General features: G+C 40.2%; 1 protein-coding gene and 1 long non-coding RNA gene across 2 annotated transcripts; one reads left to right on the top strand and one right to left on the bottom strand.

Annotated features, from left to right (window-relative positions):
• Nucleotides 1-5,227: 5,227 nt before the first annotated feature.
• On the top strand, nucleotides 5,228-104,560 carry spon1b (spondin 1b). The gene is made up of 16 exons (XM_086028986.1): nucleotides 5,228-5,753; nucleotides 8,862-8,968; nucleotides 35,597-35,730; nucleotides 52,537-52,610; nucleotides 53,434-53,556; nucleotides 56,619-56,767; nucleotides 80,798-80,862; nucleotides 83,998-84,199; nucleotides 86,149-86,289; nucleotides 86,659-86,734; nucleotides 92,959-93,141; nucleotides 97,722-97,892; nucleotides 98,396-98,563; nucleotides 99,505-99,663; nucleotides 102,872-103,123; nucleotides 103,209-104,560. Exons 1-16 carry the CDS (start codon nucleotides 5,534-5,536, stop codon nucleotides 103,370-103,372), a joined length of 2,388 nt encoding a protein of 795 aa, XP_085885112.1. The 5' UTR covers nucleotides 5,228-5,533; the 3' UTR covers nucleotides 103,373-104,560.
• Nucleotides 12,526-13,656, bottom strand: LOC147148303 (uncharacterized). The gene is made up of 2 exons (XR_015086668.1): nucleotides 13,476-13,656; nucleotides 12,526-12,718 (listed from the first exon to the last, which is right to left on the bottom strand). It is a non-coding gene; the product is annotated as an uncharacterized LOC147148303 (long non-coding RNA).
• Nucleotides 104,561-105,480: the final 920 nt, after the last annotated feature.

Raw genomic sequence — 105,480 nt, 5'->3', positions numbered from 1 at the left:
GTTGTAGTCAGTTTGTCACAAATGACAAAGCTTTGTATTGATGCATGTTCGCCTGCTTTGTAAGAAATTTATTTATTTATTTATTCATAATTTGTTGATGTACAAGTTTTTACATGACCTGCAAATCAGCGCTCCAGTGAGGGCAAATTAGTTGGAACAAAATAAAGTGCAGTTATTGAAAGACTTTTATTTTCTCATTGGCCAGTTGAAAAGGTAACATAATTCCATTTCATGGATCGTACAACAGTTTTTGAACAGAACTATTTTATTATGATATGTCACAACTGTACCTTACTTTTGACCAACAAGCTAGTTACAGCACATCAGCGACATAAAAAGTGTGCGGACGTTGTTCTTAAACAAGCAATGCAAACAGTAAAAAGTAATGTCTCTTCCTTAATCTGGTATAGACTAGTGTACTATTGCAAGCAGAATACAAACAATAGGGAACCTATTTTACTATACGTATCTGAACCGAAGTGTACTGCTTGTTAATCATGCAAATTAATTTACTTTAGTCAAATTAAATCAAGCAAAACAAAAATCCTCCATGATTTTGACTGATTATACAACTGTATGAGAATACATATGTACAGAAGAGCATCCATATTCAGATGTGCAGTCAGTCAGATCCTTATACATGCATATGTTTACCCACATTCTTGTACCTAAATTTGATGGGCATACTTTATTGCGACTACTTCATGCTGTCTTTTTTGTGCAACTTTACAACTAGTGAACCAGACCTGCATTTCGCCTATGTGACGGACCGGTCCGTCCATTGCCTATGGCGGCTGCACATTTTCTAGGCGATAAACAGGAAAAAATTGTTGGACTAAGCATAGTCAGAAGCCCATTTTTTTCCGTCAATGTAAGCGCGAGTTGTAGTTTGTCGAAGTCGGAAGTCACGGAAGCCCGTTTAAAATCATAGGCGGTCCGGCCTATGGGAGATTGCTATCTTTTCCTCCCCCCCAAAAAAAGCAAAAGAAAAACTAGATACATGGACGGCGGACGGGTATCCCAGCTGTAGGTGGTAGGCAATCAACAGACCGTGAATTTTTTGTAAAATGTCCAGCTCCGCAGTGAACACTTTATGAGTAAGCATGATCATGCATCAGTTCACTCCTGAGCAATTCTGCAAAACCAGTGGAACAAATGATTGATATTTACTCAGTGGACCATGAGATAACAGTTTTCTTCTTGGATCGTATTGTATTTAGATTTTTGATAAAGGCGATTTCAACTAACTTTATACAGAGCCAATATACAGACTCTTTGTACCTTTCCTTGCTTGTAGTCCCCCAACAACAACAATGTTGTATTTCAACTTGTACCACTGTATTTTCAGTATTGGATACAGATTTCCTCAAGTCCTTTTACCCTCTTCCATTAATTTCAGGCAATGGCATTTTACAATAAACACAAGGAGATAAGCAATTACAAATCTTATGTTATATGCTACTAACAAGCAGAGTTGGGCATCGCCTAACGGTTACAAAGTTCCCGTCTGCATATTTAGCCGCCCCACGTGGTCCCAGTCCATCCCCCGTCAGCAACAGCCAATCAGACTCAATGTACACGTCGCACGCAGGCGCCGCACAAGCAGACATGCAGCTAAATAAAGAAAAAAATATAAATAAAAACAACAGACACACACACACGCACAGCGTGGTGATCGGTGAAATAAAAACAATATGGGACACATTTGATTGCGTCTGTGCGACCGAAAAATATACAACACTGTTTTATTCTATCTTTATTAGGCCGTGTGTCAGGAGTGCGACACCTGTGTGTGAAGTGGTACCAATCTCAACGCCGTTTGGCTGACACGGACCGACTGGGACCACGTGGGTCGGCTACATATGCAGACAGGAACTTTGTGACAGTTAGGCGATGCCCAGCTCTGATGCTTCAGAGTGATCCTCACTCAGAGCCCTGATGGCTCTTTTGCCTGATTGGTTTTGAGAGGAATGGTGAGGTGGCGAGGGGATAATGTGAGCACTGGACAACGCTGCGTTTGCAATTGACGTGTTGTTAAACACATCACAGCTGTCTGCCAACAATTTTTTTGTTTGTTTTTAACTCGTTCGAGCGATTTGACACATGATTTTTTTTTTTTTAAATATCCATAACAATCAGTGTTACGGGCATAATGAGTTAACATATACTGAGTTTCCAGAAATGTGATGGTATTAACAGAGCCCAAGCCCTCCTCAGGGGTAATGTTATGTCATTACGGTACATTAACATTAATCACTGTAAAGAAGCTTCGTTGGACCCGAGACAAGGTAAAATTAACATAGTGGGCGTCTTCGGCGGAGAGCAAGGTCCGCGTGACCACATTCACATGGCATAGTGCTCGCCTTGCATCCCACATTTTTTTTTTAAAGCAACACTGTGTCATGTCAGTTTTTGTCGATTATGGCGGCGCCATGTGGACAAAAGCGGTAGTGTTATGACAAAAATCAACCACATTTCCCATGCGTGCCAGAGAGCAATGTCCTGAAATCCTCAGCTGTCTTTACAGCGAAAAGAGGAAGTGAGTATGCCGTAAAGCAATTCAGGACATTTGTATTTTTTTGTGTGCCAGGGTTGATCCCATCCTCCTCAAAGTTGCTTTGTGCCAGTAAAAACGATACAGACCCCCTCTGGGCATGAAGTCCCATTCAACTACTGACATGTTTCCTCAAAAGAGTTGTGAAAATTTTTTATTAAGGTCGATTTCTTGCCCAGTGATGCTTTAATTTGGTTTACATTTTTCATCAGCCACACCTTCAAACAAACTTTTCAATGTCTTTATCTGAGGCGAATATAAAAATGCCAAATGCAAATACAGCTCGGTGCATGGAGAGGGTGAGAGCAGTGTACAATTGCACACATGCACCTTAGAGGGAACATTGCTGAGGAGTATGCTTAGTTGTTGTTATTCAGAAGGTGCAAACCTAATTAAGAGTTCATTCAACTGAACAAAATACTGTATATGCATGTTTTCAACAAACTAGGTTTAAATATGTTAATATACAATGTTTGAATAATACAGTAAAATTAATGACCCAGTGACCACACAATCCAGTTTAAAACACATTTTTACAGTAGGGCATCTACTGTCTCTCTCTTACACCTTTTATCTATTACCTATCAACCGCCATTAATTTTAAAAAAGAAAAAGAAAAAACGAAATGATCGCTAAGCTTAAGCAGTCACATTGAGTAAGCTGAATCCATTAAAGGGAGGGTAGCAGATTTCACTTACGGGCAAAAAGCATTAGGAGGAATGTGTTCAGTCAATAGTAATTACGTAAAATGTCAACAAGTCAAGGTGTTCATGCATGAACAGAATTACAATGTGGGAATTAGGATTGCAGTAGTCCATTGGAGGATATAATTTCAACAAACTAATGTCAGTGTAATTTTTATTTCATTTAATACAACCCTTTGGCTCATGGTTCCAGCATCTTAACTTTACAACCCTCATGAGAGTTATTTAAGCTGCTGGGTCAACTAGGTGTGTGAGTATAGCTGCAAGACTCAAAGTAGGCATGTGTGTATCCAGCACTGTGGCTCTAAAAAATGGTCACTCAACGAGCCACCCGTCATGAGTGTGCACTTTGAGTGATGGCGGAACTGCTGTTTTCCGTGTCGCAGAAGTGTTCGTGCTTTTTAGCTCACTACTATAAACCACTATGAGAGCTTACTAATTTTACGGATTGTCCATATTTTGTTTCGGAAATATCTGAATTCCAACTTGTTCCAGCCGTAAAGTTGATTGTTATGGATATCTAAAAGAAATCCAGTATCCAACATTATCACCAGGACAGTGCAGACACTGGCCATTACACATTTCATAAATGAATATGATGAAATTAACACTACATTGTAAAAAAATATATAATAAAAACTAATCAATAATTCAGTAAATAAAACCCTTTGCATCTACATTTCCCAACCTGGAGCAATGTGCCTGTTCGGATCAGGGAATGCTTGGTGATTGCTATCTTGCTGCCGCAGCTCCCTGTTAGCTACAACTGGCTAGCTAACGTTGCTAAACACAATGCAGAACTGCAAGTTCACTTCACAACCTAGTGACCGTCACAAGACACTATCCAGCTACATAGGACAGGAAATGAATTAGTACGCTGCCACATACTTCAGCCAACAGGACGGGCCCATGAAGCAAAAAGTATAAACTGTAAATATTTGGGGGCGGGGTTGCTGTTGATGGGTGGGATCTTAATCAAACACTCGGATTCTTCAAAAAAGGTCACACCTAAAATCTCAACACTCATTGACTTCCTATTTAGACGTTCGCTGGAAAGTGGTTCATTTTTACTGCTTCTTATTTTTTTCACAGGAAAACAATATTCACCTATCCATTATCTATACCGCTTATCCTCACAAGGGTCGCGGGGCATGCTGGAGCCTATCCCAGCTGTCTTCGGGCAGTAGGCAGGGAACACCCTGAATTGATTGCCATCCAATCGCAGGGCAGACAGAGACAAACATCCGCACTCACAATCACACCTAGGGGCAATTTAGAGAGTCCAATCAACTTACCATGCATGTTTTTGGAATGTGGGAGGAAACCGGAGTACCCGGAGAAAACCCACGCAGGCACGGGGAGAACATGCAAACTCCACACAGGGAGGCCGGGATCGAACCCACGACCTCTGAACTGTGAGACGGACGCGCTAACCAGTCGACCACCGTGCCGCCCAACAATATTCATATCTGTGGAATTGTATTGAAATGACATTTCTGCACATATGACAGCTATTACTGTACACAGCGACAGGTTCCTTCTATTCAAATGTGAGGAGCCGGAGGAAAACATCACTTGTAAGGCAAGTGATGGAAAAGGAAAAATAATGTTTCGGTTGACTTCCCCTTTTTTATTATAATTATATATTTTTTAATCATGATTATAACAATTGTAGACTTTTGTTGCATTTTTATTTTGAATTCAACATATTGTGCTCTCTTTGAATTTCTTTAACGTCCTTTTAAAGAAATTATGTTGTGGACTCTTTGAAACATGTAGATATTTTCTCATCACCCTTTGAGTTTAATTTCACTACTAGAATATGTGACGGGGAGGGCCGATAAAATAAACGCTCAGCGGACAGCAAATGGCCGTCGGGCAGGATATGGGACACAACACGGGTAGTCAGAGTTCATAAGAAGTGTCTGAGAACAGCTGCAATAGCATCGCGTGTGTGTTTGGAGGGAGGAGACTCGCCCCGAGCAAAGGCGACATGGGTGTGCGCTCCCTTATTGTCAGTTATTGGCGCCCCTCTCCTTCCAGACACCTTTCCCTGATCCAGGATCAGCAGCTGTTTTTCTCTATCTCTCTCCTCCTCACCGAAGCGCGCTGTTAGTCCACATGGAGCCATCCCACCTTCGTCACGTTCACTGCTGACTGACGCGCTTCTGTGGTGCTGCGTGAAAGTTTCTGCCAAAAAAGGAGCTTCGCGACTTTTGTTTTGACTTGACAAAAACGACCACTGTGTCGTGCCCTCCGGGCTGCAGGCATCGACATGGCAATGTTACTGTTGCTTTTGCAGTATTATGTGATGTCGAGTTTTGTGTGCAACGCGATCGCTTTCGTGGAGGAACCCACCGGAGGTAGAGCGGACGGCTACTGCGGGCGGATCCTCCGGGCCCAGACCCAGGGGACCCGGCGCGATGGGCACCATGAGTTCCGCCTCAGAATGGAAGGCGACCCGGAAGCCTACCAGCCTGGCAGCACCTACAGAGGTAAACGGGGGCGCGTTTCTCGCACTATCAATGACGATCAAGTTCAAAGAAGTACACGGAACTGAGACACGTTTCTTTTTTCTTTTCTTTTGTAACTATAAAGGAAAACAATGCACGTGCTTTCACAGTTTAATGCATGGTGATGTTTTCATTTTGAATGATTTGTCATATTTATAAACAGATTCTTATCCAGTTCCTAAATGTTCATAATGGCTATAGCGTTTAATAAGTCATTAAAAAAAGCCTACTGTCCAACAGCATCGATTTGGGGGGTTGGTTGTGCTTGGCAGAGTAGTGGAAAACACGGGTGCCTCTGTGTGAAGTTTGCATGTTCTCTTCATGCTTGCTTGGATTTCTCCATGTATTCCGGCTTCCTCTCACGTTCCAAAAATGTCAACGGAAGACTCTAATTTGCCCATAGATGTGAATATGAGTGTGGATGGTTATTTGCCTACGCTTGCTCTGGGATTGGCTGGCGACCAGTCAGGGTGTACCTCTGCCATCACCCAGAGTCAGCTGGGATGTAGGCACCAGCTTTAATGTGAACAAGCCGTACGGAGAATGAATGGAAACGTTTGGATTAAAAAAGAACATATTAAATAAAATCCATCAGTGAACTCTTACACTGTTCTTACTTTGTGCACTGTATCCACAGTCAGAAGCAGTAAATGTGTTTCATCAAAATAGTAGTCAGTGTGTTACATTTGGCAAACATTTTAAATTGCCTGGAAAAATCCCATTTTACATAGACACCAAATTCTGTTATTTTATGACTTCATTGTTTTAAACAACATCGCGCATGCAATTTAAATATACAGTAAAACCCCCTCGATCGCGGGTACCGGGTTCACAGTCTCGCTATTTCTCAGATTTTATTTTGTACAATTCATAACTATCTTCTTCTGCCACCTGTTTATTTTGGATGTAATTCCACTATCTACCACTCGGGATTTGTTTAGTGTCAACAAATTTAGGGATCGGTATACTGTTACACTGGATTCACATTTGCAATGCATCGTTATTGTTCTCTCAATATACTGTATGTGTTTATATTATATTATATTGTTATTTTATTAAGTGTGTTTAAAGATCTTTAAAAGTGCCATAAATGCTCTAAAAACATGCATGCCTGGGATCTATTTAAATACGGTATTTCCGTCGGACAGATTTCACTTATTGTGGGGGTGGACTGGAACGAAACCCTCACGATGGAGGGGGGATGACTGCATACAGTATTATAATTGATGTCAAATTCTTCGAAGTCACTCATTCTAATCCATCAGGCTCTTTTAGGGACAGTTGTCTACTTAGTGTTCTGAATGCTGACCTATATTCACTTCCTTGCCTCTTCCTGCCAGCAAGTGAATGGACACACGCAGATGCACACACACAACAGAAGATCAGTCAAATATCTGGCTCCAATTATGCTGACTCAGCGGATTCAACCTTCAAAACATCCTGCTCCAAGATGTCGTTAACACTTAGCAGTTATGGCACGGCTCCACAATTTTTTCACTCCCAGGGTTAAAGGGGGGCCTTAACTGATACATCGGGGTTTGAGAAAATAATTTAGTAATATATTTTACAATATCAAATTAACTTAACTGGGGCTATGCATATTTTGGATGGGATTATAGCATCCCCCAGCTCTGGTGTTGCACCGTGCCTGGCAGTTAGCACAAAGCAAACCTGAACAGAACTGGTTCTGTCTTTAATTTGTTTCTGTAATTCAAAATAATAGCTTGAGAGAGCATAGAGTGAATTGCAGTAAATTTTAACATTTTGTCATCTCATCTCCTTGAATAGATCAGATTCAGCATCATTCCTATTTAGCAATTTGGGTGAAAGGAGGTTTTAAACTAGATACTAGATACAGTGAAGCCTGCTATAGATGCCTCGTGATTGTTGTACTTAGATTTATAACAGTGTCAAAATAATTTTTGTCGTGGGCCACATAATTGTTATGTTGTCCCACAGAGGGTCATTGTGACTGTGAGCCCATAGAAATGTATGATCACCTTATATTATCACATATACACAACATATTGATGGATAACTAGTTTTGAAATCTGAAGTCAATAAATACTTTGTTCAACTCGTTTCAATTTATTTTAAAGGTTCACTGGGCAGGAAATCAACCTTAATAATTTTTTTTCACAACTCTTTTGATGAAACATTGACTTACAAGTAGTTGAATGGGACTTTTGTCATGCCCTGGAGGGGCCTGTATAGTTTTTACTCGCACTAAGCAACTTTGAGGTGGATGGAAGCAACCCCCCAGTACACAAAAAAAAAATACAAATATCCTGAATTGATTTACGGCATACTCACTTCCTCCGTTCGCTATATGGAACTCAAACATCAACACGCTATTGGTGTCATGCCAGAAGCCCCAAAACAGACAAAATAACAAAAGTATTGTTTAAACAAAATTAGATTCATTACCTCATTGCTATTCATCTTTCACACAGCCACTGGAAATAGAAATGCAATTCAGTCCAACTTGCAGGTCAGCGAGAGCTCAGGATTTCACGACAACACGCTGGCGCGCATGGGAAATGTGGTTGACTTTTGTCAAAACACTCCCGCTTTTGTCCACATGGCGCCGCCATAATCAACAAAAACTGACATTTGGCACAGTGTTGCATTAAAGGAGGGATCGGTAAATGTTTGCACTACCTCATATGAAGTGTTAAAAGTGAAGATAATTTGAAAGAAACATGTCAAGTCACATGAAACGATGTCGCGGGCCCGATCTGGCCCCCGGGCCTTGAGTTTTACACCAGTGATTTATAATATAATGAATCAACATTTTTGTTTCAAATAAGCTGACTAAAACATTCTGATCCAACTGCATTTATTTGCTTCTTCATCTCACACTTCTCTCGAATTTACAAGGTGTCCTTACTTCCATAATGAGACGTCCCCATTTACAGTGCTCATTCTTCCACATCATGCTGATGCTGACAGGAATGCTGTTTTCCCGCCAGCGTCATTCAGGGTGATCCTGCATCATTGCAGCATGACCCTGATGTGTCAATGTAGTAAAGCCTCTTTACTGCTCAGTGTGTCCAAGGTGTTAATACACACTCTCCATCCTCCCTACAGTGATCCTCTTGGCAACCAGCCCCGCATATTTCAGAGGTTTTACCCTCATTGCACTGAAGGAGGGCAGGGAGGGTACCACAGATGATGACTACACAGGCCAGTTCAAGGTGAGATATAGAAAGGGAATCTCTGCAATTTGAATGTGAACTTTTGATTGGTTGAATTTGCATGATCTGGAACTGTGGCTGAAAGATATAACATCTCTGTGAAACAGAGGTTGGGAAGAAATTAAATGATTGTCCAGTATTTGTTGCAATTTGAGTGTGTGAGGCAGACACGCCGTTCTTCCAGATGAATAACAGATATTAGTTCTAGTGGAAGATGGGAGTGGGAGATTATTTCAAAAAGGAAGTTGGGGTGGACAAAGAGGTAAATTGAGGGCATTTCAGAGGGCACAGCCAGAGATGAGAGATTTTTTACTCAGTAGAAACACATCTCCCGCTGAGAAATTGACAGCCGTTGAGCAGAAAGACAGTCTTCCTCAATTACCTCCTGTGTAGTGTAAACAGGAACACACATCTGTTGTTGTGTTTCTCCATGCAAGCCATAACGAGACTTCAAGCAGAGCAAAGGGTTTATTTTGTGGAGCCAGCAAATTGGAAACGAAAGTCTCCCTTCTCGGTTGCGCCATCTCTGTGTTTTTCCTTTTGTCGCTTCAAAATCCTACACTGTCCGGCTCAAGTTGGATATGCAGTGGGTATTGTTAATGTCTGCCATTTTTTTGTTCTTTGAATTAAGATCCAACCTGCAAGACTTGATATTTGCAGGCCAGTGTATGTTTGACAGTAACTCTGGACCTTATTCGCTAATGCGGTTTATATAAACACATTTGAAGTTAAAGTCTAAGGAGAATTCATATCGGGTTCTGCAAAGGAAGGAGTCTTTTAAGTGGAAGTCAACCCAACCATTTTTTTTAGGCAAGCCCACTAGTTGAAACAAGGCATTCTGATAAATATTGCGTTTGTGGAATAAAATCCACCCCTTTACCCATCCCAGGGGGCGGCCATTTTGTCACTTCTGTCGACTGAAAGTGACATCACAACTGCTCAGGGCTCAGGTAACGACCAATCACAGCTGATCAGTTTTCTGAAGCTGAGCCGTGATTGGTCGTTATCTGAGCAGTTGTGATGTCATTTTCAGTCGACAGAAGTCACAAAATGGCTGCCTCCTGAGATGGCTAAAAGGGGTGGATTTTGCTGCTTAACTCATATTCCATAAATATGCAATAATAGATATGCAATACGCAATATTAATCAGATTGCTGTGTTTTTCAACTAGTGGGCCTGCTTCGAACATTCTTAAAAAATATGTTTGAGTTGATTTCCCTTTAAATGTTGGTGCTTAGCCAATGTTTTTTATTCATTGTTGTAAGAAAATTACAGATTCACGGAAGATGGATAAGATTACTGCTTTAGGGTACATGTATTGGACAACTTGTATTCTGGACTTCTACATTCACTTCCTGCAGTGGTGCTTGTGATTAAATGTATTGTACCTCTGTCTCAAAGTTCTGTGGTGTAGAATCACTTTCTGAAGCATGGGGGCTTTTATAAGTGCAAATGTGGACAATAGGGGTGGGCGATACTGGGAATTTTTGTAACGATCCGATACCAAGTAAATGCAGGGTGGTATCGGCCGATACCAATACTTTTTGCTTGGAAATGTCATGAACACCCTTGTGTTAGTATATTGTGTTTGTTTATATATATAATGTGTTTTTTTTAAAAAAAATAATTACAATGCAAACTTTGACAGTATAAAAAAAAAAAAACACTTCTACTACAACAACTGTTTCAGAACAAAAGTCAAGAGAGTCAAACCATAAAAGCAGCAATGTAACGAAAATACAAATATAACAATGTCAACAAGACAACTATAATACCTTCCATTGCACAATATTTTGAAAATAAAGTCAGAAAGTGCAAACATCCATCCATTATCGATACCGCTTATCCTCACAAGGGTCGCGGGGATAGTGTAAACAATACATTGTAAAAACCTTTAACACTATAACAAATAAAATAGTTCAAGAACTATTGTTGATTTTTTTGTCTGAAAAGCCTCTGCCAGTGTACATTGTCTCTGTGTCCGTGGGGGTGTTCTGGCTTGGAGATCCCCCCCCCCCTCCTCCTCCTCTTCCCTCAACTTCTTTGCTTGCAGCTCGTTGCTCTTTGTAGGGTGAGCTTTTTTCATGTGTTTGTGTAAATTTGTGGTGTTACCACAGTAGGGAGCACCTTATTACACAAATCACACTTGGTACTGTCCTTTTCTGTTGTAAAAAAATAAGTCCACACCGCGCTCCGCTTCTTGTTTGGTTCTGCCATTGCTTTAGGTTCCGGCTGCTCTCACTCTCCCGTCGCCCTCTCTGCCAGGTAGGGGCTAAAAGTGTGCCTGAGTCACTCACTCAGGCAGAGACTCAGAGAGTAGCCGGAGGGGCTGGGCGAGAGAGAGGGGGTGGGGAAGAAGCAGCGCTTTGAGCGAAGTATCGATCAAAGGACAATAGTATCGATTAGATCCAAGTACTTGATTAGTATCGATAATATCGATATTTGGATGCATCGCCGGCCCCTAGCGGACAATGTTCTTAAGGAGAACGTTTCACTGACAGATGATATTAAAATTAGTAATTTGGCCAGCCATCTGTCACTCAAATCTCAGAAGTATTTGAGCAGTCCATAATTATTTTACATTCTGTAGACTGAATGCTAAGAATATATAACCAATTCCAGTAAGGGGTATTGGTGCCAATAGTGTGTCTTGGTTCACTGTCTAAATTATCAGTTAATTTACACACCAATACCACATAACAAGCCCGACGCACCTTCCTGGCAGGAGCCATGTCAGATGTGCGGTTTGACCATTTAAAGACAGATGAAATTTGCATTCAAACCCAAGTTGCGGTGGCAGCTGCTGACTGGCAAGCGTATAGGGTTTCACGTAGGGCTGAACATTTTATCGTTTTTCGGACCGAAAGATGTGATTGTCAAAGCTGAGTCTTTATAAAGCACTCTTATCACCCCCACAAGCTCTGATCTGAAGCAGCATGCTACTCATGGACAGGTCATGTTAACCAATCAGCGCCAAGCTTGTTAAAAAAAGGTTCACATCCACATCACCTAGGCACCCATCTTTTGCGAGCTCCCTTTCCTGGCTGCTTGCAAATGCTGGGTGCTGAGCTAACTTGCTCCGCACCACACAGGTTATAGCTTTTGATCAGTGGCGGCAAATAAGATTAGACAATAAGACTTCTAATCAATCAATCAAAACCCAGCAACAACACTCGAAAGCCGAAATTAAAAAAAATTGGTTATGGCTACCGAATATGGATATGTTCCCCTCAGTTTCATAAAGATCCACTATCCATCCCATCCACTTAAAGTGACAAAAATCTCTCAATTTTCCCCTTCCATTGGGACAGGCATGCATAGTGTATGTTGTGCTACAGCTACTGATTCTTTTAAGTTACAATGTCAGCATTTGTACCTCTAGCTCAAAATTTTAAATCAACCCTCTTCCTGAAGTTGAATTTGCAACTCAGCAAGGCAGACAAATGATACATGTAATGTTACTGGCCTAGGGCTCATAGGACTGACCACTGTCAGTGTTTTGATGGCATACAGAATAAGATCGACCATGGAGTGAGAATTGCGCAAGACACCAGAAATTAGTTTCAAAAAATATATTGAAGATATTTTCCAAGTTATATTACAAAGGGATAGAGCTTTAAATAGATTCAGATATAATTGACAAACAAAAAAAATGATAATGTGGAAAAAGATTTAAGGCTGTGAAGGTCCAGGTCATCAATACTGCTTTGTAGCAGTGGTTGGGTAGCTCGTCATCAAATTGCAGAATTCCTTAGAGAGAAAAAGGAAAAAAAAAAAACCTGACCTTAAACAAGGTTACAAGAACACAATAAATGCATTCAGTTCCAACAGTAGCTCACTGTCTGAAAATAAAATTCAGTAAATGCTATAATTCACTGATGCAATTGTTTCACAATCATATACATCAAATCATTCAACATGAATGAGTTGAAATGCCAAACAATTGTAAACATAAGCATTCCAAAAGTAAATTTCACAAATACATTAAGGGTAAAGTGCACTTAAATCAAAGCTAAACTGAAAGCTAAGTTGAAGACAATTTTAAGATAATGTTACGCAACAGTTTTTTATTTTTTTTAAATCAGTAGGCTTAAAGCCAACAAGAAATCAAACAATAGCGTAATTGGAATTATAATCAAATTCGAGAAAGCCACAAATGTTCAATCGAATATAGCACATTATACAATGATTTAAACATTTACGTTCTGCCATTAATTTAACACAAAGTATTCAACTATTTAATAAAGAATGTCGAAGTTTGCCACGTCCTCAGGTTTTGAATGGGCTAGTTTGAGTTGAAGAAAGATAGCTTTACTGTTAGCTGTGTGGTTATTGCTCATTCCTGCACCCAACAAAGCATAATACAATTAGGCAGAAAATGGTTGGCTTTGACTCACCAATGAGTTGATGGATGTCAAAGTTAACACAAAATGTCCAGAGGTTTATTGAGGACAGATCTGTGACTGTACATGAATGATTAAGGGACAAATGGGTTTTAGTTACTCACCGGTGAGTAAAGCCTTTCCAATTACAGCAGAGTTGCAGTGAAGTGTTCAAATTGATCCACCTTCCCAATGAATCTATATTTGCACCAACTTAAAACAAAACCACCACAAGGAGAGCATCAAACCAGCCACTGAGGAGCATGACAGAGAAGCGAGAAGGGCAGCAGGATCTTAAAGACACAAGCCCTCTGACTCAAGTGCAAAAACCAGCTGGCACCAATTACTGTAAATGTCATCAGCTCAGCTGGGTCTAGTTCGCCTGATTACATACAAGACAGACACAGAATTTGTACTACTCATGTAAAGACTATTGTTTCATGTTTTGTTGCACATTTATAACGCTAGGAAGCACTGGAAGCAAGTTCTAAATTCTGACTCTCGTGGAATTTGAACACACCATCACGGTATGCACAAGTCTTCTGACAGTGTAAAAAATTTTGTGTTTTCTCACCTTGAAAGCTAGAAGGAAATATTACAGATAGATGTTTGTAGCTTATTTCTCTTATAGCATGTGCTCGACACTAGCTGAATTGAGATACTTAAAATGTCTGTGGAGGTAGCTACATCTTTTTTGGCAACACATTGTTTTTTACAGTGGGGGTGTTTGCGGCCAGGGTGAGGTCCTAAGTAACAGGTTGCGCGCAGTGCCTGTGGAGTGTTCAGAAGTAAGAGAAAAATGAAGAAACGAAAAATAATCACAACAATTCTCCAAAAACAATTTTAGTAGACTGTCATATATTATGCCTGTTGCCTCTTGATCAAATGTAGCAGTTAATTTTCCTGTAATGTTAATTAGTTCACAGATCACAATAATCAAATATTGAGAATCTACACAGACAGAATGAATAAATGACATTTGTTCTTCCCGGAATCAAGCTAAATGTAAGATAAATACATTTTTATGGTGTTTGCAAGACAATCCCAATAATGCTATTTATGTTATTTAAATTTTAAATGTCATGTACATTTTACATAATTGTTTGTGTTCATGTAAATGTGTTATTGTTAATACTTGAGTTATACTTCAGCCATACACAATCAAACCCGTTCCCGTTGCCTCCAGTTCCAACACACAATCTGTGCCCCTGGTCAAAAGTAGGGCTGCCACAAACGATTAATTTTTGCTAGTCGACTAATTACTAACAGTAGTCCCGATTAGTCGACTAATCGGATAATATATCAATCGCGGCAAGCAAGCTGCTGCTCTTATAAGCATCATTCGCTTACAGCTTAAATTCTTTTTGTACAAACTAATCATGAAGACAAGATGATAATACATTCAACTTGTATTAAACTTTGCAACTCAAGCCATCATTCCTGACATGTTTATAAATAAAGGAGCGACTTAAATTGATGGCGATGCTCTGGCCTTAAATTTTTTAGCTGTAATTCTTTAGTGCGTTTTAGAATTGATCCAAAACTCTATACTATGCACTGTTGCACTAATACAGCGAAATTATCTATGAATGCAAAAATAAGTACCAGGGGTATACATATTTCACTCTTCTTGGGCACCAAGACTTTTTTATTTTTTTTAACGGAAGGTAGTGAAATCAGAGAAGTACATTGGGCAAATGCTCTGTGCTAAAGAAAACTAAAATAAACCGTTGTATTGGTTTTTAATTTTGTGTTAATTTAAGATTTATCAAAAAGGTTTTGTTATTCTTTTCACTAGTATGCATAATTTAAAAGAAGTAAATTGATCTACACAATCAAAATCTGGTATGCACCTGTAACAAAAAAAGGAAGACCTTTTTTTGCACTATAACATAGTATATTACAACAAACTTAATTATGGATTTTATTGTTATGTGATGCCGATGAGTGGCACATATGTCGTTTTTGTGTTGAGTGCTGATATTTCGCAGTTCATGACGCATCACTCCGTTCGGGAGTGAGAGAAAGAGGGATAGAGCAAGCGTGCGCTTCCTACTTCGATGTCCACCACAGGCATAAACACACAGAGTTTTTGGTTGTTAATCAGTGTGAGTTTACGGAATAATGGCTGCTTAATCCATAGAAGATGCCACGACGTGTTAACGCACTAAATAGAAGCGTTACATCAAACACACCGTAATACGTGTATGCTAACTGCAGCTAGCTTCTAGACACAAATGTCAGATATGAAACCAGGCATAAGCCATAACTTGCTTCCTGTTTTTAAATGATTGGGCATCCCCATCGTGCTGCCATGAAAGGCTGGTTTGCATTGTATTGAGTATATTTGGTGAAATGCGCCGTAACTTTCGGACTCTGTTGCCAACACGAATTAGCCCTTACAGTGTAAGGTTTACACTACTTTACCCACAATGCTTCTGTTTGCATCACCCGGATTACCACCACTGCGCATGTGCGTTGCAGATAGGAAAACAGCCAGCGGGAGAAGAGCGAGGCGCGGAAAGTCTCGAAAGAAAAACAATGTGCCAAATAAATATATATAGAAATAAACGACGCGTCGTCGATTAAAATTAATAGCAATGTGATCTGCGTTTTTTCCCCACTACTTTGCACCACATAGTACTGAGTTTTGAGAGCTACACAATAATAGGTCTGAAAATCACTTCTTACGTCTTTTTTTAAATCATTACAGCAATGCTAAAGGACTATGGTTTTATTTGTTAAATTTATTTCATTACTGTACATGAAAGCAGACATGTTTATATGAAAATGCAACATTTGAGTGAAAAGAAGCAGAGAGAAGAATAAATATCATACTTTCTAAGCTTTTTAACAATGGAAATATTTACCTTTCACATTCAAATATCCCATTCCGAAATACTTCCATTATGATTCTTGCGCTAATCATTACTCTGACGGGTTTCAATTAATACCATTATATGAATTTCAGGCCATCGCTGTTAATATGGAAATAATATTTACATATAATTTATGTACAAAGAATGTATACAAAATTTTAAACAATTTAGTTGGGGAAAAATGTATTTTTTTTACAATTACTATTACACATTATTGCACACTTAGACATGCATGACTGCAAGCGGTAGGTGTTGCTTATTAAACCATTACAAAAAACTTGAAAAGGACTACCTCCCTCACACAGTCTATTTTGTGTCCATGCATGATTAGAGTAAGAGCTTTTAAGGTTTTGATGGTATGATGTCATTTTCTGTCATGTTTGTAAATGTTACTGTACATAGTGAATATTCCACTGAAGCTTGATTTGAATAAAATAATAAATTGAATTGAAATATCAATATCTCTCAGAAAAATCTCAAATTCATCTTTTCCTAAAATCGTTCAGCCCGAGTGTCGCGATCTGCGATCTCCCAATCTACTCAGCATGCAGAGCGTGGTGAATCGCGTTTCTTTGATGGGCCACAATAGTTGATAATTAGGTGCTCATATTCTATTTGTGTTTTATATTTTACCAGGTAATGCACTCATGACTTTCATTAACTGTCAGGAGCCACTAGTAGGTAAATGAGGAGACAGCATTTAAGCACTTTGACTATGTAGTAACAAGTCCATTCATTCATTCATTATCCATACCGCTTATCCTCACAAGGGTCGCGGGGCGTGCTGGAGCCTATCCCAGCTGTCTTTGGGCAGTAGGCGGGGGACACCCTGAATTGGTTGCCAGCCAATCGCAGGGCACATATAGACAAACATCCGCACTCACAATCACACCTAGGGGCAATTTAGAGTGATCAATTAACCTGCCATGCATGGTTTTGGAATGTGGGAGGAAACTGGAGTACCCGGAGAAAACCCACGCAGGCACGGGGAGAACATGCAAACTCCACACTCACCTTGAGGCTCACCTAAAAGCTGAGTTGGACGGGGGTGGACACCTCACCCCCACCACTTTTTCTTAAGGAGATAAAAACGCCTGGCCTTTGTCTCTCTCTCTCTCTCTCCCTCTACCTCTCTCTCTCTCTTTCTTTCCAGAAAAACCCTCAACTCTCTCTCAACTTGTCGCTCTCTCTCTCGAAAAAAAATCTCTTCAAGAATTGGCTCATCAAAAAGCTCTCTCTCTCAAAAGCTCTCCCCCAAAGAAATTTCTCAAACTCCCTTTTTCACTTCTCGACTTTTGGATCTTTTGGCTGCATTTTTGATGGCGCGTCCTCGCACCCGAAAATCAACCGCGGTTGACTTGAAAAGCTAAATTGGACCACCCCGAACCTTGTCACCACACACGTGGCAGACGCGCCGGACTCCGGCCCTTGGGCAGCAACCGCTGAAGCAACACGCCGGTTCTGTCCCATTCGGACCCCCGACCCTGTGCCGCGGCCGGTCGGGTCATCTGAGAACCCAACAAAGCTTGATCCCGCTCCCAGCAGCCTTCCTTTATTTTTCCTTTTTTTGGTTGTTCTTCCATCTGCAAATGAGTAAAGGTTCTTCCCCTCTTCTCTCATCACGTGAGCTTCAGCAAATGTAAGTGACTACTGTGTGACTCGCTGAGGCTTTTCACAGTGGGTGCATACACATTTTTGATAGTGAACGCTAAGAAACTTTGTGCATTTCATAAAGTCCGCCGGCTTGACTAGTCGTCCTTTCGCTCACCAATCAGACGTCCCCTTTTTCCTTTCCTCCCAGTTAATTTCAATGTTTGTTTTCTTATTTTTTTCTTCATTTATTTAGGCTTGCTATATCGTAGTGTTTTCTTGTATGTTAGAATAGTTAATAAACATTGTCCATATACAGAAGTCAAGCGTCAATTGTGTGTTTGGGTCAAGGTATTAACTTCTATTTTATTCCAAGACCTCACAATTCATTTTATTGTAGCACCTTCACATTTTATGACTGGTTTAATTATTTTTTTTTGTCAAATTCCCCTCTAAATAACATACAACTTTGACGTGGTGCCCCTGGAGGCGGGCAGGAGTAATGCAGGCATTGCTCCCGGCCGCTACAAACTATTGACACTCTTATGAGTGACCCCCATTTTCACTACACTTGTATTAAAATCCAGCAAGGGTGCTGTGATGATGAACCGATGAGTGATCAGACGTGGTTATGTCCCTTATACTTTATAGGCACAGCCTCCTTGTAACCCAAGCTGTCAAGGTACAGTATGAGAAATTGTACCTTGTAGCACCTAGATTTAAAGTGGAAATGTGAGTACGGGTATGGCAACCCATGTATAAACCATGTCGTGGGTGACAGGCTAATCTGACTCGGAACTATAAGTCAGCAGCACTAAACCACTATGTCACTGTGTTGCCCACATTCCAGTACGTTTGAAACATTTCCCTACGCAATCATGTCAGGTCTATTGTCTCCTACTTACCACTGTCTGCGTAGATGTGCATAGCAAACAACTCAGACTCAGGGGAGGACAAGAATAGACAAACCGTGGGATGAGTTTGAGCAAAATAAAAGTTGTCATACTGGCTGTGTAATGTGTTGAATGCCTATTGGAGAACCCATCAGGCATGTTCTATTGTGCTTGAGACAGTTGTAATTCATACGTTTGTCTAAATTTTAATCTGATTACATTTTTTGGAGATAAGTGGCAACTGCATTGCTGTGAAGTGTTTCAAGCAGGGGTCACCAATATGGTGCCTCACGGCACGGAGGTCGACTGGTTAGAATGTCAGCCTCACAGTTCAGAGGTTGTGAGTTCAATTCCGACTCTGGCATTCCTGTGTGGAGTTTGCATGTTCTCCCCATGCCTGCGTGCGTTTTCTCCGGGTACTCCGGTTTCCTCCCACATTCCAAAAACATGCATGGTAGGTTAATTGAACACTCTAAATTGCCCCTAGGTGTGATTGTGAGTGTGTGCGTTTGTTGGTCTGTGTGTGACCTGCTATTGGCTGGCACCCAGTTCAGGGTGTACCCCGCCTACTGTCCGAAGACAATTGGGATGGGCTCCAGCACCCCCTCGACCCTCGTCAGGATAAAGCGGTTTGGATAATGAATGGATGCATGGACAAAGCTGTCCTCTATAAGTCCCAGTCGTATCAAAAAGATAATTATATGAGTTTCAGGTTGAAAGTCACAGTTTGGCTTAATCGAGCTTCACTGTTTTTTTTTTGTTTTTTTTCAATCAGCTGATTGTTATAATAATTATGTTAGACAGAATTTATTGGAAGTTCATGTCTCTGACACTTCTTTTTTTAAGTTATTCATGCAGCCACTTCTACTGTAGAGGAGGAGACTAAGACATCCATGGCATACTATGCACAGTTTGTCTGTCTGCTTTTGTGGGCCGTTTTATTTTGCCGAATTCTGGAACTGTATATTTCTTTTATTTCACTAAACATTATGACTGAACGTCACTTGTGAATAATTTATTACAAAAATCTACATGATACATTTTATTAATGAGCACCTTTTGAGGACCTCAAGGCCACGGTACATTAATAAAACATTGAAATCAGAATTTTACATATGATATAAAACTAAGTAAAATATTGGCAATGGGATTAAAGAAATTAGGCAATATTGAACAGGTAAGTTTTGAGTTGAGTTGAGTTTTGTGGTGAAATGGAGCTGCTGAGGTCTGGTGGTAATGGGTTCGAGAGCTGGGATGCACTCTGTTCATTTTATTCAGGGTTAACAGTCTTTGTTTGTAACCGAGCAATTTTGTGCCTATGCAAGCAGTAAAAGTTCACAAGGAGATGTGGTCTTCCTGTGTGTTTTTCCCAGACATCCTTACATTCGGGTGGGACATGGGTCATATTTATCTAGGGCAGAAACATGTTATTGCTCAGGGAGACAAACGGAGCATGTTTGGATAAGGGGAGAGATGAGCAGACTTGATATATTATCAAGCACAAATTATCAAGGGTTCTAGTTTAGCAGGGGATAAACAAACCATCATTACAAAGTGCTTCATCCAACGCAAAGGTTTCGGATCAAGGAAATTACACAAGCTAAACAAAACTTCGAGGGCTTTGAGGACTAGTCTGTGTGCAGGGTTGAAAAGATCATGAGCTGATAAGAAAGATAATCACACCCAAATGTGATTCTGAAAGTAATTATTTTCTCGCCAAGTACTCAAACACCAAACTCACAATAATGTTTTGAAATCTCAGTCATGCACCTCTTTCTTTTTATATGAACAAGCCTTTTAAAAGGATGTGTTTATGCTTGTTTATTACCTTCCAGTGAACAACCCTGTTGTTTTCACTGTTCTTAATTTAACATGCATCGGTCAGATGCTTAATGTTTACATAAATAATACCCTGCGCGGCACTGATCTGAGTATTAAATATTCATTACAGGATGGTTGTGTGAGGCGACTTTTTTCCAATATATTGGTTTGCCTGTTAGTGTAGTATGATTAATCATCAACACATTTTACTACTCTTACCACATACACAATTTTAAAGGAGTTATTTACAGTACACGCACAGTGGATATAAGAAGTATACACATCCATGTTCAAATGCCAGGTTTTTGTGATTAAAAATGAGCCCAAGATAAAGCCTTTCAATAGATTTTCCCCCATTAAAGTGAACTATAAGCTGTACAACTCAGTTGAAAAGAAAAGAAACGTTTTTAGCTTCAACAACTGAGATCATGTGGTGGCAGCATCATGCTTTGGGGCTGTTCTTCTTCAGCAGGAACTTGGGCCTTTGTCGAGGAGGAGGGCATTCGGAGCAATTCCAAATACCAGTCAGTGTGACCACAAAACCTTGAGGCTTCTGCTCGGAAGTACAAAAATAAAGTCAGGAAAAGCCTAGAAGGACATCTGAAGTTTATTTGGAGTTAATCGGAGGCATTTTAAATGGTGGCAGGTGTGCGCTGACTCCCATTAAACAAAAATGAAGGAAGATGCGAAGGAGAGGGGGGCTCCACAGGTCAGTCTTGAAGTACTTGGGCTTTGGAGTTGGAGGACACAGATTAGTCCCACAATGGTAACTAGTTGGACAGATGCCAGTCTGCTTTCCGGCAACTGTCGGGGTGCCCTTGAGCAATCATCCCCACCACCACACCTCAAATGGTGTAGCACTATTTGCGCACCTTCTTCACTCTGAATCTCTCCTTGCATGCCTGCATGTGTGCGTCCTATCTGTTTATGGAGTGAGATAGCTGCCAAAAAGGCATGCGTGATTAACGATTCGTATTCGTAATGGTAATAATTTGGGAGTACAAATTAAAATTGTGAGGGTTTGACTTCTTTTCTTGAGAGTACGAATGGAAATTGTGAGGGTTTGAATTTTTTTCTTGTGAGTACGAATCAAAATTGTGAGGGTTTGACTTATTTTCTTGTGAGTACGAATAAAAACTGTGAGTGCATTGTTTTGTGAATACGACTCTCGCTTCTACGACTACAAATCTTCACTACGCACGAATTGCCAGCTGAGGATACGAATCACTTTGTGAGAGGACGAACCTGCACAACATGCAAATTAGGATGATGGCACGCAGGCCACAGGCAAGTCCCAAGGGGAGCTAATTGATCCGCGATTCCTCCCTGCACGCATGCGTAGAAAAGAAAACAAAGATGGCGAACGCGAGTGGAGCGGACGGCGCTTCCAGCGGCTCAGGAGACGCATCATCACAGCAGGTAATGTCAGCAACGCGTATATCCAATTTATTAATATTAATTTCAAATGAATTAATTTCAAATAGTTCTTGCTAAATTGCTCCCTCCGTTTTTATTGATTAATTAAGTAGTTTCACAAAACGCAAAAAAAAATTGTAATGTTCGATGGAAAACAAAAAGTATTGCACAAAATGTCTTGTATAGTGTAGACATCACAGAGGGCTATTTTGTTATACTTCGAGCTAGTTTAAACTGAACTGTATTGACACAAGTGAGGTTTATCATCTTTAAACATTTTATTGAGTGTTGTTGTCCTTACATGTTTTTTGGTACAAATATTACATATTCATAAGTACAGTATACTGTCCTTGTAGACGCTTGTGAGGTAGTATGTGTTGTGTATATTTTTATGAGTTGGTAGTGTAATATCTTGAGGTATTAATAAATATATGCACGCACGTCAGCTTCATCGGAGTGAGCTTTAATGAAGGTGACTTAACATTACACAGGGCTGACTGGCAGTTCAGTCTGCGTCTCCTCAGTAACTCTGGCATATCCAAACCACCGGCACCCTTCATTGGTACTTAATTGTGTAACAGTTGAGTCACTATATAACATCTAGTTTGCATAAAAGCAAATTATCAATCCGCCCCTTGGAGCAAACTTGCGATTATAGCGTATTCCTAGGAAAATATGTGAAATGTCACTGTGTGTTTTATATGTATCACACTATAGTTTGTCAGTACACTGAAAAAAACCCATCCGCATCCTATTAACTATCTCTTTTTCTTTTGTAGTTTCTTCATTCTGAGCAAATCAGCCCAGCTGCAGCACTTTGTAAACCACCCCCGAAGTCCACTGCAGTATCATCAGCATACCTACCTGTTCAGCCTACCCCATTACGTTTTCTCCTGAAATGATTTTAATAGATCTACTGTAAATGTTATTTATGCATGTCACGATTTACTCCAGCCCAGATTCAAGTGTCAAGTAGGGCTGTCACAAACGATTATTGTGCTAGTCGACTATTCACTAACAGTAGTTGCGATTAGGATCGTATGTAAACTCCACACAGGGAGGCTGGAGCCGGGATCGAACCCACGACCTCCGAACTGTGAGGCGGACGTGCTAACTAGTCGACCGCCGCGCCGCTACTCATGATTTTTTTATCTTTTCTCGTGGCGGTGTTTCGATCTCCACATCCTCATTCACAGAGTCCCCCAAGTCAGGCGGTCTATATGAGGGCATGTGTTCATCGTCGATCTAGATTTATTAGGTCATCAGTGTGTCCGTCTGGATCTCAGCCGTCACCAGTGACTTGCAGTTACAATCCGACTCAGCATGCAGGGTCAGAGTTGCCAAAGAGATCATCCTGGACATGACTGTCTCCATTTCTGAAAATATAATTAAATAAAAATATTTATCATGCAAAGTATACTGTTTGAGATGATGGTAACTTGAGAGAATATGAGAATATGTAATCAAAATATATTGTTAACTGCATATCTGTATGTTGAAAAGAAAATGGATTGGTGTTACCCTAGTCTTTTTGATCGAATCAATACAACTACTGTTCTTGAGGCATGACACGAGCCATCTTGTTGCTACTACGGTGCTATAAAAGAAAAAAAAATAATAATATTGAAACTAATATTTTCAATTAAAATGTGCACAACTTTGTTGGCTTGTGCATGAAACCTTCGAAATAGATATACTGACAGTCAATAAGATTTTAGCAGTACAGCGTTGTAAACTGGGATTTTTTTAGGAGTGTAACTTAAAATCCATTAAATACTTGGTTAATGAGTGCTGATATATAATGATTTGCTCTTGTTCATATACAACCTACAAATATAAGTACCCCCATCTACAAGTTTGTATCACAATAACATCGACAATAATTTGTTAGAAGATAAACCTCACTCGAGTCACTACATTTCTGTTAAAGATAGCTCAAAGACGATCGGACTCAGAGACGCTATGTCTACAAACTACAACAACTTATGGGACATATTTTGCTTAAGTTTTTCTCTTTTGCATTAAACACTACAATGTCCTTGTTTTTTCCAGTGGGTTCTGTGAGACTACTTAAATTAATCAATAAAAACGGAGCGCGCAATTTAGCAAGAACTATTAACATTATCCATAAAACATATACATTTTTGTCGTCATGCTAAATTATGGGTACAGATATGATTAAACGTTGAAAACAGAGCTACGTTAGCCACGTACTAATGCTAAAAGTGAAACTCGTCATTAGATTGCAATCTATAGCCGTAAGCCTGTGAGTCCAAAGCTATGAATTGAGATAGCCTTTATGAAATTAACATGAATAAATTGGATATACGCGTTGCTGACTTTACCTGCTGTGAAGATGCGTCCCCTGAGCCGCTGGAAGCGCCGTCCGCTCCGCTCGCGTTTGCCATCTTTGTTTTCATCCCTACGCATGCGCACAGGGACGAATCGCGGATCGATTAGCTCCCCTTGGGACCTACCTGTGGCCTGCGTGACGTCATCCTAATTTGCATGTTGTGCAGATTCGTCCTCTCACAAAGTGATTCGTATCCTCAGCTAGCAATTCGTGCGTAGTGAAGATTCATAGAGTCGTAATCACAAAACAATGCACTCACAGTTTTTATTCGTACTCACAAGAAAAGAAGTCAAACCCTCACAATTTTAATGAGGGATGCTACGATTGATCGGGCACCGATCATCTTCGGCCGATTTTCGTGAAAAATTACGTTATCGGAATATTCGATCAAAGCCTTTTATTGCCTATCAAAACATCCGATCAGCCGCAGCTCATGCTTGGCTTCCGTGAGACGAAATGGCAAGTTGATTTGTTTAATACGCGACGACGTCCCTCCATCCAAAAGCATCACTTGTGCCGCCCTGCACGCAACCGCGCCCGCCCACGCGAGCTACATTGACTCCAATTGAAACGCGCCACCAGAAAGGCTCTCTAATGCAGCCGCGCCTCCGCTGCTAGCAGAGGGGAGGGACGCAACACAAGGCTGCGAAGCATGAGCTGCGGGTGATCGGATGTTTTGATCGGCAATAAAAGGCTTTGATCGAATATTCCGACCACCGCAGTTGGTGTGAACATAGCATTGTCTGCTGTGTGTGTGGAGTTTGCATCTTGTAATACTGTATGTGCCCTGAAAAGGTACCTCGCGCGGCGAGCATGGCCAAAAGTTTCAACACAGCCAACTTAATCCGTCATTTGAAGAACAAGCAATTGGGAGTTTTTACGAGGCTCACTGCATTGAATTAAGTCAAGGCGGACACAGCGCAGTATAAGTGGCATTATTGCCACAGGCATTGTAGGTCACTTGTGGGCAACAGACCCACTATATCATTTTATAATTCATAAAAAGATTAACAATGACTTTTTTCTCGTTGACAAATGCATAAGATAGTTTGTCTATGCACAAGACAATATAGTTCCTGAGTCGTTTCGATTTAGGAACTCTTTGAATAGTTTATTGAAGTGAAGCCTGCATGTGACTATTTTATCTTCTTTGATTATATTCTGAACCATGCAACGTTTAGGTGGCATGTTATTTATTTGACTTTTTGCATAATTAAGTCTTTTGAGACTGCTGATTATTTATACTGCTGATCTGTCAAAAACTGTGTTACTAAAAGCTGGTAAATTTAAGTTTTTCAGTTATCTTTGTGACTGAGTAATAGTTGTATTGTGCCAGCAACGGTTTTGTATTTATTCATGCTTTTGAAAATATATATAGATTTTTGTCAAAATTACGGCAATAATATGGCTGTTTTTTCAGATAATATTGCATTGCATAATAGCAGTCACCATAAATAAATGGAAAAATATACAGATATTCCATGTGATCGGAATCGGTATCGGTATCGGCCGATCTCACTCATGCATGATTGGTATCGGTGTCATAAAACCTGATTGGGACATCCCTAATTTTAATTTGTACTCACAAATGATTACTATTAATAATCACGCATATGCCTTTTTGACAGCTATCTTACTCCATAACTGTTCCCCATATAAGAGAGACTGCAGCCTGCTGTGTACGCACTAGCACAAATGGAAAACTCATAAGAGATGAGAGAATTTAAATTGCTAACTGTAAGGAAATGGCTCGGGGCACTAAAATACCTCCAATAATGATGACAAGCAGGTAGTATTTGTGTCGAACAGGGCTCACCAATGTGGTGCTGTTGGCACCAGGTAGTCCCCAAGGACCTCATGAGTAGGCCGTGTGCCTGTTGGAAAGATAGTTCACCAGGGATGGGAGATTGTGATTTTCTAGTAATGTTGAAAAAGTAAAATGTAAACACTGGCGGAGATTTATAGGAATAAAGTGTTGCATATGATATTTATCTGTTTCCTAATTGAGAGAAATCATGAACATAATCCATGTATTCATATAAATGAATAACATTAATAATCATATATAAGTGTAATTGAACCAAAGGTATTATTTGTGAAGTGTTTATCAAAACTGGTATCCCTTCGCATTAATCCGTCCCCAAGAAGTAGCTCTCCGTTTCAAAAGGTTGGTAACCCCTGGTGTAGAATCTAACATGAAATGTGTAGAGCTGAAAATATAAAAAAGCAATTTGCCAATAAACATCAACAATAAAATGTTTTAAGCACTCTTTGCTATTTAATGTTTGTAGGATGTTTTCTTAGCTAACAAATGCTAGATAACAAAACAATGGTGAAAGGCCATTGAAGGATCTAAATCTGTATGAATAGCTTTATATTAGCCAACAGGTTAACCAAAAACCAATTTGGCAATTGGCACACTTACGGACATCGCATAATCAGTTAAAAGTGTTAGAGTCAGCGTGCTCTGATCTGACCATGCTGGAGAGGATCAGCCCTACAGACACGGCCAGCCAGGGAGAAGGACAGCTCACATTATGTTTAGATTCTGAAGACAGTTATTTATTAATTACTATATATTATTTCTAGGGATGGGAATTTCGACTTATTTGCCCGCCGACTAGTCTCAAATTTTATTTGCGACTAGTCGACTAGTCTATGAGGAAGAAAAGTTGAATTTTAATACATATTGAATTCAAAGTTTAAAATGCAAATGTTGTGTGTCTTTAGGGGCTATTTTAGACCAAACATTCAGGAAAGTTTGTTGATTTAAATTCTATTGATGTAACAACAACTGACTGAATAAAGATGAAAAATTGAAAGAGAAATACAGTTCTGATACATTTTGCAATGCAATGCATGATATTTATTATGAATAATGTAATGAGTAATGGTACCGACTCCCAGTCCAGCAGGATCTCATTCGCTAGCACCATGTTAGGCTAGGTTCACACCGCAGATTGGATTTTTTTGCCAATATGCAACCTGTATCTGATTTTTGTTATGACAGTCTGAACGGCTCAATTCTGATTTTTTCAAATGCGACCCGGGCCGCTTTTACATGTGGTCCTAGATCGGATACGTATCCGATCTTTTCCAATGCGTATGTCTCAACGGCCAGGTCGCATATATCCGACATTGCCGTCATCCGGAGCCCAAGATGCGCTCTGCAGGCAGAGGGAAAGTGCTGACAGCAGGGGAATCGAATCTGCAAAGTTGTTTAGAGTAACACTATTGACTTTATATTTTACTTTAATTTAACCCACCTTTAAACATGAAGCATAAAGTGGACATTTATGGCGATCGTAGTAATTCAGCCACGGCTCAGATAGATAGATTTTTTACGCACAGTTATGACGTGACGTCATAGTGATGTCTCCATGAAATGAGATAATAAAGCCTCTCATCATAATTTCCCCCAAATACTGTATTTATTTCTACCTGCTACCTAAACGCTTGAATGCCCCGACACGCTGGACCACATTTACTTCCGCAAACACAACGTCGGGTGTGACGTCATCTCTTCTTCTGCGCAGGCGGGCCACTTTGACAACGCATGTGTTCATACAGCAGACAAGACAGAGGTCGCATTTTTAATATAATATGAACCCTTACACACAAAAAAATAGGATTTTTTAGGGGGGGAGGGAGCAATTCTCTCTCTTGGTGCTCAGCATGTTTACAGAGGCCGAGGCAGAGGCGTGTGGAACAAGATGCGTGATACTTAATGCCGCGTTTAACCGACTAGTAAAATACAAAACGTTTAATAAATCATAGACGGTTAATCGGTTAAACGACTAGTCGCGCACATCCCTAATTATTACATACCTTGAAGCAGACAAAGGTGTGTCTGATGATTCTTCGGGGAGTGAAATGACGGTGCAAAGATCCTGCATTTACTGTTAGTTTTATGGTTAGATTTTGGCTATTTGACATCCCTTCAACTTCTCGGGATGATGTGTGTACAAGCAGTTCACAATGCATTAAGAAATAATTACCTTTGAAAAGAGCACAGATAAATCAAATAATCTGTCAGCCTGTTCTGTGCTGTGCTGTAATCGATCAGCTTGCATTTCAAGGGTGTGGCTTAGAGAGCGAAATTTGCTTGATTTAAAAAAACTGTTTGAAGAATGTTACAGCCTTGCTTTGGTTGGGTAAAGCATAAAATTCATTGTGGCGCCACCATGCAATACTGGTGAAGTCCGGATTTCCTTTTTCCGAATTTTGCACTAAATGCAGGGCTTTGGTTGATGGAAAGCTCAAGGCAAAATTCCATTACCCCAAGGTCTTCATCGAGACTTTGTTACTTTTAAGTCAGCTCATCCTAAATTGTCGATGTAACATTTCAATCTGTTTGCGTCTCTCCCTGTGCTTTTACTCTGGAAAGCTTCATTTCAAGAATTTTTTTTTTCATGGATTCAATTTCAACCCTATGTCAATGCTTTTGATTTGATTATGAAGATGCATTGTGTTTACACCTACAGTAACAACACAAGCACACACCCTTGTGCAACGTTTCATTCTTATCTGTTTTCTCCTGGGATCTTGGGTGTGCGTTCGAGCCTTGTTTTTGCCTCCAGCTTTGCTTCTTTGTGTGTGATGGTGTGTATGTGTGTGTTTGTGTTAGTGTTTGAACAAGGTCTGAGTTTGCTTGTGCAGGCACTCTGAAGCCTCTGTGTTTACCGTCCCAACAGAGAGCGAGAGACTGAGAGAGACTGAGATAGACAAACCGTGGACACACACAGACATGCCAGCCTCTGCAGTGAAAACAAACGCTCCTTTGCCAGTCTCCCACACCTCCCCCACTTCTTTCTCAATCTGCATCTCTTTTCTGTCTGAACTTCAGTCTGTCACACATTCGTATCTGCCTACAAGTATCAGGAGTTTGGCAATGACTCCGCTTCTGTGGGATGCAGTCTGATGATTTGGAAAACTTTGCCCATCTGGATGTCTAACATTTTTTACAAGCTGGTTGCTTATTCAAAATCAGGCAGGGAAACGGATTTCCTGGTTAGGTTTGACAAAAACAGACAGGTCTGAGAACTCCCTTGTAGGCTTTTGGAAATGTGTTTACTCACTCAATATATTTTTCATATCGCTGACGTCGGGCCAAAACCTTAGTACCTTCAAAAATTTCTGGGGAGCCCAAAAATGCCAAGTTTGTTCAATCATTAGCGTTGCATTGTGAAAGAGAGGAAGCCATTTTCAATACTTTACATTGGTCAACAATGTGTGAAAATAACTAACACCCATGTGTGCGGACTGACCAACAGTATAGGTTTTTGAAAAAATATTAAATCCACCAAAATGTGGCTTATGAGGTTTTGGCCCGACGTCAGCGATATGCACCCTAATTATCATCATATAATGATATGTGTGCAGACACCTTTCAGATCATTCTATTCACATCCTCAGAGTCTGCCTTTGCTTTTATAGTACATCCTCATTGATATTGAAGGATCTAAATCTATATGAATGGCTAGATATTAGCCAACAAGTTAACCAAAAACCAATATGTCAATTACACATTTACGGACATTGCATAATCAGCTAAAAGTGTTAGAGTCGGTGTGCCCTGATCTGACCAAGCTGGAGGGGATCAGCCCTACAGACACGGCCAGCCAGGGAGGAGACCAGCCCACATTATGTTTAGATTTTGAAAACAGTATACCTGTAAATGTGAGAGCTGCGTGTTAGACCGGGCCCCTTTTCTGCCCTCGCCTGTCTGAGAGCATTTGCGACGATGGAAAAGGTGCCCAGATTTGATCATTGTATGATTCCTGAACTTCAGAGATGGTAAAGAGAACTGACGAGAAAATTAGATCGACTTGTGTGAGTCTTTCTTTACATTCGATACCTTCTTGAAAGATAAAACAAACACACATTGAGTAAGTAGTTGTTTTGTAAATTGTTAGTTGGCCTTATGGCCTTGAGACCTGAAAAAACATTCCAACAAAATCTGATCTCTGACTGCAACAACAAAATATGTTCATGACTCCAGAGTGAGGGTCAGCTGTTAACTTGCCTTTTTAATTTATTTTCATTTATTTTTTTGAGTTTCACACTTATCAACATGTCACCTTTTCCATTCATTGGTTTGACTTGTCCTCATAAAGAAGCCTATTTATGCAAGAACCTTTCGTCCATGCTTCCAACTATCCATTTTCCATACTGCTTATCCTGCTCAGTGTTGTAGAGGAAGCTGGAGTCTGTCCCAGCAGAGGTAGAATGGAAGTGGATTACACCCGAGACTGAATGCCAGTCAATCACAAGACAATTGTGAATTGGGCATTGACCGGGAATCGAACCCACACTCTTCATTTCCTGGCGTGTGATTCACTGGGGGCTCGATTTAGAGGAGGTAAAAAAGCTTGCAACCCAAAGGCTTAAATGAAGCAGCTATGACAGAAACAGTGGAAGCAATATCATGTCATGCCTGCCTTTGGCTTTCTTGTGGTCCTTATTGTGTTGGTACTTCAATTGTGCTTTGACTTTTATGTGGTAGGCAATTTTCACCTACAGTGAGTAGAAATTTGAAAACACCACTTCAGTGTCTTCAGTGACAATGTGGACCAGTTGTGTCATGGAAATGACTCATCTTCGCATGAAAGGAGGATGGGCAAACTTGGTGCCTTTACGTAAATCAGCCAATTTGTGACGACATAATTTCATTCAGATGGCTCACTCACACAGACATTTTCAGCAATACTGTAGGAAAATAACAGTACTACTATTTGAGTACTACTATTCGCTTGGTTGTTTAATGGAAGACATCCCAGAGACCCATCTAACTGGATACAAGCAATTAAAAAGTATGTTTTACATATGTCTCTTTCAAAAGTTGCATCTGCACGAAAACGTTGTGGTTTCTTCTTTAGCCCATGTTTCAGCCCTCCACAGTGTCTACTGTATATAGTCATTTGTGTTTTCATTTATTGCTTTCACTTGTATGTTATTGCTGTTTTGTTGTTGTTATGTAAAGTGCTTTGTTACAGCTGTAGCTGTTATGAAATGCACTATATAGATATAGGTGTATTGTATAATATTGCACAGGTATATGTAGAGACATAGAAAACAAGAAAGTAATTTTGCTTAACCATGTCAACATTTACAGAAAATCTGCTAACCTTGTAGAAGAGACGTTTTCCTCTCTGTGGCCCAGTTACATGCTTTATAGTTGTTAATCTTATCTTCTGAAAGTAAGTAGGCTGCATGTGACAGTTACTCTCGCAGCTATACCACCAGCCCCACAAGTAACAAAGTTGACAGGATGGATGCACAAGTATTTATCCTCATTCTTTTTCAACTTTCCAATGGTCAGTGTTGCAGGTTTATATGGGAAGACAAAATTAAGCTTTTTTATTCCTCAATCAAAATGTTAGTGTTCCAAATGTAACTTTTTCCTTGTCCTCTTGATGTTTATTAGGTCTAAATTAAGGCACCGTTTGAGGGTTGTTGCTCAGTAGTAAAAAGCGTTGTGTATCCATTGCCTCAAGAGTAGCATTCTAAACGAGAAAATCAAATTCCCTTTCAACACAATTATTCACAATCCAAAATCATTCCATATACTGTATATATTGTCTCTCATTTCAATTTTTGTCAGAATGCTTGCTTTTGTTTTTCTTACTTCACTTTCAATCGAATTCTCCTCTTGTGCATTTCTCACTCCTTTGCTGCCTGCAACTCTTCCTTGTCCGTCTTCACGCTCCTCAGCTCACTTTGTCCCTCTTCGAATGCCTTTTAGCCCCTTGTTTGTGCCTACTTTTGACTGACACGGCTTCAGGCTGAGCGACACAAAGTAAAGCAATGGATTGAATAGAGAGGCATAGGGAGGTCAACACTGAAATCCAGGACCATGTTTACGTTTGCCTGAATGTGTGTTTCCAGATTTCCATGCTATATACACATTGTGCATTTGTATGTGCACGTCTTTTTGTGTGTTACAGAGGAGGGCTCTTAGTTTGTGGCTTTGTTTTCATGGTAAAAGAAGGAAAATGACAAAGGAGAGAAAGTTTTCAGTGACATAATACTCTTCGTGTCCTTTGTGGACATTTGTGTGATGTGCGCAGTTGGCCGTGGAACGTTTGTGTCAGTCTCTGAGTGTCTGTATATCCTTTAAAAAGCTTCAACGACCACACAGACTTGGAGAGAAGTCTCTAGAATATACAAAACTTTACATCGCAACTTAAATATGTATACACAATGAACTTTCACGCCAGCTTCTCTTTGGCCTTACTGAACAAAACAAACAGAAAAAAGGGAAAACAAAGGGAACAAATTGAGAATGGTGACTTACATCACTCATAAACTTACTTTTTTCTTAATTTATGAGCAGATAATGATATGTTGACTACTGGTATAGATAAAACATCACCATTCCATAAATATATTACAATTTTACATCAGACAAAAGTGCTTAAAATGTCATTTCTAGTAACCTGTTCCTGATATTTGATTTAATTTTAAAAAATGGTATATAGGTTGTTGTCTGCCTGACAGTCACGGTAAATGTGAGACTATGAAAAATTTAGATTTACTTTTTTTTGAAGAGTCATGTAGCTTGGCACAATTAAAAAAAGGGCGCTTTGCGCCGTTGTAGGCGTGAACACAGCTGACTACATTCGCCAACACTCAAAGCAGCTCTTTTTAGTCCCTTTAAAATGGTGTGCGAGAGGTGCAGTCCTTAACATAGCGGAAGAAGAAACTAACTTGCCCAAGTCAATGCAGGTGCTTGAGGAGTGTGAAGTACGTTCATAAGGAACTGCAAGCAGACCTGCATAGGCAGATGATGTTGTCACCTCTTATCGTTCATGTCCGTGTAATAACCACTCACCCCCGGTATCCCATAGCTGTGCTCAGCCAGTGGGATGATTTAGAAATATATTTAATCATAATAATACTACTATAGTGCCAATTTTGATCAAAATATGCAGTGAATGTAAACATAAAAGGTAATATAATGTAAAACATAAAAACACAGCTCGTAACGCAGGTCTAGTACTTGGAAGTGTCTTTTAAACCCCTCGTTTTCCACTGTTTTAATTGGAATCATGTCTTCAGCAAGGTAATATGTCACTGCCTCAGTTACTTCTTTACACTGCTTGCAGGTCTAGTACTTTGAAGAGTCTTTTAAACCCCTCATTTTCCACTGTTTTAATTGGAATCATGTCTTCAGCAAGGTAATATGTCACTGCCTCAGTTACTTCTTTACACCGCTTGCTTGTTTTTTCATATGGAGTGCCCTTGTTAAATGACTGTTACCGTGGGTAGTGGTAGCTTGGAGGTAGCGGCTGCCTCTGCTTCCCATGTGTGTGATCTCCATTTGCTTTGGCTGTCGGCGTAGTTTTTGGGGTGCTGTCTGCGCAAGTGATTAAACAGGTCTGTCGTGTTGCCATCTGGCGTACGAACCGAGTCTCTGCAAACTTTGCATATAACTGGTTTGCGCTTTCTCCTCCGAGGAAAAGCCAAACCAAATCGACACTGTGGATGTGGAGTTTCTTTTCGGGACCAACTCTGCTTCGTGGTGACTTTTCGCTATTGTTTACCGCTATACAAACAAACAGGGAGGCGAGGAGTGTCACGTATGGGACACTATGCGGGTTGTGATTGGTTGGTCGGGTATGCGTCAGCGGCTTTGAGCCGCCATAGAGCAAAACTGTATAGAATGTGCCCTGTAGACGATCAAACGATCTTTTGGCTTTATGAGATCATCAACATGTTAAAGTCCTTAAAGATCTAACATTGTCATATCGCCCACCCCTACCTAACATGCATGTTTTTGCAATGTGGGAGGAAACCGGACTACCTGGAGGAAACCCACGCAGACACGGGGAGAACATACAAACTCCAAACAGGAAGGCCAGGGCCGTATCCGAACCCATGACCTGGCACTGTGAGGCCGACGTGCTAACCAGTCAACCATGCCGTCCATAAAGATAATAATAACAATAATAATAATAATAACTGTGTTCTATTAATCAATTTCTCGCTGTCAAGTCCGCGGAGCTCAGAATTTGTTTTCCTGTGCGCTGATCGAATTCACCCAAGTCACATTGCGCTACCTGCAGCAGAACTTAGATGCGGTTCCAAGAAGCGTTACATAGATGATTGTCAGTCACCAATTGTGAGGTACGCCGAGCAAAGGAAACACCCCGGGTTCGGCAGAACACCCACCATGGAGCAGTGTTCTGCCAAAATCCCTAACAGACGAAACAAGGCTTGCACCAGCATGAAAATCAAGACACGTCAGTTTGTACACTCGAGTGCATCTGCACCATCACCATGTAAAAATACAGAATCCCGAGCCGAAGCCCAGTGACGTTCTTGGGCTTTCTGGCATGACTTGGCCATCCCCCACTATACTGTAAGTACTGAGTGCCTTTAATCTGTGGCTATCCAGTGCAACTGCAAGTTACTTAATATAATGACTCCGCCCGTTTCTACTACTAAAACGTGGTTTTCTAACAAGCTCTACCTACACCCCGACAAAAATGCATCTTTACTAGATACCACAATTTACAGAACAGCTTGCTGCTGTATTTAAATTCTCAAGTGTTAGTCAAGTCAAGCCCGCATGTTCCACAAAATGCCACTCTTCTGGCTATGTGAAAGTCTAAAAACAGCAAGAAAGAGAGTTGTTGTTGTCAGCCATATTTTTGTGGGGGTGCAAGGAGAGGGAAAAATAATAGAATCATTCATTTCTGAGGAAATAAATATGAAATCAGCTCATAATTTTCATTTCCAAAAAATCAGCAGTTGAATAACAGCCCTCACACCTTGGAAAGCTCTTGCACCAAAGTGGATTGACATGAATCATGTCTTCAACATGAGAGATGTCAGGTGAAACTGAAGCCAACATCTGTGGCCCACCTGTAAGAAATCGCCTAAAGGAAATGGGATTTGCATATCGAAAACTCAAACGCAAGCAGTCCTTAACACTTAACAGAAAAAACAAGGGTACAGTGGGCTAAAGCAAAGCAATCATGGACTGTGGATGATTGGATGAAAGTAATATTCAACGATGTATCGCAAATCTGCATTGGGCAATGTGATAATGCTGGAACCTTCGTTCACATTCAACCTTCACATTCCTACAGTCATTGATGACATGGGGAGATGGCAGTTATGACATCTTCAATAAATGCACGTTTACCTTGATATTTTGGACACTTCTTATCTCATCAATTCAAAGGAAGTTTTTTCGGATAACATCATTTTACATTATGATAAAATGCATTGGCTTTCCATCTGATAGATAATCGCAGTACTGTAATTTGTCTTTTCCGTTTTTTTAGATCATTGATGAAGAGGACACACAGTTCATGACCAACTGTCCCCCGGCAGTGACAGAAAGCACACCTCGCAGACGCACCAGGATACAGGTTTATTGGACAGCGCCACCTACTGGGAGTGGTTGTGTCATACTCAAGTAGGTTGTTTTGTTAAATTAAATAAATAAATGTTTTGTTTTTGCCCGAAATGCTATCACAACCACCAACAAGATGACATTTTCAATTTGAGAATTCCAGCATGAACTTTAGCATATACAATGTTACATTTCTATGCTCCCATCACCCTATTTATGAGAAAATTCTCATAGTAAAAATGTGTACAGTATACTGTAATTTGGTGGCTTTAAGAGGGGAGTTAACTCTGATGTACCAGGTTGACTTTGCCGTCTATAGTGCCTAACAGTCTGGCATTTGGCCATTAATATGAAGAGGAATTGAATTTTGAATTAATTAATGATGGATACTTTCATTAGTCGCTTGTGCTGCTATTCCACTAACTCCTAATTTACAGAGTAAGCAGTAATTGAATGTGCAATTCAAATTGTCTCACCTAAATTGTCCCTCATTTTGTATTTTCCCTTCATAATGGCATATTCATCTCTGAAAACTTGGAGCGTAAATAGCATCCCCACTTTTTAGCCTGTTTTCTTTTGTCAGCACCTCATGTTTGACTCACATTCGTATTGATGGCAACCTTAAAACAGAAGCAGGGACAGGGAGGACAAACTCTGTCCAACAACTTACCTGAACTGTACCACATATTGCTGTACAGTTGCAAGAACATTTAAGTGCAAGTCCTGCGCAATCTGGAGCAGGTTTTCATCCAGGATGTCTCTGCACATTGCCACATTCATCTTTGCCTCAATACTGACTAGTCTCTCCATTCCTTCGGTTGAAAAACAACCCCACAGCATGACGCTGCCACCAACATGCTTGTCTATATGGATGGTATTGGTCAGGTGATGGCTGTGGTGGCTGGTTTCCTCCAAACATGACACTTGGCATTCACGCCAAAGAGTTCCAATATTTGTCTCATCAGACCAGAACATTTTCTTTCCCACAGTCTGAGAGTACTTCAGGCTCCAAGCGGGTTGCCATGTGCCTTTTACTAAGAAGTGGCTTCCGTCTGGCTACTATACCATACAGGCCTGATTGATAGAGCGCTGTAGTGATGGTTCCTGGTCACCCGCTTGACTCTTCTTCCCTTCTCCCCCAATTGCTCAATTTAGACAGTCAGTCAGCTTTGGAAGAGTCCTGCTGGTTCAGAATTCCTTCTGTTTACGGACGATGGAGCCCATTATGGCTTCAGCCACAGGTGCTTGTTTACCTGTCGGATGAGTAAAGGCACCTTTGGCTAAAGCCAAACTGTGGCAGGGTTTTTGCTTTCTGGACCTGGATTTGACAACCCTGTCACGGAGTGCCGAATCAGATTTTCTGCCCCTCCATCAAGTACAACAAAATTGCATTACATCACCTGTGCAGAGTTAGACGTGCTTTTAGGTAGTCTAAAATGTAGTCTACTTTTTGTAACCAAATTTGCAGATGTACCGGGGGTGTGGCAGAAATGCCCAGAGAGGCGTAGCGCGTCTACCAAATCTAAAACACAGTGAACTAGACCATTGCCCCTGCATTAAAATTAAGATGTGCCCATTCTTACGCCGAGCACAGACTATTTTCTCTTAGCAAATTGATGGATGTGTCAGGGGCGATGCAATTCTGTGCACCGTAACGCCCAGAGAGGCCCAACACAGCCCCGAAGATGGGAGAAGAGACTTGTGCCTGCACGAAAATTCAGTTACGCCCATTTTTACACAGAGCCAAGTCGACCAAAATAGGGCCCGAATACTATTTGTGTTTTTGCTGCTTCAGAGTTTCATTTGCAAAGCCACAAAAAACAACATTATTTCAATAATACATAAAATGGGAGAGGAAACACATCTGTGTTCACTTTCATATGTTAAACTGCCTTTCCATTGTCTGTCTTTCTCTGTCATCATTCACAACTGTAGCTTTTCTCATCAGTGTGGTTTTCATCTCCTCACCTAAATTCCAGAGGGAAATACCTTCCATGACTCTCCCACAGCTGAGAGAGATGCACGAACATGCCTTTACACTCCCAGCTGTTAGTTTTAATTTACCTGCTGTTTTCTCTATGACAGATGGCATAAATCAATCTCAGTGTTTGTTACAATAAATCTTGCTCTGCAAAAAGGCACATCTGCTATGCAAATTTACCTCCAATTACTGTCACCACCCCCCATCAACAGGAAGATAAAGATTCAGCATAACACCATACAACAACTTCTGTCCCACTTCCTCTAACTCTTCTTTAACTTGGCTGTCAATTTAACTTTTAAACTTGATGGATTTTTCCCCATAGCAAAGTCTTTTAAATCCCATTAATTATAAACAGGAAGTATGTCCTTTGTAGCACATCTGCGCTCCCATTAAGTATGGGGAGCATTTATTGAAGAAACGTCAACCCAGACACATTTTCACACTAAACTTTAGAAGAAAAAAAAAGACCTAGACTGCACCCAGGGAACACTCATTTTACATCAACGCGTTACTGTAACTTGTCTTGTGTGTTTCTCTCTGGGCTGGAGAGACTGTGTGTCTCCAGTCCAACAAATGTCTCAAATTATTCCTGGAGGCTTTAAAAGCAAACTCCTTAATAGTGCTCCAGTAAACCCTTCTGTCACTGGCTGTTTCATCGGCGAAACAGACTAGTAGGATTATACTTTTTAGGATGCTGCCAACTCCTGCTGTTTCAAACTCACTGCAATTATACAACCAAGAACACATTGTCCAAAAGAATTGTATTTACTTATCTGTTAAAATGCTCTACGAAGTAAATATAATCTTCCCTTTGGTTAAAAAAAAAAAACAGTCCATCTAGTTTCGAAACTACTTGTCTTATTAGGGTTGTGGTTGAACCACAAAAACAATATGTTAAAATAATAATTTTAATCTGAAGCATTGCCATCCATCCATTATCTGAACCGCTTCTCCTCACAAGGGTCGCGGGGCGTGCTGGAGCCTATCCCAGCTGTCTTTGGGCAGTAGGCGGGGGACACCCTGAACTGGTTGCCAGCCAATCGCAGGGCACACAGAGACAAACATCCGCACTCACAATCACACCTAGGGGCAATTTAGAGTATCCAATCAACTTACCTTGCATGTTTTTGGAATGTGGGAGGAAACCGGAGTGCCCGGAGAAAACCCACGCAGGCACGGGGAGAACATGCAAACTCCACACAGGGAGGCCGGAGCCGGGATCGAACCCACGACCTCTGAACTGTGAGGCGGACGTGCTAACCAGTCTTCCACCGTGCCGCCCTGAAGCATTGCATTTTCGGAATAATAAATAAATAAATAAATCATGTAATTGGGAGCTGTGATTAAAAAAATAATATTAATGTTATAGAACTGTAAAAATGTATTCAGTGTATACTATTTAGCAGAGCTTGGCATTTTACAAAAAATTCCCAGTCCGTTTATCACCATCCGTCTGCAGCCTGGGTACCCTTCCGCTGTCCGTCTCTCCTCCTTTTTGTCCGGCCAGACCAAATAGTAATCGTATCAATTTAAATGGTCTTCCGTTAAAGTTTCTGTCAACCAACTTCAACCAACCATCTAGTTCCAGGATCATGCGTTTTTACTTAATAAAGGTCAATCTTCCTTAGACAAGATACATTTTAACCTGTAGAAAGCTGACAAGAGACTTCAGTAGATGTACAACATTTAAGGTTGCAAAAGCAATGTGTCAACATTTAAACTGTGCATATATGTACAGCACATCCATAGGTCCAATATGCTTCTGCGCTTTACAACAAAAAGCCAGTTCCATTGTAAATGCCAATCCCCATTCTTTAAACATTTGTACTTTTCTAACTAGTATGACAATCACACTTAGAAAATGTCAAACATTTGGATTATTATATGAAAACAGATTTGTTCCTGCAGCTATCATTCATATGAATCTGGTGTGACAGCGGAACTAGTGGATTTTAGTTTCTCATATTTTCTGATTATCAGACCCCCGAGCACTGCAGTGGTAACCTGACGTGCCAGATGGATTGCTTCATAAATCCATCTGGGAAAGAAAAACTGTTTAGAGCAGGCAGTGAAAAAGGTGAAATGCTGTTTTTCAAATCCATTATAGGTCAATCAGACCAAAAATTAGGTGTGCACTAACAAAGGACAGTAATATCATAACTTAAGATATCTGCATTCAACCAGGTTGCAGACTGATTTGAAGTTATTTTAGCAGCTATAATTGGTTGAGTCTCAATCTTGGCAAGAGCAGTCACTGAGTTCTTAAAGGCAATTTGCAGTGCAAGGTGACTCCTGTGGTATTTGTTTGTATTTCTTGAAATGGATTTTATGTGGCGGCACGGTGGAAGACTGGTTAGCACGTCCGCCTCATAGTTCAGCGGTCGTGGGTTCGATCCCGGCTCCGGCCTCCCTGTGTGGAGTTTGCATGTTCTCCCCGTGCCTGCGTGGGTTTCCTCCGGGTACTCCGGTTTCTTCCCACATTCCGAAAACATGCATGGTAAATTGATTGGACACTCTAAATTGCCCCTAGGTGTGATTTTGAGTGCGGATGTTTGTCTCTGTGTGCCCTGCGATTGGTTGGCAACCAATTCAGGGTGTCCCCCGCCTACTGCCCGAAGACAGCTGGGATAGGCTCCAGCACGCCCTGCGACCCTTGTGAGGATAAGCGGTATCGATAATGGATGGATGGATTTTATGTCGCTGCATTTCGCTTCTTTCTTCATTACAAACCACATTTACTTGACTTTACTTGACCATGAACCTCTTGGCTAAAATGGGTCTTGAAAAGGTGTGGACCTTTGCCAAGATTGAAAGATGTATTAATTATTAAAGATATAAAGATTTTTATTCCTCGATACAAAGAAACAAATCGTAATAAGATCCTACCTGAAGTTGTGTTGGACGTTAACATTTTCAACCATGCATACCAATTATTTTTTTGAAACTACAGGATGTTTGAAAGATAATTTTAAAAGATAAAGCAAAGGTTCATCCATCCATTGACTGGAGCTAATCCCAGTTGACAACGAGCCATAGGCAGACTGTAATGCTGTAATGCTCGCCAGCCAATCATTCCAGTGGCCATTCACACACACATTCTCACCAATGCGCAATTTAGAGTATTCATCTGGAGTACTCTTTGAAAATTCACGATAGCAGGCCTGAGCCGAGATTCCTAACCCAAACCTCAGAACTATAAGGCCTACGTGCTAACTACCAAGAAATCGTTCTTCTGAAACAAACATCTTTGGAAAAATTATGCCCAATCTGATTCAAATTTCTTAACTTTAATTTTTACTAATCATACCGGTGGGCTTGCGTTTTGCGTCATTTTACTTGAATCAAGACATTTTTGTTCGACCTTTTTGGAACAGGTGCAATAGGATTTACACCTATTAATGCAAAAGCTGTACACTTAAAATAAGTCAACTGTGAAGCATCCACCTCAGTTTCTTGGCAAGTAAAGTATGTCAGCAACTTTTAAATAACTCTCCATCAATTGTTGTGTCTGCTCAAGTCAGCTGCTGCCACTGGCCCTGGAACTCACTGAGCACTTCTTTTTGCACCTTGAGGGAGGAAGTCAAATGTCAGACCTTCCTCAGCTGTCTGTTGCCTGAACTCTTTTCAATCATCCTGTAGAACTGTCTACCTCGAAAGAAACAGCAAGTGCTGACTTTACCCAAGGGAATGATGTAGTTAGTGGTTGGTTTGACCAGTTTTGAAAACGTTTTTACTACCTTCTCAGTTTTTTGTCTTTGTTTCCTTCTTTCTTCAAACATAGTCATTAATCTTAAAATGAAAAATCATTGCAAAATAAGATCATTTTAAGTCTGTTCCAGAATTGCCCGGCCTAAATAAAAAATCGATCCGAAATCTATTTCTATTTTTTTCTACATTAGTTTCATTGCAAGATTTCCCTGTTTTTCTGACTTCATCATGCAGTGTACTGAGGGGAACAAGGACACACGAACACTCACACACACACACCCACGAGCACACACAAACACACACCCACACAGACCCCCCTCCCCACACACACACACGCGCGCACCCCCCACACACAGGAATGTTTCATATCCTTGAAAGAGAAGGTTTTCTGTGAAGTAATAACAAATAAAGACTTACTGCAAGACTATGAGAGCATAAAGAAGTGTGTGCAAAAAGAAATCGAGCAGGAATGTGGCAGGGATCCATTAAAAAATAAATATTTGAAAATAAACTCCAGCTGTTTAATATTCTATCACCTTCTGAGTTGGCACATTGAATGTATGTTCTGTGTATCTATTAGTTGCTTCGAGACTGCTGTTTGGAAACCTCACCGCACAGGCACATGAGGTTATTAGCAAATTCATTAAATATTAGGATTCCAAGAAAAACAATTCACAGTTGACTTACTGGTAACTTGTATTAAATTGTCCTGATTGTTACGTCTTGTCCTTATTGCGGTCGTGGGTTAGTCGGCGTCCATCCCAGAAAAGATTGAGCAAGGGTACATTTCGCTTTTACCTCCACCTGTGGACAATTTGTTATTTGAACATGTATGTTTTTGGAGCACTCAGATAAAATCCAAGCAATCACCTCTAGATCACTGTGCTGACAGTCAGTTAATCATTCTTTTCATTTTGCAAATGTGGCCAAAGTTGTTGTTGGTAGGTGTTGATAGTTTTAGTTGCAATAAAAAATCGTGACCTATTTTTATGAAACAATTTTTCAAACAGTTTATGAGATGATGGAAAATTGTTTGGTTTCAACTTTTGCCATCATGAAATACTCATCTTTACAGCCAATGTTTTAAGAAACCCTTTAGCAAGTTTAAAAATAAGTTAACCACTATTAGTTATATATGCATAGGCTGGGGAAATTGCTGTTTCCCTTTACTTGAAGAATGAAAAAAAAGATAAAAACCCACAATGGTCATTAAAATCACTTGTAACTAGTGTGATAGTCAAGCCCATGCCAACCGAGACCAAAATATTATCGAGACTAGAGAGTATCAAGACCAAGACTTTTGGAAGTCAAGACCAAGATGTGTATATATACGTTTAGAGGAGTAAAAAAAAAAAAACAAGAACTGGTTCATGAAGCAGATTTGAAGTTTAATTTTCCATTCACTAGTTTGCAACAAAAACAACTACAACAAAAAAAAAATATTGTAGTGTATAGGTTTTGAGTTGTTGCACATTCATGCAGTCACATTAAATCAGTGCAATCAAATGATTTTTGTACCGCTCCATGAGACTGGCCCCGCCCACGTGAGCAAACTGCTCTAGATGTCTGAGGTATGAAGAATGCCTCATCCAGACTTAATTGTTCGGCTCTAGATGTACTATTAAACTAAACTATTGTACTAAACTCTTAGGGCTCTTTTTCAGAGACTGCGCTCGGGCGTAAAAACTGGCACATCTTGATTTTCATGCAGGTGGGTGCAAGCCTCCTTGATTGTGTTTGGAAAATTGGCAGACTGAACTGCAGCATGCAAAACATGACAATTTGATGGCTGAAAGTAGAAAAAATTTACGCCTGCTGGAAGGAGGTAAGTTGTGGTGTACACTAATGTGATTTGATGAACGTGATCGAGGTGCAGGCAGACCTATTCGGTGCTCCGGGCACGTGTGATGGATGTCATCGGATTTCATTCATAAATATAACAACAGCGTGCATCACACCCTCTCAATCATTGTACAAATAAATTCATTGAATCCATTAATATTGCAGGAAGTCCTCGAATTACAACGTACATGACCTCCGACGTTTCGACTTTACGACGCCCATGCCTCTTCTGCCATTTCGTCCCCAGCACCATAGTGACTACGTTTACATGCAGTCAATATTCGGTTTAAGGTCAAAATTCAGATTTCTGAAATACTCTGAATAACCTGTTTACATGAATGTGTGAGCTGTCAAACTCATGCAGACTGCTTGTTACCATGGAGGAGCGCTAAGAGCTAGCAGGCTAGCCCTACGCCGACAACTTTTAAGCTAATACTTAACTAATCCCTGTCACGAATCACAAACAGTTTTAAAAAACAGTTTTAAAAAACATGAAGCTAGCAAAACTAATTTCACTCACGGGATGACACTATCTATCTATCTATCTATCTATCTATCTATCTATCTATCTATCTATCTATCTATCTATCTATCTATCTATCCATCCATCCATCCATCCATCCATCCATCCATCCATCCATCCATCCATCCATCCATCCATCCATCCATCCATCCATCCATCCATCCATCCATCCATCCATCCATCCATCCATCCATCCATCCATCCTTGCAGCATGGTGCACAAGTGTTAACATGTCTGCCTCACAGTTCTTGTGCTTTGGACTTGAATTGCAGTTGCTCAGGTTTCCTCTGGTATTCCAAAACCATGCATATTAAACATCCATAAAACAGAAAAGACCAGACAAATATGAAAAAAAAATATATCATATAATTTTTTGGTTTGTTTGTTTGATTTTTTTTTTAAACATATTTGTAATTAGAGTAATTGAAAGCATTTAAAATACATTACCTTAATATTATGGTAGTTGGATCATGTTACCAACTACATTTTTTAACAGGTAACTAGTAAGTGTGTCGGAATATATTTTTAAAGTACCGGTAACACTTCCAACCCCGCCACCCACAAATATAATAGTTTTTGCACTGTATCTCATTGAGAGTCATTCTAAAAGTCTCCAGCCAAATGCTCCAACAAAGAGATGTTGAGGTATAAAGAGAGGAATTGTGAGATCCCACTTAATGCAATAAAGGAGTAATTTAGTTCACTGAGGTATTTAAACCACCAAGCCTTCCAACTCTTTTTGTTCTCTGATCAATACTTACTGTATAGCTCTGTCTGCATTCAGACTGAAGAGTTTAGAACACATTGTCAAACAGCAGCTCACTGTTTGATGTAATGTCACGGAGCAAGCTGATGTTTTGTTGACCCTTCCTGTAGTTCTTGCAGCTACAGCATGAGAATACTGATGGCAAGACTGAGTGGAAGTTTGACATGAGGCGAACATGCGGACAACAGTCTGGACAAAATGCAGAGAGAGGTAGTGAACGTGTTTGTGCACAGTGCTTTTACAAGTTACTTGGAACTCAGATTGGAAAACTTGTCACTACTCTTTAATAAATGTTCTTTGGCTCTTTTTACTAGCCACCCACGTCGGACAACTTTTAAGTTGAACTTTTAAGAGCATATTTGGATGAACTCAACCTCAACTACCAGAAGGACACTATGACCTTATAAACACTCACAAACACTTGCCTGGACATACTCTAAGGACTGAGGAATTTGCTTTTGGAAGCACAAAGTACTGTACAAAAGATTGAAGACAAAGCACAACTCTGAAAACTGTTTCAGTGCCAAATGTTGCTGGAAAAAAAGTTGCTTATTTAAAAACGTCCACTTCTTTCCCTCCAGCTAATGTGCATTTTTATTCAGTTCATTTTTGACAGTTCTTCCCATGACGAGACAACATAATCTAGTGGTCCTGACTCATTATTCTCCAGCATTGAAATCGAAATAAATTTATCATGCTCTGATTTTACAAATACCGTTACATGTACAGTATATCAAAGATTATAGATTTTATTGAAGTAAAGAAAGTAATGCAAATAATAATTCATTGTATGATTCTTAAATTTGTGGCAGCAACTTTGATTCAAACATGAATACCGTAAATTTACGGACAACAAAACATACCTGATTAAAAGCCACAACAGCTAAATTTAGCCATAAAAAATAATTTATACATACATTGGTCGCTTCATACTAATAGCCATGGATCGCCATATTATAACATGGTATATGCATAAGCGGGCAGCACTGGCTAGCTCGCTCACAGCCTCCCTGGTGATAGATAGTGGGCCATCTACCTGAACGCCAACATGAGACCGGCTCGCGGGGGCCCCTCTGATGGCTTCTCATTGGTCGGTGGGGTGGTGGGGTGAGCGACCCAGTTGTTGGCCGAGGAAGCCATTCGCAGTTCTTATTTTTCGGTTACGCAGCTCAGGGAGTCGTCCCGGCTGAACTGCAAAATTCCAAAATCACACCGAGCACCCCGTGGGCTGGCCCGTGACTTGCAGCCAAAATGTTTTGGATAAAGGGTACATAAAAACATTACAAGTGTTTAGTTTACTTTTCTTTTGCACAGTGCTTTTTCCTAATGTTACTACTCATCTGACTTGACTTGTCTAAAATGCTTGATACCTAAGAAGAGTGAAATAGGCTTACACGTTTCTAGTTTTGTATTCATAGATACTTTCATAGTTTTTGTAGTGTCAGTGTACAAAGTGATTTTTGGTTTCATTTTAAAATACACTCAACATTTACAGCTAAGACTGTTAAGGCCACAGTATAGCCTCCAATTTAAGTTGTGTCATCATTTATAAACATGCTTGGAATGCTGGTACAAGCTGCAAAGTTTAATCAAAATTGAATGTACTGTAATGCCCTTCAGTGTGGTCAAAGAATCACCAGTCACTGATGCAATCTGTTCGCTGTTTTAATACACTCGACAGACTGCTCGAGCCCAACTTCTTCCAACCTGGCTCGTCCCCTCTCTATGACGTCACCGGCCACTCACCGGCCCCGTCCTGACATGCACAAATTAAAAAGAAAAAAAAAACCCTGATATTACAGTACTATCATCATCATCATCATCATCATCATCATCATCATCATCATCATCATTTATATTTAGTTTGTCCACACCTTAAATAATTCAGGCTGTAAAGTAATTATGGTTATGTAAGAGAAGCTGCTTGCAGGAGCGATATTCTGCGTTTTACATATGATCCGATTAGTCGACTAATTGTAACTGATATCGGTGTCTAGTTGACAAGCAAAATAATCGTTTGTGGGTTAGAATTGTTATTGCATAGCGTACACGGACTAGTTTAGTGCTCAACATTAAGCAATTTTATTCACGTGACGTGCATGATACGTGCCAGGCAATGCAGAAAATGAAACCTGAATTACAAATGTGTGCTTGCTCATGCATCCGCGTGCAGGAGATATAACTTCCGCCCTCCAAACTGAACCTCCTGCCACCCATTCACTACATCAGGTAAAACTGTCAAGCACCACCAGTGAGCAGCATCGACAGACTCCTTTAGGTTACTGTTTTAAAAGTCAATATACAACTTTGCACTGGCATTTCCAATTCAAAATGTTAAAAGTGTCAAAGGAATAAGCTTTACCTCCTTTGGATGGTGAGATATTGACAGACAGTTGTCAGATGCAATGTTTGCATGGTCCGTGAATTATTCCCCTCCTGAAGTGATGTTGTTATCTGTAATTTGGAGTTAGGAATTGTAAGGGAATTTTAATTTCCATTTTCATTCAAGAGAAAAATAAAAGAAGACAGACATTGCATGTCACTCCAGCTGACAGTCCCAAGAGACCATGACTACCTCAATTTTTTTATTTTCATTTTATTGGTACATTAAATGATTAAATGACACACAAATTGACCATTAGCAACACTGAATATGTTATGGAGTCATCAACTGAAGCATGGTGATGTACTGTATATTTCACTTTTGCTTTCAATTTCATGCCTTAGCAGTCACCCTATTGCACCATTTGCTCTGTTAGATTTATAGAAGCAATATAACTAATAACTTCAATATAATGTCTCCAGTTGTTCCCTTGTGTCCAGTCAATGTGTTTTTGCTCACTTTAATAACACACTTTTATGTGTCTCTGCTTGATGAAGTACAAGCACCCATGACCCTGTTGTCACCATACCGACAGAATAATAAACTTTTATGGTAAACATTTTAAGAACTCTAAATGCAAGATAAGATTCCCATGTTTTTTTGTTTTTTTTACAAGAAGGAAAACACGCAATAAAATATAAGTTAAAAAAAAAAGATTTCCAGTTTTTGTGTAACGAACTGTTAAATACAATATGCTGTTTGATATCTTGCGCAGTATATGTTGAGGCAGGTGAGGTTTTAGGCAACACACCACATTACATCTTAACAGTGTATTTACACTAATTCAGTGGATGACTACAGTGGACCCCAGTAAAAAAAAAAAAAAAAAATCTTTTTGGTTTTGGGTTTTGTTTTTTTGGGGGGGGAGTAAACCTCTGTTTTCCATGGAACATTTTATATATGAAATACTTCCCAAAGTTTTTAGTAGAATTTTGATTTTTTTAATCCCCAATCAATTCAATTATCCGCGCATTATTGCGAGCCGGCCCAGTCACTATCCCCCAGCATATGTAACTTAAAATACATAGTTTTAAGTTGTAATATTCACCATTCACCACTAAAGGGCAGACATGGCTTGGTTGCTTGTTATATTGTTTCTTATACTGACCTATACTACAACATGAGTAGGCCTAATAACTTTTTTGCAGAGTAGGAATGACATGCAAGGCAAACAGTACCTCAATACATGAGGTCCTCGGGTTACGGACGAGTTCCGAACTTAAGCTGAATTTCTGCGTAAATCAAAAATACCCCTTTAACACCCCCCAAATCTCGAAATAAATATTCAATATTCATCGCCGTCTTGCCTTTCTTCGACCTTTTGATGATATCCAGCTTCATTTCGATCGTAATGGCTTTACTCTTGGATGGACTGTCTTCGCAAGAAGTCGTCGTAGTCGAAAAAGCGTATGTGGAGTACCGTGTAACCCGAGAACCTCCTGTAATATGAACATTTAGAGTTTATTTTTGTGAAAAAACACACAAAATGAGTTCTTGCACTTAAAATTGGTATTGCTTTGCTGTTCGGAGGTTTATGCTGGGGGAAAAAAATAATAATAGTGTGTGGTTATTTTATTGTTCGCTTCAAACCCTGTTTTTGAATAGTGGATCTTTTATACATTCGTTGAGCAATCCATCCATCCATCCATTATCTATACCGCTTATCCTCACAAGGGTCGCGGGGCGTGCTGGAGCCTATCCCAGCTGTCTTCGGGCAGTAGGCGAGGGACACCCTGAATTGGTTGCCAGCCAATCGCAGGGCACACAAAGACAAACATCCGCACTCACAATCACACCTAGGGGCAATTTAGACAGTCCAATCAACTTACCATGCATGTTTTTGGAATGTGGGAGGAAACCGGAGTACCCGGAGAAAACCCACGCAGGCACGGGGAGAACATGCAAACTCCACACAGGGAGGCCGGAGCCGGGATCGAACCCACGACCTCTGAACTGTGAGGCGGACGTGCTAACCAGTCGACCACCGTGCCGCCTCGTTGAGCAATATATTATGAAAAATAAAATACAGTAATCCCTCGTTTTCTGTAGTTAATGGGGATCAGAACCCCCCACGATAGGTGACCCACGAAGTAGAGGTTGATTTATTGCTATTATTATGATTGTTATTATTATTTACATTTTATATCATATTTCTTCGAAAGTTTTATTATGGGGGGATTTACGCCTCTATTACGCCGTTGCAAACCCCCCGGCATGGTTCCCACCCTTCTAAATACTTGTTACACAGGAAAATTTAACTTTGAAAATGCAAAATGAAGAACGAATACCAAGCTGCAGGCTGTGAGAGGAACGCGCGCTCCAACCCCGGTAGCGGACGATTACGACATAACATTAGCTGATAACTCCATTAAAATTTTGAATGTATCCTAAAATTGGCTTACCTTAACTAAAATGTTGTGGACCACCATCACAGTTCTTTTAAGTGTTTCTATCAAAAATGTTGTAGCTACAATGTATGAACGAGAATGGCAGTACATTACATTCACTCACTGACTCGTTGGTGAACGGGAAATGGCAGCACGTTCACTCACTGACTTGTTCGTGAACGCGAAGTTACCTCACTGATTCCTTCGTGAATGCCAATAATGTGTCAGTATGTTCATAAAATCCCGCCTCCATCTGACGCCGGCTGCTGATTGGTCGTTTGCGAAGATCGACGACATGCGTGTGGCTGAGCTCAAATGAACTGAGAAAAGAACTAATCACTCTGTTCTGTACTTGTTCTTTGCTTGAATAATGATATATATAAAAAAAAAAGAATGAATCACTTGAGAAAGTGATCCATTCACTCACTTTCACTGAAAAGATTCTTTTTTTTTTATTGAATCGGTCGCGAACGACCCAACAACACTTTTGCCGTGGTGCATTTTATCCAAAGATACAATCATCGTCGTTGTGCAAAGTGAAAGTGTCATTACTTCTGCCGCCATTTCTTCTTTGTTCCTTCATTCTTCTTCATTGTCATCTTCTTCTTCTCTCTTTCTTCTTCCTTTAAAACGAAGAAGCACGGTCGCTGGAAGTAATCGTGGCTTAACTTTCTCTTTGCACAATAACATCAACAAAATCTTTTGGGTAAAATGCAACATGGGATTCTACTTAAGGTTAAGCTGTTGTAAGACAAACTTAAGGCAAATCTAACGAACACTTTAACATTTTATTTGTTGATCTTTCGTCGTCGTAGTCGTGCTTGCCAGGTGGCTGAGCGCACTCCGCTCACAACTTCTTAACACAGTTGAATCACTATCGGCTTATCTGGCTGGCTAAATGAACGGCACATTTGAATAACGTTTTGAGTTTCCGAACAGAACGTTGTTCAAAAGTGCTGTTCATTTGTTAGCATGGACGAGACTAGGGAGAGGCTGCGATGTCGCACCTTTTATGAGTGCCCGCGGGTATGTACAAAGCCTCAGAGTCAACTCACCTCTTTGAAACAACGCGTCTTTCTGCAATATGGCTGCAGATGGGGCTGTATTTTTCATTTTTATTTTTTGATGCATGTGAAAATCCGTGATGCACTGAGGCCACAAAACTCGAACCGCAAAGTGGCGAGGGATTACTGTACCTGTATATTAAGAGCACATATGCACATGTTTTGTCCATATTTAAAATTGCATTTTTGTCATACAGCCTTGGTTAGGAAGTGCGTGCTCTGTGCCTTCAGTATGAAAAATTGTCGCATCCCTCCATCTTTTAAGTTGCCCATCCCTGATAGTTGTTAACATAAAAAAAAAACTGTCCGAGCAGCTGCTATTTGTAAAATGAGGCTCCCTATGCCAACACACCTGATCAGGATCCTTATCAGGCTTCTTCAGCGCTTGCTGATAAGCTAAATAACTTAATTAGATACAAATATATTCATATTTTCTGCATGAAAGTATGTATTTTTTAAAATTCGATAATAAAAATGTAAATTCTTTAGGTACATGTTAAATATTGCAATAATATTGATATTGCAATATGCAACACCCATATCGCATATTGCAAGAGACAACACCTATGATGTTTACTTTCATCTGTCAGACGCAGGTTAGATAGCTGTGTGAACTGTGAAACTAAGATAGCTAGGTGAGATTGAAAGTTTAACTCATTAGTTGTTGGTCAAATACTTCATGTGGGTTCTGCATTTAATCGAGAAGCCAATAAAGTGACAGATAGACATCACGATGATTGTAATTTTGGTACTATACTATTAAAAAAAATAGTGATAGACCGATTATTAGTAGGAGGCCGATAACCGATATTTAAAGCCGATATTCATTTGTAGAAAAAAGGGGTAAAATGGTGTCAAAATTATGAAAAATAAAAACTCCAACACTTGATTTAGTTTAAATGCATAAATAAGCACATGTATACTAAGCAGCTTTAGTGATTTACCACATGTTAAAGCTTTATTAGATCTTAGATAACAGACAACTTTGTTTTGAAAGTCTAACAAAAGCTGCAGGGAGCTCCCAGGCTCAGCTGTCACAGCTGTGTCTTCTCTCCATTCCTTTTCGTGGGTGTTCCGTCATTCTTGTGTGTGTCGCATATGCAGCTGCCGTCTCTGCCATACTGAATTTCTGTGGAAGCAGAAAAAGTGACTTTTTTTTGCTCTAAATGTTTCTAAGAACGGACTTTCACTTGAAGTACTTTTTCCTCAATTTTGCACATGTGCAGCACTTTGTATGGTGCGGTGGTTGCTATAAAGTGCTCTATTAACAAAGTTGAGTTGACTTTAGCTTTTCATATATCATTTTCCTGATTAGATAAAAAATCATAAATTGAGCTTATTATTGAAAAATAGACCGTGTCGGCTCTCTGATCCCTTTAAGTGGATATATTCATTTTATACTACTAAGTTGTTATTTTATTTTTTAGAGATGTAAATGTACATTTATTTTTTTAGAGACAGTCATTTTTTTTAGTTTGATAAGTGAAAAAATAAAATAAAAATAATTTTAATTTTACACTCTGTTGAGGTTAGGTTGGGTTATGTTATTTTATTGTCGGTCTTCAGCGCTGGCCACGCATGTGCCAGAGCAATGAACAACAACAACAATGGACACCTGCTTGCAGGAGCGTTTGTATGAGGAGATTCACCAGTATTTCCATCCAACATTACAACAAACAACAACTGCAACAGCAGGTTTTTTTGTTGCTCTCACATGAGTGCCATTTGGATTAGAAATGATCTTCCAAGAAGGGATGTTTTTTGATGGGGATGCATGGACCAATGTGCATGTGTGGAAAAGACTTGTACCCTGAAATATAGTATGACTGGATCGTGCACATCTGCGGTTCACATTTAAGTCCCAAGCGATTGCCGTACACACAATACGAAAACTACAGAACAGTGAAAAGAGCGTGACTTTTATCAACGTCTAATACAGTGCCTGTGATGGAGGGAGCGTTTAAAACGGACACACTTGCACAAATGTGAGAAGATGACATTTTTACTTCCACACACTGAAAAAATAAAGGTTGCACAGGTGTCCATTTCGGTCGCAGTGTTGACATGCAAAACATAACTATCACCTTAATGAAAGGCCAAACAACAACAACAATATTGTACATCATTTGCCTGTATTTCTTCCCAACGAATAGTTTTCTCTCCAAGTTTAATATTTTCAACCCTTTCTTTGTGCAATACTCTCTCTCTGCAGGGCAAGCATTGTCCAGAAGAAAATCATCTATTTCCAAGATGAGGGCTCTCTTACCATTCGGCTATGTGAGAAAGGTAATGACAGCTGCCTATCATTGCATTCCTTCTTACTTGCTGCTCATATCCCTGACCATGAATATGGGGCCGGGCTTGACCGTTTCTCATTTTATTTAATGAGCCCACAGCACCTCTCAGTTTCTCTGTGCCATTTTCCAAAATGACGGCAAGAGAGGCAGAGAGGAAAGCTGAGACCATCTCCTGGGAGCCTGTGTTGAAATATTCTTTTGTGTTTTACCACCAAGCTGTGTTTCAGCCTTCAGGTTGCTGTGCATTCTCTGCAGTGCAAAATCCTTGCCAGATTTGTAACAATGCTGCCTGTCTGTTTAAAGATTTTGTTTGCATTTGGGAATCGGACTATTTTATTTCTAAACAGGCTGATTTAAACAACTGAAACAAATTATTTTTATGACATAACTCAAAATTCTTTGCAAAACTTAATCTCCTAACCAAATTGTATTTTATGGGCTATTATGTGGACTACCCCCATTTAAATTAGCTGTAAACAACTTTTGCATTAGAAGTACCTACTCATCCTACAAGAACTTTGAGTAGCATGACAGGATTTCTTCAGACTAATTTTGTGTACATAGATATTCACTTAGCCTCATCCTGCCCTTGCCAAACACTGATCAAGGATAGTAATGGATTATGATATGGCTGACTGGGCTTCAAGGCTAATCAGCATTTACATACAGTGTGTACCAGTTTAGTTTTGGTTCGGCGCCTTTCCATCATGCATGCATTTATCAAAAAAGTCATAGAATGGCTTTTTTGTGTTCTGCATGGTCATGTTTTTGCTTGATTTACCTAATATCATGAGTCAACCTTTTCTGTGCAGAGCGTGTATTCGAGGAGGCAACAGCAGATCCTGCCTTGGAGTGTTGCGCCTGTGGGACAGCCAAATACAGACTCACCTTCTATGGCAACTGGTCAGAGAAAGTGCATCCCAAAGACTATCCCAGTGAGCTCAAATCGCAAGCATGCTGTCAAGCATACACTATATGTGCACACATATACTGTTCAAGTAAAGAATTTTTTTAATATGCCATACAGGTATGTAAGGCCTTTAGTTTGATTTCAAACTGTACCTTACTAATTTTTTTAAAATTCATCCTGGTAGGGTTAGGACAAAATACAGTATCTCACAGTACAATATTGATACCCATCATCTGATATCTATCATAAACTGCTGTTTTCCAAGTATGTAAAGTTGCATACCAAATTAAGACTAATTTTGTGACGAGAACCTTGTTATTCTCATTGTACTGTGCTGTCAATGCTGTCATCTAAATTCACAATGAAATTATATTTTATTACATTATGGTTTTGACAATTGGCTGCTTTGCTATATATCGTTCTGTTCATTTAGTTTGATGAAGAATGAAGATTCACAACGCTGCAGTATAGAGTATGTGCTTTTTCTGATGGGTGTGTGGTCTAAAGTTTATGTCCCTTAAAACATGAAACATACCATCACATATATATATTCCATATTTATATTTCTGATGCTAAATTTACAAAATAATTTTTGTTGAATCATTGCCAAAATATTTTTCATCTCTACTAAAGTGGATTGCATAAATTAGAACAGTGAGTCCCAACCACATCATCAGATGTGCTGCAGGACACTGCCTCATTTCAGGTATTAGTCCAAAAATCTGTTTTCATTTACTACAAATAATGAATCTTTGTACAAATGTCTATGCCAGTGATATATATTGACAGGGAGAACAATCAAATTATCGTCCACTCTGTGGCAGACAGTACACATAACTTGTGTTTCCACTTGTTGCCGTTCATATAAGCGAATAAGTAATGGCTTCCTGCAAGTATATCAGTTTTGTGTTAAAATAAACACCGCCAGATTTCACAAATGGTACATTTATAAGTAAATTGAGACAATGGGCTCTATTTCCCTTGGTGGCACAGCTGTGGTTGAGCGTAAAACTTGATCATCGTGATTTTCGTGCCGGCAGCCTTGTTGTGCATGTTTGGGAATTTGGTTCATGCCCCTGAGTGTTCCGGTGTACAGATTGTGGATGCATTGAGATGCACCCGGCGTATCTGACGTTTTGGTGGTGTGGCACGGCTCAGTGGTAAAGTGGTTGTCTCCCACCCCCAAGGTTATGGGTTCGATACTCAACCCTTGTGACCATGTCGAATTGTCCTTGCGCAAGATACTGAACCCCCGGTTGCTCCTGATGCTGCGTCATCAGTAGGTGAATGAGGAAACCGTGTTAAAGCAGTACCTAAGGTAGAAAAGTGCAATAAAAGGGAAAGCCCCTTTGTCTGAACTGTATGCCTTCTGGAAACACAAATAAGTTTTGGTGTATGTAGTCTAAAGCAATCTTGATGAATTTGATCAGGGTATAGGCAGTCCGATTCTCAGCTCCCCGGACATTCATAAATATGACAACATTATACCTTGAACCTTTTGAATCAGAATTCAATTCATTGACCGTTTTATTATAATCATCTTTATTATACAGTGGTACCTCTACTACTACTACAGTGGTACCTCTACTACTACTATGAAATTTTCAAGTTACAAAACACCTCAACAGGAAAATATTGCCTCTTGTTACGAAAGAAATTTCAAGATACGAAAGGTAAAAATACAGTATGGGCTGCTACTCGCAGCTCCGGAGTTTCCTGAATGCAACATACTCATAGCTGCTCTGCCATTGTCTAGCCTAGCCTCTTCCTGGCATCCCATTGGCTAAGAGGGACCTCTACCGTATGTGTCTATGTGTGCAGATAGACAGGTAAATACATATATATAGGATGTGTCTATGCAGCGTCCTCGTCATTCGCCACTCGGGCCATGAGGTGTTCTGATAGTTTTACGTGCATTAGAAACGAGGAACAGAAAAAAAAGTAGAATTTTTTTTTTTTTTTGTCCATACAAACAAAGCAAGAGATAATAGAAAGGTATGAAAAAGGGATGCGTTTGTTTGATCTCGCTAAAGAATATGGCCGTTAATGTATCGACAGTCGCCACGTTATTAAATCAGTTCTTTACAAAACGGCAGGCAAAAACCACTTCTGAGAGAGAACATGAACCAAAGAGGGCAAAAAGCGATGAGGATGCAATTAAAAGGTAAACGACCATCATTTTTATTCTTTACTCTATTCTTTGTTTTTTACATTATGCGCAACTCTCATTTATTGCGCAACAATCTAATTGTAACATGTTTGTATTTCTTACATGTTTTGATGCATTTTTATGCTTTATAAAACATTTATGTCTGAATATTGGGGGATTTGGAACGGATTAGGGCATTTACAAGGAAAACACGTCTCTACTTACAAAATGTTCTACTTAAGAAATTTCTTCCTGAACCAATTAATTTCGTAAGTAGAGGTACCACTGTATATATTCTTTATATATGTATTCTTTAAATCATCCCGCTGGCAAAGCTATAGGTCTGAGATCTCCCTTGCTGGCTTTACATCATCTGCCCAGAGTTCTGCTTGTAGTTCCTAATAACTATACTTTGCACACCTCAACCCGCCACAGTACTAAAGTAAATCTGTTTCTTCTTCCGCCATGTCAAGGACTGTCAGTGTGAGAGAACTTCATCTGAACTAAATGAGAAGATGCGCTTCGATTGCTGGCAAATTAAGTCGGCTGTGTTCACAACCACAGCGGTGCAAAACACCCTTTCTTTAATCCCCCCTCTGCGCAAGCTTGCACGTGGGTGTGAAAATACCACATGTTCTACCCCTCCTCCACACAAATTTTTATTTAGATTTAGACATCTCATGCTAGACTTACGCCGAGCATGAACATAGAGCTCTACAGTATGTCTTTATTATTTCAGAATTCATGCTTTTTGGGACATTTTTGTTTGGCAATGTGGCAAGACATTGTAAAATGTGTGTCTTGGCTCAATAGAGGAAACTTGTACTAGAGTAACCAATAAAACTATTTACATTAGATCTATCTTCATTATTGTAAGGCACAAATTACTGACAAGACAGTTTTAACTCATAAGAATCTATTATGTTTCTGTCTTACAGGACGAGCCAACCACTGGTCTGCACTGATTGGTGCATCCCACTCTAGAGGTTATGTGCTTTGGGAGTATGGAGGTTATGCCAGTGAGGGGGTTCGACAAGTAGCTGAGTTTGGCTCCCCCATCAAAATGGAGGAAGAGATTCGACAGAAGGTAGGGTTCACATTTGGAAGAAGTGTCTTTGGGATTCCAGGTGGCCCATCTTTTTTTTTCACATACTTCCTTCAAATTCAAAGTGGTCTTCATTGAAAAAAAAATCTTTGAATTTATTGTATTTGAACATATACATCTGTTGTACTTGATTAAAATGTGTTATACTAACATATATATAATTTGATTATTTTAGAGGAAAACGGGGTTAATTACATCAGTTTATCACATTTTAATCATGTAGTAATCATTTTAATTAATTAAATATTTTTTCAGTATACTGCTCACTGGAATAGGCTTCAAAAGCTGTACAGTAAAAAAAATGAATGTCTCAAACGGTAACCCTTTCAAGAGCATTCATTATGGGTAAAATTGTATGGTACAGTATATTCAATCAATCATTGTTAATGGTATGTGTTCGCACTGTCACTTAATGTTTAAATGCCAAAACCTTGCTAACAAATAATGAAAAAAGATTACATACATAATTTATTACAATGAAATAAATTTGCAAAACAGTAGTATTGCACTGAGAAATGCAATGAGTGTGCACATTCATACTGCCCACTGATGATCCTTCTCTTGAATCTAGTAGCACATATATTGTACATCTGTACGTTGGCTGCTAAACGCTACAAGAAATGAATATGTATAACTATACAGGAAGTCCTCGAATTACGACGTACTATGATGTTTCGACTTTACGATGCCCGTGCCTCCTCCTCCATTTTTGTCCCCAGCACCATAGTGACTGCATTTACATGCAGTCAATATTCGAGTTTTCCGCTTGTTACTTTCAACCGTCAATAAAACACTTGATATTCATGTCACTCACCACATGAATGAAGCAGCCGGTTTCCTACTCGCTCCAAAAGTGTGCTTTTGTGCTATGTCTCTTCTCTGAGCTTGTTTACCTCTGCTTGGGTATTTGCGGTGGTTGCACGCCAATCACCGCACTTCTGCATACAAGCACTTCCTGTACTACAAAGACCAGTATTCCTTTGCGGTTGAGCATGCGTAGTGTCTCGATCGTGTCTGTGCCTTGCCGGGAGTCTCTTTTCCCTTTTCACCCTCCTCTCCTTCTTCTCCATCCACCTCTCAGCAGTAATCCTAAATACAGGATCTTATGTTTTTATTTGAATGTATTTTCACTTTTTCACACCAAGCATTTTGATGTAGATTTCAACTTTAATGGTGAAATCCGACATATGCGCAAATTCAGGTTACATCGCCAGCGTAGGAACGGAACTCATTCGTGAATTAAGGACTTCCTGGATCTTTATGAGAGAATAGGTTCTTTAGGCAGGTGCCTAGAAATGGTTTTGAATTAGAAGTGTGCTAAATTATTGTCTATTAAGGGTATGTTACATGATGAAAGTCTTTTAAGTGCAGTTTTGGGTAGGGCTACAGTATGATATATTTCTTTACGTATTATTCTCATTTACACATGTATAGTTGGAAATGTTGAGTTAAAAATGTATCATTCAATTTGTAATTTGTCATTTTGAATGTTGACATCAGGCCATGGTCGTTGGTGTTTCAAGTGCGATGCTAGTTACAAAAAAGTAGACATGTTTGCAGCTGGGAAGAGAGCCAACTTTGGATGTCAGCATTACAAACAGAGCTGTACAGTAAGGGAGTAATGTTTACATAATTTTACAAAAACAGCGATAAATTCAGGCAGCTGATATGGCAACAGCACACCTCTGTTTTAAGTCTCACAGAAATGTTCCACATCCTTTTCTCACTTGGCGCTGATGATTAACAGTGTGGACGGCATGATATGAATGTCATTTCATGATGTCTTCCTGTTGATTGGTTCCAAAGTTTGGGTTATGTTGTACCACACAAAGCACACCTGAGCTTTATTTCCTTCGGGAACAATTGCTTTTGTAATTTGAAAAAGGGTCGACCAGGAGTGAATTATATTCCAGCTTTAAAATTCCACAGTGTGGAACAAATGAATGAATGTTGGTGCTTTGGTTCACAGGTACAGTAAAATATTTGTCAACATTTTATAATGGATAAAACATGTAGTCAGAAACTTTTAACCTGATGGTAAACCTCATGAATAGAACTTGAAAGTTGACACTTCACATCTGGATGGTTTGCTTTCACCTTCTGTCCTGGTGGCGGAATGGTCAGAAGATTTTGAGACAGGAACCAGCTGTCTAGACACAGACAGCTGGCTTTTATTAGGGCAGAAAAGAAACACACTCACACCAAGACTTAGGCATTTGATCCACCTTAAGTGACTGCACTTTAGTTGTACAACTGGTGCATGCTTCTGGACTTTTTGGAGAACCCACACACTTAGCCTAGGAGGGCCCACAAGTGTTTATTGTTGCAAGGTGACTTCTGCTCCCCCTGTCATAATCTTGATCACTTATTTATTTTGATCTTATATAATGGTAAGTTGACACAGTTTTACACCCCTTTGTCCGTGTCAGTCGGTTGTGTTTATTTGTTTTAAATATCCAACAAAAGATGTTGAACGTAGCTGAGGTCAAACATCAGTCGTAGTTCTCAACCTAACTTCCTTAGTCTTGCAATGACAGTTTTTGTCAGACTAGATTTCCACTGCAGATCTTGTACTCACATTCTTAATTATTGCCTGTATCCGTTAATGTTTAAAAATCCAATTTAAAGTGGCCCATATCTGATATCACTGTATTCACATTTACTGAACCCCTGAAAACAACCTGCATGCACATACTCAAAACACAGCTAAACAACTACACATCAGTACAGAATGAGAAGTCAATACATCAGGCGATAAAACATGGAATCATACGTTACATCGTCTGTTGCATGAATCAATCTATCGTTGATCATTCGGGTTTTATTTTCCTCGTATATGTACTACATGAGAGCAGGAAAAAACTAACAGAGTCACTTATAAGTCATGTGGTGTAACTGGAGATCAACTCATATCAATCAAAAACTTTCGCCTCATCTTGAATAACCTTCATAATATCAGGGGTGGGCATTTGACTAAATTCGTCATCCATCAGCGACCTGGGTACCCGTCCGTCATTTTTTCAAAACGAACCAACCTGTAATCGTCAGTTGGTCAGCCTTCAGTCAGTCGGTCGGGTGGTCCGTTGGTCCATCAGTTCCACATACACTTATTTGCCAGTCTATTGAAGTGGTGTTTTAACTCCTAAAAGACCAAAACGTTTTAATTTAATGTTTCAAATAACTTAACCAAAATCCAGCTCCGCATTGTGGCCAAGGGTAAATGAAATCCGATCCAAGTAGCGCACTCCGACTTCTGTTTGTAAATGCGCTTCTTGTTCTTGTTCTTCTTCTTGGTTCATTGGCGGATTACAGCTCTTTGGTGCATACTGCCACCTACTGTACAGAAAGCACAAAGCGGTTTCCATAGCCATTGCCTTGTGATCAAACACACTAGACAGTCTTGAATCTAAATAATCTCAAGATTTAACAGAAAACCACAACCATAAAGGTTTATATGGAAATAAATATACTGTACATCCATAAAATATTAGACTCAAACCAGCACTGTAGATTTATGTTGTAATAGCAAAATGAAGTGACGTCTTCTGGTTCTGCCTCCTTAGCAAATAACAGTTGGCTATCACAGTCCCCGCGAAGACTATTGAATACAGGAGCACTCACTCTCACACATATATAGTCAATGAAGTCCTCTCTAAGTAACTCCGTGAACAAACACAGGAGCCAAACGGGGCGCGATTCTGTCAGTCATCAACAAAATGGACATCCATCTGTGACGGACTGAGAGGTCCGCCGGTACTTGACCCGGTTAGTGGTAATGACTCTGACAAACGAAAACCCACTTCGGTCCGTGCTGAATCCGTCTTTTATTTATTTTATTTTTCCATCTATCGTCAATTGTCAGCAAAACGAGCGTCTGTCAGTGACAGACTGATGGGCCATTCCGTCAGTTTGACCTCTGCAAACTATACAACACTACCTGAATATATTGTGGTAAGAAATTCTGGACACATGCTGTTGGATCTCCCTGTGCACCACTCTATCCCTCTGTCTTTCACCCATTCTCTCTGACCATAGAAAGGTGTGTCTTGGCCATCTGAGAAAGAACAATGGAGTGCTGTCAGTGTGGTTTGTGCCTGTCAGTTTGGGTTTAGGCTGTTTCGTGCTGACAGTAAGGGCTAACAAACCCTCCTAACTCCTTTCTTGGCTGCCTCTGCCTTTGTGGTGATTAGATACTTCAAAACAATGGATGCTTCAGCCTTTTCCATAATGGAATGAAACCGCTTCATTGCAGAGTGTAGACAGGAATTATATCTCAAGCAGTAGATTGACAAACGTGAGGTGCGATTAAATACAATGAACAGAAAGTTCAGTTTTTGGAGTAGCCGTTTTTTTCACAAATTTTTTTTAAAATGTGCGGCACAATTATCTATAGTGTGGGATCTTAGATCATTTTATACTGGTCTATTATGCGCAATAGCTCAATGGAATAGTTTTACACTTGCTTCGCATACACAGTTATACATTAATTACACCACAGTAAAAAAGTACTGTATACAGCATATATAATCTCTTGCCAGATTATCATCAATTTTTAATGGAAAAATGTCATTGAGTTTCATTTCTCCAATTTTTTCTCCCATAATTTCAGATTTAACATTTCCCTGCAATTTGGACCATTAAAATTCTGGGGATACAACTAAGTGGCTGTTGTAAAGGTGGGGCGCCGACTTGGGCCAGTACTTTGCAAGCAAAGGGATAAGGTACTAATTGTTAACAGCTAGTTAACAAAACTATCCCGGATTACACACACAAGACAGGCTTGTCTGTCAGTGAGGTAAAAAATGGCTGACTCCTGTGGCATTTTCCATGGTATTACATGTGTTGAACCATGAGAGGGCAGAATATGCATGTGCAATGTGACTGCTGGTAAGTCGTTTGCCGATTTTGCTGAGTAGGTTGAGATGAACTTTGGCCACTTCGTGACCACGTCACACGCAAGGGGGAAGATTAGTGGGCCGGACTAACATCCACCTCCACCCTTGCTTAGTTCGACACGTTAAAAAAAAAAAAAAAAAAAAAAAAAATATATATATATATATATATGTATATTCTATATATAACGCAAAATGGGCATCTGTCATTGGAGGATAGACAGGTCATGTTCACATAGTTGATATGCCCATCCCTCTCTCTCTCTCTCTCTCTCTCTCTCTCTCTCTCTCTCTCTCTCTCTCTCTCTCTCTCTCTCTCTCTCTCTCTCTCTCTCTCTCTCTCTCTCTCTCTCTCTCTCTCTCTCTCTCTCTCTCTCTCTCTCTCTCTCTCTCTCTCTCTCTCTCTCTCTCTCTCTCTCTCTCTCTCTATATATATATATCCATCCATCCATTATCTGTACCGCTTCTCCTCACAAGGGTCGCGGGGCGTGCTGGAGCCTATCCCAGCTGTCTTTGGGCAGTAGGCGGGGGACACCCTGAACTGGTTGCCAGCCAATCGCAGGGCACACAGAGACAAACATCCGCACTCACAATCACACCTAGGGCCAATTTAGAGTATCCAATCAACTTAACCATGCATGTTTTTTTTGGAATGTGGGAGGAAACCGGAGTGCCCGGAGAAAACCCACGCAGGCACGGGGAGAACATGCAAACTCCACACAGGGAGGCCGGAGCCGGGATCGAACCCACGACCTCTGAACTGTGAGGCGGACGTGCTAACCAGTCGACCACCGTGCCGCCTATATATATATATATATATATATATATATGCGGATGTTTGTCTGTGTGTCCTGCGATTAGCCCCGCGACCCTTGTGAGGATAAGCGGTTTATCCTCACAAGTGTTGTGGGCGTGCTGGAGCCTGTCCCAGCTGTCTTTGGGCAGTGGGCGGTACACCCTTACAATTCGCACTTACAATTACACTTAGGGTCAATTTAGAATGTCCAATTAACCTACCATGCAGGTTTTGGACTGTGGGAGGAAACCTGAGTGCACGGGGAGAACATGCAAACTCCACACAGGAAGGCCGGGGCCGGATTCGAACCTACGGCCTCTGCACTGTGAGGCGGACGTGCTAACCAGTCAATCACCATGCCGCCCCATGTATCCCAAAATCCCATCTCACCAAGAGCCCATCAAGTAAAAGTCAAAATGACAAAGACAGATGCAATGATTCACTCAAGCCCCAGTGTGTGGAAAGAAATCGGGCATTGATTGCTAATGCTAGCGCTAACTCGGGAGCCATGACACCATTACCCTCAATGCTTCTGTTTACACCACGGATGACCCGGATTACCACTACTGCACATGTGCGTCATAGTCATTTACAAGCAAGTGTGCAGGCTGTGAGATACGTGAGGCATTTTTGAGTGAAAACCACAGTGGCAAATAATTATATATATAATTAAAGGTCAGGGTGCAAACATTTTTCAGAGTCTGTTATAATTCATATTCTCATTCGTAATAGGTTTTATAATACATACAAGTCACTTCCTTGAAGTTGTCAACCACAGATCGATTAGAAAATATCTACTTACTTACTCGAGGAATCTTGACTCCAGCCACAGGAAGTGACGTAGATGTAGCTAAACCGCTCGCTACACCATAGACTGTACACTTTCCGCTACAAACACAGTGCATTCAATGGCTAGCAATGTTTTGGAATGAGAAGATTTTGAAACACACGAGCCGACAGAAGGGGGTGTTAGTGACCGTTCATGATTAGTAGTCACTTAATCCTCCGGCTACTGAGACGTCACATCTCCGGAAAAAGCCGAAGATGAGGGGGCGCGAGATTCAAATGGCAGACGACACATTCTGTTTGTATTTAGTGATTAACCTGCTGTCTACCAACGACCTAACCACATTTTAATGACAGTTATGCATTGTAAAGGGGGCTACAGAAACGTTTTCAATGTTTGCACCCTGACCTTTAAACATACTTTAAGCATTTATGTCGATATAAAATGGAATTTTGATCAATCGTTACAACCCTATTTAACACTGACCATTGTCCCTCATAGCTGAGTCAAGAACTACCTTTTCAAACAGATGAGCCAAAGATGGATATAACTTTTGTTCCGCCAACAGCACATCTCCAGAAAAAAAGAGCAACTACTGTGCATGGAGTTTAACTATCACCTCATGATCTTATGACTCAACTTATTTGCGGCGAGAAGCTAGTCTTGTGACTGCACAAACAGGAAAAATCCCCATGGGGTGCTAAAGGCTGCTCATCGAAAGAATTTGGTTTCCCATCAGCCCACACCTTTTCCCCTGCTAGGTTATTCCCCAAAATCATATGCACTCTACTGGCAATAGAGATCGAACACCAACAGCTACAGTACATACCCCTCTACCAAACCACATGGTAGAGTAACTATGTAAAGGAGAAGAAAATGGAACTAGACCCATGCCGCAAACCACAGCGACCAGTATTTGACTGCTTTGAGAAAGGAAAAACAGATTTCAAAATGAAAAATGATAATCAGCCGCCGGAGCATTTCAGAATGTTACGCTGTTGAAAAAAGATGCCAATTTGCAGTAGTTGCATTTCCTTTGTCGACGTCATCAGGTTGACGCCTTCTTTCCCTCAAAAGTAGTCGTCATTAAGACTGCTAAAAATTGTCACAAAACAAGCCTATAATCACTACTGTGTCATTTCGCAGGGGTATTTTTACTGCTGACATCAATTTTAAGAACAGAGCAATGAAATAAATGCAAATACTTGCATGATTCGAGTCATGGTTAATGTCGCTAAAGAACACTACCAACACTCAACTGTCATTCTTAATCCCGCAGATACAGGCTCGCAAATGTCTTCCTCCTTCCCTGGCCGTGCACCCCAACTCATTCATCCAATCACAAATCACAGACACCTTCAGGGTTTCACAGACAGTTGGATCTATAAAACACTTGTAATAATCCACAGGTTATTGCTAACCATGCCATGCTTCTGTATTTATTGTAAAATTATATGCTTTTATTGACTCCATGATAGTACAGTATACCAATGTAATTGGATGAGAAAATGTCTGAATGTGATTGGAGGAAGGAGTCGGGGTGAGGGTTGCCTGTGAAACCTAGGAGACGAGAACGAGATGAGTGAGTGAGTGAGTGAGTGAGTGAGTGAGTGAGAGCAAGCTTGTGTTTGGAGGTGCTGAATTGAAGTTATAGATTAGGCGAATTCAACTTGACTATCACCACTTTAGCGTCGACTACAAAAATTTGTCTTTGAACCACTCCTGAAAGAAGTTCTTAAATTTGCAAGGCTACTTCAGCAGGATTGTTTCCCTGCTTGTTTGTTAGTTAGCTAGAGGTACGATTTGTCAAAGGATTCCATTGCATTCTATTTCAACATCCATCCATCCATTATCTATACCTCTCATCCTCACAAGGGTCGCGGGGCGTGCTGGAGCCTATCCCAGCTGTCTTCGGCAGTAGGCGGGGGACACCCTGAATTGGTTGCCAGCCAATCGCGGGGCACATAGAGACAAACATCCACACTCACAATCACACCTTGGGGCAATTTAGAGAGTCCAATCAACTTACCATGCATGTTTTTGGAATATGGGAGGAAACCGGAGTACCCGGAGAAAACCCACGCAGGGGAGAACATGCAAACTCCACACAGGGAGGCCGGAGCCGGGATCGAACCCACGACCTCTGAACTGTGGGGTGGACGTGCTAACCAGTCGCCCACTGTGCCGCCCGCTATTCCAACAATAGTTTTTTATTTTCCATGGCTCTATTTTGTAAACATTATCTGTGATTAGTAAGACAGTACGTTTTAAAACTTAATTATTGTGTAGTTGATTTAGTTTGAGGTTCAGTAAGGTACATATCGCTTTGCTCTATGAACTGTATAAGGAGCGCAATCATTTATAGACACTGAATGCTTTTAGTCAACTCGCTGATTGCAGCAGCCACAACAGTATATGAGTCTTGCTAATTGATGTCTGTGGCTAGGCACTCTGGCAAATTCTTGTTGCACAAGTGAACATGTCTTAATATGAAAGGGATTATTAAACTCGAGAGAGCAGATAAGAGATTCTGTGTGATTTATCTAGGATGAAATTATTCACAGGAGATAATTACTTGTTTTGAGTACACAGTGTGTGTGTGTGTGGGTGGGGGTGTGTGTGATCTCCTCACTGAGACATTCTGCAGCCTGATAGACCTCCCCAAAATAATGATGCTCATGATTGTTTTCTGAAATGTGTTGCTGGTTTTTATCATAACTTGTAAAGGTTTTATGAAAAGATATATGAAATGTTACCACAGATGGTTAGTTTTCTATACCATCATGCATAACAGCCAACTATAAAGGATGTACACTGTATGCAATGCTTGAGCCCACATCATAGATTTACTTTTTAAAATGCTGCTGTTGCCGTCATCATTGAAGTGCGAGTGTTTGTTGAGCTGGTCATCAAGCAGGTTACTCTGAAGAGTGCTGTCACATGGGCTATATTTGGATTTTACTGTCACTCATCTCAAAGAAAAAGAGCTGAGTGGGAAATGACAAACTCTTCAGCCTAGTAAAATGTTTGTGTGCCTGTGTCACTATGTGTATAATTTGAGACCACTTGAGATTATCGTACATTGCTAGCATAATGATTTGTGGAAACGTGTACTGCATATGTGGAGGTGGTTAGCTGAAGTGATGACATCAAAACATGCACAGTCTTCCATACACATACCCCTGGAAAATCTCAATTCCTTGAGGGGAATTTAAGAGCTTTTGTGACAGGCAGAGTCTCGCAATTGACTCTAATTGGCTACAGGAAGGAGACAAGTGAGCAAATCAAACGAGGTTGAAGACTGTCAGCCAAAAATTCTTTCCTGTTTTAAGGACATACCATATACAGAACCAGGCCAAAAACAAATCTATTGGTATAAGCTTCTATATGTTTTATTTTCCAAATTGTTGAATTTGAAGGTATTTCTTATGCAGATCTGTAAGTGGTTGTTTTTGAAAGGAAATCAATAATCTTTAGAATTTGAGTAGCTTGCCAGAAATGAATTCAACATAAGACCTGCTATTATCCTTATAGGATGCCGATACGAATGCTGACTGAGTGACACTGATTATACCATTTGCATCAGTAATTGCAGATGCTCAGGAGGATGAAAATGTGCCCGAACAACCGGACATGGAGTGGAGATGAGACCCACTGGCAATGTTGCTCGTGACGAATCTGCAGACAGGAAAAACAAAATTACTGGACCGGCATTGCCTGAATGGTCACATCTGGAATCGGGAGCCAGTTAATGTGGAAACCAGTTGAACTGTAGCACAAACTGGTCCACTGCCCTATTCTTGTCTTTTGGCCACTCAAACAACTGTTGGTCTGAATGTGAACAACAATAATTCAATAATTCAAACAACAATGTGAATAACATAGCCTACACAGCGCCGAAGTGTTTCACCGAAAAACGCAGTAAAAATGGCAAAGAGCAGCAAACGTGACAGTAAACTGGAGTACAATGGGTGGCTGGCGACTCAATCTCTTCTAGTGACATCACTCGCCGAAGATTACCGGAGATTGCTGAACATTTGCATTTTCGTGGTAAAGCGCGGGTGGGTTGCATCATAAAAACTACCAAAAGTAAGGTCTTCGAGAATGTATGCACAGTTAATGGCAGTTTTTTAAAGGTGGCAATTTACCTTTAAAAGCAATTTTTCCAAATACACTATCCATCCATCCATCCATTGTCTACCGCTTATCCAAGGTCGGGTCGCGGAGTCAGCTGCTTTAGTAGGGGAGCCCAGATCTCCCTCTCCCCAGCAACGTCTTCCAGCTCTTCCGGAGGGATCCCAAGGCGTTCCCAGGCAATTCAGGGAGACATACTCTCTCCAGCGTGTCCTGGGTCGTCCTCGGGGCCTCCTGCCGGTGGGACATGCCCGGAACACCTCACCGGGGAGACGTCCAGGGGGCATCCTAATCAGATGCCCGAGCCATCTCAGCTGGCTCCTCTCAACGCGGCGGAGCAGCGGCTAGACTCTGAGTCCCTCCTGGATGGCCGAAGTTCTCACCCTATCTTTAAGAGAGAGCCCGGACACCCTGCGGAGAAAACCCATGCCAGGGAGGGGCGAAAAGTATGCCTGAGTCACTCACTCAGGCAGAGACTCAGAGAGTAGCAGGAGGCGCTGGGCGAAAGAGCAGGGGGGGTGCGCTATTTGCACAGAGAAGCAGCGCTTTGAGGAAATTGGTGGAGGAGCGAAGTATCGATCCCAGGACAATAGTATCAATCCGATCCAAGTACTTGCTTAGTATCGATAACCGCCCACCCCTATCATACATACATACATACATGCATCTCCCGGATGACGTACACTGGAACATAATTAACGTATTTATTCATTTCCCAATTCTGGTTTTCGTTGTTGTTTTGCTGTATAGCCTAGTGTATAATTTTCTCTCCAGACAGTCATTAAATTGCCTGTTATTTGCTGTTCAAAGTTTTGTACTCAGACTTCAAAGTGTACTCGATCACCCAGGCATTTAATTCCGGTGTTTCATGATTGCATGCTAATCTTAGGTTATAGTATCTTAACAATTAACATAGATTCCCCATATTTCCTGATCATCTCTTTGTGAGAATGATGCATGTCATAAGTGTAGCTAAAGCCTGGTTCACACGGCAGGATAATCGGCCCTATTTTAGCCCCGAATCTCCCCTCCCAACAATCGTAGTTTGGGGCCGACTCTCGTAATGGCTCCAAAAATAATCTTATCAGATAATCCTGTTTTTGCGACTGTCTTCGATCTCCGTGTAAAAACGTCAAAATCTGTGATTCTCAATTTTGCTATTCAATGTCTTTTCATGGGAAGCAAAGTGCAAATTTTGCCTCGCATACAGCAATGCGAAGTGACTTGTTTCCAGCCTTTACTAAACCTTACAGAGAGCTTCCCTATTAGCTCTACATTTGTGAACTCATATTTTATGACTTTTCCTGTCATCCTGAAATTTGGTAAGTTATAAGACCCCTATCTCAACCTCAGTACTGATATGTGGATTGGCATTTACAGCATGACAGCTTCTTGACACATGTCCCCATCCCTCTTCATTAAGTACTCAGAAGCCAGTTATAGTTTGTGTCCATCATCCCACCGTGTTCAGCACACCAAGGAAGGTCTGTGACAAGGTAATTACCATTGGTCTCTAAGGAAGTAGCTCAATGTACTGCCCACAGTGAAACCATTATAGTATACGAAGGAAGCTCAAAGTTCTCCCCACAGTTGAACCATAATAGTATACTAAGGACAACGGATTACCAGCCAATGATATACTGATCTAGTGATGACTACCAACCGTCCTTTGAAAAACTGAATCAGACCGTATTTGGAAATATAAGTACGCGTCCAGTATTGAGTTGTAAAGGAACGCACTTTGTCCCGTAATATTGTGAGAGTACAAAAAGAGTGTTAAATGTCAATGGAATTACTGAACAACAGTTCCCTTTATATGACAACTTACGCTAACGGTCCTAGAAACTCCCCTGCTCTCTGAGCAATGAGCTGAGAGTCCATTGATACGTATGAGGATACAGAATCCACTTATCTTATTGGTCGAGGTTGTCAATATACTATCTGTGAACCCTGCACGATATAACTTACGCATGCGCAGAAGGTCAGCCATCTTTGCTTGATATCGTCTTGCTCAAGTACAAAAGTGTTTTAAACTTTTATTTTCCGTGCAACTAACCACAGTAGGCTACTATTCCCATCCATCATATTTTTTTAATCAATATCTAGCAAAATTAAACAAAACACTTCTCAATGAAGCTTAACACACTTAACATTTTGGTGTACATAGAATCAAAAAAACATGTTCTAACGTCTCTATATGTTCATTAGTAAAACTCTGTTAATTTGCTCTAAATATTCTAAGATAAAAATATAAAATATTAATATTTTTCAAATCAAAATAAAAGAATGTATCAAAACCAGCATCCAATCATATTTTCCATAAAACGAGAATTAAAAACTTAGCACACAAGCAACATACACCGAACTATGCATTCTATCAGCAACAACAAAAACAACAAAAAGAGAGCTCTATTTGGAACATATCATACTATCTACTATTTTAGCGGCTTGTTTTGTTTTTAGTCTCTTCTTTGTCCTTCTAAAATGTTCCATTTTATCAAAGTGTTATTCATTACCTGTTTGCTATTTTGTTTCACTGTGCCATATTTAATGTCTCTGTACTCTACTACTACTGCTACTAGTACTACTCCTACTACTACTACAAGAGCTGGGCAGCGACCCTCCATCCCCGGTTTCCGTCCGGCATATTCAATCGACCCACGTGGTCCCGGCCCAAAAAATATATTAGATGGGAGGGAATTTCATAACAATCTATTAGTACGTAATATGTATTATATAGAATTTTTTGATAACTTCACCGCTGGTTTCACAGGAATTATATAGGCATTTGGTCTACTTGGTCGATCAAAGATGGCCGACCTTCTGCGCATGCGCGACTTACATCGTACAGGGGTCATAGATTGTGTATTAGGTGTCCTGGGTCGTCCCCATAATATTGCTTGCCAAAGTAGATAGTGGAAGACAACAAAGCAGCATGGATGACAGTGACACACCTATGAGCAGCAATGCGACAGGCAGCAGCACTACTCCGAAAAAAACGGTTGCAAAAATACGAGGACTGGAAAGCAGAAAACACATGGGTGTGAAAAGTGAGAGAAAATGTCTTGCAAGTGCACTGCACTGTTTGCCGGCGCACATTTTCCATAGCCCATGGTGGACTGACTGACCTCAAGTAACATGCTATCAGTGGTTGACACATATGGAATACATGGCACAACAAAACTAGGGGAACCCTAGACAAATTTGGTGTCCACCAAGCAACACCAGAGATAGATATGATATGTAACGAATGATTTTTTTTAACCCTCTGATCAAGGTTAATATGGGAATATGCAGTGACAAACATATAATATTTTTGGGGTGGAATAAACAAGTAAAATTGATCGACAAGTACTTTAAATAGATAATACATAAAAGTAATACACTGATGAATAATAGATAAAGGATACACACACACAGCCTGACATTTATTACAAGTTCAAACAGATATGCATAATTTTTACTGTAAGGGAGTCAATATACTACACTTTAACAATAAATACAGTAAAAAGCAAAAACTGTAAAAAAAATAATTATTTTTGTATTTCATGAAGAGTAAGTGGACAAATGTGAAACAAATGTTCTGCTGAACTGATTAAAAGGTGAGCTCATTTTGAGCCTCAACTATGATATATTGCTCAGCGTTTTACACTGCAGTTGTCAAAGACAAACCGGTCCTCACTGCAGCAAGATCTCAGAGGAAATATAAATGGATAAAAATAGGCTGTCTCCACATAATGTGGCATTGAGCTGTTCATAAATTACAGAATGAATGTTCTTCAGTAAAGCAGGAAAGGTTGAAGGCAGTCAAGTCGGCCGTCCCTGCCGATCAGGTGTCCCTTATTTATTTTTCAGCGAGTTGGCAACCCTAGTGATGACACACCTTACAATGTGAGCAAGAATTGCGGGCAGCTGGCCATTAAACATTAAACATCTTAGTTTTCCTATACCAAGGGGTGCTGAGTCCTAACCTAACTGACTTTGGAAGAAAACTAGTTAGTCATTCGGTGATTGTGAATAGAGCAACGAGTAGAAATTGATTTCACACCAGCTGCATATAAGAACTACACAACCAATGGCCCCTTTATTTAACTGAGAAGACCTGAAAAAAAATCCACTATTGTTTTAAAATGAAAGGCTGGAGAGAGTGATGTTTAGCTGGTATAATCATTCTAAAATATCACTCTAATGTGTTACTGTAAACACCTCTGACTGGATAGTTCAGCTTCTTTCCAAGTTGTTTTAAATGTCTTTCTGGAATGATAAACATGTCATGCCAGGTCATCCTGACCAAACTACATCAGCCCAAACCCTGAAACAGATATATTTCTTCTGCCACCCTTCTTGTTAGTCTTCAGACCTTAAAAGGACAATGTGTAGAATTCAGTGCCATACAATTGTCAACTAATAGAATGCAACAACCTACAATGGAAGCACATGCATTTTGAAGCACACGCACAACGGGGCCACAAGCCGCAAGGCTACCAACAGTTTCTTCAGCAGAGGTGTAAGAAAAATGTCATCACAAACAACTTCTAGTTTTCCCTCAACTCATGAAGTAAGTGCATTGTATTTGTTTCACATGATGCTTAAGAACTACATTCGCCAATTGTGTCTCCTTCGAGTATCCGTAGCACTCGCCATCTAACTTTAAGATCACTACAAACGCAGACAACACTTGCAAAGAGGCGCAAGGTCTCCAGTGTTATGAGGCAGCGATACGTTGAATGATCCAATGGTGTCATCCACACAAACCGAGTCTTCTTTTGTGTTAGGAGGTAACGAGACATTGAATGAACCAATGAAAGCCTCCACACAAACCAAGGCTTCGGTCACGTGATTTTTTTGAGACCCGATTTTAGGAATAGACCCCACTTTTGACCGAGACACGCTCCGAAGCCCCGCTTCATTTAGCCCATCACTAGTTCACACGTCAAACCAGTAGACCACATCCTGAATCAGTCACGTGGTACGATACTTCGGAAAGATTCTAACGTCGATTACGTCATCAAACCACACGTCACCTGGATTTTTGCTGATTACTCGGCACACATTTCGAAGCCTCAACACAGACTCTAACATCACTAATGATGAAAGATTACTTCACTTGCAATTACAAAAAAATAATTACGCTGATATGATTTAGCATATTTTTTTTGCATATTGTTGAAATGAATAGTGTTTTTTTAAAAAGAATGGTCATTGAAAAATCAAAACATTCTACACATTGTCTCTTTAAAGCTGCTCGCACCAGTGCACGTAATTTTTTCTATGTACAACTGTGAAATGTGGCTGCAGTGTGTCCTCCCTCTTTTTTTAAGTGGTTATAAACAAAACTCCCTTCATGAAATGACTTTACTCTCGTGACAGGGCCGAGGGCATGGAATTCATGACTCTTCTTAACTGAGTTAAATCTTAGCTCAGCACAATGTCAAAGCAATTACTGCAACTTTCTCCCACATTGTCTCCTCTCAATTCACCTGCTCCCGCTTCCACGAAATGTTTCCTCACATAATTTCTCTTTTGACTTCTTATGTCACTTTAATGTTTTCTCTTTTTAGTATGCACATTTTTTAACTTCTTCTAGGGCATTTTTTTTACTCAACGCAGTAGTTTTTAAAGTAGTTAAGTAACTGGAATGCAGCAGTTGGTTTTGGGGTTCAGAAATCTGGCTTGCATTTTCAGGGTGATTCCAGTTCCTCTACTAACTATAACATAATTATACCAATACGTAGCAGCAATAATTTTAAATCTGGCAAACCCACCAGTAATAGACAGATAAATGAGTTTTTAAAACAAAGATGATTACAAATAAAAACATCCACCCACCTATTTTCTCTACTGTTTAAACCTTTTGAGGGTCACTAGGTAAGTTTTTCTACTTCTTCCTATTCCCTTTGAACATGTAAACTGTGCTTCACTAAAATATGTATCGATGATCTTGTTTCCCTTGCACTTTTTATTTTGTATCCTTTTGTTTTTATGTTCAATACAACCAATCAATCAATCATTCAAAAAACATTCATACTGTCACTGAGTGGGAACTCAACCCATGCCACATGCAGAGAAATCAGGCAAGTGAACCACTGCAACATCTCTGACCAAAATTGGAAACAATAAATTTAGTTCCCAAGAAAGTCCAGACAATGGCTGTTCGAATGAGATAAAGAGTTAAAAGTACGGGGGTGGATCCTCAGTGTATGACAGAGTTGTGTTCCTACATCACCAATGTAACATGGTGGTCGGAACACATCGTAGCCTCCATCACTAACCTATCATAACAGAAACATAGAGATCAGAGATCATAGAGAGATAACTACAGTAAACATTTCTATGAAAAATCACCTTGGTGTTTCATATAATTTAATGTAAAACAGTAACAAAAAATGCCTTACCTTTATTCCTTTGGATGGATTACTCAGTGGAAGTGGCACAACTAGCTAATTGCACTCCGTTCGTGTTACCAAAACGTATTGGTGGGGACGTCAGTAAATTTTAAAGTCCTTAATTTGTCATTCACCAGCATCCATCCCACCAATCAGTCCGTCACTCGTGATCATTATTTTAACCGTGCTTCCATCATTGCTAATTTACAGTTCATCACCACTATTTTAGGATGAACATAATGTCATGGAGGTTTTCCAGTCAGGCTTCAAGAAGATGCATAGCAACCCTGTTACGTGTTTTTAATGACATCCTCCTAGCAAATGACACTGGAGACTATGCATGTCTTGTTTTATTGGATTTGACTTCAGCATTCGATACAGTAGACCACAGTATTCGTTTGACTCGTTTGCAACATCAAGTGGGCATTAGTGGAAGCGCTCTAGGTTTAGATGCTATTTGGCTGGCAATACTTTTTCCATTAGCCTAGGTTCCTCTGAGTCCCACTCTGCCCCTCTATCGTATTGTGTTCCACAGGGTTCTATTTTGGGGACCTTGCTGTTCTCTTTGTATTTGCTGCCCCTGGTTTCCATCCTTCAAAATTACGGCATTTCCTCCCACTACTATGCGGATAAGTGTCAAATCTATGTCCCACGGAGCAAAAAAAGACGCTTTCTACTTAAGACCACTTTTGACCTGTCTAGAGGATATCAAAGCCTAGATGTCACTAAAATTCTTCAACTTCAACGAAAAGAAAACAGATGTTATGGTGTTTGGTTCCAGTGGCTCTTCTACACTCCCTCCTGTTGACCTGGGACCCCTGGCTTCATATCTAAAGCCAACAGTCTCAAACTTGAGTTTTAAAATGGACAGTGATCTTAAATTGGACCAGCATATCAGCGCTGTTGTAAGATCCAGCTTCTTTCATCTTAGACAGCTGGCTATGTTAAAGCCCCTCCTTTCTCATCAGCACTTAGAAACAGTCATCCATGCCTTTGTTACATCTCGGCTGGATTACTGTAATGCACTTTTTTTTGGAGTTGGCCAGTACTCTCTCAAACGTCTCCAGTTGGTCCAAAACACTGCCGCTCGCCTCCTAACTGGAGCTTGGAAGATGGAGCACATAACACCAATTCTGGCCTCCCTTCACTGGCTTCCAGTACGTTTTAGGGTTCAATTTAAGATTCTTCTGTTTCTAAGTCATTAAATGGCCTCATCCCGGCATACCTCTCCGAGCTCCTCCACTCCTACGCACCTTCCCGCAGCCTCAGGACTGTGGACCAGGCTCTGATCGAGGTGCCGAGGACTAAGCGGAGCCTCAGAGGGCATCAAACCTTTTCTGTTGCTGGCCCTCCTCTTTGGAATGACCTTCCATTGGATGTTAGGCAAGCCCCCTCTCTGTCCATTTTTAAAACCGGTTTGAAAACACATTTCTATTTTCTGGCTTTTGATCCAACCTGAGACTGTTTTCCGGTGTCTATTGTATATAGTGCTAGGTGTTAATTTATTGATTTCACTTGTTGTATTATGGCTATTTTGTTGTTGTATGTAAAGTGCTTTGTTAAAGCTGTAGTGAAATGCGCTATATAAATAAAATTGTATTATAAATACCGTATTTTCAAGGCTATAAGCCGCACCGTTATATAAGCCGCGCACACTCTTTTTTTTTTTTTTTTTTTAGAAAATTTGGGAAAAAAACTTAAATAACCCGCACCTTTATATAAGAGTCCACTGATAGTGTAGTGGTACACACGCCCGAGTTGTGTGCGGGCAGCGTGGGATCGATTCCCGCTCAGTGACGGTGTCTGTGTGTGCCCTGCGACTGGCTGGTGACCAGTTCGGGGTGTAGTCTGCCTTCGCCCATTGACGGCTGGGATAGGCTCCAGCAACTCCCCGCGACCCTGTATAGGATAAGCGGTTTGGAAGATGACATGACATGACATGACCTTTATATAAGCCGCACCTATCTATGTTGAAAACTTTTATATTTACTGCATTTACAGAACGATTATGAACTGTAAATGTACATGTATGTACCTGAGCAGATTCTTTCCTAACATTGCCTTTTAACACTGCAGCAACATTGCTGATTAAAATGGAACAGAAACAAGAGAGGATAAACAGTACTTAATCGTCATTTCACTGCCGGCTGCCGCTCCAGTTTGTCAGCTAATGTCCACCATCTATTGTTCTACTACATTCTACATATGCACCTGCCTTGTTTTATGTTAATAAAGTCATCCAATCTAACACACGACGTGCTGCCAACTGTACTAAATCAACAATAGCATTTCACATCAAAACAACAGAACAGACGTAACATCAGCCAATCACATTCATGTTATATGCCACTTCCTATTGGGAGGTGGCTGTCCCAGTCTCGAACTCCTAAATTAAAAAAAAAAAATGTAGAAGATTTTTGCCAATTTAAAAAATAATTTACTTTAATAGCACATTTTAGTTGCTTTTAAATGTATGTAATACATAGATCTTTCTGATTTTAACTATATTCGATTCCATATTTTATCTTAATTTGAAGGGAAAAATAAAACCGAAACAGTCACTACCGAAACATACAGATAAGTTCCGGTTGTGACATAATGGTTTCGGTAGTGACAATATGATGTTTATTTTTGGATAAAGTAAGTTTTAAATAATTTAATACATAGATACATATGTCATACATAGATCTCTCTGATTTTATCAATATTCTATTTCATATTTTATCTTAATTTGAAGGGAAAGACACCAAAATGCCAAAAAGCCAAGCAGAGACAGAGTACAGGCGAAGGGTTATAATGACCCAGTGAAATCCATCCATCCATCCATTATCTGTACCGCTTCTCCTCACAAGGGTCGCGGGGCGTGCTGGAGCCTATCCCAGCTGTCTTCGGGCAGTAGGCGGGGGACACCCTGAACTGGTTGCCAGCCAATCGCAGGGCACACAGAGACAAACATCCGCACTCACAATCACACCTAGGGGCAATTTTAGAGTATCCAATCAACTTACCATGCATGTTTTTGGAATGTGGGAGGAAACCGGAGTGCCCGGAGAAAACCCACGCAGGCACGGGGAGAACATGCAAACTCCACACAGGGAGGCCGGAGCCGGGATCGAACCCACGACCTCTGAACTGTGAGGCGGACGTGCTAACCAGTCGACCACCGTGCCGCCCAGTGAAATCCAAAGAATATTTAATAAAGAAAAGAGAAAGAAATAAGAGATGGAAGGAAGAAGGAAAGCTGAAGTCTACCAATGAATTCTCCTGCAGAGAGCAAAGGATAGTCAGAAGAGCATGGAGGAACAGACAAGACCACCGGATGTCTCTCAAAAAACAGAGAGAGAGGGAACATACATACAGGGAAATGTATGTTTGTCATTCCAATTAAATTTTCATTTGGAAGGTGAAACCACAGTTTTTCAAGGATGAAGAGCCCTGTGACGGACAGGTGACCGGTCTAGCGTGTACCCTGCTTTTGCTCTAAGTCAGCTGCGATCAACTCCAACCCCCTGCGAAATGTAATACCATATGGTTTTCTACTAATTATTCTTATGGCTCTTTTTTGCAATATAAAAATTGACTTAAGTGTATGTTTTGCTGGCATTTCCCCACAACTTTTTTTAAAATCCATTTTATGCTATCTATTATTCCCCAAGTAGGCAAGACAAGGCAAGGTACCTTTTACTTTTATAGCACATTTCATTTCAACTCAATGTGCTTCACACAAGCAAAGACACAACACCTACAAGCATTTACAAACACAACAACATTCAAAATCAAAGCAGAGAAAACAAAAGTTGCCTTCATATTGTTTCTATTTTTATTTAGTAAATTGCCTTAATGTTCCCTTTTATGTTTTCTTATTTCATTCATACATTATCCAAACAGCTTATCCTCACAAGGGTTGTGGACGTGCTGGAGCCAATTGTTTTGTTTGCTCCATTTTTACCACTCAACACTACGCAAAACCCACTCTTTAGTGAATTTGGCCCTCACTTTTATTGAGTGGCTTTTTGATCTTGATATATAGGCTGTATAATTTTGTTACTGAACAAAACATCAGTAGTAGAATGTCAGGTTGTTTAATATGCTGTTTTAAACAATTTAAATGTGATAGAATTCAACACCAGAGCCAATGACATTGTTTCACACTCCAGAAAAGAATCTTCAGAGCACATAATCGGTTTTGCTTCCTTATCAAATTGTTCCCGAAAAGGAATGGGTCTAGACAGCAGTTCTGATCAGTTATCTGTCATCCAGAGCCAAAATCGCAACATCCCAAATAAATGTCAGCACCTTTTATTTCCCAAGTGTTTTAACACTGGAGCAAGTTTTTATGATGCACTTTACTTGAAAAATTACCCAGATTCAGAGAGATGACGGACATAGACAAGCTCATAACACATAGGAAAGGATAATATCGTCGCTGTCATGTGAAAAACACTTATCTCCATTTTTTTTCCTTTTCTTATTTTTACATGAATCATGTTTCCGCGTTACAGACATTGCATTAAAATGAAAATTAAAAAAGTTTCCAAAATTGGAGATAAGTGTTTTTCACAGGACATCGATGATATGCTGTTTAAAAAAGCATGACTTTTCATAATTCAATGAAATGACAGTTTCTCTTCAGTTGTACACTGCATTCAGAAGGTTTCGATTTCATTCTTTTATTTTTCAGATTTCACGTGTTATCAGTTCACTTTCCTAACCATCAAATTTTGAAAACAGTTAAAATGACTGCTCTCGTAATTCTAGTGTTATGGGAAGGTGGAAATTGAACTATTTTTCACTGAAGTACACAACTGTGTCTGCCTCATTTGCAGGACGGCTGCTACCTATTTTCCTGTTTTTAAATCAAAAATTTCTCTGAACACTTATTTTCAACAATATGCCATGTTCCAAACTAACTCCGGCCTCTACTGGTGAATATGACATATATGTATATTTTACATATTTCCCTGTCATAGAATTAAAATGTTAAGAGAACATTTAATTGCGAGTTGTTATTAATGTTTTAAATGTAATTTGCACTGGTGAATACTTTTAATTATTTCCCTGTTTTCCAGTTCAGTGAACATTTATGTAACAGTCATATTTCATGTTTCAAATGGACCAAAAGACATGTTTAACTCATTCACTGCCAGACATTTTCAGCCCCTCTTTTACCCTAACGTTTGAAAAATTTTATTTCTGGGATTGGATGGCTGGACTGTGAAAGCACAAATTTTATCAATGGCAGTGAATGAATTAAGGATCTTGGAATTTAAATAAAGTCAAAAACAAAAGGTAGACTGGTTTGCTAAAATGTGCTTGGATTTATTGGTGTTCCATGTAAAAAAGAATGTCAGGCTAAATGGTCGGCCCCCCGCATTTTCACCTCACCATATCTGGCCCTCTTGGCAAAAGGTTTGGACACCCCTGCTCAACAGTATACATTATACAAAAAGATGATGTGACACCCGCTGGCACACACACACACACACTACCGGGCAATCAAATGATAGAATTTAGCGTTTTCTTTTTTGGCTCACAGTGTATTTCGTTTTGTAAAATAGGCTATGCTTTTCCTGCATACATTGACCTTTAGGCCATGTATTTCTTAGCCCCAACCTTCATTACATACTGTGTATCTGTCTGGATTTGTCCTTCTGTGAGTGCACTGATGTGTTGAGAAGATGATCTGACACGTGAGGTCAGAGAAGCCGCAGAGCCCCAAAGCTTTCTTGATGACAAGATATACATTGACTCTTAAACACGTTTTCATCTTGCATTGACAGTTCAACCACCCACTCAGTTCAACTATCACACGCGTTTGTTTTCAATCTCATTCTATTATAAGATTATGATCAAATCACAGAGTAAATTGATCATTTAAAGCAGGGGTCACCAACTCCGGTCCTCGAGGGCACCTGTCCTGCAGGTTTTCCATCTCTCCCTGCTGTAACACACCTGTTAAAATGATCAGCTCATCAGCAAGCTCTTGAGAAGCCTGATAACGATCCTGATCATTACTATGTATCATAGGCCAACCCCCGATGCACCTGCTAATTTACTGACACAGAGTAGTCTCCGCTCGGTGTAAAAACGGGTGTATCATCATTTTTATGCCAGGGCAAAGGTGTAGTTCAGCATGTTTGTGAATCAGGTTGACACCCTACGCCTCACTGGGCGTTTCTGCCTCGTACCCCTGCGCGTCTCGCAAGTTGGTAAAAAGTAGACAAAATTTCAGATTGGCTTAAAGGTCTATTTTGCAGCGCAAGTGGCCTAACGCGATTTCGGACCTCATGGCATTTCATTCATAAATATGAAATTACAAGGGAGAATCCCTCTTAAGAATTGTATAAATTAATTCATTGAACAAATTATAATCATTATCATCTTCAAAATCCTTTAATGGCAACCTTGCCACTATTGAGGGCAGGAAGGGTCATATATGGACGCACATTCATGAGGTGTAAAGCGATCTCCAATTACCAGTTACACACAGGCCCGTATACATCATTCTAACAGGGAGATATTGTAGTTTACGTGAGATATTGTAGTTTACGTGCCAGTGTCATTCACAAATTCCATAGAGTCTAGTTTCCTGTTCCACATGTCAAGCACGGCATACTCGGGGTGATCTCCATACCGCCCTAATTTTGATTCAAATTATGGATACAATGAAGATTGGCCGGGAAAACGCTACCATCTAGCCCACAATGGCGCACAAAGGCTCAAATGCCCTATTACACCCATTTTTACCGTTGTAAAGTGCCAAAAGAAAGAAAAACTCCACCCATGCGCTTTGCGCTTAGACTTATACCCGCAATGAAAATAGGGCCCAATGTGTTGTGTCAATTATTTCTGCTTTCATGTCCTGGGTCTTGCACGGTGAAGTTCATCAGTGGAATGATGGCTATTATAATGTTAATATTCAACATGATCCTATTACATTAAATGTGTCTGTTGAACGAGTTTGGCCTTGTTTGTGTCACTGAATTAAATTGATTCTTTTTTGTCCTTTCTGACTAGGGCGATGAAGTTCTGACTGTAATTAAAACCAAAGCTCAGTGGCCAGCGTGGCAGCCACTCAACCTGTAAGTATTACACTCTATCACATTCGCCAGTGCACAGAGGCACCTGAGAGATGATTGAAATTACTGTCTAGCAAAGGTGTGAAATTAACTTAGCATTGTTAGAAGTAGTTGATAGAATTACACACAAAAATACGTTAAAGGGATACTTGGATTGGGATGGCCATGTTTTCACTAACAAGTTCATATTTTTTTATCAGGAAAAAGAAAAGAGTTCTCATTTGCTATTTTATCAATACATTTGGGAGAAATTAGGAAATAAGTGACTCCGTGAATAACGCCTCTTGTTAATGAGGCAAATGGCCGCACCCCCTATCCATCCTTGTTCGGTCAGAGTCACTGGAGGGACAGATTACAAACTCTCCATTGGAAATCATTGGCACCAAAATGTATGTGGACATCCTTACTAATGACCACTTCAACATATCAAAAGGATTAACCTCTCCGTGGCTGATTTATATGAGAATAAGGAAATGTGGAAGTGAGCAGAGCTACATAGATTTCAGCTGGGATGAGCGCACACTGCTTCTTTGCTTAAAACAAAAAAACAAAAAAAAACACTGCTACTTTGCTGATCTCGATTAGGACGGGCGAGGCATTTAACACCAGTCAAGATATTTATAGAGGCTGAAGTGGGAATGAGTGGACGTGCACATATATTTGGATGAGGAATGGCCCCCGTTTATCGACCTATAACACGCTGACTAATTTGGAACGTAACAGCCAAAACGGTACGTTCCAATGCGGCCACACTCGGCTGTGGAGTCGGCCTCCTCGCTGGAACTTTTTGTTCGCTGAACATTGGCGCTCCCGAAGCAGCCCGACTAAAAGCACATGCCACGCCGCGATGCGCACGTTCAAGACCGCCCCAGTGTTCAATAAGGTCTTTCTCTGAAATCGACGCCCACTCACTCTCATGCCAAAGCTGGCGGCTGTAAGCGGTGTCGGACAACGCACACGACTGCTTGGGATGCAGTGCCGCGACATGAAGACGCAGACTGGACGGACAGTAAGGAGCTAATGTTGTTGTGCTACCGCCATTCGTTTTAACACCCTGAAGCTAGTTGTTGCCATTAGCTGTGCCGTTATCCTACTGTTAGCCGGGGAGGGAAGGGGTGGGGATAAAGATTCATGCTCGCCTGATGGCTGGCTGCTGCCCAGAGATGGCTGGCTGCTGCCCACTGCCAGACTCTGTCTGTCTCCTGAGAGTTGACACGACTTTAGCGTCGCTAAATGTCCGAAATATAACCAGTCGGGGTTCGTGTGTGCATTCATGCTCTTGTCTTGTAAGTGGAGAAGCTATCGCCACAGTATTTTTGAGTTTGTGGAGGTGATCATGATGAGCTCATGTTTGATGTCAATAAATCCAAACTATTGTGCAGAACACTTTTATACTTTCACAGGTTGAAGTGGACAAGAGTAGCAATTTACATTTGCATTTTGATGGCGATCCGTCGCCGTTTTAGACAACAGAACTGACAAAGCGAGCAATATTACCACGCTTGGCTCCCTCCCGTGAGGTAGACTGCTGACACTGAAAACATAACATAAGCCACGCCCCAAAAAGGGGCAAGGCAATTTGTGTAAATCTTATCACAAAAAAGCCCTTCAATCACTGCAGAGTCTTTTGGGGGGAGGATTTTAGTACTGATGTCATTTTTACATGCAAACCTATTGTATAAGTGCCAATGTTAAGCTCATCCAAGTGTCTCTTTAATTATCAGTTAGTAATCGGATTTGTCTTTCAGGTGAGATCAACTGTTTTAGTCAGTTCTTATATTCCATGGTGATTCCATGGCATTCCAAGTTACCTGTTAAAAATTATTGGTTAATAAGGTACTCTATCCTCGACTCTGAGGGCCCTATTTTTGTACCAAGCTTAAGTCTAGCGCAAAGTGAAATCTAACTGTAAGCATTCGTGAAGTTTGCACCGTTGTGCACTGTTATGGGATAGAAGTAGTCTTTTCCCGGCCAATCCTAGTGACATCCCTCATTTGCATCAAAATCAGGGTGGTCGGAGGCGTAGTAAGCCGTGCTTGATGTTGCGGAAACACAAATAGACTCAGTGGGGTGCTCGCATGATATTGGCAGGTGAACTACAAGATCTCCCCTTGCGGATGATGCTGTTGGCGGCGCGTGTGATTTAGGCAATTGTAGACCACCTTGCACCCCCGAGCCTGCGTCCGAGTATGACCCCTCGAATAGTGACTGGGTTGCTATTAAAATATGTTTAAGATGATAATGAGGGTATATCCATTCAATGAATTCCTTACTATAGTGATTCAGAGGGATTGTGCCACGCTGGGTTTGTATTTAAGAATGGAATACCAGGACGTCCACCATACACATCTGCGGAGCGCCGAATTTGTCTGCCTGCGCCTCAAATCCACCAAAATCACGTTACACCACCTGCGCACAGAGTTAAACCTAATTTTTGCAAGTATAAAATCAACAGTGAAAAAAAGATCCTTTAGTTTTACTTAAATGGAACATAGTGTTTTCCTCAAGAATAAAAAAATGTGTGTTGGTGTAACACATGTTTATCATGTGCAACTGACAAGCAAGTACATTTTCTTCAGTGTTATCTACTTTTTTTAACCTGATTTGCATATATGCTGATAGGCGCGGCAGGAACGCCCAGTGAGGCATAGCGCGTCTACCAGATTCACAAACACCATTGCCCCAGCAGGAAAATGATGATGCACTTGCTTTTACAACAAGCTCAGACTACTTTCTGTTACCAAATTGGCAAATGAGTCAATTACTCAAGCTATTTTTGATGCCGAAAATTCACAGTATAGTACTGGTACCAGTATCCCATGTAACACTACTCCCGAGAATCGTAGGCCGGGGCTGACTCTCATAACGGCTCCAAAAATAATCTTATCAGACAATCTGTGATGGGGCGGCATGGAAACGCGGTGGGAATCCAAAATCAAAACAGTCATGGCGCAACAGAGGCCAAAGTATTTTCTTTTTGTGTCACTATTTTTCCACTAAAACTAATTCACAAATGAGCGCCACCGACAAGACCCGATCTGAGACCCCTGTTTCTTTAACTGAGTGGTAAATAAAATGTTTGGGTGCAAGTAGCATATAGTCATATTTTTTTTAAATTTCCTCCTCATTTCACCACAGACGAGCAGCTCCCTCTGCTGAGTTCTCTGTTGACCAGACCCGCCACCTGATGTCCTTCCTCACCATGCTTGGGCCCAGTCCTGACTGGAATGTGGGGCTGTCAGGAGAGGACTTATGCACCAAGGAATGTGGCTGGGTGCAGCGGCTGGTGACAGACCTTATTCCCTGGGATGCTGGCACTGACGGTGGTATCACATATGAAGTAATTTAATTGAATTACAATTTTACTTGACTTTACTTTTACAACTGTATAGATTAGATACTTGCTGCTGTGAACACATAAAAGAATCAACAACCAAATGGATAATTGGAGTGCAGTGGAATATTCTTGTCATATTCTATCACTACTTAGTCATATTAAGAAATGTTTCCGGTAGTTTGATTAGCTTCCGTTTAGGTATATATTTGCACCGTGGTTGTATTACTCAGCAAACTACAATAATAAACATACAGTGAGAGAGAGAGCCGAGAGAGAGAGAGAGAGAGAGAGAGAGAGAGAGATCAAGCGCGCTGTTTGTGTTTCAGTGTGTTATTACACCAAACAGTAACTGTGCTTTACTGTAAATAAGTTGTGAGTTTACTCTCTAATGTCTCCCATGAACCATGGAAGATGTTACAATGTACTGTTTTCAAATATCGTTTAGTATACCAAGGCACAAAGCTTGGATGTACGCTAGATAGCCACGGCTCCTCAATGAACTCCCATTATCTTCAAATACTGCTACTAACTGCTACTTCACATAAGTTGCCACCTCACAGACCTTTTGAATACATCAAACAAAGACTAAAGCAACCACAAATACTATCTGTGGTCCGGTTTGGCAGCTGCCACACTTTAAGTGTGACACTGATGTAATACAACACATTGATATTGATATAGTGTATAGTGTACATACAACACAGCAACTTCTCATGAGATCAGTTATTGCTAAGAATTCACAATAACTATTGAAGATCCTTGTAGTACATCCATAAATGCTATCTGTGGCTTTTATACATCCCGAGTGTGCATGTGTATGAGACAGCTGTATTGACATTAAACTTTCACAGGACAATATTGTAAAGAGTCCAATGTGCTACACCTTTTTCATCCCCACGTTCCACACCATAGGACACTTTTGGACACACCATAGTTTACAGCTATATAGCTTTTAAATCACAACTTTATAGTAGTTTTTATCGAGCACTTTTTAAAAACATCAATATTTTGGAATCTACTTCTGTGTACAGAATATGACAAAATATATGTCTGTGAGTATTTCAAAGCAAGATGCTGTGGAATTAAATTTAGAAAACTGCTACACTCAGTTGTTTCTCCAAAAACTTTGTAAAAAAAACAAAAAAAAGTACATTTTCTTTGCATTCGTGTTATTTTAAGGTACTATGTGTGTTTGTTTATATCACCGTGCAGATAGTTAATTATCTACCAGTATGGAAATATAATATAATAATATAATAAAGTGCTTCCTTGAGTTATGAGTTAAATTCGTTCATGACCTTGATCCTAACTAACAAATCAACTTTCCCCATTCAAATGAATACAGATGCCATAAATCTGTTGCAAGAAACACACGCGCATACACACACACCCCTGCAAAAAGAAGTTTTGTTTTTACTTTGATTATTACCATTTATGTTTCATTTTGCACCACCAGGAAAGAAAAATCCTAGTTGTAATGACACTGACAATAGCAATGAAAATGGATTCCGATTCGGATTAGAAGGAAAAACCGTCATAGTATACTTTATAAAAAAACAATTACTAAATTAAATTGAATGCAAAGAATTAAAAAGTGCACTTGTAATTTAGTTTTATGTTTTGGTGTCAGCTTTAAACAGCTTTAAGCCTCTGTTTTGATGAATTGTTCCATATTCATCAAACTGCTGCATTTTGTGGCGTTGAATAGAGTTCACTGCCACCATATCGTGCTTTTATCTCAAGTTTGAGCTCGTAAGTCAATGCAAAAATGGGCCGAATGATGACTTGTGTCTCAAAAATCTCGTAAGTCGGGTCACTTTTATCTCAAGGCACCACTATACACTTTTCAAATTCATTCATTTCACACATCAATTAAGGACAAGCAAAAACATTTGGTTGTACAGGTTCATTGGGGATTGATGACCCGCTTTCTTTTTTGCTTTTCTTTTTAGTCACCAAACAAGCCCATCAATCCCCAGGAGAAAATTCGACCTTTAACCAGTTTGGATCACCCTCAGAGCCCCTTCTATGACCCTGAGGGTGGGGCGATTACCCCTGTGGCCAAGGTAGTGGTGGAGCGTATTGCCAGAAAGGTAAAAAAAAATTTCTGATTTTACTTAGACAGTGAATAACATTTTTGCTGATATTGTTTAACTTAAGTCCTAATAATTCAAAAGGATCCGTGGTAGCAGGAATGTGTGTATACAAAGACACAGTGGACATTTAATGTGCAAAAACAATCATGACATTAATGAAATCATATTAGTTGTCCTTACGCAGATCTCGTAATTCACATTGTTTTGTGGAATATGTTGGATTGATCCAATCACAGGGTATTGTTACACATACATCACAAATGTGCATCATTTGAAATCAATTGCATGACATTTAGATTTAATTATGTGTTGGATATATGGGGGTATTATGCATGTTGAATCCCTTGTGTCCTTGTTTTTACACAGGGTGAGCAGTGTAATGTGGTGCCAGACAGCATTGATGACATTGTAGCAGACATTGGTCAGGAGGAAACGGAGAAAGGTAAATATTAACACAAACTCCTACATTGGAGAGAAGAGGAGACTTTAACCTTTTTTGGTGAATTGTGGCTCATAGCCCTAAAAATCTTTAGTGAGCTGTTAAACCCTCAAGTTTGTGGTGTGGGGCAAACCACAAAGCAGGGAGGCTACTACCTCTGCAATATGATGTGCTTTTTTTACTTCCAATATTGTTTCCATCAGCATTGTGCTAAACCACTCAGTCAACAAATAGTGTACAATCCTAATAAAGTGTCATAACATAATAGGCAATTTGGGAAAAAAATAATTTGACTGATTGTACGGATAAGGTGTTATGGGTGCATGGAGGCAGCATGTACTGAACAAAATTTATTAACAAAAACACTAGCAGAGGTACTGTGGGAAATACCAGGAAACAAAACAAAACATACCACTATGAGAGAACAAAACAACATGACAATGACAACGATCCAACAAACACTGTACGAAACCATGGAACTAATATACAAGGCAACTGATGTGACAACGAGGAACATCTGGACAAGACACGAGAGGCTAAGGGAGCTGATTGGAAGACACAAGACACAAAAACACCTCACGAGCAGGGCAGGACAAAAAAACAAGCCATGACAATAAAAACCTACCGTATTTTCCGGACTAAAAGTCGTGTGTCTCATAGTTTGGCCTGGGGTGCGACTTATACTCCGGAGCGACTTATATGTGAAATTATTAACACATTATTACCTGTATATCATTTCACATAAAGAAACATAAAGATAAATCCTTAACGCTATTAAAATGCATGGATAATTTAAACAGTTAAATCCTAATATTTTGTTGAGTAAGTAATTAAAATAGTATGATGAAAAGACAATTTGACTATCAGTACATCTACTTGCCGTGCCTGTGGTCTTACACACACGTACGGTGCGGAGACAACAAAGAGATAATTACGACCAAATACACAAATACTTTTGGAGACATTCTACATGGTCGGCGATAAATAAAAGACTTATTTAATCGATCTACGACCGTTTTGGTGAGTTTAAAGTTATCTTATCTTGTAGTATTGTCCACATTAATTTAGAGAATTTACACTGGCTCAAGTGGGTAGTAGGGGTGGGCGGATCAATCCAAATATCGATATTATCGATACCAAGCAATACTGGGATCGGATCAATACCACTGTATTGTCCTGTGATCGATACTTCGCTCCTCCACCGATTTCCTCAAAGCGCCGCTTCTCTGCGCAAATAGCGCCCCTCCCCCCTCTCTCACTCAGCGCCTCCTGCTTCTCTCTGAGTATCTGTCCTTTTAGCCCCTCCCTTGCAGAGAGGGCGACGGGAGAGTGAGAGCAGCCGGAACCTAAAGCAATGGCAGAGCCAAACAAGAAGCGGAGCGCGGTGTGGACTTTTTTTTTTACAACAGAAAAGGACAGTGCCAAGTGTGATTTGTGTAATAAAGTGCTCCGCTATTGTGGTAACACCACAAATTTACACAAACATATGAAAAAAGCTCACCCTACAGAGAGCAACAAGCTGCAAGCGAAGTTGAGGGAGGTGGGGGGGGCTACCCGAGCCAGAACAACCCCGCGAACACAGAGACAACGTACTCTGGCAGAGGCTTTTCAGCCCAAAAAAATCAACAATAGTTGTTGTAGTATTTTATTTTTTCTACTGTTAAAGGTTTTTACATTGTATTGTTTACACTATTTGAACTACTGACTTTATTTTCAAAACATTATTTATATTTTTCGTTACATTGCTTTTTTTGGTTTGACTCTCTTGACTTTTGTTCTGAAACACTTGTTGAAGGTAGAAGTATTTTATTTTTTTATTCTGTTAAAGTTTGCATTGTAGTTATTTAATAATAAATACATTTTGCACCAAGGCGGAACTAAACTTTGGTCCCCCCCCCCAGTCCTTCTGATATACCTGTTGTAAATTTCTCATGAGTGCTTCGTTTATCCAGGCATTGGTTTACCGTTTAACTTGTGTGTTTCGCGCAGTTAATGGGTCCTTTCTTTACGTTGATTTATGTTGGACATATTGTTGGACAGCTAAAGGGTCCTAATGAGAGACGTTTGGAGTCTGTTAGCCGTTAGCTGCTTTGTGGTCGTGTACGCGCCGGGATTGAGCGAGTTGTTGAGCTCTGTGGAATGGATTGGAGTGCTACTGAAGCCACGTTGTTCCCTATCACTGTGTCCGGTCACACTCTTTGATTCGAGTGACTGTTTGGATGAGGCGCTCTAGTGAATGCCCCCAAATTCACATACAGTCCTAACTTTACCGTAACTTTCTTGTAATTCTACATGTGTGAATGTAAGATAAATATTACCATGGTAGCTCAGTGGAAATGATGTGCAGTAAGCGCACAATTTTATTCGTTGATTTATATGGACACATTTATCAGCGTTACGCGACGGAGGCATCTTGGCTTCCGGGTGGTGGAGGGGGGGCGTTGTGTAATGTAACGTAAGTATACCATTCAGCCTGTTGTTGTCTCTATTCTATTTTTATTTTAAATTGTTCGTTATTTAAATTTTAAATGACATGTCTGTTCTTGGTGTTGGATTTTATCAAATACATTTTCTTAAAATATGCGACTTACATTCCAGTGCGACTTATATAAGTTTTTTCTACTTTATTATGCATTTTATGGCTTATAAAATTTTATGTGACTTATAGTCCGGAAAATACAGTAAATATTTTTTTACGGAGAGAAACACAAATCACAACATAAGGTGTACTTTCATTGTCAAAAATCACATTTTATAATGTTTAAAAACTTGTATTGGAAAAATATAATCATTTATAATGATGTACATGACATTTGTGCAATGTTGATCTTTTAGTCACTATTGCAAGTTGTTGTTCACTGCCCATTACAACACCACAGACGCAATGCATGATTAAGTCCTCAAAAACAAACAGTTGCAAAGTGCAAGAAAACTCAAGGGAGCGGACTGACATCAATCAAAACAGAAACTGTGAAAACAATAAATGTGCATAAGACGTTAAAACAGTTCACGGGGCTCTGTAGGTTAGTTAAAACTGATGATGATTCCAAGGCCAAAGGCTGACAGAGCCCCACGAAAATAACATTTTTTACTTTGCAGCAGTTGCCTGCAGGAGCACAAACAGATCATTTAACGGGGTCCTAAATCCCTGTCGCCCAATGCTGGTACTCATGTCTGTAAAATGCTTTCATTAAATACTCAATTATCAATAATTACACCTTACGTCAGAGTACAAAGTACGGCCCGGGGGCCACATGTGTTCTGTCCACAGTCTCTGGCAAACCCTCACAGTGACCATGAAGGGAAAGTAAAATGTAAAATATGCGGTGCATTTATTTTGAAAGTTGTGAATTTATTAAATGTGCACACGTGAGGACGTGAGTACAAGTGAGGTAGCAAGCAAGAGCTATGACTTTTGTCTGCAGTGTGGCCAATTTGGCAACGTTTTTGCTATATTTAGGGATTTTTCCAACCCCTTTAGCAACCATTTATCCAAATTACAGACTAACAAAAACGACCGTGGTCCTAATGTTAGTGTCAGCAACATACATTTTTTCGTGCATAGTGGAGGGAAGCGTGTCAAGAAGATTTGGCCTGATAATACTGTATGCAAATCTACAGTTTCATATACTATACATATTGGGTGTATTATAAGTCATCGCTGTGTCATAATGCATCACTGTCAATAGTATTATACCTCCCACTTGTATGTATATGGGCCATTCTACTGAATTGGTTCAAGTTGGAAAATGTGTGGAATTTGTATTTTATTTCAGAAAAACATTTATTGTATTCATGTTGCACCATATCTAAGGGGCACAAATATAGTAAAAGTACAGTCAATTTTCAAAGAGTATTTTCTAGTTTTTCCCTAATATATTGCCTGTCCCTAAAATGTGTCACTACCGAAACACAAAATTATAGAAGAATAAAAATGATTCTACTTGCCGATTCATATTTTTTTCCATTCCCCCCTCTACAGAGTATTTTTATAAATTAATATATATGCTTTTTACATCAAAACCAATTAAAATGAATTTTTAAATTTAATATGACTTTTTCCGAAATAAATCAAAATTGATATGCTATTTTTCATTGTAAAATGTAGAAAGTTGATCATATTGACTTCAAAAGTCATCATTTAATTAAAACAAACATACCCTTAAACAACCATTATCAAAAATTGTTGGTTGATTATTCAATCCTTTTTTTTTTTGTTAAAACATCAGTTTTTTCGGTAGTGACTGCAACATTTCAGTAGTGACCATATTGTTGCTGCTGTTGCAGTAATACTTTGTGTGAGGGTAGCATTGTAATCACTTAACTACATTTGCTAATAACTAATAACTAATGAAACATTATTTTTTCCATTTTCTAGTGCTTTGTGCTGTACTCAGGGTTGTGGGGGGTTGGAGTTGATCGCAGCTGACTTAGGGCAAAAGCAGGGTACACGCTGGACCGCTCACCTGTCCATCACAGGGCTCTTCATCATTGAAAAACTGTGGTTTCACCTTCAAAATGAAAATTTAATTGGAACGACAAACATTTTTGTAACATACATTTCCCTGTATGTATGTTCCCTCTCTCTCTGTTTTTTGAGAGACATCCGGTGGTCTTGTCTGTTCCTCCATGCTCTTCTGACTATCCTTTGCTCTCTGCTGGAGAATTCATTGGTAGACTTCAGCTTTCCTTCTTCCTTCCATCTCTTATTTCTTTCTCTTTTCTTTATTAAATATTCTTTTGATTTCACTGGGTCATTGTAACCCTTCGCCTGTACTCTGTCTCTGCTTGGCTTTTTGGCATTTTGGTGTTTTCCCCTTCAAATTAAGATAAAATATGAAATACAATATTGTTGAAATCAGAGAGATCTATGTATGACATATGTATCTATGTATTATATTATTTAAAACTTACTTTATCCAAAAATAAACATAATATTGTCACTACGGAAACCATTATGTCACAACCGGAACCTATCTGTATGTTTCGGTAGTGACCGGTTCGGGTTTATTATTCCCTTCAAATTTTGATAAAATATGGACTGTGATATTGTTAAAATCAGAAGGATCCATATGTGACATATGTATCCATGTAATATATTATTTAAAACTTACTTTATTCAAAAATAAACGTCATATTGTCACTACCAAAACCATTATGTAACTACCGAAACGTTTCGGTAGTGACCGTTTCGGTTTCATTTTCCCCTTCAAATTAAGATAAAATATGAATTAAAATATTGTTAAAATCAGAAAGATCTATGCATGACATATGTATCTATGTATTATATTATTTAAAACTTACTTTATTCAAAAAGAAACATCATATTGTCACTACCGAAACCATTATGTCACTATGGTTTACCGAAACATTTCGGTAGTGGCCGTTTCGGTAGTGACGTTTTATGATAGTTGTTGACAACTACTCATCTTACTGTTGAAATTTCTGGGGATGTGGCTAAAACCAAGCCCTGCCTACAGACAAATACTATTTGCGTTTCAGCAGTGACATGAAAAGTTGGGACAGGTTTTTTTACACAAAAACTTCTAATTTGAAAAAAATCAACAAAAGCAATATAAATCTTTCACCATATATTTAAAAGCAACCAAAATGTTCTATTAAAGTAAAGTATTTTTTAAATTGGCAAAAATATTCTACATTTTCTTTTCATGAATTGAAATTCAGGAGTTAGAGATTGGGACAGCCACCTCCCAATAGGAAGTGACATATAAAAGATTACTTTTTATACATTCAGTTTAATAGTATCTCAATTAATGCCTTGTGGTAAAATAGATCATAACAAGATATTACTAAACCATTAAAGTATCTTCTGCGCGCGTGTGAGCTGTAATAGATATGCAAGGTCTGAACACTTCATTGTTTTTTAAAAAGTGATTTTCATTGTGGGACAGCAAATTTCAACCAATTCGGTAGAATGGCTTATATATGTATCCTCCAACTCATATTAGCCGTTCCTATCATTGCAAAATTAATTGCCCTCCCCAGCTGATTTCTGGAAGTGACAGGTTGGTCCCAGGTTGGAGTGAACAAGTAAATGAATACAGTTTACTTTTTATGGCCGGGTTTATCTGATGTGATGTACACAGCTGCACTTCACAGGTGTTACAAAAAAAATTATGAGTAAATGACATTGCATACACCATATACAAATACAGTATTTTTCTTTGTAGCCTCCACCAAGCCAATATTCTTATTTTTTGTCCCAGATGACACCCCTGAGACTTGTATTTACTCTGCTTGGTCTCCCTGGTCGGCCTGCAGCAGTGCATCATGTGAAAAAGGCAGACGGATGAGACAGAGGATGCTTAAAGCTCAGTTAGACCTCAGCGTTCCGTGTCCCCACACTCAAGATTTCCAGCCTTGCATGGGCCCTGGATGCAGTTTGCAGGGTGAGTATTCTTACACACGTCTTGCGCTCCTCACCAGTAACACTACAAAAGCCAGGTGACCCTAATGCTTTCTAAACTTGATCTAACCCTATGAAGTTGCAAATATTTAAGCACTGCTCCAGAAAAAAAGTAATTCACTGAAACTTTATTTGATCAAAGTACTGTATTCACAAAGAGTACTAATTTAGGCCATACATTTGGTGAATGCCCCACTTTTGTACACTCTCAGCAGATACTTCTTATGCTCTTCTGCCTAAACTGTCATTTAAATTATCCAGGGAAACCATACTTTTTCATGTTTTGATCCTGTCAGAGTTGCAATGTGTTTCTTTGCTATTAAAAAGCCTTAAATTGATATTCCAGCTAAATCTTAGCTATTTATCTTGTATAGACAGACAGTCCATGCCTCTCTGTGGTTTATTTTGGCTTAATCCAATGGAATAGGGCGGCACTGTGGTTAACTGGTTAGCACGTCCGCCTCACAGTTCAGAGGTCGTGGGTTCGATCCCGGCCCCGGCCTCCCTGTGTGGAGTGTGCATGTTCTCCCCGTGCCTGCGTTGGTTTCCTCCGGGTACTCCGGTTTCCTCCCACATTCCAAAAACATGCATGGTAAGTTGATTGGACACTCTAAATTGTCCCTAGGTGTTATTGTGAGTGCGGTTGTTTGTTTGTCTCTGTGTGCCCTGCAATTGGCTGGCAACCAATACAGGGTGTCCCCCGCCTACTGCCCGAAGACAGCTGAGATAGGCTCCAGCACGCCTGCGACCCTTGTGAGGATAAGCGCTATAGATAATGGATGGATGGATCCAATGGAATAGAGTGGAATAACAAAGCTGATGCCTTAATTATTTTTTACAGCTGTGCTGAATTGTTTGATGCTAAAATTTAATTGGGGCCACGTTTGTTTTGAGCGATTACAATAAAATTTGAGGAAACAGATGCTACAATGGGAATCAGGTGGCCTCTCTGTGAACGTGTGTCAAAGAGGTGTCGAGATTCATTCCAGAAGTTGTTTGCTCATGATGAGAATGTCGCACACTGCTGTCGATCCATAATTAGAAAGTGATGCTGGCAGTACCTTAATTTCTCGACAGAATAATAAAACATGGATTAGCTATTTTTTTCCTCAGCACTTTCCTTTACCAAGTAGGTTCCTCTCTCACAAAAAAATAGCACAGTGCATATTTCAGCGGTGTCTTAAAATGCAAAAATAATTGGAGCAAAGGACATCTGAAGTACTCTTACAGCACACTTATTTAGGATTACTCTTCCGATGTCATTGATATAAAGGTGATATTTTGATGTAAGGGTCATATTAATAGTATTAAGTTTCATATGACACCTCGTGAATGCAGTCTATTACATATACAGTAATTGAACAAAGGAGACACAATTTAAGAAAATTGGTTAAAAAATAGATAAAAACAAAGGGAAAAAAGGCCAATGCAAGGATGCTTTACTAAAAAGAGATGGATCACTTTCAAGCAAATGGCAGTCTTTCATTTCATTCATCCAACCAATTTAATACACTGTATTGTCATCTGTAAAGCTTCAAAATACAAGAACAGCTATTGTATTGCAGGGCACTTTCATGTCAAAAACAAAAAACACTAGCCCGGGGGTCGGCAACCTTTAAAGACACTAGATAGACCAATCTGACGTTGGCCAACTGTGTCAGACGCTTACCCCTGTGGCGTCGGGCCGGCTGTCAGCACGTCACGCTGGAAAAATACATTGCAACGACAGACAGCGACACTGACCATTAAAGTATCTTCTGCGCATGCGTGAGATGTCATACCCTTCCATACCATCGGCGGCGGTAGTCACTAGTTCTCAAGGTAAGAAAAATCCAACCGGAAAGCTATTAGCTAGGGACGGATTGTAAAAACGTAAACAATGCATTCAGCTATATTCTTCGCTCATGATGAACTCACACACGAACGACGCTACAACAGTGGTCACTACACCACATCAGACGGCGCAATCAGACGCCATGACGCTTCACAACCTCCGACATCGGATTGATGTACCTAGGCCTTAACACTCAAAGAGCCATTTCGACCTGGTGTCCATGAAAAAGAAATCACCGGGAGCCGTAAATCACAAGGAAAACAAAACATTACTCAACAGTAGATAGGGGCAGCCATTACGCCACAGCTTCTGCATTCCACAGGGCATGTCATTGTGTCGCACACACTCCCAGAACACACGCACATTAAATTGCGTTCAAGAGCCGCCGTGAAATTGTGCTTTATTTGAGTATTTGCTATTTTCACAGCTTTAAATTGGCTAGAATTGCATAAAAAACTACAGACGAAGTAGGGACGGACCATTACAATCTATTTGCAGGAAAAAAATGAATTTGACCAAATGTGGACTTCCGAGAATTTTTGCCGACGGCGACGATATTTCATTTTATTTTAATATTTCGAGATCACAATAATCTTACAATTTACAACTACAATTAAACAAACGAACACACACAAATAAAATTCTTTGTTCAGATATTGTGCAGTTTTAGTGTCGCTGTCAGCAGGCATGCGCGGCTGCCTGCTGACACATCAAGTGCTGTCAAACGTCTCTGAAGAAAGTGAATGCTGATCAACGAAATAATAAGAATAAGAATAAGAAGGCCTTTATTGATCCCACAGTGGGGACATTTTCAGTGTTACAGCAGCAAAGATATAGATCACACAGGGACGGCGGGATAATGTAGCCATTAATGTATAACATTCAGGATCAAACCTATGTAAATATACGCAGTAACTATGTGTATATACACACCAACATACATCTACATAAAAAGTATGAAGGAACACTCATTTTAGCCTGTACATAGTACAGAGGAAAAATACTCTAAGTAAATGACAGTGCTGCAGTGCTGCAGTGCAGTGGGTGGTGGCGCATGGCCGTTCTTAGTTGGAACGATTTGTCGGGTTAATTCCGATAACGAACGAGACTCCGGAATGCTAACTAGTTACTCTGCCCCCGAGCGGTCGGCATTCAACTTCTTAGAGGGCCAAGTGGCGCTCAGCCACGCGATATTGAGCAATAACAGGTCTGTGATGCCCTTAGATGTACGGGGCTGCACGCGCACAACACTGAGCGGACCAGCGTGTGCCCAATTATTTACCACCAACGAGGAATTCCCAGTAAGCGGGGGTCATAAGCCCGCATTGATTAAGTCCCTGCCCTTTCTACACGCCGCCCGTCGCTACTACTGATTGGATGGTTTAGTGAGGTCCTCGGATGGGCCGGCCCCGGCGGCGCGCCGAGAAGATGATCAAACTTGACTATCCAGAGGAAGTAAAAGTCGTAACAAGGTTCCCTTAGGTGAAGATGCGAAAGGATCATTACCGGAGAGAGCGGCCGGCGGTGGCCGCTCCGCCTTTGCGCGCACTGGAGCCGAGGGGACGGAGGCCTGGGCGTGGGTGCGCGCGCGTGCGGGGGTACCGGACGAGAGCGGGTGACCGACATCGCCCACGGAAGCTTGTCCTTCTGCCCGCCTCCCCAGAGCGCACCCGCGGGCGGTCGGCTTGGGTTGTCGGGCAAGGGAGAGTCACGTCGCCCGCCCGCCTCCGCCTCGCTCTCCGCACGCACCCGCCTACTCAACCCATGGTCTGGGCCGGGACGCGGCCGGCGAGGGGACTCCTTCCACGCCCTGGCCGCCTCGGAACAATTAACAATCGGACAAGGTCTGAAGAAAGAAGTTAAAAACTTTGATTTAATAAGAAAACATGGTAACCATCTTTGAGACAAATAACATACTGTAACAAATTGGGTTATCTGCGTTGTGGTAACATTTCTGTTTTGCTAAGTTGTGTTGTTTCCGAGGTTCCTGAATGCATCACGCGACTCGCTGGATGCGAGCAGTGTGCGAGTGAGAGAAGAGTGAGCGGACAGCGAGAAGGATGAGAGATCCGTGTGTACTTATGACGGAACTGTTGTTGCACTGTACTTAGTGTAGATTACGGCCCACAGTAGCCATGTTGGAATAACAAACCAGGTGAGGCCTCAGCGCACAAACAGTTTGAAGAACGATGACTTACCATCTATATCTGACCCATCCTGTAGCAATTATTTCATCCCACTTCCACTGAACATCAAATGAAAACAAAGAGGGTTGTCTGTGTGTACCTGATGACACGGAAACATCAAGGTAACAAGGCAGGATGAGCATAAAAATGTGAACTCTCTCTAAATTGGTTATTTGATGCTTTATTAAACATACTTTTATTATTATTATTATTATTATTATTTTTGAGTTGAGTGACTTATGTAAAAAAAAAAAAACACACTTTGCGCACTTTGATATTCTCCATGGACTCCAAGTCCATATCTGCTTCTGCAATGTCAAAGACTGTGCGCCTCTAGCATACTGACTTCAAAGACAATGAGATGAGTCGCTTCCATTCGCGGAGAAGCCTGTTTTCACGCCCACAACGGCGCAAATGTCCTTTTCTAACTTGTAGGCGAAAACACCAAAAGATAGAAAACTCCACTCGTGTAGAATTAGACCGCGCTTTGCGCTCGACGTGCCCGAAAATAGAGGACTTAATCTTTCCTGTTTTGATGTGCAGAGCCATCGACATGCATGATGTCAGAGTGGATAAGCTGGTCAGCGTGCAGCGTTTCCTGTGGGATGGGAATGAGATCCAGAGAGCGTTATGTCAAACAGTACCCTGAGGATGGATCGCTCTGCCAACTCAACACAGAGGAGATAGAGAAGTGTATCGTCAATGAAGAATGCTGTGAGTCTCCCATGACATTGTTGTATTTGTGGGCATTCTCTATTCCACTTATTTCAATTATTAACATGACTGCATAGTCAACATAGACAACGGTATGGAGTAAGGATTAGGTCTACATTTCTTAGTTCACCCTGTACTTAAATTGATCGTACTATGAAGTCAAGTACAGTACGATTTTTGGCTTTGCGGAAATAGTTTGGAAAAGGCTGTTTTCTACTCCAGACGACTCTGCCCAAAGCATGGTGCATAAAGTCGTAATTGGATTGAGTTTACAGTAGTTCTATAAAGAACACTTTTCGAATAGGCTACGGTGTTTATGAGATTGTAAACCAGGCACTTTCATGCTTTCCCAAAAGAAGTGAGTTTTGTTTTTTTAGTTTCTGTTTGCATAATGCTCAGCTTTCCTTCTACATTTGTCTAAATAGTGTGCTCTAATTCTAAAATGTCATCACAAAATGTCTGTTCGACTTTTTCCATGACGTGTCTGTTTTTCCACCGTGCAGCTGCCAGCAGCTGTGTGGTGACTGAATGGGCTGAGTGGGATCCCTGTAGTGTGTCCTGTGGAATGGGAATGAGAAGACGTGAGCGCATGGTTAAAATGCCTCCTATTGATGGATCAATGTGTAAAACGGAGGTGGCCGAAGTTGACAAATGCATGATGTCAGAATGCTGTGAGTTGAACAACAACAAAAAACCTTGACTTTCTCTATCATACTGTGTATGATATATGTAATATAGTACAGACTAGGGCTGCTCGATTAAGCGATTTTGAACCGTAACCGAACGTTCTGGATAAAACGATGTTAAAAACGTTCAAATAGGCACGTTCGATTTTGTTATTTTTGGTTTATCTAAGCCACTCTAGTTTCCTCTGCATTTCCGCCTCCTCCCACGAGCGCGCAGTCCGAAACAACAACAACATCCATGGCTACCAGCGATTCTGCTATTTGCTCAGGCAAGTGAGCGTTTAGTTATTAATCGGGCAACAATAGATCTGTAGTGTAGTGTGTGCCCCGCATGTACAATACAACCTGTGAGCAAGTTACTCAACGTCTGAAAGGCGTCCTTTTTTTCTCCCCTACAACGGACCTCTGACCATGACTATGCATCTGTACTTAAGCTTGACAGAGCATTGTATTATTGAGTGACAGTTTTGCACTAATCATTGATTTATGTTTAAGTAAGACCCGGAAGAAAGATGAAAGGCTAGTCACTAGCTGGTTGGCAAAATTACTTGCTGACAGACTGTTTCAGATGGTATATGCACTTTCTTCTTTCATTATTGGTTTAATTAAGAACAGATCTGAAATCTATTGTGTAGAGTAAAATGCTGTTAATACCAATGGATTGTTCTGTGTGTATTAAGTTAAATTGACTGGCATTTTGAGTTCAAAGAAAGAAAAAATAAGTTTAAATAAAAGACATTCAAAATACTTCATTTTTCTTTTTTTTTTTTTTTCAAAGAAATCGTAATCGTAAAATCGGGTTTGAGAGAAAATAATCGGGATTTTCTTATTAGGCAAAATCGAACAGCCCTAGTAAAGACTGTCTTTGTAGGTGACATACTTTTTAGTTTACCATTGATTTCAATAGTGTATGCGTGTGTTTGCAGATACCATCCCATGTATGTTGTCACCATGGTCTGACTGGAGCGAATGTAGCGTCACGTGTGGGCGTGGCCTACGCACCCGCCAGAGGATGCTGAAGTCGGATCCTGCAGAGTGCACTGAAGAGTTGGAGCAGACCGAGAAGTGCATGCTGCCAGAGTGTCGTAAGTATCCCACTCACATTAATGGGACATTTGGATGATCTTAACATTGGGACTTATACACTGTGATAGGTTTGCATGTAAAAATGACATCAGTACTAAAATGCCCACCTCAAAGACTCTGTAGTGATTTAAGGGCTTTATTGTGATTAGATTTACAACACATTGACATATTTTGGGGCTGGGCTTTTCGGTCTCAGCGGTCTACGTTACGGGAGGGAGCCAAGCGCGGTAATTGCTCACTTTGTTAGTTCTGTTGTCTAAAACGGTGACCGATCGCCACCAAAATGCAAATGCACATTACTACGCTTGTCCACTTCAACCTGTGAAAGTATAAAAGTGTTCTGCACAATAGGTTGGATTTAGTGACATAAAACGTGATCTCATCATGATCACCTCCACAAAATCAAAAATGCAGTGACGTTAGCTCCTTATTGTCCACGCAGCGTGTGGAGGTGATCATGAGCCTGCGTCTTCATGTCGCGGGGTTGCCTCCCAAGCAGTCACGTGCGTTGTGCGACACTGCTTGCAGCCGCGAGAGTGAAGCGGCGTCAGAGTGAGGTAAGACCTCATTGAACACCGGGTGTCTTGAACGTGCGCATCCTACTGCACAGCCGAGTGTGGCCGCATTGGAACACACCATTTCGGCTGTTACGTTCCAGTGGACGGCGTGTTGTAGGTCGAAAAACTGTGGCCATTCCTAATCCAAATAAATGTGCACGTCCACTCATTCCCACTTCAGTCTCTGTAAATATCCTGACTGGTGTTAAATGCCTCGGTTGTCCTAACCATGATCAGCAAAGAAGCAGTGTTTTTTTTTTGGGGGGGGGGGGGGGGGGGTTCAAGCAAAGAAGCAGTGTGCGCTCATCCCAGCATAAATCTATGTGGCTCATGCTCACTTCCACATTTCCTCATTCTCATATAAATCAGCCACGGCGAGGTTAATCCTTTTGATATGTTGAAGTGGTCATTAGTAAGGATGTCCACATAAATTTTTTGGTGCCAATTGATCACCGTTTTTGGACATTATAAGCAATGAATGTACAATGACTTCCAATGGAGAGTTTGTAATGGGTTCCTCCAGTGACTCCGACCGAACAAAGCCAGACACCAAGGCCATTGGTGAGTTGTTGACTTAAAATACACAGTGAAATCATTCAGCTCACAATTACTTCATAATATTGCTGCTAAAGATTCGGGTCGGGTGATGGGGATGTACTTTTGTCACACTACATTTATGCATTATGCATATTTATGAATTATTTATTATGCATGTTATGCATTATTTATACATATATGCTTGGGTGTTATTAAGATCATAATGGCACGATATAATAGGTAATGCATTTAAGTTCACTCTAGATTGTACTTACTGGATTTCTGGCAAGGGTGAGATTTTTTTCATGCACTTATTTAAATTAAAAGATGATACAGAAACTTACATGTATTTTAATGTGATTTCATCTGATTGACCTACATGGAAGGTTCTTAGGTCTGGATTTTAACTGGGCCTTTCTAACATGTGAACATGTTTTGATCTAATCCATTCCAGTCTAGCTCTGGCTATATGTTTAGGGTCATTGCCCTGCTGAAAAATGAACCTCAGTCTCAAGTCTTTTGCTGACTCTACTAAAAGGTGTTTGTCCAGGATAAACCTGTATTTGGCTCAACCATCTTCCCATTAATTCTACTAACTTTTCCTGTCCCTGATGAAGAAAATAAACAGGTGACTTCGGAAGGCGTTGGGCTGTGCACTGGCTCTTACAACCCCTTGCAAAAAATTATGGAATCATCAGTCTCAGAGGATGTTCATTCAGTTGTTTCAATTTGTAGAAAAAAGAAGCTGATCACAGACGTGACACAAAACTAAAGACATTTCAAATGCAACTTTCTGGCTAAATACTAAAAGAAATGAAGAAAAAAATGTGGTCATCAGAAACGTTTACATTATTATTTTTACGTTTACCAATCTGACTGAAAAAAATCATGGAAACACCCTGTAAATTTCCATTCCCAAAACTAACACCTGCATGAGATTAGATCTGCTCATTAGTCTGCAGTGAAACAGGAGTGATCACACCTTTAAGAGCTGTTGCACCAAGTGGACTGACATGAATCATAGCTGTATTATCATATGCAATAGAACACCCCTCCAACTGGGAGGGCCGAATTGCGCAGTTGCAAAAAAAAAAAAGGACCCCGAGTTCACTGACCGACTTCAATGTGACGTCACTCTTCAATGGCGACCCCATGGAGACACGGACCGTGAATGGCAAAACATAATTTACAAGATTATAAACATATTTAGCTTGATTTATTTAAGATTACATTCGTTTAGTTATTGAAAATAACTCCACCTAACAAAACATGATTTGTACAGACTGCACAAAGATGATGTTATTTGGAGCAATGAATGAAATACTTTAAAGATACAATATTCCTTTATTTATATAAATGAAGGAAATTATGAAGAATGTTTGCTGGAGGTCAAAATGTAAACCAGAACAACAAACAATTTATTGGAATAAGGCGTCTTTGTTTACATTGGCCTCCAACGCTTTGATGCCGGAATGGGACACTCCGAGTGGGACAAATCCGACTTCCCACCTTCCTCGAATGCAGCATAAATGCAAACAAACTGACAAGAAAACTAGGAACACCTGGACAAGACAAGAGTGGCTGAGAGAGTTGATTGGAAGACAACAGAGAACAAGTGGACACAAAACTCTAACAAGACAGACATGAAACAAACCCCAAGAAAACAATGACATAATACAAGCCAAAAGTAAATATATTCAAAACTAAAGTCCAAATAAAGATGATGGAAGACATTATGTTCCATTTCGCATTGGTCATTTAACACTTGAACGGCCAGAAGGCAGTCATTTGACCACTTATGCTTGACATTTGACGATGTCACCCCGCCATCACCTGCTATTTTGGCAGGGAATGGCCAATTTACAAATTAAAGTCATCTACTTGTAGCCAGCAGAGTTGTTTGTCAAATATCACCCAGATTTGTCGTTCAATAGTTGTTGCAAAAAAAGGTGTAAAAACCCCTGGGCGTTCTAGTGCTAAATCAAATCTCAATGAAATATGTGTGTGGTCTTAACATGACAAATTATGAAAAGGTTGAAGTGGACACTATCAACTCACTTAACCCGTCCGTGTGTGTGTGTGTACGTGGGTATGTTTTCTTCATTTCTTCCAGCTATTGACTGCATGGTCTCAGAGTGGTCCGAGTGGTCCGAGTGCAACAAGTCATGCGGCAAAGGACACACCATCCGAACCCGCATGGTAAAACTGGAGCCACAGTTTGGGGGCACCGCATGTCCCGAGACCATTCAGCGCAAGAAATGCAAGATCCGGAAGTGCCGATCAAAACCGAAGGAGGACAGAGTTGAAGGCAAGAGGAGAAGAAGGGGTAAACAGGGACGAGATGCAGTGTTACAAGAACAGTCAGGTTGGTCATGAGATTTAAATATCTCCTCAACGCACCCGCCTGAGAGCCTAACGAGAGATGCAACCGTCTTATCATTGCTCCCAAGGTTGTGGGATGCAGCCATGGACCGGCTGGACAGACTGCACCAAATCCTGTGGAGGGGGCATCCAGGAGCGTTTCATGTTGAAGAAGAAAAGAGCTAAAGGCACTCTGATGGGCAACTGCAAGGACCGGAAAGAGATACGTGCCTGTAATGTTAATCCCTGCTAGGGGGCGCTGTTGTGTTATACAGGAAAGTACTAGAATAAATGTGTGCTTCTAAGGCTGTCTTTGATATATACATTGTATGTAAAAAATGATTTGGAAGAATGTTGTGGTTGGTTATTTAGACTTTTGAGGTGGCTCGAGAGAAAAACATGAGGTGAAGCCTTCAGCTGACAGGGCTGTTTTTTCTCCCCTTTTATACTTTACAGCACTACAAGATAGTTTTACACTGCAGAATGATGCTGTCATTATTATAAACACATTACTACATTTTCAATTAAGAAGAAATGGCGTTGTAAAAAGCCAATTAAGTTCACAATTCCAATGAACAACATTTTTCCTTCTCTTTTTCTCTGGTAAAGTGTCACTGCCTTTACATGTAGCACATAGCCAGAATAATTATACTGATCCCTCATGTGATAATTCGGATTTCCCAACATAGCAAAAGTCAATTAGCATTACATAGTAAATGATCGGATATAAATGATCAGCTAACCTCTTAATTAATTTTAAAGAATATTTTTTCATGATAATTTCACTATAATTTGTGGTTTCAGACACGTTTAAAGCATAATATTTAAAGCATTTAAGGCACAGTCAACTATGTCAAATATGCTAGAATATACTTAAATGGAGATGTAGTATTTCTTCAACCCGTTGATGCGAACACAAGGAGTCTGTAAGACTAATTAATCGACTGTTTATCAACATTTATGAGTTACAAATGTACTAGGAACTTTTACTCATACATACACTTAAAATGAGATGTTTTTACTTTTAGTGTTAGTCATATATTTGTCACTGCTGTTTATCTGTCATATCAGCTGATGTAGCATTGAAACTGCAATATTTCTATATGACATGCATGTACAGTGTTCATTTTTTGCTCTGACATTAGTTATACGAATCCAACTTTAAATGCATAGCTAAATGAGCAAATTTGCCTTGATCAGTCTGTGGAAAGACAGACAACACCTCAAAAGTGTCACATTATATTTACATTGTTGGGTTAACTTGTCAGTTCAATTGCAATTTGTGTTTTGGCCTTAAAGCGGAAGTCAGTCCAAACATGTTTTTTTCAAGGATATGTTCCCAGCAGGCCCACTAGTTGAAACAGGGCATCCTGATTAGTTTTGCATTTGTGGAATATACTGTAAGTTTAGCAGCAAAATGCACTTGTTTTTAGCCATCTCTGGGGGCGGCCATTTTGTCTTCTGTCGACTGAAAATGGCATCACAACTGCTCACGACGACCAATCATGGCTGACCTGTTTTCTGAACCTGAGATTGATCGTTGTGAGCAGTTGTGATGTCATTTTCAGTCGACAGACGACAAAATGGCCGCCCCCAGAGATGGCTAAAAACGAGTGGATTAACACTTATTCCACACAAACGCAATATTTATCAGAATGCCCTGTTTCAACTAGTGGGCTTGCATAGAACATATTCTTGAAAAAAATATGTTTGGGTTGACTTCCGCTTTAAGTCGGCTTAGATTTGTAGTGTGCTTTTTATATTGTGATGCGGTAGCTTATTAACATTCAGTGTTATTTATCATTACCTAGGAAATTATGTTGCCATCTTTTTCCTGTTTTGATAAATGTGATTTATCAAAGCTCTTATGACTGCAGGCATTTTGTGAGGATTTGTCAGCTTTCACACTTTTTGCTGGGTTTCAAGCCTCTTTGTTGCTTTTGTGACTCTTTTGTAAGAAACCACATTTGCAATAAAAAAATTAAATGTCCCAAATTGCATGTTATACTGTTATCATGTTTTTATATTTATTAAAACAATCAATACTAAACCAAATAGCTAGAGAGAGAATTGCTCTGATGCAAAAATTCACACAAAGTGGCATACAATTCTGTATTGCCACTACCATTTTGTCCAGACATACAGTAATTTAACTGTTTCCTCCAAGCCTTTTGTGTTCTTCCGTTTTCACTCCACTAGATGGGGGTGGCACATATAGATGAGTTTAAACACCAAAAAAGATAGAGACTACATCAAGTAATTTAGAGCATTTTTACGGAACACAAAAGAAAATTGTCATGTTATGCCTTACTGCTGTCTTGGTCTCATTCTTTACACGCCCCTGGTTTGAGACCCTAATTT

Source organism: Filicampus tigris, chromosome 4 (genome assembly GCF_054856515.1).
Source record: "Filicampus tigris isolate MCC_2025a chromosome 4, RoL_Ftig_1.0, whole genome shotgun sequence".
In the NCBI taxonomy this organism is placed as follows: Eukaryota; Metazoa; Chordata; class Actinopteri; order Syngnathiformes; family Syngnathidae; genus Filicampus; species Filicampus tigris.
Note: the sequence above shows the minus strand (reverse complement) of the source record. Positions and strands in the feature narration are given on the sequence as shown.

What these genes read in the sequence shown, in the direction of transcription:
- spon1b (XM_086028986.1), top strand. Translation starts at nt 5,534, where the DNA reads ATGGCAATGTTACTGTTGCTTTTGCAGTATTATGTGATGTCGAGTTTT. An exon ending in CATTCGGCTATGTGAGAAAG is followed by an intron (nt 52,611 to 53,433) that starts GTAATGACAGCT and finishes TTTTCTGTGCAG; the next exon opens with AGCGTGTATTCGAGGAGGCA. An exon ending in GCGTGGCAGCCACTCAACCT is followed by an intron (nt 80,863 to 83,997) that starts GTAAGTATTACA and finishes ATTTCACCACAG; the next exon opens with ACGAGCAGCTCCCTCTGCTG.